Source organism: Dermacentor albipictus, unplaced genomic scaffold (assembly GCF_038994185.2).
Source record: "Dermacentor albipictus isolate Rhodes 1998 colony unplaced genomic scaffold, USDA_Dalb.pri_finalv2 scaffold_17, whole genome shotgun sequence".
Taxonomy (NCBI): domain Eukaryota; kingdom Metazoa; phylum Arthropoda; class Arachnida; order Ixodida; family Ixodidae; genus Dermacentor; species Dermacentor albipictus.
In genome coordinates, this window is record NW_027225571.1 from 4,037,701 (window position 1) to 4,181,879 (window position 144,179).

Consider the following 144,179-nt stretch of genomic DNA (forward strand, 5'->3'; position numbering starts at 1 on the left):
AACTGTTTCTGACAGGACATCTTTTGCGCATTGTGGTAGTGTGCTCCAAACTACTGGCTTGCTTTGTCCTGTTAGGAGGCCTTCATAAAGCTGGAAGCTGTGCAACTGGTAGCTAAGCTTTGTTAGATACGGGACCTTTTTCTGAGCCCCCTTCGACTTCACCAGACCACATCGAATCGCACCACAGCTAATTGAGAAGCGCAGAAGCACGGATGTCACATTCCAGAGGCGCGCACGTGCAAACAAGTTGAAGGCTCCCACTTCGTACACCACTGGTGGAACTATTCAATGCTTGACTCTTCCAGAAAGCGAGGGGGTAGCCCGGCACTGTTGCAAGTAAAGTGGGTCTCGAAGCAAGACGGCTGTGATGTACCGGGAAGGCCTGGAAGCGTAGCCCCCATACGCCCATTGTGCTGACGCGTTGCAAGCCAGCGAGGCAAGACCGCAGGGATTATGGCACGTTCACACCGAAGGCGGAGCGGACAAGCGGCCAAGCGGATCCGGCCAAGCGGCCGCGGATTTTCCGCTTTGCGGAAAATACGCGGCCGCTTGGCCGGATCGCGCCCGGACCGATTTTTTCCTCGCGGACAAGTTGGCCGCTTTGGCCGCAGCCAATCAGAACCCGACACAGAGGAAGCGCTGGTGAACGAATGTAAACGAATTTCTTTCTCTGGGCTTTTCGTTTCTCCTTCTTGAAAAGCGTCAAAACGGCAAGTTGGGCCAGTTGGTTGGGATTCATAGTAAGGTTTGTTACAGCGCAACACATGACAAGTACAAAAGAAGGTATAAAACGACGACACGGCGCCGTGTCGTCGCTTTATACCTTCTTTTGTACTTGTCTTGTGTTGCGCTGTAACAAAACTTGAAAAGCGGCTAGACAAGGGCCGAGTAAATGCCAACGATCTCGTCTTCTTCGTCTGAGCTCATCATTTTGCAGAAGTAGATAGCGGACGGGAGCGCACCAAACCACGACGAAAAAAAAGTATCGAAAGTGCGCGTAGTAACACAAAGTGCCCCAAGATGGCGGCACGTCCCTAAAATTGCTAAAGAAATTGCTCGATGCTCCGCCTTCCCAGCGACGCGGGCCGCCAGGAAAGCCGTCCGGTCTGAACAGGCGCGCGCACTCACCGCCTCGCCGCGTTGAAAATCCGCATGGCCGCTTAGACGCTCCGCTTTCGGTGAGAATGTAAGGCAGCGTGAAATTCTGCCCGCCTTAGTCCGCCGTCGCCCCACCTGGCTATTGTGACGGCGCGTAAGTCAGCAAGGCAAGACCGCAGGGGGACCAAGCGGCGACTCTCTTCGCCGGGTATGACACCATCGCACGGATGCCTACCATTGGCCGAAAATGGCGTCATCTGAGCGGGCTCGCCCATTGGCCGAACGTCGTTTTAAGCCGAGACACCGAAGGGCTTAAAAGACGCAGACCGGGAGCAGCAGAAGAGGATTCCTAGAGCATTCCCTGATTCATCTCTCTCGAACTTCTTGCGACGGGCCGCAGCGTCCGAGTTGCTGCCGGCCCGTAATGACTGTACGATTGTTACTTGACTCTCACCTCACTGTAAATAATGTAAAATAAGCCTCCCAAGTGTTTCATCCGAAAGTCCTCCTCAACTCCTACAGCTTTAGCTGATGGCACATTGCAAGAGTGTAGGTCAAATTCTTGAAGTTCTTTACTGCCATTGCAATTTTTTTGAAATATTGATGTTTGGCCTCTAACCTCATTGACCAAAAGTTCTTCAGTGGCCCTACTTCACGAATAAACCTTGCGTAATGTACGAAGAAATGAAGTTTCGGAATTAATGCGGTCGTGTCATATTTTCTAGAAAACTGTTATTAAGGGGCCCATATACACAGCGTTGCTGGTCATCCTTCTTCACAGAGTGGAAGGACACTGAGATTTTTTTCTTATCCGCGTTTGTCCTGCATGCGTCTGCGATGAAAACAAGGAGCAGGTATGCATAGAAAATCTACGGTGGCGGCGGCAGGTGGTAGCTCAGAAGTTAGCATGCCCAGCCCATGCACGTATTTATATCTTAATTGACATGGGTTCGTGGTAGTGATAGCGACCAAAGTTCTCTTTTTTCTGCGCACTCTAGCGATTGTGAAACTAAGGATGTGGCTAGCATGCTCTGCCACTGAATGCAAATTGCAGCAATTACGAGTGGTGGAATCGCCGCTGGGGCTGATTGTGAAGAAAGCTTCCTTTCTCTGTCCACTCTCGCGATGATGAAGCTAAAAATGAGGAGAAGGCCTGACGGACACAAAGTTGATCGTCACCATAACAGAATGGATGGACGACCTGCGGAAAGGGCAAGGCACACCAAGTTTTTAGCACTTCACTTGTCCTACAGTAAAGCGTACAATGGCTAGTATGCACTCATGGGTATGGTCGATCCCGAAGTGCTTCTCACTGCTAATACTGGACTGATACTAAGAAAATGCTCCGTTAGCAATTAGCAAAATAATATCAGTTTATAAAAGTCCATGTGCCAATTATCTGGTGTCCTTCTTGTGTGTGTGGAGGGCATAAAGATCCTGGCAATGAAACGGTAGTATCGACGTTCTTGCTGCAGTTGCACACAAACAAAATTCGTTAAAGTGATCGGACTGCGATCTACCAGCCGAGAAGACTAACCTGCAAATTAAAAAATATCGCTTGTTTCAGATCTTCCAATGTACTTAGCGCTCAGCTACCAACTGTAATATTTTTTTTCTGTGCTCTTAATTATGAAGAGGAAAATTACACATTATTACAATATCAACAACAGTACACAAAATAGACTGGCTTTGAAGCTGTGACCGCGCACCGATCTTTCGTACATTTAGTCCATGTAGTACTCGGGCAACACGTTTGAGCAAAATGATTAGGTTTTCTGTCAAAGCACTGTGACAGGCGGGAAGAAATCGTTGTCATGCCCGTTCGTAACAATACCATCTGAAATCTTATTTACTTACATATATATATTTAAATATCATTATAACCGTTATACAATTGTTTCGTATGAGTTATATACTAGCTTGCCTCAGCAATCTCAAAAATGTATGCTCTTTGCGGGAGAAGGCCTTCGTGAAAAACGACGCAACATAACAGTAAAACATCCAGCAAGGTTCCTATATATCCAGATGATTGGCGAAATTGTGCACTGAGAGCGTGTCGACTAGCGTGCGACTGAAAGTTCACTTATGATCGTTGTAAGCTTGCGTTGCGTCTAGCACGAGCGAGTAGTGTTAGCGATGACATTGGCGTGAAAATGGTCAGCTCGGTCAGCGATAAGTTCTTGTGGATCTCCAGATTAAACGTTGCAGTCGTCACGATGAGAGCACTCCTGTGACATTATTAGCCCAGTGGGCTGAGAAGGCTCGAGGGGTAGCTCACTGGGGTATTGGCTAACAATTATTAATATGCGTACTTTGCGATGATGAAAAGGATGCAGAAACACCACTGGTGTTGTCTAACTATTCGTAAACAGGCCCCCAAATTTCAATTAGCCCACCCCCAAACATTAATTAGGCCCACCCCCAAATTTCAAGTAGGCCCACCCTCAAATTTAATTTAGCTCACCCCCAATTTAAAGTCGGCCACGCCCGATTTTCATTTCGCCCAGCCTTGAACCCAATCCAAAATTTCAATTAGGCCACCCCTAATTTTGAATTTGGTCCACCCTCGTATTTCAATAAATCACCCCCAAATTAGGTTGGACCCCAAATTCAGATTGGCCGACCCCGAGATTGCCGCCACATTTAGGTAGGACCAACCACATATCACCCCCAAATACAGATTGGCCAGCCTCCACAAACCACTAAATTTAGAATTGGCCCACTCCAATACCACCTGCAAAATCTAGGTTGGCCCACCCCCATATCAGCCCCAAACTAGCGCTGGCCAACCACTCGATCACCTCAAATTTAGGATGGCCCACCGCAAATCCCCCCCCCCCCCCAATTAAGGTTAGTCTACCCATATATCACCCCCCAATTCAGCTTGGCCGAGCCGCACATCCCCCCCCCCCATGGTTAGGTTAGCCCATCCCCATGTCACCCCCAAATTTAAGTTGGCCAACCCCCATATCATCCCCATATCCATGCTGGCCCTACCCCCATACTTTCCCAAACTTAGGCTTACCCACCCATATATCACCTCAAATTCAGGTTGGGCCACCCCCATATCAGCCTCAAATTCAGCTTGGCTCACTACCATTTCACCCCAAATTTAGGTTGGGCCACTCCCATATCACTACCAAATTCAGCTTGGCCCATCCCTGTATCACGCCCAAATTTATGCTGATGCCACTTCCAATTTCATGTTGGCCACCCCAACCCGTTTTATAAAGAAAAGACCTATGCATTCATTTAGGAAATGCGTCAAGTTTTTTGGCGTTACAGACACGATTTTGCACGATTTTGCTACCAAATTGCTGGGGTACTCGCCAAAGAGTGCTACGCTATAAAAGCAAATGCTCCGAACGAGGGACTCCATACGTTGATCCTAAATGCTGACGGCTAGCTATGTTAGCTTCTCTGTAGAGCGACCGGGGCGGACACGGCACGGGACATTTATTCAAATGTTTTTTTTACGGCCACACCTACGGATTCATACCACTTGGCTGTAGGGAACACATTAACAGTAGCTTTTAATCCAGACGCTGCACATCTTCTCCTAGTTGGTGCATTTCTCATTTGGATGAATCTTTATAAATAATTAACGTTCGGGCTGCGACTCAGCCTAGCAGACCTTTTGTTCCACACGAATGTTGCATAGGAATGGCATTGGCCACCGGGTGGCATTGTGGCCCAGGTGAACCTGATTCGCTCGGAGTGTGTGCCATTAAGGACAGCCGAAACTCGAAGAAAACGGATTTTCCAGAAGAACGCAATAAGAATATACATTTTGTTCTCCCAGGTTTCACGCTACAAAGCACGAGAGTTTTTTTTTTTTTGCATAACACAAAGTCACGCGCAAGCTTCTAGTTATAATGTCCAATACATAAAATCTTCGTAAAAGCGATGACCTAAAAAATGAACACGACACTGCTCCGTTTTAGGAAGCAAAAATAGAAAACATAATATTTCAAGAGCACCGTGCACTGGAAAACCAGAAGCGAAAGCAAATCTTGGGTTTTTGTGCTTCTGCCATCTAGTGAGACTACAAAACTAGGTCCTATGCGGCTTAAAAAAAAATGCGAAGCGGAAATGAAACCGCGGCCACTCGGCCACCGCTTCCGAGACTTCTCCAAGCGGTGCGCTTATGTTTTTATAGATACCACATGAATTTTCACGACAGTGTTACAAAAATCGCTTTTGAGAACAGTGTTACGCCATGTGTGGAGAGTCGAGAGAGGCATCAATCGAAAGCTGAGCCTCCGGACTGCATTCACTGCACTGGGTATTACGATAGACGCCGTAGTTTTATCACAGGCATCCTTCTTGCCTCGAAAATCGAGTACAAATTTTCGTCGTTTCCATAGCTATATAGGCTTCCATTACTAAATCTTTAACCGCTGTGGGAACAAAATTCCTACGTGCCATAGCGTGATCACTGCATTTGGCTCGTGTGGATTGTCTTCCAGAACATGTCTGTCACCCGCCTTTTTCAATAAGCGACCTGCAGCTTTTGTTATTCGCGAAAAACCCGCTCGTTCAATTGAAAACGCGCTGGCTTCGTGCCGGGCCCGCTTGGGGCGCTAGCTGGTACGTGTCCAGGATGGACACGTACGTGACGGGATCATAACATGGGAGGTAGGGGGTCGACACTCGACAATAGATTATGCGTTAATGTCACATAGGATGTACGATAGATTAGGAGCCATGATTATAGATGAACAAGGCTCCACAAGTATAGGAAGCGACCACAAACGTAACAAGTTGAGTTTTAAGAGGGAAACTAAAGCACGAACGACGCGCGAGAAAATGCCAGACGTGATTTTTTACTCAGAAGACCAAGTGAAAATAGCGGCCAAAGAAATTGAAGAGGAAATATCAGAGGGTACTGAAACTGATTGGACTTAACCAAAGTTAATGAGACTATTTGAGTGTGAGCTAGGTAAGGCGCGAGTCAGGAAAACAAGGCAAGGGATACGAAAACTCAAGAGCTGGTGGGATGAAGAGGTTAAGAAGGCCATAAAGAAACGTCAGGAAGCCTCCAGGTAACACAGGTATTCCAAAAGTAAGGGAGAACCTGAAGCAGAAGTAGAGAGGAAATGGGTAAACTACATAAAATGCAAAAGGGAAGCATCCTATTTGATCAACGAGAAAATCGAGACAAAGGGGTCCCAATGGCTGTCAAAAATAAGCAATAAAAAGATAAACAGGCAGCTAGAAAATTCTGGCAACATCTGAACTCCTTGGGTAATAGGACAAGCCTAGAGCAGAGGTATATAGTAACAGCTCAAGGTACTCGGTTAGAAGGAGAGGAGGCAATGGAGCATATAGGAACGATGATGAGGGAAAATTTTACAAAACAGAGAAATGGTACATGCAGTACGTCGGAGAGGGATAGCCCTGTCAACCCACTGCTTTCGCTTGGACAAGAGGAGTGGGAAAGGTCTGAGAAGAGGGTACCAAGTAGCACATTGGCAGGCCCCGATGGTATTCCAATTATGTTAATAAAGAAATTGGGCCCGAAACCTAAGAAAGCATTGAGGGAGGTGGTGAGCAAAATGCTAGTGGATGGTAAAGTACCTGACGAATGGAGGCTAAGTAGGATGAGAATGATATATAAGGGAAAGGGGGACAAAGCTGAAATAAATAACTACCGGCCTATAACTGTGACGTCAGTGGTTTACAGGGTGGTTATGCAGATTATAAAGGACAGACTGCAGGCATGGGTAGAGAACGAGGGGGTACTTGGAGAGCTACAAAATGGGTTCCGGAAGCATAGGAGGCTAGAAGACAATCTGTTCTCGCTAACACAGTGCATTGAAATAGCTGAAAAGGAACACAGACCCCTATGGCTGGTTTTTTAGGACATCAAGGGAGCCTATGACAGTGTACTTCAAGATGGCTTGTGGGGCATTCTGGAAACCTTAGGAGTGCAAGATGGAGTAACCAATTTCTTAAAAGATATCTATAAAGGTAACCGGGTGATTATACAATGGGAAAAGCAGGTTTCGGAGCCTGTAATGATTCGGCGGGGGCTTAGGCAGGGGTGCCCATTGTCACCTCTGATGTTTATGCAGTACCTACAAGGTTTAGAGGCCAAAATACAGCAAAGCGGACTCGGCTTCAACCTATCAATTTTCAAACAAGGAAAATCGATTGAACAGCCATTACCTGGACTGATGTACGCGGATGATATTGTATTAATGGCTGACAATGCAGAAGATCTGCAGGAATTAATGGACATATGTAGTACAGAAGGAGACAGATTAGGCTTGAAGTTTAGCAAAGAAAAATCAGCAGTCATGATTTTTAATGATAACATTTGCGGCGAGCATAAGATACAGGAGGCCACGCTGGAGATAGTCGATAAATACAAGTATCTTGGGGTGTGGATAAATAATGGCATTGAGTATGACAGAGGAGGAGGAGGAATGAACGTTTATTGTAAGAAACAGCGAGAAAGTGTCCTTTCTTCGCCCTAGGTGGGCGGCTCTCTTAGTCCAGAAAGCCGTTGGCTAATGCTGCAGCCCGGGCCCAGTCCACCAGACTTCGCTGATCTTCCAGGCTCTGTGCCTTTAACATTGCCTCCCACGTTTCTTCGATCACTTGTAGCGGTTCTGAGGCATCATCTTCACTGTTTTAGGGCGCAGCTCTTTGGCGTCCTTTCCTGGGTTTCGCGTCGTCGTCGGCGTTGTCGTCAGCCTCGTAACCAGCTCCGCCCCCCTTTCATCCCCCCAGCGCTAGCAGCGACCGACTGATACCGCTGGATGCCGCTTACGCCGCTAGAGAGTCAAGATAACGTGACTGCATAGAACACCGTCGCCGCCATGCAGAAAGAGGAGGAAAGGGTCCCCCCCCCCCTGTTCTTGTGTGGCGGATAGGGTGCTCTTCAGTTGCCGACGCGCCGGTTATTTCACGTAGGCCCCGGCACGTCGACGAATACGTGACCACCTTCCCACGGCTAGACCTGGTTCTTAGCGCTGCGGAAGCGAGGGTATCATATTGTTTGTGTCGGCATCGGCGGCGTTGTCCCTGAAACCAACTCCGCAGCTGGGGTTGACTCACTATCGCCGTCAGCGGCATCAGTCAGTCGCTGCTATCTCTTCCCTCCTCCCTTTATCGTGTGGTCCGCTTGCTGCGCGCGCTTCTGCCCCCATCGTTTGCCGCTGGGTGTACACGCCGCCCCTCTCCCCCCTCTTCCTGCGAGTCTCCAGTTGTCAAAGCGCCGGCTCGAACTTAATTCCTTTCTTCGCTCCTCCTCCAATGCAACCCCTGTGCGGTGGCAATCAGAGAGCCAGATCGGTGGCGGCGGATCTGTATATGTGCACCGCCCGAGCCGAAATTGCCGCTGCCGTTCGCCCTGTGCGGTGGCAATCAGAGAGCCAGATCGGTGGCGGCGGATCTGTATATGTGCACCGCCCGAGCCGAAATTGCCGCTGCCGTTCGCCACTGCGAAATTATCTGCCAGTTCTTTCTGAGCCATGAGCGAGACGACCGATGGAAGTCCTCCGTCTGCTGCTGCTGCTGCTGCTGCTGCTGCTGCTGCTGCTGCTGCTGCTGCTGCTGCTGCTGCTGCTAAACGAGCTGCCAGAGCAGAGGCCCAGCGCCGTCGCCGTCAGAATCCAGAGGTGCGTGCCGCCGAAGCAGAAGCTTACCGTCGCCGCCGTCGAGATGATCCAGGAGTACGCGTCGCCGAAGCAGAGGCTAAGCGCCGCCGCCGAGAAGACCCTGCCGTTCGCGCCGCCGAAGCGGAGGCTCATCGCCGCCGTCGAGAGCAACCAGCAGTAAGCGAGGCTGAAGCAGAAGCTCATCGCCGCCGCCGAGAAGACCCTGCCGTTCGCACCGCCGAAGCGGAGGCTCATCGCCGCCGTCGAAAGCAACCAGCAGTAAGCGAGGCTGAAGCAGAAGCTCATCGCCGTCGCAGAGAAGACTCTACCGTTCGCGCGGCCGAGGCCGAGGCCAAACGCAAACAAAGGCTCGCAAACAGTCAGGGTGCAACAAATGCTTTCCGGCGACAGTTTACAGACAATCCGTTTGGAAGTGTGTGTTCAGTGTGTGATCGGCTCTGGTTCCAAAATGACGTGAAACCGCTTCCGGATACGTGCCGTGAGAATCTCCGGTGTGCGTTTCCCAACTCTGACTTGTGTCAATTCAGACTGTGTTCTTCATGCATGCAAAATCTATCGAAAAGGTGAAACAGCTTATTTGCTGCGCTCAAATTTCGCATTAGGAAGTAACGTAATCGTCGGTAATTTTTTCTCACGGTGCGGGCACACCAACACCATGTGTGGGAGCGTGTCTGGTACGTCACAATACCGGCATAGGTATGAGAAATTGGTGGGGTGCATTCGGTGCATAATAATTCCATGTACATACGTATTTGTTTGTAGTCTGTGGAGGGCGGTGGCTTCTTCCTTGCTTAATTTTGGATGAGGTGGAGGATATTGTCTTCTTTCCAGTCTGTAATGTTGCAATATTACGGCGTAGTTGATGGGAATGTCCTCCACCCTCGTCGCTTTCCGGAGACCGTGCGGCAGGAAATCCCGGCTGGTATGCTCTCGGGCGACAGCATGTGCTGCTTCATTTCCTGCCAGGTGTTCGTGGCCTGGGGTCCATGCGACGTAGGTGTCGGGTAATTCTTGGCGTCTTGTTATTTATTTTAGAATCTTCACTGCTGCGGCAGAAATTCGGCCTTTTCGTAGGTTTCTACATGCCGTTTGCGAGTCGCTCAAGATGATTGCTGTGTCTTTGCATGTGGTGATGCCGAGGACGACGGCCACTTCCTCCGCCGTTTCTGGATTTCTGGCCAGTATGGTGGCAGCAATTAGCTCCTTCCCTTGGTTGTTGGTCACGGTAATTGCGTATGCTCTTCTACCTGGGTATTTTGCCGCATCTGTATATCTCGTGTTCGGGTTCTTCGAGTATTTCTTGCTCAGAGCTCTAACTCTTGCTTGTCTTCTGTCTTTGTGGTATGTTGCATGCATGTTGCGAGGTATTGGAGCGACTGAGATAGAGTCACGAAGAATTGGCGGCAATTGGGCTTTCGCGTCTGAGTCTGCTATGAAGTTTTCGCTGTATGCGAACTTGCGAAGTACAGCTCTGCCTGTTTGAGTCAGCTTAAGGCGTTCCAGCTGGCTGGCTCTGTGCGCTTCGCTCATTTCTTCCCAGGTGTTATGGAGGCCAAGTTTGAGGAGTGTCGTGGTTGAGGTTGTACTGGGGAGTCCTAGTGCGCTCTTGATTGCTTTTCTGATGATGATGTTGAGTTTTTCTATTTCAGCTTTCTTGAGGAGTAGATACGGGGTGCCATATGTGATCCGGCTTATAAGAAGTGCTTGGATTAATTGGACGGTTTCTTGCTCTTTAAGTCCTCTTCTTTGGGTGGTTATACGCCGAATGAGATGGGTTACTTGTGTTAGGGTCTACTGAAGCTTCGGAAGTGTAGCTGCCCCAGAACCGTCTTTATGTATTGTGAGGCCAAGGACGCGGAGGGAGCCAACTTGAGGGATATCGATTCCATTGAGTCTGACGTTAGGATCTGGAGCGACGTAGCCTGGTGGTCTTCCCCGGGTCCTTGCCCTGAGTATAAGTAGCTCCGATTTTTCGGGGGCGCACTGGAGACCGCATTTTGAGAGGTACTGTTCTATCTGATCGATTGCCTCTTGGAGGGTAGTTTGCTGTTGGCCTGTTGTGGACGCTTTTGTCCATAACGTTATATCGTCGGCGTATATTGCATGGCTTAAATCTTCGATGCCATCGAGTTGTTGTGGGAGCTTAATCATTGCGAGATTGATCAGCAAAGGTGAAATGACTGACCCTTGTGGAGTTCCTTTGTTGGGCATTTCGAACTTGTCGCTTCGGATGTTGCCTATACCCACCGTAGCCGTGCGATCTTTGAGAAAGTCGTGTACGTATTGGTAGGTCCGGATTCCGCAGTTTGTATCTTGGAGATTTTGGAGGATTGCTTCATGCTTCACATTTATCGAAGGCTCCTTTTACATCTATTGTTAAAATAGAGAACCTTTTGTGGCGTTCTAGGTGGTCCAAGAGGTCTTCCTTGAGCTGTAGTAGTATATCTTGAGCTGAGAGGAGCTGTCGGAAGCCAAACATTGTGTCGGGCATGAGTCCTGAGTCTTCGAGGTATGCGGTGAGGTGATCGTGAACCATGTGTTCGAGCAGCTTTCCAGCGCAGGAAGTAAGGGAGATGGGCCGTAGGTTGCTGATTTGTAGTGGCTTGTTGTGTTTTTGGATCATAATTACTTTTGCTTCCATTCTGCTGGGAGCACACCTTTTTCCCAGCAGTTATTCATGTAGTCGAGGAGTCCATTTAGGGCCTTGTCTGGGAGGTTTCGTAGGATCTTGTTGGTCACCTTGTCATTTCCTGGCGATGCGTTACCGGTCAATTTGGCAAGGGCAGCATGGAGTTCAGGAAGCGTGAAAGGGCTGTCGAGGGTGAGATTTGGTTCGCCTTTGTACGGTCGGGGATCGGTAACCTTGGGGGCATTGTCTCCGACAAGTTTACGCTTGATTTCTTCCAGAATTTGTTTGTCTGTTCCTGGATGGGAGTTAATGATTTTCTTGAGGTCATGTCTTTGCTGGGTCTTGGTTCTGGTGGTAGCTAGAAGGGCTCGCAGTATATGCCAGATCTTCTTCGTGCTTAGTGTGCCTTGAAGTTGGTCACACAGTTTATGCCAATTCTGCCTGTTGAGTTGATCTCCGTATTCTTCTGCTTGCTTTGTTATGTGAGCTATCCGTCTCTGCAGTTTGCGGTTAAGTTTCATCTTTTTCCACCGCCTCAGTAGTCCTCTTCTGGCATCCCAAAGATGTAGGAGGCGAGAGTCTACGGCTGGTGTGTCCATCGTGAGTTCGATTACTTTAGTGTGCTTCTCCGCCGTCTTGACCACTTCGGTGAGCCACTCTTCAATGTTTTCGATGTTTTCTTCTATGTCATGTTCTCGGAAGGCCTTCCAATCCGTCAGCTTTGGCGTTCCTGTTCTACTCGGCTTCTTATGGTGCAGGATTTCAAGCTGAAGGATGTGGTGGTCGCTGCCGAGATTTTCTTCCAGTCGGGTCCATTCCGCCTTGGATATTCCTACTGTAAAGGTGAGGTCGGGATTTGTATCCCTGGACACACTGTTGCCTATTCGAGTCGGTAGTTTAGGATCATTCCAGAGGGTGAGGTGATTTTGTTGCGCCGAATCGTGCACTCGCGCTCCTTTCTTGGTCGTGTACTGGTAACCCCATGCTGTGTGGGGGGCATTAAAATCCCCCATTATTACGAGTTTATGTGCTTTAGATAGCTTTCTGGCTTGCGTGATGAAGTTTACAAAGTCGGATAACGGATCCCTGGGTGGGCTATATAAGCATAGTACGAATAGTTTTTGGTGTGTCTTCTTCTCAGGTAGCACTTCCACTAGGGTGTGTTCCACGGTTGTTCCCTGAATTGTGTGATCCTGCGTGGTGAGATTTTTCTTCGTCAGGATGGCTGTTCTCTGAGATCCGGTGTGTGTATCATATCCCTGTATGCGCAGATTGGTGTAATAAGTTTCTTGGATAGCGATGATATCTGGTTGTTCCAGTTTGGTCAGTTCTTGGAGGTTTGTTCTTTTGGTTCGAATAGAGCGACAGTTCCATTGCCACAGCTTCATTGGGAGTTGTGGTAATCTCTTCTTAGTATTACTCGCCATCTTGTTCGATATCGTTCCCTTCGCCCCGGGCCATGGATTCCGGTCTGGCTGCATTGTGGAGGTCTTTACGTGCTTTCTTGCGAGCAGTGTCGGTGTTGTTGAGTAGCTTTTCTACTGTGGCTTTCGTTACGTGGTTCTGCTTGGCATAGGACATGAAGTTGCTGAGGTCTTGCAGGGTAGCATGGATATGGGCCAGCTGAGCGGTGATGTGTTGCAGGAGCTGTTGTGTTATCTCCTTTGCAAAAGTGGCCATGGCCTCCTGTATCTGCTTCCGTACCTCCATTATTACGATTTCCTTGATTCTTTCTTCCGTAAGGGGCGGTGGGATGTGTGGCATTCCTTGAGGTTTCGAGGCTTGATTGGCGGTGTTTTGTTCTTTGCACCTTTGTATGAGCTTGTCAATGAGGGCTTTCTGATTTTGGAGTTGTGCTCGCAGGTCTCGTTCGGTTTCCGTGGGTTCTTGTGCTCGTGTGTTTCCTCCTGCAGCGTCTGCATACGTGACTCGCTTTTGTGGGTTGCGTGTACGGGATCCAGATCGTGATCTTGACCGGGGTGCATCGTTTGCTTGACCACTTGTTGATTTGGAGTCACTTCTGGATCTGCGTGGACTCCGTAGTGAGGTACTGCTCGAGTCGGATAGTGCCGGAAAGTCTGAGCCTGAATTTGAGTTCCATCTGCGTTGCTGCTCTTGGATCTTGTTTTCCCATTGCAGTCTGATCTTGTACTGTGGTGGATTTGGCTTCAGTTTATGTCGGCACCCCTTCCCTGTTGTCTCATGGGGTTGTTGACAGATTTAACAGCTGGGTTGGCAGTCATGTTCTTCCGGTTGATTTTCCATCCCGCACATGTAGCAGAAGTTGATAAGTGGTTTCAGGCAGATATCTTGCCGGTGCCCTAGTTCTCCGCAGGTTCTGCAGTACTGCACAGATTTCCTGTATGGTTTGCAGCGGTAGTCACAGCATTTATATATGATGTTGTGTGGGACGTGCGGTCCGTCGAAGTAGATGAGTGCTGTTGACGATCTTCCCAGCATGCGTGCTGCGAGAACCGTGTATCTTGCGGATACTCGTAGTCCTTGTAGTAGTTCTTCTTCGCTCGTGCCTGGCGGGATGTTGTAGATTACGCCTTTGCTGATGCCCTCTGGGGTCCTGACATGTGCTTTGACTTCTTAAATGGACCCTCCAAGCTGGATGCTGGTGATCTTGAGGAGCATGTCGTACGCTATGTCTTTGTTTGGTGTACTTGCGATTATTATATTCTCGGCATGTTGCACTTGAATCCGGATGTTGTCGTAGAAGTCTTTCTGGGACAACTTGCTAGCTCGGCCGATGGCATGTGTCACTGCCACCAATGTCCATTTGGAGAGTTGTAATCCCGCCTTAGGTCTGTAGATGATCTTCGTGTCGTCCACTGGCAAAGGCGGAAGACTCGGTTTTCTATAATGTGGCATGTTTCCCGCAATAGGTGTTGTTGCTCCGGCTTGCTGCGCATAGTTGGTCTGCTTCCTCGGCTGTGGGTTTTGTATGCACCTGGGTCTTCTTGCCTCTCCTCTCCCATGTGTGCCATTTTTCCTGGATGTTTATCGCCTTTCCGCTGTTCACGTCATACGTCCACTCCGCTTCCAGTTGTTGCTGCCCTTGTATCGTCTCCACCTGCATTTCAATGTTGTTGTTTTCCTGGCTCAGTTCTCGTGCACTTGCTGCGTCGGAGGCGTCAGTCATTGGTACACAGCGGCAGCGCCGAGTCGCTCTCGAAGAGAGCGAGCGGCGGCTCACGAGCGCTCACGAGCCACGGGATATGCTCCGCGGGTCACGGGTCACGCGCGTTCGGCTGGCCGCTTAGCCTTGTAGGGTTAGCTCCGTACGAAAAATATCTAACGACTAAAGGTAACAGAAGTGCAGCGATTATGAAGAGTAGGCCACTGTGGAACTACAATAGGTACGAGGTAGTACGAGGGATATGGGAGGGGCTAATGGTTCCAGGCCTGACTTTTGCCAATGCAGTTCTATGTATTAGAGCAGAGACCCGGCAACAGTTGGAAATTAGGCAACGTGGTGTGAGCAGGCTCGCTCTGGGAGCACATGGCAAGACACCAAATCTTGGAGTGCAGGGGGATCTGGGATGGTCTTCTTTCGAGGGCAGAGAGCTAGGCTAGTAGCAAGATAGCATTTGAGGAGCGATTGAGAAAAATGGGGGAAATTCGGTGGGCTAGGAAGGTTTTCAGTTACTTACACACGAGGAATGTTGACACGAGGTGGAGGAAGCGAACTAGAAAATTGACAAGCAAATACTTGGGCAGTAGCGGGGGGACAAGTAAGGAATCATCTGTCAAGAAAAAGGTTAAGGAGACAAAGAGGGGCATGTGGAGTACAGAGATGAAAACCAAATTGGCACTGGAGACATGCATACAGGACGTTTAAGCAAGAAATAGCCAAAGGAAATATTTACGATAACTCTAAGGGAAGCTCATTGTTGTTTGAAGCCAGGACAGGTGTACTGCGGACTAAAACGTACCGAGCCAGATACCAGGAGATAGATTTGGTGTGCGAGGCGTGTGGAGAGGAGGAGGAAACGGCTGAACACCTGATACTTGCTTGTAAACAACTTCACCCTGCAGTTGAATCTAACGGGGAACTATTCAAAGCTTTGGGTTTTAAAGACAGTGAAAGTAGAATAGACTTTGAACAGGTAGAAATAACTAAAAGGAGACTATCTGATTGGTGGATAATATCAACGCAAAAGTAAAGGAGTAAATACATAGGTATGCATGCATATAGAACCATCAAAGGCTAGGTGGCGCGCGCCGCCGCCGCCCGATTCAAAGGGTTGAACCTCAATCATCCATCCATCCAGAAAAGCTGGATATGTAGCAATATGAAGACGAAAATAACTTTTATTGGGCGAACCTGTGCCCACGAAAACAGGCTACACTTAAAAAACGGCGACAGCGGCGAACACAGTCGGCGATCATGAAAATCTGATCAGCGGGTCAAGCGCGTCGGCTTTTATACATCAGCCGTCAAATGGTCCAGAGTAATCGCTGGCACCCGCGTGCCTTCCACAATGTTCTACACCATTCGCGTCGCGCATACATGCAGTCAGATTACGCAAGGTTCAGCGACAATGGACAGCGGATAGGAGCATCGATAACATTCCAGAAACTTCCGATACACGCAGGCGCGTCCCGCGCTGTGCGATAACAATTGTTAGGCGGCCAAACGTGGTCGCCCGATAAAGATAGGCAAGTACACGTGTCAATATCATGGAGGGGCTTTACAGCTTAACGACAGGTCAATGCTAGCGATAACATAGGTGGAGCAACACTCACATCACTGACGAAGTAGGAAAAGGAAAAGAATTTGAATAGAATCATTACATTATTCCAGCCCAGGATCCCAGCATTTCCTGGCCTCATTCGTCAGAAGGCCCTTCGTTACGTGTCAGATCATGAACTGAATGTGGTGCCACATGTGCTAAGTGGCAGAGGACAACATCCAAAGCAATGCAGCAAAGGCCCTGGACTAAGGGTCGCCTAATTCCCACCGTCATCTTGGAGAGTATTAATAAAGTGCAGTTAAACCTTGATATAACGAAGGTAGAACCGGCAATTTGCTTCGTTATATTGAAATTTTGTTGTATTGGACTTCGGCCTTTTCTGCAAATAAGTACAGCCGCCGATCAATTTTTCCTACACGTACAGAAAGGGGCCACAGAATTTCCTGAATTATCGGGCAGTTGAAAAAAGCAAATTTGAATGAGAAAACAATTTTGATGTCGGCGATGAACGATATATCATGCCACGTCAACGATACCTTCACATCGGCAGTACGGATTAAGCGAAGCCAGCCACGCCTTCGCGTGCACTCCACTCCCGCGGCTGGTAGCGTCGCCTGCACTGAGACTACGCTATCGTGAAAAGCGCCGGCAGCGGGGAGCGAATGCTTCGCCTGCCTCTCATTCCAACGGGTCGCCGAAACTCGAGATTACGCAACCTCCAATACTAAACGCGCAGTAAGACAGCTTACATGATGCCACGCCGTCTCGGCACGCCCACTCTGCACACGAGGCAGATTACTTCTAAAGCAGGGCTCGCGGATGCATATGCGCTCACCTGCACTTGCAGCCATGCGCAGCCACGGCCAAGACACTGCGCCAGAAATTGCGGCAATTGCGGCGCGCCCCAACTTACCCCACCCCTCGCGCGCACTGCATCACGAGCTCGCTCTCCTCCCCCTCTTTTGCTCGCGCGTGAAGGCGGCACTCGTGAAGCCACAATTTTTCTTGTCTCACTCTCGTACACTTTCACTCGCACTTAAATCGCTCAGTGCGCGGGGCGCGATATAATCTTATCGCACTTCGACTTTTATACGGACCACCATGCGGCTCCACTTCGGCGGTTCCTCTTGTCGCGCGAAGCACGATTTGAGAGGTGCGTTTGCAAGCAGCCGCTTGCAATTCAATCATTTGACCATCTGCGCCGGCGGAAGTTTCCATTTATTGTCTCGACATTCCTTTGCGGCAGCAGTGAAATTTCGTTATATTGAAATCGCATACAAACACACTTCATTAAATTGAGGTTCTAAATACATGGTGTTCCATGGACAAGAGGTTACGAAAAGTTAAATACTTTGCTATATTGATAATTTCGTTATATTGAAGTTCGTTACATCAAGGTTTACCTGTATATTCTGATTTGCTCTGTCAAGGAAGTCAGATGTCATTTTCCCCATGCAAGGATTCGGTCTGCTCAGACGCCCCTCAAAGAGTTTCCTGCCATCATAGACCTGATAAGAAGTCTGTGTAGTGCAGGGCCTTTTGATCAGCTGATAGTTTCAGCGGTAGTTGCCCAGCTTAGCAAATAGCTTCATTGTTTGAATGAAGGGCAAAATGCTCACAATATTGATAATAAAACGTCACACGAATGTTGGCAATGATTGTTACAGTACCTATCAAAGCAAATCGGCAAAAAAATTGCAAGTGAATGAAGCGGAGGTAAATAAGTCCTACACGAAAAGATGACAACAGGTAGCTCAGAAATCTGCAGCAGCCTCACCAAAGCATGCAGCTTCAATAAATGTGCAGTTGAGAGGCATGCATATGAGAACTAAATGCAACCACGCAAAGCTTTTTGTGAGCAAAAAAGCAAAAATTACACCGTGAAATGCTTTGCACTACTGGAGACAACCGCAAGCATGCAAGTTAGGAACATGTTTTGCTTCAACTTAATTCCAAAGTGTGGTAACATATACCAGTACAATTTTTTGGGAATAATTAAGGTGGTGCTTTTCATCTCTCTTCAATAGACTGCATTTTGCTTACGTACAAGTTGTGGCTATTCTGTATGAGCCATTACAAGATATAGAGTTATGTTGCCAACAATGAGGTCACAGAGAGTTCTGCAACTGCGCTCCTAAAAATATGGGATGTGACACCTGTGTTCTGGGACTTCATATGGCGTACAGTAGAGAAACTGCTAGAGGTGAAAATGAAAGCCACATATAGCTCAGCATACATGCCACAAAGGGTCTTGGAGAACAAAACCCAAGATGGTTCTCATGAAGGTCAATGCTTCATTATGTGTCACTACTACCTTTAGCAGTGCATTACAATGCATTCTGTTCACTTCACATATACGTGACAGACGTTACCTGCTTCCTATATGGGCCCTTGGAGAGACTTCAAATTTAGTTTCAAGACATGGCACCACTTAAATTGCATACAAAGGCCACAAATAGGCCCATCAGTCATGTGGTAGCACATTTTACTGTGAGCGGCAATTATGGGCTACGAAATAAGCTGATTCTGTTTTTTTGTACATTACACTTTACTATAGGCACAGTACGACGTTACTATAAAAAAAAGATCCAAGCAGATATGCACAGAGGTTGAAAATACAATTACACAGCTTCAAGCTTCGCGAAATGGCAATCAACAATGAAATAAAAAGGCACCAAGCACCTTTTGCTCAGTTCAGTGGCACTATATACTGACTACAGAAAAAGAAAAGAATGGAAATTTGTAGGAGGGTGCTCTTAGCAAAGTTTAATGACTTAGGGTGTTTTAGGATGTAGAGTTAAAGTGAAGAAAACATTAGAGACGTCAGGCACACAAATTGTTATGCAGATACACCTGTGTAGCACTCATTTTAACTGCTGTAGAAATACTTCCCCACAGGGACTAACTGTGCTAGTGGATAGTGAGACATTAGTGTAAAGTTGTGCTTTAATTTTCTTACAAGCGCTTCTTTAATATACCACACATTCTACTGAGACCGTATTCTTCACTTAGTTGCCCACCATTTCTGGCTCATCTTCATTTTCCTCTCCTTTCAAGTTTTCTCCTTCCTTCTGAGGTGCTTCTTTCAATTCACTTCCTTTTCCTTGCACACACTGCTACGTCTGCAATACATGTGCACCACACATGGCTATGGATACACATGCATATAATATCGTTACAAGTCTTTAGACATGCCCAAAGTTTGCAATTCCTGTGTTTTATGTGCACATTTATTTTGACAATGTTAATGTGGACATTCATCCAATGCAAACTATTTGCCTGTTTACTTTTTTAGAAGTGTTCTTTTTTAAAATAAAAGAAATGCACTCCTGTTTTTCTGCCTGTTAATACAAAATAAACATGTAAATATGCACTTTCAATGTGATGTGCTGAATTGGGAGTTGTGCACTCGTTACTTTGGATATTTAAAAAAGAAATAGAAATAATTAGTCATTGGCTGTGGAACAAACTCCATGCTGAAGCATGCCATGGTGACAAAATTGTGCTTCATTGTTTGAAATGAGAGAAGGGGAGGGCTACAGAAAGCCATCACCCCAGGTGCTGCTTATCCTACTCTCGCGGACAACTTTCTGTGGCAATGAAGGGAAAGCCACAGCGGCGGAGCTTCTGCACATGTGTTGCCGCGCCAAGTAGTCCACGAGCATTTGATAGTGCTTTGGTTGCTCGGAACAGACACTGAATCGATGCAGCTTCCATATGTGTGACGGTTTCACATTTGCCCAGACGTGGAAGGGAAAAGCCGCAAGATAAGTAAACTTTTACATTCAGTGGTGTGTTTTGTCCTATTTAACTGCTGCTAATAAGGTGTCTATGTTTTCTCTTCTCGAGCTTAACCGAACGTTGATGAAAATACGAGACTCTTTTCAGAGGCACTTTCTCTTGTGCGCATTTTGCCTCAGTAGTTTTCCCTTCATTGCCACAGAAAGTTGTCCGCGAGTACAGTGACGCCACTGACCAGGAGTAAAGATGACTTTCGTAAACTTGCAGTGTTTGCCACATGTCGTTAAAATATAGTAGTAGATTGTTAAGAAATTTGTAGAAATCGGTAAATCGGAAATTTTCTTGTGTTCGCAAAAGAGGTACTTTAAACAAAGTTTTTATCGACATGGGTTCAATGCTTGTTGTTAGTTTTACAATGTGCCATATGCAAAACAGTAACTCAGTACAGCACACAGCAAACCTCAAAAATTATTACGATTAAAGAAACCATGAGCCATTCCACTCCGTGAAGGTGGATAACCAGCGAAGTTGTTTAGCACACGACACAGATGTGACACAGAACTTTGAACAAAGGTAACAACACATTTATTATCTTGATCGGTGGTCATCATGACAAAACGTACGGGCAAACATTTACCTATGGAAGGACGCTTAAGCTTCGCCTTTAAGAGTGGAATGTGATAACTGTCAAAGATACCTGACTGCTTCTGATTCTTCCTGGCAACTGCAGCTTATGTTACCGTAACGTTTTCCTGGGAACATTGGCGGCAAGCGCTATGCATGAAGGCAAGCTTTATTTTTGATGGCGTTTCAAGGAAGTGAGCGGGCCGGGCCGCGCCACTCCTGCTTTCAGACAGACCTTAAACGGCTGCTGGTAAAGGGCTTTATGCTTGAGTTTCCCCTGAGCAAAATTACGTTTTCTTGTGTATTAATTACAATCTGACGCTATCATGTCTGTAGGTTCTCGGAGGGCCTGCGTGGTTCAGGATGCGTGGTTCGGGACGATTGTGTTGACACAGAAAGAAGATACACACAACTCTAGCTTTAAACAGCTTCGCTGTAAAAGGTACCTTGTTCCTACCTTTACAAAAGCATTCGAAGGGCCTCAGATGACACCTGGGGAAATATTATCAGACAATCACTTTTGGCAATACTACCACCTTTGCATGACGTAGTGCTCAATCAGCCAATCAGCTCATCCGATTTTGCCCAACCAGCCAATCAGTGGGCGCATGATGGCTGAGGCAATAGTATATCACCTAAAGTGATCATCTCAGAATACGTCCTCTGGTACCTGAAGTCTGAAGCGTTCAGTGCGTTTTGGACTATGCTTAAGTCTATGAGTAAAAAAAAAAGCACATTACACTCATTGCTCAAGCGCAGTAAATGTTGATCGCACTTTAGCAGGTATCTGTTGAAAAAGTAGTAGATTTCACTATCGCCTGATAGTAGATTATAAAACTTATCGTTTTATAGTAGATTATAGAACTTATCAATGATTCACTAACAATTAAAAAAAAAACAGTAGACCTACTGATAAATCAGTAGCTGTGGCAACACTGCGATAAAGATAACCTCACTGAAAGCTTGCTAAACGGACTTGAATAGTAGTGTAGACTGCACTTGCCAGCTGTTTTATGTAAGCTGTATACTTCTTCAAATTGTAAGGGAGTTCCTTAACATTGTCTAGAAATTTCAAATACTTCAAATGGCAGTGGAATTATCTCCAAGTTTTATGGCAGTAACAAGAGTTTGTCCTCTATATCGCCTGGGAGTTTCAAAACATATCGAGTTGTTGAGTTCATAACTGTTGTTTGTAGTAAAGGAATCAAAGAGTTGCTGAAGTCCAGGGCTTCTCTTTTATTTATATCTGCCTTTTATCCCATGACAACAAAATGTTACCGAGGCAAGGAAGGACAATGCCCCTCCGTCATCACCACATAGCTGTAACTTCCCTTCTCCCCACCTTTTGCATGCTCTCAAGCACAGATAGTCTGGCTGCATACACAAAAATGCTAACAGAATGCTAGGTGACATGATTTTTATTTAACTAATTCAGATATGCACAACACCTGTTTTACAGCTTTGCCTAGTTGACTTCCTCGGCACATTTTCCTATAACATCTTCAATAGACATGCACGCTGCCAGTGCCAATTATTTCGCAGCCATCACATGAGAGGCCGATGACGAATGTACTTGTGGTACCAGAGAAACGTAGTGGCAGCACTCAGTGAGTACCTATAACAGGAGGAATGTTTTGTGTGGTTAGTTACTGCTTCTGAAGAGCGAAAAACATATTTCGAGACAACATACAAGAAAAAAAAAGAGAAAGCCCAGAGCTCCACACAGCATGCAACTTGTGATGTAAGTCACTATTGAATGTTCCTCAAGAAGTACAATGCAGAAAGCATGGCTGCCTAACTGTAAACAAAAGTGAATACACATGAGACTTGCAAGAACCTTCGAAGGCCATGAATAATATAACAATGACATTCCAATTCTATTCTTCATTGGCTTGCACATCATCATGGCGATGTTATCCTCAACAGTGACCATTTGCCACAATGAAAATGAACAGTAATGAAAATGAACCAGACGTACACTCTTGCTGCAGTGTTGTAGCTGTTCATCTGTCATTCATTTATCCCTTTCATGAAGCTGAGAATAAAAATTTAATCATATATACATTTAGCTTTGTGCGTAGAGCATTTTATAAGTGCTTCTTCCACCCAACTACCATAATACAAAAGAAAGCAATAACAACTGCTGCACATTAATATAGAAAACAAATAGGAGGGTGGGATATGCATATGTGCTGTGTGTTCTATACCCTAGAGATGCAGAATGAAGGCAGGACGTTTCTGCCTATAGCAGTTCACAAGCAATACAACTGAGGGTTCGACAAATTAAGCACAACAATTTATAAGTGCTGATTATTTTACTATGAAAGGTAGCACCTACTGGAACCGCCTTTCTGTTTCTGTCATCTACTTCAACTACCGTTTTCAAGACACCCATCGTCAGTGAATTTTGTAATTGTGCTACACTGTAATCCATTGATTTTTCATTTGTTTGCATTTCTATATTATCCACTCCTCTCTGCAATGCGAAGGACTTGAGTGAGAATTAATGAATAAATCAGTATACTCAAGTACTTTCAGAGTACAATAGCAAAGTATGAAATATTTACCAAGTGATAATGTATGAGACATGTTCATTTCGAAGAGTCACATTTGTTTGACCTCCAGTGGGTCCTCCTTCCACAGTGCTATCTGAAAAAGTGTATAACAAAGCATGAAAGAATAGAAAGAAAAAGAAAGAAAATTGTGCAGGAAAAAAAAGAAAAGGCATGTGAAAAGAGGAGTACAAGATGAAAAAAAGAAAAATAGGTACAGTAGACTTCCGTAAATTTGACTCCAGTTAATTCGATCACGACCAAAGGTCCCGGCTGGTGCCTAAGCATTTTTACGGGTGCAAACGTGCGTTATTTCTATCTCAAAATTGGCATTCACCAGATGATTCGAACTTAACCAGTAAGCACGTACGCGCCTGACCCCTATAGTTACCCCAATAACGACCCCTTTAGTGGCAGCGTCCGCCTCGGCGGAGCTTTGGGAACAGTGAATGCGTTGAATGCACACTATCTTCTGTCGAAAACGCCTATTTTCGGACCGCCCTAGGAAGATTCTCAAGCAATAACGGTAGCGCACAATGTCTCCATCACGGTATTTACCGGATTCTCAACCGCGCCTTTTGTTTTCCAAGGAAATTGGGGCGAAAATTGCCTGCGTAGTGCCATCGGATACAAAACCAAAATTACCTTCACGGCGTTCATACGCTTTACCGCATAACACGGTCGTGTAGCGGCGAAGCTAACTTTAAAGCCATCAGTGAAAAAAAAAAAAAAAAAAACACGGACGTGGGACAAGCGCTGTCCTGTGTTCTTCCCGTGTCTGTGTTCTGTACTGGATTCGTACTAACTAGCTTGCATTCCTACCCTTTTAAGTTTACTTTAATAATCGTGCGGCGAAGCTCGCTTTAGGAAACTGGTTGACTAAAGAGAAAAATTATTTCTTCCGTATCAGTAAACTACTCTCTACAATATCAAAAACACCACTCTTACCCCGATAGGACACTTGGTGAGCCAGAAAAAGCGGAATAACAAAATAAAGGTGGCGACGCCTCTTTGAATTTCCCGCACCAGCTCACTATGACATCACGGGTTTAAATTTGAATGAGCCTTGAGGGCCTAGTTAATCATCTTTCTACATCATATTTTTGTTGTCACAGATTGGTTAAAATCGCCGAAGCGGTGCCGATCCTTTGACGGCTACCTGACGTGAGAAGTCGCATTCTTATTTAGAGGAATCGTCGGTCAGTTACTTGATTACATTGATTAGGTGGAGTGAAACATGAGGCACCGTCGTTTATTTGGTTGTTTGTTTTTTTGCTCCTTGGAGTCGATGCACCCCGCATGCGAATGCCCTTTCTGTCCGTTTTGAATAGGTAATTGAATGGATGGATGAATGGATGCAAAACTTTAATAAGGTCCTGAGGTACGCGACTCAGCGCGCTGCGGGCCGCTCCCACGTTCGGACAGTCAGGCCTTGCCCGACCGCGTAATTGAAGTGGAAAATCTATAATCTACATGTCTGTTTTCTAGCTTAAATTACGTCTTGCCGGGTAATTAAGTCGTTACTCGCTTGTATTTCATTTCAGTACTTCCTCGGAATAGGTAATATGTATATTCTCACTAGCATATAATTGTGCGGTATGCGTCCAGAAGCGGCACATGGCCTCTGCGTTACGCCATATAGGGGGGCATCGGATAAATTTGGAGAAAAGGAGGAATTGATTTCTCTTTTTTTAGGGGTTAGGGGGGTGGCGAGGCTGAGTGGGTAAAACCCAAATATGAATACGGCACAGGAACCCTTGCCTTGAACAAGCGATGCTGTTGCCGTCATGGGGAAGTGGCCGGTCCGTGTGTTGGACGAACGTGGCCACGATAATTAAACCGGTGGTCATGAAGCCGGCCCGGTGTCGTCTGCCGACAGCATGCCGGTGGTCGGCCAATGGGTTCGACATTTGTAAAAGCCAAGCCCGGCCCAAGCCAGATTGCTATGTTCGGGCCAGTCTACATTTTAACTGACCATGGGCGTCAGCCGGATCTACCGCCGAGCCCCCCCCCCTCGCCCCCTTTTTTTTTGGCTAAGGTCATGCTACTCCATTTTAGCTTAATATGGTGATGTGGTGCAGCCAACGGCTGCTCAAGTGTGTGACTGGCCGCTCACAAGTTAAATAATCTGGGATTACTCGTCAAATCGAAAGACACCAGAGGCGTTTCTATTAAACGCATTTCTATCGACTTGCATGATGAATTGCATTTTGTTCAATTGTCGGTTGCCGGGGCACTTCGGCGACAAAAACACTGTAACAGTGCAGGATTTTATTTCCCCGGTGCACTTTCGGAAACTGGCCATGTCGCGGGTACCGGAAAAAGAAAGACGACGCATTGTAGATCTGTGCCTACAAAACTATTCTCAACGGGTTATATCGTAGATGACAAAAAGGCCACTGAAAACTGTGAATGGAATAGTCCAGGCTTACAAGAAGGATGGAAGAATTGCGGATGCTCCCCGTAAAGCCCGGCAAACAGTGACCAATGAAGCTGAATACATGACCATTGTTGCGGCGGCTGCTGAAAACCCGACCTTTATCGCTCGGGAAATTAAGAACAGCCTCTGGCTGGGTGACGTCTCTGACACGACTATCAAGCGTCGCCTCTACGCCCCAGCCTAATAAAGAGAGCGAAAAAATGACTGTATTTTTACCCTCATCACTTATAAAAACATGCTAAGTGATTTTTGTGGTGATAAGCTTGTTGTATACTTCTTCGAAATCTTCGAACAGCTTGTTGCAACTTCAATGGCTTATATCTAACGTAGCTCCGAATTATCCACCTGTACCGGCGCTTGGTTACAGCGCACATGGGTTAGGCAGAAATTAACGACTTTTGTCTATAGTCAATCTATAGACTGAATGTAAACCTGAAGCAATAATACTTTTACAGTATTGATGATAGAGTGTATAAGCGCGACAGAACTCTATCACAAGCTCACTAACTCTGCACTCTATCATGCATTCTAACCAACTCGCCCGCCAACGTGTTTTAACCAAATTTACAGTATCGGCTGTTTTCTAGTTCATCTCACGCCTTACCACAATCAGTATACGCGCTGTTCGCTCAACCTAACATGACCTTTGGTGACGTCCCACCCTATGGCCTTCATCGGCGGTAATAAATGGAGACTGTATCGGATTTTGTCTACAGGTAATCTATAGGGCGGAATTAGTCAAAAAGAAACAAGCATCGTATCGACTTTTTTCTATAGACCGACTATAGAATGGGAGTAGACAAAAAGGTATAGAAAGATTATCAACTTTTGTCTGCAGACAATCTATAAACTGCGAGTAGACAAAAATAAATAGAGGCTATATTGTCTTTCGTCTATAGGTAGTCTATAAAAGGGAAGTAGACAAAAAGAAACAAACGTCTTAACAACTTCCTTCCATAGACCGTGTATAGAATGCGAGTGGACAAAACAGAATAGAAACCTTATCGACTTTCGTCCATATACATTCTGTAGACTTTGTATCAACAAAATACCAAATCACTAGAAAGCCAAGGTCGTCTATAAAAAGTCTATAAACTTTCTACAGAGAGTATAAACTCATTTTTGTAAGGGAAAGGTCAGTAGGACGCCTCGCATTGGGCGCTCACGGGAAGACTACAAATAAAGCTGTGCAGGGAGATATGAACTAGCCAAGCTTTGAAGTGATAGAAGCCCACAGTAAAATGGATTATGCGGAGCGACTGATGACTATGCGATAAAGTAAATGGTTGGAAGACTTTTCACGTATGTGTGCAGGAAGAACATTGATTCACCGTGGAGGAAAATAGCTAGCAAGCTTACCAGCAAGTATGCAACCTGTATGGTGAATAACATGGCAACAAAGAACATCAAGCAGAAAGTCAAATAGGCTAAGATAATCTCATGGGTGGCGGCAATGGAAAAGAAACCTGCCATGAGTAAGAACTTAAGAGGAAAAAACGAAATCAGGATAGGAACAATTAATAACTCAAAGGGAAGCTCATTGCTTTTCGAAGCGAGATCAGGATGCCTTAGAACAGGCACTTATAAAGCGAGATATAAGTAAGAAGAAGAAGCATTTGCTTCCTGCGGTATAAAGCTATAGGGAAGCGATGCAGCATTCTTTATTAGAATGTGAAGATATATGCCCAGCGGTCGATTTTGGAATATCTGGCCTCCATGAAGCTCTTGGGTTCAGCGAGAACAGGGCGAAAGTAAACATGTCCGTAGTAAATATTAGTACGCAGCGATTGAAAGATTGGTGGAAGAACAGTAGGGATACGACTAACAACGGGCGCATGCATAAACAAAGTTCACAATAGGGGTTCAGAAAGTTTCGTTATGGGAATTCATCGTGGAAGTTTTTTTTTCCTTTTTTTCTTTTTAACATAGGTAGGACATAAGCCAATATAATAACAAGAGCTTGGTGCAGCAACACACTGCCCCGTTCCAAAGGGGACGCTCATAGCATCCATCCATCCATACAGCCATCCATCGCGGTCGCCACCACCACGGCAGCGTTTCGTAGCTTCCGCGTACGGCACGAGCTGGGCTTGCTTTCCTATGCGACAAAAATGCAGGTGCTGGGCTGTGGAGGTCGCGTGCTTCGCTGTGATAGAGTAAACATTACAATCCTCCATAGCCTGAAGAGAGCGCTTGGAGCTGGCGTCTCAACAGCGTGCTGGCCACGTGTGCAGAAGGAGCAGGCAAACTCAAGCGCCAGCAAAATGGCTCCGTAGCGTGCATTCAGTGTCAAGGACACCCAGGCCCGAAAGAAGCTTCGCGCGGAACAGAAGCCTCTTCGCTACGCATGGAAACGTGGTGCAGATCGAGAATGTGTGTATACAATGTGTACATACAATGATAAACTTTATTACGTACAGCCTCATAATTCAATTAGACTTAACACTTCTGTCACGTCAATAAAGCAAACAGCATACTAAGCTAAGCTTACCTCGATTCCCACAGTGCGTGGGATCCGCCAAATTCTTACAGTGAAGCATGCTTATGGCTAAGGTACCGTGCGTTTTTGTTCTGCATGTACGCTCATCCCGGAGAGGGTGCAATACCGGGCCGACCCGCGGCGCAGGTGAAGCAGGCTTCAAGAACTCCGCCAACATGCAAAAATAAACTTAGCACATTTGGTCCAAAGAAAACCCGTATCAGATATTAAGCTAATAAGAAGAGATACTCCACTTTGACCGGCGTCAGCCATGTGTGCGTTCGCACCGCCCTCTCTTTGTCGTCGTTCCAAGCGCTTGCGCATCTTCTTCCCTTTCCCTCCGCTGTGCCGTAGTGGCGGTCCCGTCGAAACGTCCCCTGTGTCTGGTTTCCTCCGGCTCCTCGGGGCGGCAATCACGGCGAACCAGTTGGTACACCTTTGTGCGAAATTCTATGTCAACTCTGTGTTGTGTGCTAAAGATTCTGATGCTGAGACTATTTTTTGGCTTTGGAAATTTTGCTGCCGCCCGTGTTTAGGAGAATGATCCGGGCGCGCAGCAGCAGCAGTAGGTGTGAACAAACACACCCACCGCTGCGGAGTCTTCTTCTCGCTCATCGACGCATCTGCTCTCGCCTTTGGCCACTTGCTCACGCAACAAAATTGATGGTGTGCGGAACCGACCATTGTTCGCAGACCTCGCGCTTGCCGCGTGGTGGCCGCATCTTGCTCAGCTATTTGGAGCACGCGCTCTGGAACGCTATCTGACGCTTCGTGAACAGATTCTGACACTCGCGCAACAGTTTGAGAGAGGCGATGAAGTAATTTTTAGATGTGCCGCGGAGATGGGAGCGCCTTACGTATAAGGAGACAAACGTCTGTCTGTCTTTAGGCTAATATCGAAATGCAAGCGAATTAGAGCAGCGACGATGACGAGAGAGATGCGGTGCTGCTGCCACAACGACAGTCAGAAATTCCTGCAACCACGGTCAAATGCCGTCACTGCAGTGCGGATACGTACGGCACCCAGCATTCCAAACCTCCCCCTGGCCATTTCCCGGCAGTGAATTTCGGTCTCCGCCAAGACTATGAGACGCACGAGCGAAATGAGAGGGCGAGGAGGAGAGGCAGCAACGGCTGCCGAGGGGCTTTCATTGGCGTTTGTTTTTTAAAGGACCCTTAACCAGGCCCCATAGCAAATTTGGGTTATACGCTGGACATTGTTACGTGTCCTCTAGGGAGCGTTCGGCCGCAAAAAGTTTTGAAATCGGCTCATCAATAGCCGAGATAGAAATATTTCAGTGCGGCGAATCCCTGATTTCAGCAGGCGGGCTCCACTGCCAAGCACAGCACACAAGAAGGAATACAGACAGGAAGCGCCTTGTCCTGTCTGTATTCCTTCGTGTGTGCCGTCACTATTGGCGCGTCACCTATTGAAAGCTATGCACCAACTAGCTCCCCAACGTGTTTTACTGCAAGCAAGACGCTCTCTCCACTCGCCCCGTCAGCCTACGCAAGCGAAACTCCTTACCTGCGTTCTCCCATACCCGACCTCGAGGATCGCGTGAGGCATACGCCACAGGCTCCGCCTTCTTTTTTTTCCTTTTTTTTGCTTCTCGCGTTTTCATTTTTCGGGGTACGTACTTCCGCCGACGGCGTCGCGAAGCGAGCTGTTGTCTCGTTCGCGCAGCGCACCATTTAGCGGGCCGTGCACAAGGAAACATGACTAGCGGTATAATTCAGTGCTACACGAATACTGAGGCAGAACTAGCGGATCACAGAGCACGATCACGCGCTGGAACAGGGTAGAAAATGGCATAGTTTCGGTACCGGCGCACGTGACCGCACGACCGTGGGAACAAGCAGTCGAAGCGGAAGTACATCTCTCTTGCTTCGGTGCGAAGTAAATAAAAAAAACACGCAGACACTGCGTTTGGGTGTTTTATTATTTCTCTAAACTTCAATTCGTCAAGTGAAGCAATAGATCGCACAGATAACAGATGTTGTCTTGAATAATTCTCGAAGTCACGTGTCACCACGAGCGACGTCACACTGCGGACACGATTACGTAGGCGCAGGGGCACGATTACGTCACCGTCCGGCTTGGAGCGCGGCGACCGCGTGTGAAGAGGGAAACGGCGTTCGGATTGAAATTTCAGATCTTTCCGCGGTGCGTAGCGATGTAATACTTTGCAGACACGATTGTTGTCGCGCAATGTATGCTCTGCGCTTGTCAGCTCAAAATGGTCAGACGCGGTGAGGCACCCTTTAAGGCGAAAGCCTTAGGTGTCTATGTTGGCGAAACTGCGCAGTGACGAAAAATGGCCGACGTCTGAAAGAGTAAAAAGATTTAAGAAATTGCGTGGATTGACGGCACATTTCTCAGGTAGATGCCCGTAAACAAAGTAAATTCGTGGTTTTGAACAGAACGTTGAGTACATTTTGGTCTCGGCGGGAATCGATCCGGGGCCTTCGGGAGCGAGACGAGCACGCTTCCATTAAGTCATGGCAGCTCCACGGCTGTTGCTTGCTTGAGGTGTGCCTACTGCGAGCCAGACTGCACCCGTCACGTCACAGCCTTCTCGCTGACTAGTGCGTGCGTCATTGGGCGGCACACGTGACGGCGCGGAGGAGGTGGCGCCACGTCATGAGTGTATAAAATGATCAAAAATAACGTACAGCGCAAAGGACAAGGACAGCGAAAGACGACATACACAGCGCTGACTTTCAACAATATTTTATTGCGTTGCCACATCGTGTGTATATATACAAGAAGAGGCATGCGCAGAAAATGTACGACATTCACATGAGGTGTTCCAACAGCAAGTCATTGAACTAAGAACGTGGTCACCTGAAAAAATATAAAAATTAAGCATTACAATTTCTATCTGTTTAGAAACGCGACTTCACCAGGGGTCAGCGCGATTGAGGGTGCACTAACGCAAATACTGCCAAGTTTTCTGACGAAATCAGTTTCCACAATTTCCCGGGTGAGCTGTGAGCAGTGTCTCGCTAAATCTTGCGTATCTTCAAAGAATGGCACGCAGCCGCAGTCCCGGCAATTGATGCCCATGTGGCCTTGTACAGTGCTGCGGATGTTGTTACAATGCTCTCTTTGTCGATCGTTTAAGCACCTGCCCGTCTGTCCTACATATTTACTGCCGCAAGACAGGGGAATTTGGTAGACTACATTAGTTGTGCACGTCACAAACCGTTTTCTGTGCCCGACAGAACAACAACTCTGATGCGATTTTGGCGGGTTTACACGCTTACAGAGCTTTGCCAATTTTTCCGGGGCTGAGAAAACGACTGCGATTCCTGCACGCTGCCCAATTTTCTTTAGCCTATGGGATACATCATGCACATATGGCAGCACTGCAAACCTGCGTCTTTCAGCCCGCTGGTTCCCTGATTGAGCAGGATCATCACGTTTTGTGCGCCTCAGAAGCTGTTCAGCTATGGCTGAAATTAAGGCCAAAGGGTAACCAGCCCAAGAAAGGCGATCAACCTGAGCAGCAAGACTTTGGTGCATCTGGTGTGGGCACGATTTATTGAGGCTGTTAACGAGACATAACTTTATAATACCTCGTTTAACGAGTTTTGAGTGTGCGGAGTTAAAGGGCAAGAGTGGCTTCTTACTTCTCGGTTCGAAGCACCAGCACACATGTTTGTTAGCAAGGCTCAGCCTGAGATCTACAAAGCGCAAGGAAAGATTGATGGGGACCTCATGCGTAAGTTCTAGAGGCTCCAGGTCTTTCTTAAAGATCTCCAAGACTTCAGAAACAGGAGGCTCAAAAGCGGGATTAGTGCAATCAATAAATATCAGGTAGTCGTCCACAAACGTGCACACCTTGACAACAGGGGACGCGGCTAGGTGACGATGAATATTGCGATCATGATGAGCTAGGTAAATATCACTTAGTACGGGCGCGAGACATGATCCAATACAAACACCATTCCTTTGTATGTAATTTTGTTCATTCCATAAGATGTAAGTTGATTTCAAGTAGAAGGTGAGCAATTCAAGAAAGCCGCTAACAGAAACACCTGCAGCATTCTGAAAGCCAACTGATCCAAAGTCATCAATGCATTTTTGTACAACCAGAAGCAACTTGTCATGCGGAAGTGAATAGTACAGATCTTTAACGTCGATCGAGAACATCTTGAGTCCCTTTTCATTCTCTTTTAAAAAACTAATAACTTCACCAGAATGTGTAACGAGAAAAGGATCGTCAATGATTAGAAGGTTTAGGTTCTCTTGCAAAAACAAGCCTACAGCTTTCTGCCAAGTCGCTGCTTCAGTTACGATAACCCGTTGACGTTCACGTATAATCCATCGCGTCACGCACCGCCGGCTATTCACCATTCTATCTCTTATATGGCCGAGAACCCGTGCTGCCCTTGGACACTTTGCTGCCCTCGGCCACACGTTCAGCCACTGAATACGCCCGCGACGCGATCGCACACGCAGACCGCACATGCTGACCACGCACGCCAGCTCGCCCGCAACCGTCTCGAGGCCTCACAAGAGCTTCAGAGACGCCCCTATGATTGCCACCATCGCGACGTGTACTTTTCTGCGTGTTCTCTGGTGCTTCTCTGGTCACCCATTCAACGTGTAAGCCTTTCTGAAAAGCTGCTGTCGCGCTACACTGGCCCATACCGTGTGGTGCGACAAGTGACCGATGTCACGTATGAAATCATCTCCGTCGACCTCTCAGCGTCATCGTCAGCTGCAAGCGACATCATTCACGTGGCGAGACTAAAACCATACCCCACACCTTTCACCACGGATGTGCAGATAAAACACCGGCACGGTGCTTCTACTGCCGGTGGTGATGATAGGGAACAGACACCACAGTGTGGCTGCACTGAGCAGTAAGAAGACCACGTGTGCCCGATTGATATAGCCTCGCCATTTTGGCCTCCGTTAGCTCCCCTGTAAATAAATTGTAAATAGCATTGGGCATCAGCTACATGTAACAATATAGTAGAAGCGAGAACAAGAGCGCGTTATAAAATCATGTAAACGACAAACCGACACTATGCCCGAGTCGCCTATACGCTACATGCAGCCTCTTCGCGCTACGAAATGCCCTCACCTAATCATGAGTTATTGACGGAAAACACCTTTGCTAAAACTTACCGTTCTGTGCAGTTGACGTGTGATACGACAAAGAAGACACGCATACAGAGACACCAAGGTACAGGCAGACCCAGCACACCGCGCTGCAACAAGCGTTTACGTGTCTGGCGCATTCATTGAGAATTGAAATTGACGCGGTAAGATGGCACACCGCCTTTCACCGCCGTTACTGTCATTGCACATGCACAGACGCTCAGGGAGGCGAGGTTGAGCGTGCTCTGAGAAGTCCGCGTTTTCCTTTTTCATTTTGTTTTGTCTCTCTCTCTCTCTCTCTGCGCGCCATGCGCGCGGAACGGGTTGTTTTCTTTTCCAATTTTCACTTTCTTTTTATGAATGAACGAAATGCGTTGGCACGTTGTATCACAAACACTGTGGGCTATCGTGTGGAACTGGAACGCTCACATGGTTGAATGCGCTGTTTGTAAAAGCCGTAATAGGGCCCTTCAGGCGCTTGCATTATCGCCAGTGATGATGAGTAATACAGCGCATTTGTAGCATATCTTCCAGTGTACCGCCCAATGTGATGCCCGCACGTACGTTAGCGCAAATTTTCCGTTCCGATGATAGGTCAAAGCAATCAGTGCAGCAATGAGGTACTCATGTGCGTGGCCGCGCCGGCATACCGCCTTCGAAGTATTGGTTGGGCTGAGATGATTTTGCACATACTTTAAGTGAATAAGAAACTTCGATGAGTATAGTGCAGGATATCAGTGAATGAAAAACCAACCGATGTTAGGGATGCAGCCGAGATATGAGGACAATGTGAAAGGTATCTGAGAACGCGCACACCCCATACGCGACATCGGTTCATCGCACACTCACAAAAGTCTGCGTTGTCAGCTACAAACATTACGAGTCTCTGTGCTGATAGCTTGACGCCTGTTTGGAATCCACTTGTAGCTAAAGTTGGCGTTTATAACATCTATTATCACGATTGCATCGGCGTTTTGTTTTCTTTATTCTACTGCCGCAAAAGTCATGCTATAACTGTGAAGACTGTCTTGGGATTGCCCAGAGCGACTACGTAGATCGTATCATGTGGTCAACAAATGTGGAGGTATACACTATGTGTGTACTAAAGACTAAAATATAGGCTCTAAAACAATCTCAGCAGTGTAAACTTCAATGGCTTATATCTAACGTAGCTCCGTATTATCCACCTGTACCTGCACTTGTTAAAAGCGTACATGGGTTGGGCAGAGATTAACGACCTTTGTCTATAGTCAATCTATAGACTGCATGTAAACCTGAAGCAATAATACTTTTAAAGTATTGATGATAGAGTGTATAAGCGCGACAGAACTCTATCACAAGCTCACTAACTCTACACTCTATCATGGATTCTAACCAACTAGCCCGCCAACGTGTTTTAACCAAGTTTACAGTATCGGCTGTTTTCTAGTTCATCTCACGCCTTACTACAATCAGTATACGGGCTGTTCGCTCAACCTAACATGACCTTTGGTGACGTCCCACCCTATGGCCTTCATCGGCGGTAATAAATGGAGACTGTATCGAATTTTGTCTACAGGTAATCTATAGGGCGGAAGTAGTCAAAAAGAAACAAGCATCATATCGACTTTTTTCTATAGACCGACTATAGAATGGGAGTAGACAAAAAGGTATAGAAAGCTTATCAACTTTTGTCTGTAGAGAATATCTAAACTGCGAGTAGACAAAAATAAATAGAGGCTATATTGACTTTCGTCTATAGGTAGTCTATACAGGGGAAGTAGACAAAAAGAAACAAACATCTTAACAACTTCCTTCCATAGACCGTGCATAGAATGCGAGTGGACAAAACAGAATAGAAACCTTATCGACTTTCGTCCATAGACATTCTGTAGACTTTGTATCAACAAAATACCAAATCACTAGAAAGCCAAGGTCGTCTATAAAAAGTCTACTTTCTATAGAGAGTATAAACTCATTTTTGTAAGGGAAAGGTCAGCAGGACGCCTCGCATTGGGCGCTCACGGGAAGACTAGAAATAACCCTTTGCAGGGAGATATGAACTAGCCAAGCTTTGAAGAGATAGAAGCCCACAGTAAAATTGATTATGCGGAGCTACTGATGACTATGCGATAAAGTAAATGGTTGGGAGAGTTTTCACGTACTTGTACAAGAAGAACATTGATTCAAAGTGGAGGAAAATAGCTAGGACGCTTACCAGCAAGTATGCAACCTGTATGGTGAATAACATGCCAACAAAGAACATCAAGCAGAAAGTCAAATAGGCTGAGGTAATCTCATGGGTGGCGGCAATGGAAAAGAAGCCTGCCTTGAGTAACCACTTGAGAGGAAAAAGCGAAATCGGGATAGGAACAATTTATGATAACTCCAAGGGACGCTCATTGCTTTTCGAAGCGAGATCAGGATGCCTTAGAACAGGCACTTATAAAGTGAGATATAAGTAGGAAGAAGAAGCATTTGCTTGCTGCGGTATAAAGCTAGGGAAGCGATGCAGCATTCTTTATTAGAATGTGAAGATATCTGCCCAGCGGTCGATTTTGGAATCTCTGGCCTCCATGAAGCTCTTGGGTTCAGCGAGAACAGGGCGAAAGTAAACATGTCCGCAGTAAATATTAGTACGCAGTGATTGAAAGATTGGTGGAAGAACAGTAGGGATACGACCAACAAAGGACGCATGCATTAACAAAGTTCACAATAGGGGTTCAGAAAGTTGCGTTATGGGAATTCATCGTGGATGTTTTTTTCCTTTTATGTTTTTTAACATAGGTAGGACATTGGGCAATATAATAACAAGAGCTTGGTGCAGCAACACACTGCCCCGTTCCAAAGGGGACGCTCATAGCATCCATCCATCCATCCAGCCATCCATCGCGGTCGCCACCACCACGGCAGCGTTTCGTAGCTACCGCGTACGGCACGAGCTGTGCTTGCTTTCCTATGCGACAAAAATGCAGGTGCTGGGCTGTGGAGGTTGCGTGCTTCGCTGTGATAGAGTAAACATTATAATCCTCCATATCCTGAAGAGAGCGCTTGGAGCGGGCGTCTCAACAGCGTGCTGGCCACGTGTGCAGAAGGAGCAGGCAAACACAAGCGCCAGCAAAATGGCTCCGTAGCGTGCATTCAGTGTCGAGGACAACCAGGCCCGAAAGAAGCTTCGCGCGGAACAGAAGCCTCTTCGCTACGCATGGAAACGTGGTGCAGATCGAGAATGTGTGTATACAATGTGTACATACAATGATAAACTTTATTACGTACAGCCCCATAATTCAATTAACGCTTAACACTTCTGTCACGTCAATTAAAGCAAACAGCGTACTAAGCTAAGCTTACCTCGATTCCCACAGTGCGTGGGATCCGCCAAATTCTTACAGTGAAGCATGCTTATGGCTAAGGCACGGTGCGTTTGTGTTCTGCATGTACGCTCATCCCGGAGAGGGTGAAATACCGGGTCGACCCACGGCGCAGGTGAAGCAGGCTTCAAGAACTCCGCCAACTTGCAAAAATAAACTTAGCACCTTTGGTCCAAATAAAACCCGTATCAAATATTAAGCTAATAAGAAGTGATACTCCACTTTGACCCGCGTCGGCCATGTGCGCGTTCGCACCGCCCTCTCTTTGTCGCCGTTCCAAGCGCTTGCGTAGCTACTTCCATTTCCTTCCGCTGTCCCGTGGTGGCGGTCCCGTCGAAACGTCCCGTGTGTCTAGTTTCCTCCGGCTCCTCGGGGCGGCAATCACGGCGAACGAGTTGGTACACCTTTGTGCGAAATTCTATGTCAACTCTGTGTTGTGTGCTAAACATTCTTATGCTGAGACTGTTTTTTGGCTTTGGAAATTTTGCTGCCGCCCGTGTTTGGGAGAATGATCCGGGCGCGCAGCAGCAGCAGTAGGTGGCAACAAACACCCACCGCTGCGGAGTCTTCTTCTCGCTCATCGACGCATCTGCTCTCGCCTTTGGCCACTTGCTCACGCAACAAAATTGATGGTGTGCGGAACCGACCATTGTCGCAGATCTCGCGCTTGCCGCGTGGTGGCCGCATCTTGCTCAGCTATTTGGAGCACGCGCTCTGGAACGCTATCTAACGCTTCGTGAGTGAGTGAGTGAGTGAGTGAGTGAGTGAGTGAGTGAGTGAGTGAGTGAGTGAGTGAAATAACTTTATTAGGTCCAGAGAAGACGCAGGGGAGACCCCGCGCCACCCGGCTAGTCCCATGGACGTAGGGACCGCCAAGCCGAGCTTGACGGCCCGATCGCGGGCACTCTGGACGGCCAGGGTTTGGTCACTGAGTTCGGGGCTGCCCAGGAGCGCAGCCCACCTATTCTCGCTGAAGGAGGAGCCGATGGCTTCGCACTCCCACAACACATGGTTCAATGTTGCCCTTAGTCCACAGGCAGGGCAGTCCACACTGCGATATTTTTCAGGGTATATGGCATGAAGAACCGCGAGGTTAGGGTACGCACGGGCTTGTAGAAGTCGAAGGGTAACCGCCTGCGCCCTGCATAAGGCGCGGTGCGGGAGGGGGAATACCCGTCTTGACAGATAGTAGTATGTCGTGATTTCATTATACGTAAGCAAGGGTTCCCCGTGGGGCAAGGGGACTGCTGAGGCGGCGCGGTCAGTGAGTCCTCGCGCGGCCTCGTGTGCGCCCTCGTGAGGGTTAGAGGGAGAACCCTCAATCGACCCCAAGTGAGCGGGAAACCAAATAAGAGAATGCGGAGAGATACTTTTGGTGCTTTGGAGAATTCGGAGGGCCTGGGGGGAGATCGTACCGGTTTGGTAAGCCTTAATGGCTGCCTTGGAATCACTATATATTGCCTCTCTGCGACCATTGAGCACAGCCAGCGCGATTGCAACCTGTTCGGCTACCACGGGCCTCGAAGTGCGTACCGTAGCGCAGCAAATGAGCCTTGAATTCGAGTCTACGATGGAGACGGCGAATGCCTCTTGTTGGGCATATGCCGCGGCATCCAAGAAGCTTGCCTCAATGTGGTTATTACGGACACGCTGGAGTAGAGCTGTACCCCTGGCTCGACGTCTGCCGACGTTGTTTGCGGGGTGCATATTGCGGGGAAGGGGCGCGATGTGCAGTTGAGACCTGATGTCGCTGGGAATCCGCACGGCGTCAGGGCACTGGTCGACAGGATTGAGGCCCATCTGGTCGAGTATCTTGCGGCCATCGGGGTGCCGGATAGCCTAAGCAGCTGTGAGTGCTCTTGTGCCTCGATAATCTCTACGAGCGTGTTGTGGACTCCGAGCTTCAACAGGTTTTCGGTGTGGGTGCTTGCAGGTAAGCCGAGGGCAAGCTTAAAGACTTTTCTGATGAGTGAATTGAGCTTGTTCCTCTCTGCAACATGCCATTTATGCATGGCCGCCGAGTATGAAAGGTGGCAGAGAACAAAAGCATGCATAATGCGGATGAGATTGTCTTCCTTCATTCTCCGGTGCCTGTTGGCGATCCTCCGGATGAGACCGAGAGCACTCTCCATCTTGGCGGCGATCTTTCTGAGTGCGGCTCCATCGGCTCCGTTAGACTCTATATACATCCCAATATTCTGAGCGAGTCCACTCTGGGCACCGGAGACCCGTCACCAGTGAATAGCCTTATTTCGCTTTCGGACGCCGGTTTCCAATAACTATGGCCGCCGCCTCTGGGTCTTTTCTTGTAGAGAAGTAGCTCAGATTTTGATGGAGAACATCTGAGCCCAGTGGGGAGGAGGAAGCGCTCGGTCGCAGCGATGGCGCTCTGCATGGCGGCTTCAACATGGCCATCGCTCCCACCGACGCACCAGATGGTGATGTCATCTGCGTAGATGGTATGGTTGATTCCTTGAATCTTCGCCAGCTCCTTAGAAAGCCCGATCATTGCGATGTTAAATAATGTTGGCGAGATGACTGAGCCCTGAGGCGTGCCGCGTGAACCGAGGGTGATTTCTTGCGAAAGCTATCAACAGCGTACTGGCCACGTGTGCAGAAGGAGTAGGCAAATACAAGCGCCAGCAAAATGGCTCCGTACCGTGCATTCAGTGTCGAGGACACCCAGGCCCGAAAGAAGCTTCGCGCGGAACAGAATCCTCTTTGCTACGCATGGAAACGTGGTGCAGATCGAGAATGTGTGTATACTATGTGTACATACAATGATAAACTTTATTACGTACAGCCCCATAATTCAATTAAGGCTTAACACTTCTGCCACGTCAATTAAAGCAAATAGCATACTAAGCTAAGCTTACCTCGATTCCCACAGTGCGTGGGATCCGCCAAATTCTTACAGTGAAGCATGCTTATGGTTAAGGTACCGTGCGTTTTTGTTCTGCATGTACGCTCATCCCGGAGAGGGTGCAATAGCGGGCCGACCCGCGGCGCAGGTGAAGCAGGCTTCAAGAATTCCGCCAACTTGCAAAAATAAACTTAGCACCTTTGGTCCGAATAAAACCCGTATCAGATATTAAGCTAATAAGAAGAGATACTCCACTTTGACCCGCGTCAGCCATGTGTGCGTTCGCACCGCCCTCTCTTTGTCGTCGTTCCAAGCGCTTGCGTATCTGGTTACCTTCCGCTCTGCCGTGGTGGCGGTACCGTCGAAACGTCCCGTGTGTCTAGTTTCCTCCGGCTCCTCGGGGCGGCAATCACGGCGAACGAGTTGGTACACCTTTGTGCGAAATTCTATGTCAACTCTGTGTTGTGTGCTAAACATTGTGATGCTGAGACTATTTTTTGGCTTTGGTAATTTTGCTGCCGCCCGTGTTTAGGAGAATGATCCGGGCGCGCAGCAGCAGCAGTAGGTGTGAACAAACACACCCACCGCTGCGGAGTCTTCTTCTCGCTCATCGACGCATCTGCTCTCGCCTTTGGCCACTTGCTCACGCAACAAAATTGATGGTGTGCGGCACCGCCCATTGTTCGCAGACCTCGCGCTTGCCGCGTGGTGGCCGCATCTCGCTCAGCTATTTGGAGCACGCGCTCTGGAACGCCATCTAACGCTTCGTGAACAGATTCTGACACTCGCGCAACAGTTTGAGAGAGGCGATGAAGTAATTTTTAGATGTGCCGCGGAGATGGGAGCGCCTCGCGTATAAGGAGACAAACGCCTGTCTGTCTTTAGGCTAATATCGAAATGCAAGCGAATTAGAGCAGCGACGATGACGAAAGAGATGCGGTGCTGCTGCCACAACGACAGTCAGAAATTCCTGCAACCACGGTCAAATGCCGTCCCTGCAGTGCGGATACTTACGGCACCCAGCATTCCAAACCTCCCCTGGCCATTTCCCGGCAGTGAATTTCGGTCTCCGCCAAGACTCTGAGACGCACGAGCTAAAGTAGAGGGCGAGGAGGAGAGGCAGCAACGGCTGCCGAGGGGCTTTCATTCGCGTTTGTTCTTTAAAGGACCCTTCACCAGGCCCAATAGCAAATTTTGGTTATACGCTGGACATTGTTACGTGTCCTCTAGGGAGCGTTCTGCCGCAAAAAGTTTTGAAATCGGCTCATCAATAGCCGAGATAGAAATATTTCAGTGCGGCGAATCCCTGATTTCAGCAGGCGGGCTCCACTGCCAAGCACGGCACACAAGAAGGAATACAGGCAGGAAGCGCCTTGTCCTGTCTGTACTCCTTCGTGTGTGCCGTCACTATTGGCGCGTCACCTATTTAAAGCTATGCACCAACTAGCTCCCCAACGTGTTTTACTGCAAGCAAGACGCTCTCTCCACTCGCCCTGTCTAGCCTACGCAAGCGAAATTCCTTACCTGCGTTCTCCCATACCCGACCTCGAGGATCGCGTGAGGCATACGCCACAGGCCCCGCCTTCTTTTTTTTCTTTTTTTTTGCTTCTCGCGTTTTCTTTTTTCGGCTTACGTACTTCCGCCGACGGCATCGCGTAGCGAGGTGTTGTCTCGTTCGCGCAGCGCATGCTTTTGCGCGCTGTGCACAAGGAAACATGACTAGCGGTATAATTCAGTGCTACACGAATACTGAGGCAGAACTAGCGGATCGCAGAGCACGATCACGCGCTGGAACACGGTAGAAAATGGCATAGTTTCGGTACCTGCGCACGTGACCGCACGACCATGGGAACAAGCAGTCGAAGCGGAAGTACATCTCTCTTGCTTCGGTGCGAAGTAAATAAAAAAAAAACACGCAGACATTCTGTTTGGTTGTTTTATTATTTCTCTAAACTTCAATTCGTCAACTGAAGCAACAGATAGCACAGATAACAGATGTCTTGAATAATTCTCGAAGTCACGTGTCACCACGAGCGACGTCACACTGCGGACACGATTACGTAGGCGCAGGCGCACGATTACGTCATCGTCCGGCTTGGAGCGCGGCGGCCGCGAGTGAAGAGGGAAACGGCGTTCGGATTGAAATTTCAGATCTTTCTGCGCTGCGTAGCGATGTAATACTTTGCAGACGCGATTGTTGACGCGCAATGTATGCTCTGCGCTTGTCAGCTCGAAATGGCCAGACGTGGTGAGTCGCCCTTTAAGGCGAAAGCATTAGGTGTCTATGTTGGCGGTGACCTTGGCGAAACTGCGCAGTGACGAAAAATGGCCGACGTCTGAAAGAGTAAAAACATTTAAGAAATTGCGCGGATGGACGGCACATTTCTCAGGGAGATGCCCGTAAACAATGTAAATTCGTGGTTTTGAACAGAACGTTGAGTACATTTTGGTCTCGGCGGGAATCGATCCGGGGCTTCGGGGGGCGAGACGAGCACGCTTCCATTAAGTCATGGCAGCTCCACGTCTGTTGCTTCCTTGAAATGTGCCTAGTCAACATTACCTAGATAGCACATGGCCTTTTCACTCCGATCCATGACGTCATGCTACCTCGCCCGACTGCCATATAATCTAATGGAGACGCTCCCGACTAGGCAACAGTGATTTTGACGTCACCGCTTTCATCACGCCAGCCTTGTCAATTGAAATTTGGGGCCAGGTAGCGTGACGTCATGGATCGGAGTAAACAGACCTTGTGTTATCTAGGTGGTGTTGGCCTAGTGCGAGCCTGATTGCACCCGTCACGTCGCAGCCATCTCGATGACTAGTGCGTGCGTCATTGGGTGGCGCACGTGACGGCGCGGAGGAGGTGGCGCCACGTCATGAGTGTATAAAATGAGCGCGTTGATGACGTTCCGAGGTCTAGAAACGGTACAATGCTTTCGAATTGCCACACGCAAGCAGTCTTAAGTGTCTGTCGAATTTTATGTTTAGTAATTGCTGTCGCGCGAGGTGTTGCGCAGAAAAGCGGGCATGCGCGCTCTGCGCACCCACGTCTCAGGGTCTCATTCGGAGCGGCGGTGGTGTAGGCGCGTGAACGCACCTGCGGCTCACGAGGACGGCCGCGCAAGTACGCCACTGCGGAACGAGCGCGTGCCGCTGCGTCTTAGTGCCACACGTGTACTTTCCTATGCGGCTCGTTATGCCTTGTAATAAGTCTAACCCCGATTGTATAACTTTATGTATTAGCAAATGTGCAGCATGCTTTCGCCTTCTTGGGTTACATGGATGTAACACCTGCCGAACTTTTTGTTTATTTTTATTTCATTTCATTTATTTTTACTTTGTACTGTGTATGCATGTGCTCGAACGTTACCATTATTCGCTTTTTCTAAAATCTGGCAAATAAGTGGGACATCACTTCGTCCACCATTTGAGACGCGTTTTCATCTTTATGTGCTAGTGAGTATTTCTGAGCAACTTTTGTCACTCATGATGCCTTAGTCCGTATATTAGTAAAATGTAGTGGCTGTAGGCACGTGCTTCCAACCTCTCTATCTGATGGCCAGGCTACATATATCGTATCACCCTGCCTTAAAAGTCTTTTTTTTTTGCCTTATAAGTATCATCTTTCAGCGGCGAAAAAAAAAAGAACTGACTGGACAAGCAAGACTGGGAATGAAGTCTGGACAAACATCACATTTCACATGGGGCCTACGCCTCAAAGCTTTTCGTTCGTAATAGACGTACATCGTTGACTGGCCGCTTTCGCTAAAGATATGTTCGCTGTGGCTGTTGGTAGGCATTCCTTTTTAGAACCCGCGATAGCGTACGAGTTGCTTCTTGAGTATGCAGGCCTTGGTCCAGCTTCCTCGAACCATAATTTGTCAGTTTCTGGCAGAAACGGAAGCGTTTACGTAAGGGTTTGCGACTTCTTATCGCTAATTTTAGATGTCGTCCGAAAGCCGGATGCATAGCGAACGGTCGAGCCGCACCCCGTAACGCCTACCATTGCGCGTGCGGGGTGCGAAGAGAACTGGAAGGCAAGGCGTCGAACGGCAGCGCTTTCGAAGAAGGCGGGGATATGAGCCATTGATGATAATAGTTTCTGTGTGGACAAGAAAATTCAGTGATACCCTATCCATTTACAGCTCCGCTGTAAAAATAGTCATGCACTGTAACAACTCGCATAGGAGCAGATGGTGTCCAATCGTTAAGTCGTGCGTATTATTTTAAAGCCGAGCTTTCGTTGCCTCTTCTTCCATCTTTCCGTGTGCTGCTGCTGCTGTGGCGGTCTTGCCCGCGCTCGCCGCGCGGTTTCTTGCAACACCAGCAGTTGGCGCTCACCTGCGGGTGTTTGTAGTGTCCCTTTATAAGCACATACAGGAACACTAGGTCTTTAGGTATCGTTCGCGCGCGCCGCTGGGTTTCTTGCAACAACACAAGATGGCGCTCGCTAGGGGTGCCCTTTATCCCCACTGCTGTTTATGTTGTACTTGGTGAGGATGGAAAGGGCGCTAGAAGGGAGTACTATCGGGTGCAATCTCTAATACAAACAGGCGGGTACAGCAGTAGGGCAGCAGCTTCCAGGTTTGTTTTATGCGGATGACAATGTGTTGCTAGCTAACAAGCAAATTAATATGAAACGTCTGGTTAATATCTGTGGACAGGAAGGCGAGAATTTAGGTCTGAAATTTAGCGTTAAAAAATCAGGCATCATGATTTTCAATGAAAACAGGGAACAGGCAGTGTCAATACAGGGCTACAAGATATTTCACGTAAAATAATATAAATACCTTGATATATGGATAAAGGAAGACAATAGATACATAGAAATACATGAAAAAACCATAACAGTAAATAGGAAGACAAATGCGGCCATAATGAAACACAGAGCGCTATGGGGATATACAATAGGTACGAGGCGCTCCGGGGGAGTGAGTGAGTGAAATAACTTTAATAGGTCCAGAGAAGCCGCAGGGGAGACCCCGCGCCACCCGTCTAGTCCCACGTAGGGACCGCCTAGCTGAGCTTGACGGCCCGATCGCGGGCACTCTGGACGGCCAGGGTATGGTCGTTGAGTTCGGGGTTGCCCAAGAGCGCAGCCCACCTATACTCGCTGAAGGAGGAGCCGATGGCTTCGCACTCCCACAACACATGGTCCAATGTTGCCCTCAGTCCACAGGCAGGGCAGTCCGCACTGCATGGGATACCTTTCAGGGTATATTGCATGAAGAACCGCAAGGTTAGGATACGCACGGGCTTGTAAAAGTCGAAGGGTCACCGCCAGCGCCCTGCATAAGGCGGCGTGCGGGAGGGAGAATGCCGGTCTTGACAGGTAGTAGTGTGCTGTAACCTCATGGAGCGTGAGCAAGGGTTCCTCGCGGGGCAGGGGGACTGCGGAGGCGGCGCGGTCAGTGAGTCCTCGCGTGGCCTCGTGCGCACCCTCGTTAGGGTTAGAAGGAGAGCCCTCAGTCGACCCCAAGTGAGCGGGAAAACAAGTGATAGAATGCGGGGATATACTTTTGGCGCTTTGGAGAATGCGGAGTGCCTGAGGGGAGACCATCCCGGTTTGGTAGGCCTTGATGGCTGCCTTTGAATCGCTATATATTGCCTCTCTGCGACCATCGAGCACAGCCAGCGCGATTGCAACCTGTTCGGCTACCACGGGCCTCGAAGTGCGTACCGTAGCGCAGCAAGTGAGCCTGGAATTGGAGTCGACGATGGAGACGGCGAATGCCTCTTGATGGACATATGGCGCGGCATCCACGAAGCTTGGCTCAATGTGGTTGTTGCGGACATGCTCGAGTAGAGCTGTACCCCTGGCCCGAAGTCTGCCGACGTTGTTTGCAGGGTGCATATTGCGGGAAATGGGCGAGATGTGCAGTTGAGACGTGGTGTCGCTGGGAATCCGCATGGCGTCGGGGCACTGGTCGACAGGGTTGAGTCCCATCTCGTCGAGTATCTTGCGGCCCGCCGGGGTACTGGATAGCCTGAGCAGCTGTGAGCGCTCTTGCGCCTCGATTATTTCTTCGAGCGTGTTGTGGACTCTGAGCTTGAGCAAGTTTTCGGTATGAGTGCTGACAGGTAAGCCGAGGGCAAGCTTAAAGACCATTCTGATAAAAGAATTCAGCTTGTTCCTCTCTGCAGCATGCCAATTATGCATGGCCGCCGAGTATGAAAGGTGGCAGAGAACAAAAGCATGTATAATGCGGATCAGATTGTCTTCCTTCATTCCCCGGTGCCTTTTGGCGATCCTCCGGATGAGACCGAGAGCACTCTCCGTCTTGGCGGTGATCTTTCTGAGTGCGGTTCCATTGGCTCCGTTAGACTCGATATACATCCCCAATATTCGGAGCGAGTTCACTCTGGGTACCGGGTAGCCGTCACCCGTGAAAAGCCGTATTACGATTTCGGACGCCGGTTTCCAATCACGATGGCCGCCGCCTCTGGGTCTTTTCTTGTAGAGAAGTAGTTCAGACTCGGATGGAGAACATCTCAGCCCAGTGGGACGGAGTAAGCGCACAGTCGCATCGATGGCGCTCTGCATGGCGGCCTCAACTTGGCCGTCGCTCCCACCGACGCACCAGAGGGAGATGTCATCTGCGTAGATGGTATGGTTGATTCCTTGAATCTTCGCGAGCTCCTTGGAAAGCCCGATCATTGTGATGTTGAATATTGTTGGCGAGATGACTGAGCCCTGAGGCGTGCCGCGTGAACGGAGGGTGATCTCTTGCGAGAGGTATCTTTCGATCTTGAGCATGGCAGTTCGTTGGCTAAGGAAGGGCCGGACGAAGTCGTAGGCCCTCTTCCCGAGCCCGAGGCCGGCAATTGACTGGAGAATGAATTCGTGTGAGAAACTGTCGAAGGCCTTCTGCAGGTCTAATCCCAGAATGGCTCCGGTATCTCCCGTGCTCCGGTCGATGATCTGATGCTTTATCAGCTTTATGGCGTCCTGTGTCAAGAGGCCGGCTCTGAAACCAATCATATTGTGGGTGTATATGTCATTGGTCTCGATGTGCAGCTTGAGCCAGTTGAGCAAGGCATGTTCTGCGACCTTACCGACACAGGACGTCAGGGATATTGGTCTTAGATTGTCGATGCCTGGTGCATTACCGGGTTTGGGGAGGAGTACAGTGCAGGCCGTCTTCATTCGTGTGAGGACCTGTCCACTGCGCCAGACTTCAATAATCCTTTCAGTGAGGAAGTCGATCGACTCATCATCGAGATTCCTGAGCACCCTGTTAGTGACGCCATCCGGCCCAGGGGCAGATTTAACGTTGAGGGAGAAGAGGACATCTCGGATCTCGGCCGCAGTAAGGTCCTGGTCCAATGCCGGCACCGCACACCCTGCGTAGTCCGGGAACTGGGTAGGGGCAGAGCTATCCGCGACTGGCAGGTACTTGTTTATGAGCGTGTCGACAATCAACTCGTCCGTGGCAGAGTCCGTAGCGAGGTGGATCGCTCGCGCGAGGGATCGTCTCTGGCTGGATCTGATGCTGCCGTCATCGAGAAGGTGTTTGAGCAGACCGCAGCTCTTGCCTGATCTGAGCTGACCCTCGACGGATTCGCAGAGCTCCTCCCATTGTTGTTTGCACAGGTTCTTGCAGTGCTGTTCGATCTCCCTGTTAACCTCGGAAAACTTCTTGCGGAGTCTGCTGTTATGTTTGCTTGAAATCAGGGGTACAATCAAGATGCGATGGCAACCAGAGGTGAATGGGACGCCTCGCATTGGACGCTCATGGGAAGACTATAAATGAAGCTGTGCAGGATGATATGGGCTGGACAAGGTTTAAATGAAGGAAGCTCACAGTAAAATTGATAATGAACAACGACTGAGGAATATGGAAGAATTAAATAGGCTGGGAGTGTGTTCAGGTATTTATACAAGAAAATAACTGATTGACAGTGGAGGAAAAGAACTAGATGCTTACCAGCAAGTGCGTGGCCTCTAGGGTGAGCAACAGAGCAACAAAGAATGTCAAGCGGAAAGACGAAGAGGCTGAAGTGATCTCTTGGGTGGCGGCAATGGAAAAGAAACCTGCCAGGAGTAACTACTTAAGAGGAAAAAACGAAATCTGGGAAGAAACAATTTATGATAACTCAAAGGAAAGCTCATTACTTTTCGAAGCGAGGTCAGGATGCTTTAGAACACGCACCTATAAAGCGAGATATAAGAAGGAAGAAGCATTTGCTTGCTGCGGTAACGATAAAGAAGCGATGGAGAATGTTTTATTAGAATATGAAGATATCTGCCCAGCGGTAGATTTAGGCACAACTGGCATCCTTGAAGTCCTTGGGTTCAGCAAGAGCAGAGGGAAAGTAAATTTACATGTCCGCAATTGAAGTTAGTAAGAGGCGATCGAAAGATTGGTGGAAGTAGGGAAACGACAAACAAGAGAGGCGTACAATAACAAAGTTCCAAATAGGGGATCAGAAACTTCGGTTATAAGAATTCACCGTAGATTTTTTCTCTTTTCTTTTTTTTCTCTTTTAACATAAGTAGGACATAAGGCAGTACGTTAGGCAAGGGCTTGGTGGCGCAACCCACCGCCCCGTTCCAAAGGGGACGCTCATAGCATCCATCCATCCAATCATCCCTCCATCCACAAAGGACAGCGCCACCGCGGTAGCGTTTCGTAGTTCTCGCGTACGGCACGTGCAGTGCTTGCTTTTATATGCGACGAAAATGCAGTTGCTGAGCTGTGAAGGTCGCGTGATGCGCTGTGATAGTGTAAACATTACAATCATCTATACCCTGAAGAGAGCGCTTGGAGCTGGCGTCTCAACAGCGCGCTGGCGACGTGTGCAGAAGAAGCACGTAAACACGCGCCAGCAAAATGATTGCACAGCGTGCATTCAGTGTCGAGGACACCCAGACCCGAAAAAAGCGTCGCGCGGCACAGGAGCCTCTTCGCTAGGCAGGGAAACGTAGTGCAGACCGCGAATGTGTGTATACAATGTATACAGATAATTATAAAATTAATTGAATTACGTACAGCCCCATAATTCAATTAACGTTTAGCACTTCTGCCACGTTAATCAAAGCAAGCAGCATACAAAGCTTAGCTTACCTCGAAATCCACAGTGCGTAGGATCCGCCAAATTCTTACAGTGAAGCATGTTTATGGCTAAGGTACCGTGCGTTGTTGTTCTGCGTGGGCAAAAACCGTGGGCCGATCCCGGGGAGGGTGTGATACCGGGCCGACCACGGCGGAGGTGAAGCAGGTTTCAAGAACTCCGCCAACTTGCAAAAATAAACTTAGCATCTTTGGTCCAAATAGAACCCGTATCAGATATTAAGCTGATAAGAAGAGATACTGCACTTTGACCCGAGTCAGCCAAGTGTGCGTTCGCACCGCCCTCTCTTTGTCGTCGTTCCAAGCGCTTGCGCATCTACTTCCCTTTCCTTCCGCTATGCCGTGGTGGCGGTCCCGTCGAAACATCCCGTGTGTCTAGTTTCCTCCGACTCCTCGGCGCGGTGGTGCCGTCGTCCACGCGAATGTAGAGAAAAATCACGGCAAACGAGTTCGTACACCTTTGTTCAAAATTCTGTGTCACCTCTTTGTGGTGTGCTAAACAGCTTCGCTGCTCATTCGCCTTCACAGAGTGGAGTGGATAACGATTTTTGTATGCTGAGTCTATTTTTTGGCTTTCAAAATTTTGCTGCCGCCCGTGTTGAGCAGGATGACCCGGGCGCGCAGCAGCAGCAGTAGGTGTGAACAATCAAACCCACCGCTGCGGAGTCTTCTTCTCGCTCATCGACGCATCTGCTCTCGCCTTTGGCCACTTGCTCACGCAACAAAATTGATGGTGTGCGGCACCGCCCATTGTTCGCAGACCTCGCGCTTGCCACGTGGTGGCGGCATCTCGCTCAGCTCTTTGGAGCACGCGCTCTGGAACGCTATCCAACGCTTCGCGAACTGGTTCTGACACTCTTTTTTTTATTGTGATAAAGACTTGCCCTTCTTGGTGCGTATATGTGTATTACATGTGTGCTGTGAGGCCTGTGTTGTGTATGAATTGAAGCAGTGTTTTGTGTAATCTGTTCTCGTGTATCCAGCGGTCATAGCTGGTTGCCATACTGTAGCGGAGGCCGTCTTGCAGTAGGAGACGTGAGCGTTCCGATTTTAAACCAGTACATGTCCATATTATGTGGTATGTATCTGCTTCAATCACAGGAACGGAGCAGTCTGGACACGTAGCCCCCAGTGGTAAATGCGCCCAGTTCCACCTTGAGATAACAGCCGGTGTAAGGGCCACCCTGGCCCGAAGGCTCCTAAGCACAACTTCCTCCGCCCTAGTAAAGTGAAGGGGGAGGGAGCAGACACATGGTGGGATAAGAGCGCGTGTGTCCTACCGGAGAAAATTTTTACGGGCTCGGAGCGAGTTAAGGGGTTGAGGTGGGAGGGGAATAGGCGGAAGATCAGGATTAGGAGGGCAGTGTGCCTGCTGGTCAGCAGCAATGTTGTGAGGGTTCGCTGAATGGCCTTAAATCCAGTGTACCTTGACGCAAGTAGCTGTTTTACTATTCATAGTGTGTATTGTCTCGCAGATTTCCATCGCCTTATCAACCTTCTTGAGTTTCTGAATAGCCGCTAAAGAATCAGTGAAGATATCTAGTTGCTTGATGGTAGGCAGCTTAGATATCGCATCTTGCACAGCGTCGTGGATGGCTTGAAGTTCCATTACTAGAGTGCTGGCTTTCGTAGATAAATAGCGCTGGTGGCCGCTGATGAAATTATGCGTAGTACTCAGGAATGATGTCCTTCCGCCGTCTGGGAGAATGGCAGCATCCGTATAGACTTTGCAGGTGTTAGCGCATGATGCATCGACGATATTGTGTTCGTCAATAATACCTGTTGTATCGCTGCGTCGTAACTTCGTTGGCTTAATAGTTGTGACGCTGGGGAATTCCCAGGGAGGCATTGGATAGGGCTGATCGTCAATCCGAGAGCCGCGTTGAAAATGAGCATGCAACGCAGCGGTAGCCGGAATAAGTTGCTTTTTTTATTTCACGGGCTTTTTCACGTTGCAAAATTAGCTCTGCAATTGTGTTGAGCTGGGCATGTTCCTGTGAGGTTGGTATCGGAGTGATGCGGGGCAGTGCTGTGATTGTGCGCGTAGCATCGCCATTAATCGTCTCCAACCGTGCCAGCTGTGCCAACGTCAGCCGTTGAAATTGTGCTTGATATAAAATTCGTGGCTGCAAGACTGCACGCACCAACCGTCGACCTACGTCAGTACGAGCTCCAGCTGCTTTTGCTGCAATGGGACGAATACGGTGAAGTGCTTTTGTCGAACTCTGTCTGGTTTTACGGAGCCAGTGTGCACCACTGCCGGAGTGGTGAATATCGAGACCCAGTATGCGGACCTCAGAACCCTCAGGGATTGTCACTGCGCCGAGTCTAAATGTAAAGGGGTGCTGCGTGATTCTTGTTCGTCCTTTCTTGTTGGACACCACAACATAGCTTGATTTTTGGGCGGAAATGTCCAACCCTGCTTTCCTAGCGTAGTTGTTCAGAACACCAAGGGCTTCTTGAAGCTGTTGAGTTTGTCTAGATATATCCTCATGCACGGACCACAAAGTGACGTCATCCGCATAGATTAAGAGCCTCACATCTGGAATCCGATGTAGTTGCCAGGCTAGATGTATTAGAGCAGCGTTGAAGAGAAGAGGAGCCAAAACCGAACCTTGTGGAACTCCTCTGTTCGATGTGAAGTATCTTTCTTGCCTCGTTCTGACACTCACGCAGCAGTTTCAAAGAGGCGATGAAGTAATTTTTAGATGTACCGCGGAGATGGGAGCGCCTTACGTATAAGGAAACAAACGCCTGTCTGTCTTTAGGCTAATATTGAAATGTAAACCAATTAGAGCAGCGACGATGACGAGAGAGGCGCGGTACTGCTGCCAGGGCGACAGTCAGAAATTCCTGCAACCACCATCAAATGCCGTCACTGCAGTGCGGATACGTACGGCACCCAGCATTCCAAACCTCCCCTGGACATTTCCCGGCAGAGAATTTCGAGCTCCGCCAAGACTCTGAGACGCACGAGCGAAAGGAGAGGGCGAGGAGGAGAGGCACCAAAGGCTGCCGAGGGGCTTTCATACGCGTTTGTTTTTATTTAATTTTATTTCATTTCATTCATTTTTACTTTGTACTGAGTATGCATGTGCTCTCGAGCTGTGACTTATTCGTTTTCTTTTTTCAATCCAGCGCTTAGGTGCGGGATAACATCATCTACCATTTCAGTCGTTTTCATCTTTACGTGTTAATGGGTATTTTTGAGTAACTTTTGTCCCTCGTGGTGCCTTAGTTCATATATAAGTAAAATGTAGTGGCGGTAGGCACGTGCTACCAGCACCTTTGACTGATCCCCAAGTTGCATCTATCGTATCACCCTGCCTCATACGTATCAACTTTCAGCGGTGAAAAAAATAAGCTGACTGGACAAGCAAGAGTTACAAAGGTCGAATAAAATCTGGACAATGCAGGTTAAAGAAGCCCAGGTGGTCGAAATTTCCGGAGTCCCCCACTACGGCGTGCCTCATAATCAGAAACGGATTTTTGCACGTAAAACCCCATAATATAATTTTTTTTTTAACCTGGACAAACATTACACTCAACCTGGGGCCTAAGCTTCAAAGCTTTTCTTTCGTCGATGTACATACATCATTGACTGGCCGTCTTCACTAAAAATATTTTCGCTGTCGCGATTGGTAGGCATTTGTTTTCAGGACTCGTGCCAGTGTACGGGCTGCTTCTTGAGTATACAGGCCTTGGGCCAGCTTCCTTGAACGATAACTCCAGAGTTTCTGGCACAAACAAGCGCGTTTTTGTAAGGGTTTGCGACTGCTTGTCGCTAATATCATTCATAGTCCAAAACACGGACGAACAGCGAACGATAATGATCGCGCCGCTTAAGGCCGATTTATGGTCGAGCCGCACGCTGTACAGCCCGCCTCCCGGTTGTCCGAAAAACTGCAGATGTCGCATACGAGTGCGCAAATTTCGATTTACACTGCATGTACGGGCCCGGTGTAAACCGTAATTTGTGCACCATTGTAGATCATGTGCAGTTTTTCGCACGGCCGCACGCGTGCGGCAGGCGGACGGTACGGCGTGAGGCTCGAGCGCAAATAGGCCCTTAACCCAGGCCCCTGAGGCGTCTTTCGCACGGCTGGTGGGCTTCGTTGACCGTCGTTCAGACACTAAACTCGACGACGGTGCCACGGCGCGCCACAGCGGCTACAGCACCCGTCCGTGCCAACCGCCCTCTCTTTGCCGTCGTTCCAAGTGCTTGCGTATCTACTTCCATTTCCTTCCACTCCTCCGTGGTGGCGGTCCCGTCGAAACGTCCCGTGTGTCTAGTTTCCTCCGGCTCCTCGGGGCGGCAATCACGGCGAACGAGTTGGTACACCTTTGTGCGAAATTCTATGTCAACTCTGTGTTGTGTGCTAAACATTCTTATGCTGAGACTATTTTTTGGCCTTGGAAAGTTTGCTGCCGCCCGTGTTTAGGAGAATGATCCGGGCGCGCAGCAGCAGCAGTAGGTGGCAACAATCACACCCACCGCTGCGGAGTCTTCTTCTCGCTCATCGACGCATCTGCTCTCGCCTTTGGCCACTTGCTCACGCAACAAAATTGATGGTGTGCGGCACCGCCCATTGTTCGCAGACCTCGCGCTTGCCGCGTGGTGGCCGCATCTCGCTCAGCTATTTGAAGCACGCGCTCTGGAACGCTATCTAACGCTTCGTGAACAGATTCTGACACTCGCGCAACAGTTTGAGAGAGGCGATGAAGAAATTTTTAGATGTGCCGCGGACATGGGAGCGCCTTACGCATAAGGAAACAAACGCCTGTCTGTCTTTACGCTAATATCGAAATGTAAACGAATTAGAGCAGCGACGATGACGAGAGAGATGCGGTGCTGCTGCCACAACGAAAGTCAGAAATTCCTGCAACCACGGTCAAATGCCGTCACTGCAGTGCGGATACGTACGGCAGCCAGCATTCCAAACAATATCTGGACATTTAGCGGCAGAGTCTTTCAAACTCCGCCAAGACTCTGAGACGCACGAGCGAAAGTAGAGGGCGAGGAGGAGAGGCAGCAACGGCTGCCGAGGGGCTTTCATTCGCGTTTGTTTTTTAAAGGGCCCTTCACCAGGCCCTATAGCAAATTTCGGTTATATGCTGGACGTTGTTACGTGTCTTCTAGGGAGCGTTCTGCCGCAAACATTTTTGAAATCGGTTCATTAATAGCCGAGATAGAAATATTTCAGTGCGGCGAACCCCATATTTCAGCAGGCGGGCTCCACTGCCAAGCACGGCACACAAGAAGGAATACAGACAGGAAGCGCCTTGTGCTGTCTGTATTCCTTTTTGTGTGCCGTCACTATTGGCGCGTCACCTATTGAAAGCTATGCACCAACTAGCCCCCCAACGTGTTTTACTGCAAGCAAGACGCTCTCTCCACTCGCCCTGTCTAGCCTATGCAAGCGAAATTCCTTACCTGCGTTCTCCCATACCCGACCTCGAGGATCGCGTGAGGCATACGCCCTAGGCACCGCCTTCTTTTTTTTTTGCTTCACGCGTTTTTTTTTTTCGGCGTACGCACTTCCGCCGACGGAGTCGCGCGCGAGCTGTTGTCTCTTTCGCGCAGCGCACGATTTTGCGCGCTGTGCACAAGGAAACATGACTAGCGGTATAATTCAGTGCTACACGAATACTGAGGCAGAACTAGCGGATCGCAGAGCGCGATCAAGCGCTGGAACACGGTAGAAAATGGCATAGTTTCGGTGTTGGCATAGACGAGCACGCTTCCATTAAGTCACGGCAGCTCCACGTCTGTTGCTTCCTTGAAGTGTGCCTAGTCAACACAACCTAGCACATGGCCTTTTCACTCCGATCCATGACGTCATGCTACCTAGCCCGACTGCCATATAATCTAACGGAGACGCTCCCGACTAGGCAACAGTGATTTTGACGTCACCGCTTTCATCACGGCAGCCTTGTCAATGGAAATTTGGGACCAGGTAGCGTGACGTCATGGATCGGAGTAAACAGGCCTTGTGTTATCTAGGTGGTGCTGGCCTAGTGCGAGCCTGATTGCACCCGTCACGTCGCAGCCATCTCGCTGACTAGTGCGTGCGTCACTGGGCGGCGCACGTGACGGCGCGGAGAAGGTGGCGCCACGTCATGAGTGTATAAAATGAGCACGTTGATGACGTTCCGAGGTCTAGAAACGGTATAATGCTTTCGAATTCCCCACGCAAGCCGTCTTAAGTGTCTTTCGAATTTTATGTTTAGTAATTGTCGCGCCAGGTGTTGCGCAGAAGAGCGGGCATGCGCGCTCCGCGCACCCAGGTCTCAGGGTCTCATTTGGAACGGCGGCGGTGTAGGCGCGTGAACGCACCTGCGGCTCACGAGGACGGCCGCGCAAGTACGCCACTGCGAAACAAACGCGTGCCGCTGCACCTTAGTGCCACACGTGTACTTCCCAATGCGGCTCGTTATGCCTTGTAAGAGCTCTAGCCTCGGTTGTATAACTTAATGCGTTACCAATATGTCTTACAAAGAAATACAACCCCGATTGTATAACTTAATGTATTAGCAAATGTGCAGCATGCTTTCGCCTTCTTGGGTTACAAGGATGTAACACCTGCCGAAATTTTTGTTTATTTTTATTTCATTTCATTTATTTTTACTTTTTACTGTGTATGAACGTTACCTTTGTTCGCTTTTTTTTATTTTTTTTTAAATCTCGGCCACGGCGGCCGCATTTCGATGGGGGCGAAATGCGAAAACACCCGTGTGCTTAGATTTAGGTGCACGTTAAAGAACCCCAGGTGGTCAAAATTTCCGGAGTCCCCCACTACGGCGTGCCTCATAATCAGAAAGTGGTTTTGGCACGTAAAACCCCATATATTAAATTTTTTTAAAATCTGGCAATTAAGTGGGACATCACTTCATGAGAGCTGTATTCCGGGCAAGTTGGTAATCCATTGCTTAAATGATATTGCGCGACAAAAAAAAAACGACACTGATGTGAGAGAAGAGGACACACCAAGCGAAAACTTTCAACTAAGTTTATTATGCCACTGCGTCGATTTTATACATGGCAGGCAGCGTAGACCGCGCATGCGCTTACAAGAAAGTGTTTCTTGAAACACTTTCTTGAAAAACACTTTCTTGAACACTTTCTTCAGAAAGAAGAAAGCTAGTTTCTGCAGGGTTTCAGATGCGGTTAGTTGAGAGTCAACTCCGCGCACGAGTCCCTTGGTGCATGCAAGACGTGGTCGTATGAACGACCTCATCGGAACAGAGGCAAATGACGAGCACTTCAGTAGATCGGCTACGCAAGCCTTGTCTGGCGACCTGCACACTATGCCACCGCGACTAGACCGCTAGACATCGGTGATATCCTGCTAGTGAAGAGTCACAGCATGAAGTTGTTCCTGTATTACTCTATGGTTATTTAATCAGATTGAGCCATTACCCAAGGGCACCCGCACGACGGGAATGCTGCTGATGCCGATGCGGAGAAAGGTTTCCGATGGTAATTGATCATGTTTAAGAGATGATGTCCAGGCGGAACGTGCCTGACCAGGAGAGTTCCTGGATATCACTGCGGCCTCTGTTGTATCACTGCAAATAAAACTGATTGAAGCTTAAATTGGAAACAATTGAAAACAGGAACCAGATTGGTGTACCAAACCCGCACAGAGAAAGGCAAAAAAGAAGAGAACTGGAAGGCATGGCGTCGAACGGCAGCGCTTTCGAAGAAGACGGGGATATGAGCAATTGATGATAATAGTTTCTGTGTGGACAAGAAAATTCAGTGATACCCTATCCATTTACAGCTCCGCTGTAAAAATAGTTATTGCACTGTAACCACTCGCTTAGGAGCAGATGGTGTCCAATCGTTAAGTCGTGCGTATTATTTTAAAGCCGAGCTTTCGTTGCCTCTTCTTCCATCTTTCCGTGTGCTGCTGCTGCTGTGGCGGTCTTGCCCGCGCTCGCCGCTCGGTTTCTTGCAACACCAGCAGTTGGCGCTCACCTGCGGGTGTTTGTAGTGTCCCTTTATAAGCACATACAGGAACACTAGGTCTTTAGGTATCGTTCGCGCGCACCGCTGGGTTTCTTGCAACACCACAAGATGGCGCTCGCTAGGGGTGCCCTTTATCCCCACTGCTGTTTATGTTGTACTTGGTGAGGATGGAAAGGGCGCTAGAAGGGAGTACTATCAGGTGCAATCTCCAATAGAAACAGGCGGGTACAGCAGTAGGGCAGCAGCTTCCAGGTTTGTTTTATGCGGATGACAATGTGTTGCTAGCTAACAAGCAAAGTAATATGAAACGTCTGGTTAATATCTGTGGACAGGAAGGCGAGAATTTAGGTCTGAAATTTAGCGTTAAAAAATCAGGCATTATGATTTTCAATGAAAACAGGGAACAGACAGTGCCAATACAGGCCTACAAGATATTTCACGTAAAATAATATAAATACTTTGATATATGGATAACCTAAGACAATAGATATATAGAAATACATGAAAAAACCATAACAGTAAATAGGAAGACAAATGCGGCCATAATGAAACACAGAGCGCTATGGGGATACAATAGGTATACGAGGCGCTCCGGGGGAGTGAGTGAGTGAAATAACTTTAATAGGTCCAGAGAAGCCGCAGGGGAGACCCCGCGCCACCCGTCTAGTCCCACGTAGGGACCGCCTAGCTGAGCTTGACGGCCCGATCGCGGGCACTCTGGACGGCCAGGGTATGGTCGTTGAGTTCGGGGTTGCCCAAGAGCGCAGCCCACCTATACTCGCTGAAGGAGGAGCCGATGGCTTCGCACTCCCACAACACATGGTCCAATGTTGCCCTCAGTCCACAGGCAGGGCAGTCCGCACTGGAATACCTTTCAGGGTATATTACATGAAGAACCGCAAGGTTAGGATACGCACTGGCTTGTAAAAGTCGAAGGGTCACCGCCCGCGCCCTGCATAAGGCGGCGTGCGGAAGGGGGAATGCCGGTCTTGACATGTAGTAGTGTGCTGTAACCTCATGGAGCGTGAGCAAGGGTTCCTCGCGGGGCAGGGGGACTGCGGAGGCGGCGCGGTCAGTGAGTCCTCGCGTGGCCTCGTGCGCACCCTCGTTAGGGTTAGAAGGAGAGCCCTCACTCGACCCCAAGTGAGCGGGAAAACAAGTGATAGAATGCGGGGATATACTTTTGGCGCTTTGGGGAAGGCGGAGTGCCTGAGGGGAGACCATCCCGGTTTTGTAGGCCTTAATGGCTGCCTTTGAATCGCTATATATTGCCTCTCTGCGACCATCGAGCACAGGCAGCGCGATTGCAACCTGTTCGGCTACCACGGGCCTCGAAGTGCGTACCGTAGCGCAGCAAGTGAGCGTGGAATTGGAGTCGACGATGGAGACGGCGAATGCCTCTTGATGGACATATGCCGCAGCATCCACGAAGCTTGGTTCAATGTGGTTTTTGCGGACATGCTCGAGTAGAGCTGTACCCTTGGCCCGACGTCTGCCGACGTTGTTTGCAGGGTGCATATTGCGGGGAATGGGCGAGATGTGCAGTTGAGACGTGGTGTCGCTGGGAATCCGCATGGCGTCGGGGCACTGGTCGACAGGGTTGAGGCCCATCTCGTCGAGTATCTTGCGGCCCGCCGGGGTACTGGATAGCCTGAGCAGCTGTGAGCGCTCTTGTGCCTCGATTATTTCTTCGAGCGTGTTGTGGACTCCGAGCTTGAGTAAGTTTTCGGTATGGGTGCTGACAGGTAAGCCGAGGGCAAGCTTAAAGACCATTCTGATAAAAGAATTCAGCTTGTTCCTCTCTGCAGCATGCCAATTATGCATGGCCGCCGAGTATGAAAGGTGGCAGAGTACAAAAGCATGTATAATCTGGATCAGATTGTCTTCCTTCATTCTCCGGTGCCTGTTGGCGATCCTCCGGATGAGACCGAGAGCACTCTCCATCTTGGCGGCGATCTTTTTGAGTGCGGCTCCATCGGCTCCGTTAGACTCGATATACATCCCCAATATTCGGAGCGAGTCCACTCTGGGCACCGGGTGCCCGTCACCAGTGAAAAGCCGTATTTCGCTTTCGGATGCCGGTTTCCAATCACGATTATCGCCGCCTCTGGGTCTTTTCTTGTAGAGAAGTAGTTCAGACTTGGATGGAGAACATCTGAGCCCAGTGGGACGTAGTAAGCGCACGGTCGCATCGATGGCGCTCTGCATGGCGGCCTCAACTTGGCCGTCGCTCCCACCGACGCACCAGAGGGTGATGTCATCTGCGTAGATGGTATGGTTGATGCCTTGAATCTTCGCGAGCTCCTTGGAAAGCCCGATCATTGCGATGTTGAATATTGTTGGCCAGATGACTGAGCCCTGAGGCGTGCCGCGTGAACCGAGGGTGATCTCTTGCGAGAGGCATCTTTCGATCTTGAGCTTGGCAGTTCGTTGGCTAAGGAAGGACCGGACGAAGTCGTAGGCCCTCTTCCCGAGCCCGAATCCGGCAATAGACTGGAGAATGAATTCGTGTGAGTTACTGTCGAAGGCCTTCTGCAGGTCTAATCCAAGAATGGCTCTGGTATCTCCCGTGCTCCGGTCGATGATCTGATACTTTATCAGCTTTATGGCGTCCTGTGTCGAGAGGCCGGCTCTGAAACCAATCATATTGTGGGTGTATATGTCATTGGTCTCGATGTGCACCTTGAGCCAGTTGAGCAGAGTATGTTCTGCGACCTTACCGACACAGGACGTCAGGGAAATTGGTCTGAGATTGTCGATGCCTGGTGCATTACCGTGTTTGGGGAGGAGTACAGTGCAGGCCGTCTTCCATCGTGTGGGGACCTGTCCATTGCGCCAGACTTCAATAATCCTTTCAGTGAGTTAGTCGATCGACTCATCATCAAGATTCCTGAGCATCCTGTTAGTGACGCCACCCGGCCCAGCGGCAGATTTAAAGTTGAGGGAGAAGAGGACATCTCGGATCTCGGCCGCAGTAAAGTCCTGGTCCAATACCGGCACCGCACACCCTGCGTAGTCCGGGAACTGGCTAGGGGCAGAGCTATCCGCGACTAGCAGGTACTTGTTTATGAGCCTGTCGACAATCAACTCGTCCGGGGCAGAGTCCGTAGTGAGGTGGATCGCTCGCGCAAGGGATCGTCTCTGGCTGGATCTGATGCTGCCGTGATCGAGAAGGTGTTTGAGCAGACCCCAGCTCTTGCCTGATCTGAGCTGACCCTCGACGGATTCGCAGAGCTCCTCCCATTGTTGTTTGCACAGGTTCTTGCAGTGCTGTTCGATCTCCCTGTTAACCTCGGAAACCTTCTTGCGGAGTCTGCTGTTATGTTTGCTTGAAATCAGGGGTACAATCAAGATTCGATGGCAACCAGAGGTAAATGGGACGCCTCGCATTGGACGCTCATGGGAAGACTATAAGTGAAGCTGTGCAGGATGATATGCACTGGACAAGGTTTGAAATGAGGGAAGCTCACAGTAAAATTGATTATGAACAACGACTGAGGAATATGGAAGAAGTAAATAGGCTGGGAGTGTGTTCAGGTATTTATACAAGAAAATAACCGATTGACAGTGGAGGAAAAGAACTAGGAAGCTTACCAGCAAGTGTGTGGCCTGTAGGGTGAGCAACAGAGCAACAAAGAATGTCAAGCGGAAAGACGGAGAGGCTGAAGTGATCTCTTCGGTGGCGGCAATGGAAAAGAAACCTACCAGGAGTAACTACTTAGGAGGAAAAAACGAAATATGGGAAGAAACAATTTATGATAACTCAAAGGAAAGCTCATTACTTTTCGAAGCGAGGTCAGGATGCTTTAGAACACGCATCTAAAAGCGAGATATAAGAAGGAAGAAGCATGTGCTTGCTGCCGTAACGATAAAGAAACGATGGAGAATGTTTAATTAGAATATGAAGATATCTACCCAGCGGTAGATTTAGGCACAACTGGCATCCTTGAAGTCCTTGGGTTCAGCGAGAGCAGAGGGAAAGTAAATTTACACGTCCGCAATTGAAGTTAGTAAGAGGGGATCGAAAGATTGGTGGAAGTAGGGAAACGACAAACAAGAGAGGCGTACAATAACAAAGTTCCAAATAGGGGCTCAGAAACTTCGGTTATAGGAATTCACCGTAGATTTTTTCTCTTTTCTTTTTTTTTCTCTTTTAACATAAGTAGGACATAAGGCAGTACGTTAGGCAAGGGCTTGGTGGCGCAACCCACCGCCCCGTTCCAAAGGGGACGCTCATACCATCCATCCATCCAATCATCCCTCCATCCACAAAGGACGGCGCTACCGTGGTAGCGTTTCGTAGTTCTCGCGTACGGCACGTCCTGTGCTTGCTTTTATGTGCGACAAAAATGCAGTTGCTGAGCTGTGGAGGTCGCGTGATGCGCTGTGATAGTGTAAACATTACAATCATCTATACCCTGAAGAGAGCGCTTGGAGCTGGCGTCTCAACAGCGCGCTGGCGACGTGTGCAGAAGAAGCACGTAAACACGCGCCAGCAAAATGATTGCACAGCGTGCATTCAGTGTCGAGGACACCCAGACCCGAAAAAAGCGTCGCGCGGCACAGGAGCCTCTTCGCTAGGCAGGGAAACGTGGTGCAGACCGCGAATGTGTGTATACAATGTATACAGATAATTATAAAATAATTGAATTACGTACAGCCCCATAATTCAATTAACGATAGCACTTCTGCCACGTTAATCAAAGCAAGCAGCATACAAAGCTTAGCTTACCTCGAAATCCACAGTGCGTAGGATCCGCCAAATTCTTACAGTGAAGCATGTTTATGGCTAAGGTACCGTGCGTTGTTGTTCTGCTTGGGCAAAAACCGTGGGCCGATCCCGGGGAGGGTGTGATACCGGGCCGACCACGGCGGAGGTGAAGCAGGTTTCAAAAACTCCGCCAACTTGCAAAAATAAACTTAGCATCTTCGGTCCAAATAAAACTCGCATCAGATATTAAGCTGATAAGAAGAGATACTGCACTTTGACCCGAGTCAGCCAAGTGTGCGTTCGCACCGCCCTCTCTTTGTCGTCGTTACAAGCGCTTGCGCATCTACTTCCCTTTCCTTCCGCTGTGCCGTGGTGGCGGTCCCGTCGAAACATCCCGTGTGTCACTTTCCTCCGGCTCCTCGGCGCGGTGGTGCCGTCGTCCACGCGAATGTAGAGAAAAATCACGACAAACGAGTTCGTACACCTTTGTTCAAAATTCTGTGTCACCTCTTTGTGGTGTGCTAAACAGCTTCGCTGCTCATTCACCTTCACAGAGTGGAATGGATAACGATTTTTTTATGCTGAGCCTATTTTTTGGCTTTGAAAATTTCGCTGCCGCCCGTGTTGAGCAAGATGACCCGGGCGCGCAGCAGCAGCAGTAGGTGGCAACAAACACCCACCGCTGCGGAGTCTTCTTCTCGCTCATCGACGCATCTGCTCTCGCATTTGGCCACTTGCTCACGCAACAAAATTGATGGTGTGCGGCACCACCCATTGTTCGCAGACCTCGCGCATGCCACGTGGTGGCTGCATCTCGCTCAGCTATTTGGAGCACGCGCTCTGGAACGCTATCCAACGCTTCGCGAACAGGTTCTGACCCTCTTTCCTTTATTGCGATAAAGACTTGCATAATTCTTGGTGCGTATATGTGTATTATATGTGTGCTGTGAGGCCTGTGTTGTGTATGAATTGAAGCAGTGTTTTCTGTAATCTGTTCTCCTGTATCCAGCGGTCATAGCTGGTTGTCACACTGTAGCGGAGGCCGGCTTGCAGTAGGAGACGCGAGCGTTCCGATTTTAAACCAGTACATGTCCATATTAGGTGGTGTGTATCTGCTTCAATCACAGGAACGGAGCAGTCTGGACACGTAGCACCCAGTGGTAAATGCACCCAGTTCCACCTTGAGATAACAGCCGGTGTAAGGGCCACCCTGGCCCGAAGGCTCCTAAGCACAACTTCCTCCGCCCTAGTAAAGTGAAGGGGGAGGGAGCAGACACACGGTGGGATAAGAGCGCGTGTGTCCTACCGGAGAAAATTTTTACGGGCTCGGAGCGAGTTAAGAGGTTGAGGTGGGAGGGGAATAGGCGGAAGTTAAGGATTAGGAGGGCAGTGTGCCTGCTGGTCAGCAGCAATGTTGTGAGGGTTCGCTGAATGGCCTTAAATCCAGTGTACCTTGACGGAAGTAGCTGTTTTACTATTCATAGTGTGTATTATCTCGCAGATTTCCATCGCCTTATCAACCTTCTTGAGTTTCTGAATAGCCGCTAAAGAATCAGTGAAGATATCTAGTTGCTTGATGGTAGGCAGCTTAGATATCGCATCTTGCACAGCGTCGTGGATGGCTTGAAGTTCCATTACTAGAGCGCTGGCTTTCGTAGATAAATAGCGCTGGTGGCCACTGATGAAATTATGCGTAGTACTCAGGAATGATGTCCTTCCGCCGTCTGGGAGAATGGCAGCATCCGTATAGACTTTGCAGGTGTTAGCGCATGATGCATCGACGATATTGTGTTCGTCAATAATACCTGTTGTGTCGCTGCGTCGTAACTTCGTTGGCTTAATAGTTGTGACGCTGGGGAATTCCCAGGGAGGCATTGGATAGGGCTGATTGTCAATCCGAGAGCCGCGTTGAAAATGAGCATGCAACGCAGCGGTAGCCGGAATAAGTTGCTTTTTTTATTTCCCGTGCTTTTTCACGTTGCAAAATTAGCTCTGCAATTGTGTTGAGCTGGGCATGTTCCTGTGAGGTTGGTATCGGAGTGATGCGGGGCAGTGCTGTGATTGTGCGCGTAGCATCGCGATTAATCGTCTCCAACCGTGCCAGCTGTGCCAAAGTCAGCCGTTGAAATTGTGCCTGATATAAAATTCGTGGCTGCAAGACTGCACGCACCAACCGTCGACCTACGTCAGTACGAGCTCCAGCTGCTTTTGCTGCAATGCGACGAATACGGTGAAGTGCTTTTGTCGAACTCTGTCTGGTTTTACGGAGCCCGTGTGCACCACTGCCGGAGTGGTGAATATCGAGACCCAGTATGCGGACCTCAGAAGCCTCAGGGATTGTCACTGCGCCGAGTCTAAATGTAAAGGGGTGCTGCGTGATTCTTGTGCGTCCTTTCTTGTTGGTCACCACAACATAGCTTGATTTTTGGGCGGAAATGTCCAACCCTGCTTTCGTAGCGTAGTTGTTCAGAACACCAAGGGCTTCTTGAAGCTGTTGAGTTTGTCTAGATATATCCTCATGCACAGACCACAAAGTGACATCATCCGCATAGATTAAGAACCTCACATCTGGAATCCGATGTAGTTGCCAGGCTAGATGTATTAGAGCAGCGTTGAAGAGAAGAGGAGCCAAAACCGAACCTTGTGGGACTCCTCTGTTCGATGTGAAGTATCTTTCTTGCCTCGTTCTGACACTCACGCAACAGTTTCAAAGAGGCGATGAAGTAATTTTTAGATGTACCGCGGAGATGGGAGCGCCTTACGTATAAGGAAACAAACGCCTGTCTGTCTTTGCGCTAATATCGAAATGTAAACCAATTAGAGCAGCGACGATGACGAGAGAGACGCGGTGCTGCTGCCACAGCGACAGTCAGAAATTCCTGCAACCACCATCAAATGCCGTCACTGCAGTGCGGATACGTACGGCACCCAGCATTCCGAACATGTTCTGGACATTTCCCGGCAGAGAATTTCGAGCTCCGCCAAGAGTCTGAGACGCACGAGCGAAAGGAGAGGGCAAGGAGGAGAGGCACCAAAGGCTGCCGAGGAGCTTTCATTCGCGTTTGTTTTAGAGCGCAGCTCTTTGGCGTCCGTTCCTGGGTTTCGCGTCGTCGTTGTCGTCGGCGTTGTCGTCGGCCTCGTAACCAGCTCGCCGACGAATCTGCTCCGCAGCCGCGCATGCGCGCTGTCGGCTCTCCGGGCGACGGAGGATGATGGAAGGGAGGAGGAGAGACTGTGGAGGAGGGCTGGCTACACAAATGGCTCTTTGGCGTCCGTTCCTGGGTTTCGCGTCGTTGTCGGCGTTGTCGTTGGCCTCGTAACCAGCTCCGCCCCCCTTTCATCCCCCCAGCGCTAGCAGCGACCGACTGATACCGCTTTCGATAGTCCGCTACCGCACTCACGAAAGACGTCGTGCACTTCCTGCAACTCGCATTAACCGTCCATCGATCCACACCGATGTCAGTAGTGGGGGACTTTAATGTTGACGTAAAGACAAACAGCAATTTCCTAACACTTATGCGGGAGAACATCCCGTTCCTCTCGCTCGTAACGCGTCCTACGGCTGTGACAACCTCGCGAGGCACTTGTATAGATCTCGTCTTTGAGAATCAAGCATTGGTGTACCAAGTCGAACATATATCAGTCTATTTCTCCGACCACAAAGCTTCCTTCATGACTGTCAAGAACTGTTAGTGGAGTCTTTGTTAAAGGAATACGTGTGAAAAATAAAAAAAAATTCTGTGATAGCGCATACATGTGTTGCTCGATTTCTTTGCCTCAATCTATCGAAAAGGTGAAACAGCTTATTTGCTGCGCTCAAATTTCGCATTAGGAAGTAACGTAATCGTCGGTAATTTTTTATTTATTTTTATTTCATTTCCTTCATTTTTACTGTGTTCTGAGTATGCATGTGCTCTCGAGCTGTGACTTATTCGTTTTCTTTCTTCAATCCAGCGCTTAGGTGCGGGATAACATCATCTACCATTTCAGTCGTTTTCATCTTTACGTGTTAATGGGTATTTTTGAGTAACTTTTGTCCCTCATGGTGCCTTAGTTGATATATAAGTAAAATGTAGTGGCGGTAGGCACGTGCTACCAACCCCTCTGACTGATCCCCAAGTTGCATCTATCCTATCACCCTGCCTCATACGTATCAACTTTCAGCGGTGAAAAAAATAAGCTGACTGGACAAGCAAGAGTTAGAAAGGTCGATTAAAATCTGGACAATGCACGTTGAAGAACCCCAGGTGGTCGAAATTTCCGGAGTCCCCTCCTACGGCGTGCCGCATAATCAGAAAATGGTTTTCGCACGTAAAACCCAATAATTTAATTTTTTTTTTAAATCTGGACAAACATTACACTCCACCTGGGGCCTAAGTTTCAAAGGTTTTTTTTTTCTTTGTCGATGTATATACATCATTGACTGGCCGTCTTCGCTAGAAATATGTTTGCTGTCGCGATTGGTAGGCATTTGTTTTCAGGACTCGCGCTAACGTACGAGCTGCTTCTTGAGTATACAGGCCTTGGGCCAGCTTCCTTGAACGATAACTCCAGAGTTTCTGGCACAAACAAGCGCGTTTTTGTGAGGGTTTGCGACTGCTTGTCGCTAATCTCAATCATCGTTCAAACACGGACAAAGAGCGAACGATAATGATCGCGCCGCTTAAGGCCGATTTATGGTCGAGCCGCACGCTGTACAGTCCGCCTCCCGGTCATGCGAAAAACTGCAGATGTCGCATACGAGTGCACATATTTCGATTTACACTGCATGTACGGGCCCAGTGTAAACCGTAATTTGTGCACCATTGTGGAACATGTGCCGTTTTTTCTCACGACCACACGCGTGCGGCAGGCGGACGGTACGGCGTGAGGCTCGAGCGCAAATTGGCCCTTAACCCAGGCCCCTGAGGCGCCTTTCGCATGGCAGGTGGGCTTCGTTGACCGTCGTTGAGACACTAAACTTGACGATGACACCACGGCGCGCCACAGTGGCTGCAGCACCCGTCCGTGTCAAATGCGTAGTTTTCCGAAGGTTGCATGTTATTCACGTCGCGCGAAAGTACTTTGCTGCACTCTTCAAGATTCTGCTACCGTAAGAACCGGAATCCAAAGTCCGTATTCACAAAAACAGTTCCTGCGGTGTAACTACTCGCATAGGAACAGATTTCAGCCAATCGTCAAGTTGTTTGTGTTATTACCGAATGTGGCCTGCCAGTGGCACTCATCCCTCACACACAAAGAGTTTAAGTGAAGTTGGCCCCGGAATAACAAAGCTTTAATTGGCCAGCCTTGTTCATTAATAATGCGTTCGTTTGGTTAGCGGCTGTTACGAAATGCTCTATCGTATAAGAACTGTGGCCGAAATCGCATAGCTTCTCGTTTGTAGTAACTGTTTGCCATTGGCCGGCCGCCATCGCTATTATGTTCATCAAGCTGCCCTGGCACCCACTGTAATGAGCAGTGGTTCTAGCGCGCGGACGCGTTTTTTCTTTCTTTTTTATTTTTTTTTACGAATACGGACCCAGCTTTGTAAACACGGACCCGGTTGGCGCCGAGCGCGACAGGCGTTCAGGTATCGTCGTCATGCCCCGCTGCTCCAACGGCGAAACTCCAGAAATCGTAGGTGTAGGTTGTGCCTGTTTGCTTGGACATTTCGAGAAAAGCAGGGCTAAAATAGGGGCAGCGCAATAAGACGATGACAGAAGGCAAGAACCACACAGGACAGCGCTGAACTCACAACTAACTTTATTCGACAACATTATTGTCCTGTGTGTTTCTTGCCTTCTGTCATCGTCTTATTGCGCTGCCCCTTCAAGATGTTCAACCAGTACCAACTCGCCCAAATGTCGATCCTTCTAAAATAGGGGACGGAAACCGAGGCAGCGACCCTGTCGTCTGTCTATCACTCTTGAGTGTCGTGTTACAGCGCCTGCCTTACACATCAAGGAATCGCGGTTATTGACGGGCCAAGCTCTTGCGTCACATCATGAGAGCGCTCCTAGAGGAATCCAAGTGAGAGTGATTGTATTGACTTTTTTGTCTTCTTCTCGGTAACTTATGGGTCTGTCTCTCACGCGCAGCATGTCTTCTACATGTGCTCAACTACGAAACACGAAATCATCAAACTTAGTCTGCCCTCTATCTCTCTTCTACTTCCCCTCCCCACGTGCAAGGTAGCAAACTGGATAGCCTAGTTAACCTCTCTACCATTCATTCATTCATTCATTCATTCATTCATTCATTCATTCATTCATTCATTCATTCATTCATTCATTCATTCATTCATTCATTGATTTTCTCTCTCTCACCAAGCTGTTAGTCAGTAGCACTGTGCCAACAAACGCGAAACGAATTCAAGGGAAATGGGACGCACAAGACCAGGACAACACGCAAACTTGTCCAGTTTCCTGTCCATTTCCAGTTTTCTCTGAGCCATTTCCTGTAATTTCCCGCTGATGTAAATAATATACGGCAAAGGTGCACATTCTTTGGCTGATTCGTTGCTTCCCCGCCTCCTACTCTGGTATTATGGACATTTAGATGGAACTTGATCCCTCCACCATCACGCCGCGCGTCTTAAGCTTTAAAATTCGAATTTCCCAAGATGACTCAAGCATATGCCTTGCGGTAATTAAGAGAAACAAGAAAAATGACGAAATCAGAAGCGATGCAGTACAGGAAGATATTGGGTGGGCGTCCTCCGAAATGTGGAATACTCGGAGCAAAATCTGATCCGAAAGATGAAGTATGGACGAAAATAGATGAGCGTCTAGGTAAGGCTAGGTTAGGTTATTCGACAATTTCAGATATGCTAATCTAGTGGAAAACCGTAAAAAGCTCTTAAGAGGAAGCTTTAGCTCGGCCCCACTCCGATGCTACCTATGCAAATGCGTGTAAAACGCAAAAAAACGCTTTTCTGAAATAACCCCTTGACAGATATTAATGAAATTTATTGCATTTGAAAGAGAAAGTTAAATTCTAGTGACTGTCGGAAGCGTAATTTTGATTTAGAGCCTGAACTTTGTTAAAATGATTTTCGAAAATACGAAAGTTTGAAAAATATAGAGGCACGAAGTTTAGAATTTTATAGCTCTGCATCAAGAACAGATATCGCGGTTTTATAAACAGCATCCATCAGATCAATAAAAGCGGACAAACTCGATGTGTCAATTTATATTTTATGTGAATTTGTTACGTTGTTCATTAAAACTTCTTTCTGGGCGGTTTGGTGCATACTTGACATAAAAAATGTAACAGCGCAAACACATGCAACGACAAATTACCAAGGACGAGACACAAGCGCTGATTGTCAAGTAAATTTTATTGACGGAATACGGATACCTTTTATAAGGGGAAAGGCAGAAGTGAAGAGGGGATGGAGTGATACAATCGGGGAAAATGACATTACGTTGTGCACAAGGGTTCTGCAAAAGCTGTATTTCCATATTACTGAATTTCTTCAGATTCGTGTACAACATATTACTTTTGTCCGCTTTAAATGTACTATCAGATGCAATTCACAGAATTGTGCCATCATTTTTCCTTGCTGTGTTACAAAGTTGTAAGCTTGATAGTTTCGTTTTCTGAAATTTTTGCGAATTTTTAACGAAAAGCTGACGACCTAACTCAAAATTTGGGAGCCAACAGTCAGTAGATTTAAAATTTTTCTTTTAAATATAACAAACCTTGTCATATTTGGTACGGTGGTTGTCGAGAAAAACGAATTCTACCTTTGCATGGATTTATATAGGAGTACCCGAGCTAAAGCTTGCTCTTAAACGAAAAGCCGGAATAAATGCAGGAACAGTATACTGGTTAGGCGGAATGGAGAGGAAGCCAACTGTTCTGTCTTGAAATGTAACGATTGAATTGGATAACGACGAACACGATTGAAACTGATACTGCTGGATACTTGGCTAGATATAGCAATAGAGACACTACACTAACCAGGGAAATATATTTAATGATAAAGAATCGACTCCGAAGGGAAAAGCTTTATCATTCAAGGGGAAGTTTCCTATTGTTCGAACCGATATCAGGGTGTCTAAGAACGCGGTGTTCGAGGAGAAAATTTTCAGAGGACGATTCGTGCGTAGCGTGTGGAAATGGCGCAGAAACAGTTAAGCATGCTCGTTTATGCTGTAGTAGTAGCCATCGAGTGATATATGTTGAAGTAGCTGGCCTGCCCGGGCGCCTTGGGCTTTAAGGACCAATGGGAAAATGTAAACTAATCTGGGCATGCATGGGAGCTATAGCAAGAGACGGCTGGAATCTTGGTGACGCAAGGAAATGGTAAGCATGTAACGATGAAAACGTTCTCTTTTCATTAAAGTAGCTACGTTTTTTGCAACTGTTTAAATATTTAGTCACCAGTAACGTTAGAAGAATAAGCTTGGGGGCTGGTGCCAACACGCCGTTAAAAGGAAATGCTCATAATCCTCCTCCTCCTCCTCCTCCTCCTCCTCCTCCTTTTCCTCCTCCTCCTCCTCATCATCATCATCATTCATCTCTGTGGCTAATAATGAAACTAACAATTTCAGCGCACAATATTCTTATTAGCGATTTTGATATCCGTTTAATAAAAACCACTCGCCCACGACCACGACTCACACAAGGTGGAATGTATGTGTTTCCGGTCGCTAAAAACAGGGCCTTTAGTATGTGCAGCTAGAATATATTTTTGTGTACAATTTTGAATGCTTGTCGCTGTCTCTCAGGTATGCGCGAAAAACGGCGCCTCCCATAGGAACCGTGCCAATTTCCACCTCACAGTCGTTATAGGGCTACTGGTTGTTCATAACCATAATACATCGACTTGTTGTGCCAAAGAATTATCCCCTTTCTCAATTTTGCTGATGCTTTGCCATAGTGTATCCCCTTTAAGATGGCATGGAATTTCTGTAGCTATATGGTAGTGCGTAAGCACCTCGTAAGCATCTCCGAAATAAAGGACGCTGCTGTCAAAGCATGGTTTCTTGAACCCCGCACTACAGAGTAAACATTTAACACCCTTAAGGGTGTAAATCAGTTTGTCGCCAGAAGGACGCCAGAAGAGTGCTGTTGCCTACATCCTACAGTTGGGGTGCAATTATAGCACCCTAGAGGATGGGTGTCCAGCAGAATAAAATTAGGGTATAAGGGTGCTAGTCCACATTAACACCCATCTATGTGGGTGTTGAAAGGGTGCACACACTTTTATTTCTAGTGTGTATGGAAGGCATGTTCGGCCACACACGCCTTCAATTACTACTATGTACAGCGATCCACGCGTAACTTTCCTGTGTGCCAGAAGGTTCAAGTCCGGCTACCAAACGCACCGTCCACCAGCCGGCCTTGAAGTTTCGATGGGCATACACAACACCTATACGTGTGGATCACATTACATATTAGTTTTTCATGGTGCATATTGCCAAACCCATCTTCGCTGCACAAATACAACCTAGCAAATATGACACTTTTGAGCATGTATATCAACACCAACTGTTATCACGGTTTCCAGATCTGTATAATATGCAACACAGACTGGTAAGACATGCTGCATTTTCACGAAAAATATATATGTATTTATTGCATGCTACAATACAGAGTACAAGATATACATAAATAACATGAAATCTAAGCATGCACAATCACCAAACACATGGGTAAGTACGTGTACATTTCCCACAAACATATTTAAAAATATATGTATTGATCAAATCTGTTCTTATTAGAGAAGAAACATTTCATAGCAGCACTGAAAGAGCCTGAGTTAACCTCGCAGTGTATTGGGCCACATCAAGTGATACATTTTCAGTATTAAGCTCCAGTGAACGAAAGTTCTAGTTTTGATGCCTTGAGAGAAACAAGGGACATTGCAAAGGCCAATTAGGGAAGTAAATGAAATTCTGAGCAAACACACAAGAAACACACCTGTTAATTTGTACACCAATGTCATGGCAAACCCTTATGAAATGTTTGGAAAGTCGATGTAAGGCATAACTGGCCAACATTTTTGAGATTGAAACAATATTTTCCTAGCATAGACGTGCTTTAAATAAGGCCTCAGCCAGGAGCATTATTGCTTATTTTCTCTTTCTAACAAGATTACTTGAGCACAAAAAATATGTAGAATTCTTTAGTGCCTAAATAGTTTTTTTCTTTTGTGAAACGAGAGTTCACTGGGCTAAAAGTGCTGTGTAGCAGATTTTCTAATTACAATGCCGGTTTCTTTAAATTTTTGTTTTGTAACTCGAAGGCACTGGTATGTTATACAATATGGAATTTGAAAATGCGTTCTTTTCTTGCTATAAAACAAAACACTGAATATTCCACATTTACTACTGTCTGGGTGCAAAGTGCAGTATCGATGGAGGCCTGATAAAAACAAACCACTGTTGATTACACTATTTTGCTGAGCACCAAAGGGGGACAGTGTTTTAAAATACATTGTAAATTTCTAAATTATTTGCGCTTAGATGCGGTAATACAAGATTAGGGCTTGCTGTAGCGCATGAGTATGCAAATGAGCATATATGGTGTATTAAATCAGTCATACTCTGGTTACTAAATACACAGGCAGTCCTATTAAATATCACACTGTTGACATTTGCCAGCAAGAAATGGTTGTATCAGACAATCTAAGTATACTGAACAGTGTATAATAATTGATTCAAAATTAGAAAAGATATGGTACACATCTGAGCTGCAAAAATGCAATTTATGCAGCAAGTGGCATTTAGCTTTCAAAAAGAAAAAAAATACTGTTCACGTTTAACCACGACGTGCAGGTACTCCATTCTCTGACCATCTTGACCAATAAATGAAACACATCGCTATGCTGGAATCTTGCATCCTGCATAGGCAAAATAAGAAGGGAATCATGAGAGAGCAGTTTGTGCAATTACACATGTACACTGCGGAAAATTTAATAAGGCAACAAACTCCTGAAAACAACAATCTTAGTTATTGTGACCGGGAACATTGCACCACTTAGGTAACTGGGCAACACAAGCGAAAGGTAGGAGAAATTGCTATTTTTCAAATTTAGGAATTTCATGTTACCGTGAACACTAAACCACTATTTCACTGTGAATACAACACGGGACATACATAACTGAGGTTTTTTAGCGCACGAAAAGGGACGAACGACAGTGGCAAGATGTGGACACAGTCTTTCGTCCCTTTTCGTGCGCTAAAAAACCTCAGTTACGGGATACCAACACGCCCTAACCTACGCTCTTTCATGGCACATATAGCAGCAAAAGCAAATAAATGTACAGTAGCCTTTTCACCATGGAAAATAAGAGTGAAAAAATTTCTAGACACTACCACCGACATTTCTCAACAGCAGACATTTGTTCAGGAGCGTGTATGTGACCTGAGTATAAAATTAACATTATGAAATCTGCAATATATCTGTGCATTACACTTTATAAGTACTGCAGCTGACAACCTTATGGGATATAGTACATTAGGAGTGAAATACACAAGCCATGAAAAAATAATTGTTTTACGCAACATTATTACACTAGGAGACAAAGAGTACTGTTTTACAGAGAGCGCACACAACATGAAAATCAGGAAACCCCCACTGGCATTCTCATTTGCCCTGCAATACATGCATCTAGCCCAACGATCTCCAAAGCAGTTTATTAAGCCCTTTCTGTACCCTAAAATTTATTGTGTATTTCTTATTTACTAATTTAGTAAGAATTGAAATTTCGGCATACTCTCCTGGAAAATTTACCATGTGTTGTCAACTACTTTCCTTAGTGCACGCCCCCTTCTTTCAATGGGTTAGCTTGGCAATACGCTGACAAGTCGTATTCTCTTATTTAAACTTATGATCCTTCCTCATGCTCCCAATTTCTACTTCATGCTCTAAACTGTGATGTACCTTCTGCGCAGTTTATGTTGGGCTGCGACTGTTTACATAGTCCTTTCTGTAGCCTCTCAACTAGAGCGTGAAATTTCTTGTCTCCTAAAACAATCATTTTTACCACCCAAAATATATTGCACAGTTACCCTTCACTGGGGGGGGGGGGGTATTGTATATAAGTGTTCAGGTATTCAATGAACCGCAGAGCCACAACCATTTCCCGCATGAGTCATTAGGGTGGTAAATTGGCTACCCGCTCTTTCTTACTTAAAATTACATTTTGCCACGTGGAAAATGACCACAAGCATTGCATTTGATTGAATGAGTGCTCCTGTGCATTTTTTACTCTTGTCTAGTAATGTCGAGGTTCAACATGGTCAAGTTGTCTTGAAACTGTCTAACCTCAACCAATACTTTGTGTAGTTTCAAAATTATGAAACATTCATTTTAAAGACTTGTCCCAAATTAAGCATGAGACAGATTTTCGTGATGCAAATGAGGAAAGATTGTGCTTAGAGACAATGATAGGCCTGCTATTTTCTGCAAAACTGTGTTAAATAAAATATGCTTGCAGTTCTTGCAGTTGCAGCAGAAGAAATAGGCGCATGGCCTGTTGCAACGTTTCTTTAATGCCCACCAGAGTTACTGGTTTCTTGTAATTTTTTCAAGTCCCTTGCAGTCTAGATTGCAATCCGGTGCATTTTGATATTGTATTCAAAATAAAAACCACTCAAATTTTAAGGTTTTTCAGATTTATATGGGAATAAATAAAGGTAGAAGAGTGTAATGCAATAAGCAAATAACAAGCTCATTGCAGACAGTAAACAAATATTCCTTTCCTGCAAATAAATTGGTAGCAGGAAGGGGATACGAAATTAGCACTGAATGCACAATGAAGAATATGATGCTGCAATGTCCCATTCTGTGAATATTCTTACATAAAGAAAATCGTCATTATGAAAGGCCATCAAAAAAATTCAAGTGTATACTTTGGATCAGCAGTCATACCTACAGTATGCACTGTACCATCGGCCATATTTAAAACCCCACACAACTGCACATGATATCAAGCTTAGGCCGCCAAGGAGCTCAGAGTTTAAATTATAACTTGATTTATTATATTACACTATACACCTATATCTACTTACAATATTGTCTTCACAACTGCGTCCAAGATATCAACCATCTGTCCGAAGGCGAACGCAAGTGGATCGCTCTTAATGGAGGGCACCAAGGCTGGGCATTGGTAAACTGCTGCTATCACATGCATGACCTGCGAGAAACGACGCTTTAAGTTCGAGATAAACAAATGCTATTAGAACAAAAGACAAGATCATTGGCAATGAGCCTCGTTTTGGTTTGCACGAGAAAAGCCAACATATGGACTTTGTGCTGCTTACTGAAAAAGAAGCAAGCCTCCTTCCAGATGCTGCAGTCATGCATTAAGATTGCCACACCACTGCATATTGGTATGCTCATATGCTGCTGTCGCCACTGTACCAGATGCTTTGCATAGTTTATTATTTCAAGTTAAATTGATTACTGTGTTTTCTTGCCAATTCTTGGCAAACAGCCCCAGCAACGAAGTAGCTCCCACGCATACTCCCTTTTGAGGAGCGAATTCACACACACACACACACACACACACACACACACACACACACACACACACACACACACACACACACACACACGCGCACGCACGCACGCACGCACGCACACACACACACACACACACACGCACGCACGCACGCACGCACACACACACACGCACGCACACACACACACACACACACACAAACACACACGCCTGTACCACAGACTCCTACTGCTAAGGCATAAGAAAGCCTTTGTGTGACCAACCCCAAACTCCTCAACCTACACTTCCAGCTTAAACACTTTCGCGAGAGCCAGGGCAAGCCTTCTAGCTTCCACAGTGCTCCAAGCTGTAGTTACGAATTTCAATAGGGCTATAGGTGACAGCTCTAGAAGGACATACAAACTACCCAGAGAGACCTAATGCCTGTATATGATACCTCTAAAGCACAATACTTCAAATTTTCTAAACTCATTAAAGATTCAGAAGCCAACTGCTATATACGTAGAACGTCTCGAATAACCTACCATTCACAATTTCAGTGGTTGTCTACATCAACGGAAATGTAGGCTAATGGGAAATCCAAGTTTTTAAGATCAGAATTAGTGTACTGGCGAAACACTACCAGATTTCTTAATCATTTATTTGTGCTCTGAGTGTAACGTTCCTTTCACAGTAACAATCAAGGATATGGATTTATCAGGGCAGAGGAGGGAAAAACGAGGACGCATATACCTGACGCCTTCCCAGTGGTCCTCCCGAGAAACGGCGCCTCATACAGCAGTTGTCCAAGGTGGCTTGAAACGAAACTCGGCTTTCAGGCAGGAACACTCGCTGCACCAAATTGGAAGGGCTTTATTGCGAGTAAAACTCTACCGACCTTATGCAATACATACGCACGCACACAGAACGCACTCTCATGCGCACACAAATATGCGCACTCTCAATGCGCGCATGCGCACATTCATCAACACAAACAAGCACACATACATGCAGGCAGACACGCTAACACGTCCACGCACACACAGCGACCCACACAGAAACATGCACGCACATGAACGCATACACAAACACGCTCACAAAACACGTACGCCCTAGACACACGCAAACACGCCAGCCCATACAAACCGGCATGTACACGTGCGCACGCACATACACATGCACACACACACGCACAAAGCCAGCCGAAAATATGCTGAAGGTGTCCGGCAAGCAGCAACAGCCGCACGCGACCGCAACAGGGATAACCAATACCACACCGGTTCTTTCGAAAGATGGCAAAGCCAGTCGTCCTTTTTCTACGCGACGCAAAAGTGGTCGACCACATTTCACTTAAGTGCGAACGACCGTATTACAAGAAGTCGCGCTGAACGCACAAGAGAATCACACCTATGAACGTTCAAGCGCTGGGAAACAAAGCGGAACTATGCAGGTGCACCACACCCGATGTAGGTTTGACAAATATTAGTCACACAGGACGCGATCGAAGTAGCTTACTTGCCCTACTAGGAGCGCACCTGCTCCTGCTCTTACATTAATGGATTATGCTACTAGATCACAGTGAGATACTTCTAGAGCGAACAATAACACGTAACCCACCAAACAAATACCAAATAAAAGGGCACTTGCCTGAATATTTCCATTATGGCGGTACTACCAACCGCCGACACTGGGCACGTTGCAACTGCTCGTTTCAGCCTCCATGGATCCATCTTCCGGTGCGTACGAACGCTTTGCTTTGAAGTGGGGTACGAGTAATACACAAAGCACGGGCCACATCTTTTTCTGCACCGCGCACAAAACTAATCGCATGTTTAAAATTATTTCGCATAGCGCCAGACGCGAACAGAGGCGAAAACGAGACAATGCACTTCATGCACCAAGAGCAGCGAATGCAATAATGGCGCAGCTTCCGCTTTCCCGTCCTGCCGCGCGCCTAGTGGTCTGTGACGGTACAGCGTCGTCCCGTCACTTCCGGTCGTTGTCATTGGGAAGTCAGTCGAATTACACACACACACACACACACACACACACACACACACACACACACACACACACACACACACACACACACACATATATATATATATATATATATATATTTATATATATATATAAACATCTGCTGCTGCCCGTTTATTCTGACAGGTTTGCTTGCTCGCATGGCCGCCTGTGTGCTGCTCTTTCGTAGTGGTCTCTAACTAGGGCGGTGAGTGGGTAGCTGTACACGAATGTACACTTGCAACTGTCACGTGACCATGATACGTTAGTTCATACGTTGTCACGTGTGGTTCACAATGCTACATAATCTGCCGTAATCCACCTTGCTATAGTTTGTACGAAGCTTAATCCAATTTATTCCACCCTAATTCACATTATTTCACATTAATTGCCCATAATTGCTCATAAATAACGTTGTTTTATTTACTACTTTCTGTATTACTACTGACGTCATACAAGACAGTGATGACGTCACATTTTATTTATTTATTATACATACTTTCAACTCCTAATAGGCACAACAGAAAGAAAGGGTGAAAATATACAATATATGCAGTGCAGGGCAAGAATAGAAAATCAAACTGTAAGACACTTTGAACGGCGATCTTGAATTAGTGGTGTTCCAAATTGAGACTGTGGAGGCGGGAAGACGGCTCCATTCAGTGGCTCTTCTTGTCAAAAAGGAATAATGGCACATCAATTTTGTGCTGATTGTCGATGCGAGACGAGCACTTGGTGTGGTGAAAAGTTTTTTTTTTTAGAAGAAGGGTTAAAGTAGCATATTCTACGAAAAAGGCAAAGACGAAAGTACTTGCGACACAACCAAAGGTCAGGTAGACCTAGTGTTCTTTTCATGGACGTGACGCTAGAATGACGGGAATAATTTCAGAGAATAAAACGGGTGGTGCGATTCTGAATGCTTTCAAGGGAAGTGGCATGAGCAAGGCGCCATACGGATTGTTGTTGCGGGGAACGCCAGCTTTTCTACCTGAAAGGACATAAAATGCTTTCGCATTTAAAATGCAATAAGTGAACACATTGCTCAACGCGTGGACGTGTACACGTTACCCAGATTTGTGCATCAATGCGTTCAACACCCTTCAGTCATCGATTTAACACCCTTTTTCGAGCAAAGTCACACCTTATGTGTGGTATATACCCTTAGGATAGGGTGTTTTGGCCGAAAAGGGTGCTGCAAGGATGTAGACATGGGTGTAAATACAGAAAACACTCCTTTTCGCACCCATTAGGGTGTTAAATTGTTTAGTGTGTAGCTTTGAGAGAACCAGCTGTGTTGGAACCAACGCAGGTGTGACTGCTTTTATATATTCATCGAACAAAGCGCCGTCCAGCACAAGCCGTCTATTTTCGCGTGTATTCCTATTGCGAACGTGCGCAGTATACAGCTGAGTATAGGGTACTGGTTTGGGCGAGTAATTCATGCATGATGGCAACTTTTGTGCACAAACTTGGAAACAATAACACGTGAATACAAAAACACCAGCGCCTGTGTGTCTGTGTCAGGCACGTGTTATAGTCTCCTAGTCTGTGAGCAAAATCAGCCATCTTAGATTGCAGAATACAGGCTCTGCTACATCCTGTGCGCAGTCAAAACTGCAAATCACTGAACAGAGCAGTTGGTGGCGGTAGCACTACAACAGGCGAGGCTAGCCTGGCAGACTGGACCAGCAATTTGCTCCGCCTGAGAGTCTCTTTCGCTGCCACGACGATCTGTCACCATAAGTTCAGACTCTAGCAGAAATGTGAGAAAAAGTCTTTCAACGGTTAATTTGTATGTGGCCATCGCTGAAAATGAAGCTGGTCAAGCGGCGTATTGTTTTTTTTTTACTTTAGTCGCACATTCTCTTGATAATTTGTTCTTTCTCCTCCAGCAGTCATCAAGCATCACGTCCGGCCTGGTGCCATATTTTTGTTGTTATTGTTGTTCACCTTAGTGGTTGTGGCGCATACCCATAGTGGAGGATTGGCTATGAATCAGGTCGTTGAATTAAGCGGGTCAAAACAATCAGCGTGCCTTATAACACCTTCTTCTTCTTGCATTTTTCTTTCGTGCTCGGCCTTTAATTCTAGTGATAATACAGCCCCAGCACGGACAGATAGGAAGATACTACACATTTTTTTTTCTTCTACATTTGCAGTTCCGGCTCCAAGTGGAAGTCGCGGCGGAAGATGCTGACGCCGGCGTTCCACTTTCGAATACTCGAAGACTTCCTGCCTATCATGAACGAGCAAGGAGAGATCTTCGCGCAGGCGCTGCAGCACCAGACACATGGTGTGATCGACATCACCAAGTTCGTCACTGCCTGCACTCTCGACATTATTTGCGGTACGCTCGCCGTGAGCAAGAAATATTTGTGAAAAAAAAATGGAAGTGTAGAGAATGGCTGATGTGTCTGCGTGGATGGGAGGGGTACTGAAACGAAGATATATATTCCTGCTTGTCTAACCTGTAGGCTAGAACAAATTTAACTGGTAGTATGGAATAGGCATGCCGCCACCATGGTGCACTAAATAAGGCGTATTCCTGCAGTGTAGAACGCCCTTTCATTATAAGGTTCAAATGCCAGACTCCCTAAAGTACTTGACGTGTAACGTTCCAGTGAAGTTATGTAATTTGCGCCTAAAGCCGCTATGTATACTCCTTGTACAGAACGCTCATGAATGCCGCTTCAATGAATTCGCCATGACCTCCGTCCTGAGAAGTAGTAGTTAAAACGTCTTTATATCGAGGGTATGACCACAAGGCCGGCGAGGGGACTGGGTAAAAATATTGCCAGGTTCATCTGTTCACAGCAGGCGCCTGCCTTCCAAGATGTAAGAGCGTGCGATACGAGGTGTCGTTCAGCCGTGTTCGCAGGGCAATTTGATCTTGCATGCTGACTTTAGCTCGAGCGGCATGACGACGTCTGATGCTTGCGGTAGCTGAGCGAGTCCACAGCAAGTGTGGTATGTCCACGGGCTCATTATCGTGATGGCAGAGGGGGCAGCTAACGCTAGATTTGTTGCGTTCACCGATACTGCTGTTTCGCTTGTTCCACTCTCCCGTGACGCGATTTGTTATGGCAACACTCGAACGAGCTACGGGACAACTTCGGCCTGTATAGAAGTACCACTCGTGCGATACAGAGGCGCTTTTGGCGGCAATCTGGTGTTAACAAGGCATTGTAGGTGGTTTTCTATGTGAATGGCTTGTAAGAGATGGATGTATGCGTGTGTTCTTTTTGCGGGCGTTGTTTCATCTTTCACTCTACATCCACAGTATCACGCCAGGCCTGCGGCCAGGTTTCTCTAGTTTTCATAAACGACATCACGCGCTCTCTCTTTCTCAGCGAGAGGATAGTCTCGAATTGAAGCAGGTAAGGAAAATAGACTTAACTGAAGCTGAAACTCAAATTCCTCGAAATAAAAGGACGGGTTCAATGTGAGATCAGTATGACGACCTCTACAGCGTTCCCCCGTTTCAGTGGTGAATGGTTATTTCGACCTTTCTACCGTGGTACTCTGCCGCATTTCTGTTTCATATGCATGAAGCCTTTCCGCCACGAGCTAATTTTCTGCCACTGTTTAGTCATTCATTTTGGGCAGCTTCTCTCGCTTTCAAGGTAAACATGCCCGCTGGGCGTGTGCTCGCTGCATCCGCATTCTCGGGTAAATATTCTAACTTGCGCTCCTCCTAATGCGTCGCTTCACGTTCATGCGACTCTTTCCCAGAGACTTCCATGGGAGTCAAGGTGAACGCGCAGACGAACCCGACCTCTACGTACGTGAGCAACATCTACAGGTGAGATGCCACTCTTCCTGGGAGATGCTCGCGGTGCTAACATTCTGCACAGCTAATGAGCGGGAAAGGGCTCCCGATGTCCGTCGCTTTTCGGAAATATGAAAATGTATGTAGACACCTTGGAGAGAGTAGTTTGACGAACGCCCAAGAGAGGGCGGCATTGACCTTAACGCCATTGCATGCCTTTTTTTTTACGGATCCTCAGGGCCTGAGTAATCACAAGGTGAAAGGCGTAACGAGTGTCCTTTGATAACAGTTTAAGGTGTAGGCGAACATAGCAAGCTTGTATTTCGCAGTGTGGGATGGTGCAGAGAAAAAAAAAGTATGTGCTGACACAACCGGGTCTTTGTGGACGAAATACCAACCATTGAATGTGCGAGTCCATTTGATCCGCGTACATGGTCTTTGAGTTAGTGCAGTTTGTAATGAACATCAATTCGAAAGTAGAAATGAAAGGTTATCTACCATAGAGGAATTGGTTCTACTAAAACTAATTACCGATCATTAAAAAGTGATTTTTAGCTCCGAAGTGCATGCGTTGCGGGCAGTTACGATCGAGCATCAGTGATCTATGAATGATAGGCTGGCCTTTCGTACGTTTTCATGTTGCCGCACTGCCACTCTACCATGTTGCTTTAGGTTCTGATATGCTCATTGTAAGGAAGTAATAGGAAGACACGCCTAGTCAGAGCTCACAAGTGCACGTAACCATTGTGGAATGTGCCAGCAGTCATGATGATAAACTGAGAAGTTTTCATCCGTAGTCATAAAAAACCGTAAGCAAGGACAATACTCTAGAACTAGACAAGAAAAGCGCCGTCTTAGCTACTCCACTTTCTTATAGTCGCTGCTTACGCAATTTTGATGTCTAAATATGAACTTACTAGTCCAGCAGGGTGCGCTAAATATTATCTGGTAAAGTAAACATACTTTATAGGATACATTATGGAAAGTACAGCAATTAAAAAGTTTTTTTCCACTCTAAACAAATTTCGTTCAGAGCACGTGACGCACTGCAGGAAACAAGAAAAGAAGTGCGGTTTCACCAAAACACAAGACGCGGAAATTGCTTCAGGAGAAAATTTTCGAGAGAGTATTTCCGTCAGAAAGTCCCGAGTGAGAAAGCAGTTTGCGTGGCGGTAATAGGTTTCGGTGCGAAGATCTGCACAACCTGTAAAAACAGCCTGTGTACAGGATGTCACACTACTTCTTAGAACCACCAAGTGTTAGAAACAGAGGTGGTCGAATGTCTACTTTATCCAATATGAATGGAATACGAATAGCAAGTATCGAATACCGAATAGAATGTCGAATAGTCGAAGCCTGAGGCATATATTTACAGAAGGATTAGTTATTTCGGTATATTTAGGTACCGCGCCTGTACGGACTAGTGCAAGTAAGACGGCTAGCTATCAGAAACAAAGGATCAGTTTTAAACCCAAGATCACTGCCACAAGGAAAGACTGCACGAATAGCTTCTCAACAAAATTGGAGCCTGGTAGTAAACACGTTTTCCTAATAAGAATGGATGCTGTATAACTACCATTCCAAAGACTTTAAATAAATGGTTCCCGAAAAAGGATAAAAAGTTGTTGGAAGCGAAAAAAAATGGCAAGGCTGCTTGTGTTCTGTAGACATGTGAAAATGTTCATTGCAAAGTAAACATCACAGGTTGCACCGTAAAAGATTAAGCTGCTACATGACAGCGCCACTAAAGGCGCCAGCCTCTCGTTTAATTACATATAAAAAGGGGGGCTAAATGATTATAGACTGCATGAGAGCCTTAACGATAGACTACAACGAAACTCACAGGTTGACATGCAGGCTGCTGCCAAAAAACTGAAAACAAAGTTTGCATTGCTCATTTTGTTTCTCGTTTCTGCATTGCTTCAAAACGTTGCTTTGAAATACTTTGTTTAGCCAGACGGCGAACGGTAACCAGACTTCAACTTTCGGTTGTTGCGAAATATTTGGTTGCTTTGAGATATTCGAAAATGCCGATTAGTTCATTTTCGAGTACGAATACGGGTAGTTAGTCTGTATTATTCGATTAGTATTCGAAACTTCGAATATTCGCCCCCCCCCCCTTAGTTAGAAACAATCGAATCTAACAGCCATGGAAACTACCATACGATCGAAAGGTATTGATAGAATCTAACCCTCAGGAACTGTCCACTTGTACTGAATTATTATGATCAATTGGTATTCACACGACGGTTTTGTCCTGAGGAACATCGGCGTCACGTCAGGAAGAAATGACGATTATTTTTGCGGCTCTTTTTTTTTACCCTAGCTGCACGAATTTAGGGTGAATGTAAGTATTAGAAGACGAACTTATCTGGATGTGTACCATAGTTCAGTGAACACATCCTAAACCATAACCAGTGGTGGTCCAACTGCGCCATTTGCGCCATTTTTTTTTACCATTTGATTTGACTGCGCCTGGCTGCGCCCACTCAAGTGCCATATGTGCCAACTGCGCAAAAGTGCGGTATTCTCGCGTTTCCACGGCAATGCAATGTTTTCAGTAGGGTTATGCAACTACAGTCAACTACCGACTTTCCGGTCGTCCGATAATTAGGATGCCTTCGCGGCACCGCCACGGTGCCCCTTAGAGTCAGTGTATAAGAACATCTGAAATTGCGTACGGAAAAACCCTTCGCCCTCCGGTGTTCCGGAGGGCGAACACCATTCCGGTGTTCCGGACTTTTAGCCATGACCACAGGTTCGAAACGGCAATGATCGAAGCCACCACATTCGCCATTTTGATTATCTCGCTGCCTAGAGCAGGCGCTGTCGCACGCAGATCCGCTGGCAGCCGTAGCCACCACCGTGGCAACGCGAGGCCTAGCTACTTCGACGTTGGCTACGAAGCGTCTTGCTGCTTGGTGCCGTGTTTTCCATTAAGAGAATTCGCCGCTGTTGGCAATGGGGCCGACTCCACCTTTGTAATCCTCGCCAATGGCTACGAAACTCGCAAAGCACGACGCATTGCATAATGTTGGTTCCAGGAAGTCAGCTTTGTCTCAATAGATTGTTGTAATGCGGTGAAGCATACAATGATACGGTGAAGCATGTGGTGATGCATACCAAGAGGGGGAACAATCAATTGTAAGGGCACACAATATGTATTGCTTAATTATGCACGCGTGCACCCGCCGTTTCCTGTCACAGTACAAGCACCGATACGCCTAATAACTGTACTCGCAGGCTTTGAGAGCTATTTCGGGCGTGCCTGTGGCGATTTGAGCCCCTGAACAAGGGCAGTAAAAGGCATGAATTCGTTTCTTTAGGACTGCCTGAATTCTTGGACATTTTTGCGGCCCCTAGGGAGTCCGAAAAATCGGAAGTTGGCTTTGCTCAAGTACACTAATCAACTTGTGAGCATTCAAATAATTCAATTCGCGACTCGATTATCTAGTACTCTATATTTCGTATATTTGGTGAGTTACTTGGCTGAGGCCGATGCATTGCACTGAGCGTTACCACGGCGCTCAGTTGGTTTCGGGACAAAATAAAATTTAATTGTGGAATTTTTACGTGGCAAAACCACAATCTGATTATGAAGCACGCCTTCCTTGTTACAAAGGTCGTCCGGGTCGTTAGCTGCAATCGAAGCAATTCCCATACCCGACGCTGACAGAGGGAACGGCGACGAAAGCAGCGTCTACATGCGAAGATATAAGACCGATTAGCCACTTGAAAGCACGCAAATCATATCGCATACGCGTGTTCATACACGCAGATTCACGCGTTCGCACATGCGAACGACCGCTGTAAACGTCCTTGACCATTAGGCCTAATCGGTAGGGCTTCGAAAGGTGGGTCGGGTATCGGCGACAAAAGTCACGGTTTTAGCCCGAATCGATTTGAATCTATTCGCAGAGGCCACATGACACATTGGAAGCCAAAAAACTGCCTCATAACAAAAGAAAGTGTAAGTGGATGGTAAGAACGTTGCCCTCCAATGCCATGCTCCACCTTTGCGACACACCATTCGGAAGCATCTCATCTTAGCGCCATTCATAGATGCATAGTTTCTTGTCGAGCATCTAACATTGTTATTGGGCGTAATATATATTTTGTCTAGGGTGGTAAAGCATATAAAAGCTGATCTGTCATTTGAAATGCACGTAAGACATTTGCCATCACTTTTTGCCTTGTGCCTGAGGGCGCAAATTGTTCTAGCTCATTTGTAATTTTTATGTATCTTGCGCCTAGCTGCGTGTTTCTGTTCTCTTTAGCCTAAAACATTTTGTCTTATTGTTTACGATATCAAGTTCCTTGCCTACCCAAATAAAGATGTTTGCAACATGCCATGCATGGTATACCGTCCGTGGGAAGGCATGCTTAATTGGTTGCTGTTGGCTCTGTGTCTTGCTTCACTGTTGAGCAGCGCTAACTGATTGCACAGTAATAACAAGCTTCGCTAAATGGCTACAGATTAGTGCTGTACTGCTCCAAGTGTTCCAAAAAGACCAATTTTTCTGCTCCGAAACTGCACCAAAATGCTGGTGTGGGTGCTACTAAACTGCTCGTGAAAGACATTTTTCCTGCTCCAAAAATTGCTCCAAATCCTAAACTGACTGGGCCATCACTGCATAACATTTTCCTTTCAAAAACCTAAACATCAACGCTCAAACGTCGATACTCCGCAAAGGTTACAGCTATACAGAAAAATAACATTGGCGTTTTTAGATGCGATGCTAACCGACGGACCCCCATTTGCATGTCGCTTTCATCCCACGAACACATTGCTTTTCTCGCTGACGACGTTCCACCGTTGAGCGCCATTCTGCCACATACGGCCCAGCATCTTTTCAGGCTATACTGTCGACAAGAAACCATAAGGAAATAGTGATACTGAGGGTATCAATCTAAGGCGTCTAATATGTCCTCGTATCTCTAAAAAAAAAGTGTCTCTGCTACCGTTCTTCTGAGCTTGTCCATACCAAGTTCTCATTCATACCTATTCGTGCGTAAACGATCGAATTACAGTCGATTTATTCAAATATGGTGAGAATAGTATGCTTGAAAAGCTTGCGGCCTTTTATGCGCAATGCCTCACGACTTCAACTGTACCAGAGAGCTGAGAGAATGCTAACATAATACTAATTCGTAAGAAAGAGAAAAGCAATCCATTGAAAAATTGAAACGCATTAGCTTGCTTTCAGTATTGTATAAAATATTCACCAAGGTAATTTCCAATACAATCAGGGCAACGTTTGACTTGAATAACACGAATAACCAAGAGAACTTGCTGGCTTCAGGAAGGGTATTCTAGAATAGATAACATCCATGTCATCAACCAGGTATTTTAGAAACCTGCAGAGTACAACCAACCTCTCTCCATGTCCTTCATAAGTCATGAAAATGCATTTGAGTCAAAGAGACACCAGCATTCATGTAGGCATTAAGTAATGAAGGAGTACAGGAAGCATACGGGAATATCGTGGCAAATATGTACACAGACTCCACAGCTACCCTGATTCTCCCTCAAGACAAATGGAAACATTCCTGTCAAGAAAGCGGTCAGGCAATGAGACAAAATTTCTCCAGTGCTATTCACTGCATGCTTGGAAGAAGTATTGAAGCAATTAGACAGGGAATCTATCAGCTACTAGACTGAGTGAGGATCAAAGTGCATATCTCTACAACCTTCGGTTTGCAGATGTCATTTTCCTGTTCAGCAACACTGGGGGTGAATTGCAACAAATGATTGGGGACAACTGAAAAAGCGTAACAGTAGGGTTAAAGATTAATATGCCGAAGACAAAGGTAGTGTTGAAAACCCTGTCAAGGAAACAAGAATTCATGATCGCCAGTCAACCTCTAGAATCTGTGCAGGAGTACGTTTATCTAGGTCGGTACTCACAGGAGACCCTGATCATGAGAAGGAAATTTACAGAAGAATAAAAATGGGTTGGAGTGCGTACAATAGGCATTACAAAATCCTAACTGGGAGCTTACCACTGCAGCTGAAAAGAAAAGAGTACAATCGTTGCCTTTTAGCGGTACCAACATATGGGGCAGAAAGTTGGAGGCTAACAAAGAAGCTTGAGAACAAGTTAAGGACCGTGCAAAGAGTGATGTAGTGAAAAATGTAAGGCCTAACGTTAAGAGACAGTAAGAAAGCGGCCATGTAATGCATAAGGCCATGTAATGCGTAAGGCAGTCAACCTACGGACCATTAGCATTATAGAATGGGTGCCAGGGGAAGGGAAGCTCAGTCGAGGACTGTAGTACATTAGGTGAGGTGATGAAATTAGGAAATTTGCAGCTGCAACTTGGAATCATCTAACGTAAGACAAGGGAGCTTCAAGATCGCTGGTATAGGCCTTCGTCCTGCAGTGGACATAAATATAGGCTGATGATGATGAAAATGGAATGCCAATACGCTGCATGCGCCAGAATTCGACGTGGAAGCTGGGCAAAAGTGTGTCTTGTGGCTCAGCGTTTCTACCACTATTAAGTGGTAGGAACGGCGTGGCGCAATATAGCATTCCTTAGAGTGACTGATGATCCTTTCCATGCATGTGGCTTATCACATAGTTAGGTCAGTAAACAATACTAGCAGTTGAAATAGCTACACAGGCACATTTGTGAGGGCTGTTGCAGGCTGAAGCAAAGCTTCTTCCGACATCACTGGCTACGTGTGCCCCATCTCATGCCAGCTACAGTGCGGTGTTAGCCACACCGATTATTCTTGTTAAACGGGGGCATGGTAGTGTATGCCCTAGCTTTCAACTGGCGCCTTTCGTGTCGCATGGTGGCGCCACCTGGAGAGTGGGCAGCAACTTCATCAACCGTGCCGTGCGGCCGTGGCTGTGGCTGGACTCTCTTTACCGGCTAACGAGGAACGGACGTCTCTACCACCACGACATAAGCGCCATCCACACATTCACCAAAAAGGTAGGCATGCTCCTTCCTCCGGTGCGGTGCATGCTCGGTCAAACCACAAACAGTTTTGTCAATGATCAGATCAATTCTGCAATTCTTGCACCCTAAAACAATATTATCGAGGTTAGAATTCAGACTCGGCAGGCCACTTTGACAAGTGTGCAAAACGTTTCTGCCGATGTAACGTGCCACGTTCACATGGACATTTGCCACTTCCTTTTCAAGATTGCGAGCTGCAGGGTGGATTGACATTTCTGAGACTCAATTTGTGAAAGAGTAATTTCAGTCTTCTAGTTTTATCACCTATTGCAATGAAGGGGAGATAAAGAACGCAGATTGGAAGGCAGGTAGGTTGATAGAAAAAAAGAGGTTGCACCGAAATAAATATTGTTATCTTTGCGAAAAAACACTGCTTTTAATCTTTGGTTTCGCTTCAATTTGATGATAGAACTAATCAGTGCATTCTAAAAGGTGTGTTTCAGCGATAACGGTATTGCCTCACTCCTGTCACTTTCCCTCTGTTGATAAGTGTTTACGTGCTGGCAACGTCGATGCACAAGCCTTCATGAGCACTGCAAGAGTGCTTGGATGCACGGTGTGCATTACATTACAACCAATAGTTTGCACTAGCGTACGTGCCATTTGTGAGGTGGTAATTAGAATGTTCTTTATAAAAGAGGCGCTACCTCCATGCAGAACGACAATGCACAATGGTGTAGCCGCGTTAGTGAACAAAAGACTTCTTGTTTCGTGGGAATCTGAGAATGTCAATTGCGCAAAGTAGCAGTGCTTTGTTAACTTGTGTGCTTTATTTCGCATGTTATTTTGAAAGCGTTAAGTTCTAGCGTCTTTTAGGTTCGTATTAAAATATTGCACACAGAGGTGTAGTGGCAAGTGGCATGGTTACAGTTTAAATTATCTGCCTTTTTATGCGTTGTACAGCAAGAGCGCAAATATTTCACCACGAAAGAAGAGAAAGAAAACTAAGACGTTTGTTGCGCAAGATAGAAAGCTAGAAATTGTTCTAAAACATGGATAACAAGTGACTGATAAGGACGAACTGCACCGACATCCGTCATAACAGATGAAATGCAGTTCCTTGATGATAACTGCCATTGCGGAAAGAGTGCATCAATAAGCACGTAAGAACAGCAGAAGCACGAACCACGTGGCTGAAAGCCATACAGTAAGACTTTTGTAGATTAAGTTGGAGAAAATCGACTAATAATGAGAAACTAATGCGTTCCCCGGCTGCCGTGCAGGTGATACGCGAACGGAAAGACGTCAAGCTCGCCGAGAAGCGGCTCATAACGGACTCCAGCGACGAACTCAAGAAGCGGCCAATGTTCCTGGATGTCCTGCTTGACCACCACATAAACGAGAACAGCATCTCTGAAGAGGACATCCGCGAAGAGGTGGACACCTTCATGTTCGAGGTACGCTGAACAGAGTTTTCGTGGTCGCGCGCAGTACAGAAGGCTACGTCTACTCGATCGCTTCCATTGACCCCACATTGGCCTATCATTAATTGAAAACCTATTTCGTGTGCTTTCTCACCTCTTCGGTAATGAATTTACCTTACGTCAGCGACAAGTTCACCAGAACTACGGTGTAGTGCACAGAGTAAGTTCTGGAGAGCTCGCGCAGTCATGATAATGACCGCGCGAAAGGTAGGATAACAGGAGTTAAACAGGACGTAGCACTGACTCTTATCTAACCACTTTTATTGATGTGCGCTAAGTATGCTAAATAAATCAAACAAGCCACGCAATGATTTAATCAGTGCATAGAAGGAAAGAGTATTCAGGAAAACGTATTTCCTTCGAAGTCAAGGCTATACAGATGGCTAGCTAAAGCTGTCATCACTAACCTTCGAAATATAGTGACATTTCACATATCTAATGGGACGGATCGCCCTTGTTTCTAACCAAAACAGTCGTGTTATCTAAGACAGTATTACACTGGCAAGTGTGACAGTACATCTCCAAGTCTGCCAACTCGTTATTCTTTAACTGGGGATATGTGCTTTGTCATCCACCAGTTCAACCAGCCACCTCGACAAGAAAGCGAAATGCGAATTATGTGAGGGACCGTTGCTGTTGGAAATCGAAAGACAGATCTGAGATGTTTGACACGACCGCCACCCCTTATGACGCTAGTGGCCTGTTCAGCCTTTCGGGGCGCCGCCGGTGCATTTCGATGCACAGGCAAAGTAAATAATGCATTCACATATATATGTAAGCAAAAAGACCACGGCTGGAGCTTCCTAATTATTGAAGGAGGCAGTTATGACACGGACGTATGCGAGTACGGCAGCCGTATAGTGGACACCAAGTGCGATGTTTATAATAGTGACACATTTCGCCGTAATGACAGTGATGGCTACTGAACTACAAGGCCTGACCAATTCATCGCTCTGTAAAAGCGCAGGCGACCTCTGCACACTTCGTAACAACACGAGTAGCAATCTGGCCCGTTTTGTAGCCAGATTGCCCGTGATAATAAGGCGCCCTTGATGTGGATTCTGGCAAGTCAAGAGCAAGGGTATGCTTTTACTGCAGGTATTTTAGCTCAGTGGCAACGAGACACGCCTGACAGCAAGAATAAAGCTTAATATTGTGTTCGGTACAGCTGCTGGTAAGCAGGTAAGATTGCGAGAAGATATACAGGGCGCCCCACATAACTTGAGCCAAAAATTAGGTACATGCAAATGCCACGTAGCTGGACAGAAACAAGGTAATGTTGCTTGTCGTCGCTTAGAGATACTCAGATTATTTTTAATTCCATCTGATTAGGTCATTAGTCTTAATTAATTAATCGACATCTCAAATATTACAATTGGATTAAAAGTGCCAATGAGAAAATTGTAGAGCAAGAAGAAAAACTCTCGCTACAGCTTTCTATTTATCGATACGTGCTACATAAAAGTGTTTTTCCGAGCGTGAAAGAAGCCCGCGAATACACACAATACTGCCGCACGACTGGCCGCTCGAGGCACTTAATTTTTTTGTACGTGTTCGCGGGCCTTTTTCACCCTCGGAAAAACGGTTTTATGTAGCACGTATCGAGGAACAGAAAGCTGTATTGGGAGTTCTTCGTGTTGCTCTACAATTTCCAATTGACACTTTACATCTTACTATAATAACTGAAAATTTGATTAATCAGTTAAGACTATAATTAACTTAACTAATTAACCTAATTAAGGTAACTAATTAGGCATACTTTATAAATAATCTGAGCATCTCCAAACGACGGCAAACAACATTACCTTGGTTCTGCCCAGCTACGTGGCTTTGTATATCTTTAATTTGTGGCTCAAGTTACGTGGGATACCCTGTATAGACGGCGTGTAGAATCATGAGGGCGCCAACGGCTTCACAGGTACGTTTGTACTGGGTGACCTCCCGCCAAATATTGCTCAGCCGGTTCTCTTCGGCCCGCTGAAGTCCGTCGTAAAACTGGAATGAGGTGCAGAAATTGCATTTATGGGAATTAAATATTGTGCAATGACCCGTCGCTGTAGCTCAGTGGCTGTGGCGTTGCACTGCTGGCACTACTTTGAACGAGCTCGCGGGTTCGATCCCAGCATGGCGGATGTATTTCGATGGGGGCAGAATTCGAAACGCTCGTGCACTGTGCATTTGGTTCTATAGTTCAAGAAGATCAGGTGGTCAAAAAATAATCCGGTGTTTCCCACTACGTCGTGCCACATAATCAGATCGTGTTTTTTGGCACGTAGATCCCAGAATTCAATTTAAATAACCCGTAACGGCGAGTGCAGAGCCCCGATTTAGGCCTTCTTGCGTGGGTTCCGACTATCGGCTTGCTTGTGCTCGTGTCGTGCGCCGTGGTGCCGTATGTTATAACGACTGTTTTTCATTTTTCCAATATATTTGTCATTCATTATCGCCTCGCACGAAGTCGTGCCCCTGGTATCACCGAGGTCAGTCGTATCACCAGTATCCACGTGTGATAACAGAATCAGGGGCGTAGCAAGAAATTTCGTTCGGGGGGGGGAGGGGCTCACGTTGCAGCTTGGCCTCCTCCTCAAGGGGAAGCTTTATCTCGGATGCTCCTATCTAAATACATGTACGAGGTGAATTAGTTTTTCTCGGCAGCCACAGCACAAAATTTGATGAGGTTTGTTGCATTTAAAGAAAAACTTAGATTCTACTGTCTTCCGGTCTCGAATTTTTCATTTAGGTTGTCAATGTTTTATTAAAAATTAGCACAAATCCCAAATTTTCAGAAAACGAAACTATCACGTTGAAAACTCTGTAACTCAACAATGAAAAATAATACCACAATTCTGTGAATCGCATCTAATAGTACATCTAAAGCGGACAAAATTGATATGTTACACATGAATCTAAAAAATGTAATATTATGGAAACACGGCTTCTGCAGAACCCTTGTACACAACGTTATCAATTCATGTAAGATACAAATGGACATACAGAATTTGTCCGATTTGACTCTTATAATAGATGCCGTTTGACGAACCACGATACCCGTTTTTGATGTAGAGCTTTTAGTTTGTAAACGTCGTGCTTCTATTTTTTTCGCGTTTTCAAATTTTTCAATTTATTTTAAACAAAATTCAGGCCCTAAATCGAACTTCCGCTTCCAATAGATACTAGAAGTTAACGTTCTCAAATTCAACAAATTTCATTAAAAGTGATCCAGGGGTTATCTCAGAAAAGCGTTTCTGCGTTTTACATTCATTTGAATAGGCCGCGTTGGAGTTGGGCCCGAGCTAAAGCTTCCTCTTAAACAATTTGTCGAGAGATCAAATACATGAATAATAACTGCATTGCCATTGCCAAAGATGCTGCAAGCGAATTCTTGAACGCTACGCACTGCCAAAACAAGTAATATCTGTATTTTTAATAAGAATACTCGTATGTGCCAGAAATTGTGCTTAAGATAACTGATATCAATGCTTCCATGTTTTTGTCTATTTAATAAGTAAAGAAAATATCACACAATCCTTAGAATTATATCAGTTCGAAACCAGCAAAGCAGTGCATGCCACTGATATGAAAAATGTAAAGGCCATGAAATGAACAAGTTGAGGACAAATATGTTAATAAAACTTTGTCATTCAACAACCTTGTTTACATTTTTGTACATATGCAACGGGCAGTGAAAAATCTCAATGACGCTGTCATGTATTCCTATGTATTACGCAGGAGCAGCTGTCACCGGTCGTGTATCGTGAATAATTGCAAAGAAATTATTGTCCCAAGAGAGAGCGCCTATATAAAGCCGTTCTGCAAAATATACGAGGGCGAGTCAAATGAAAGTGAGCCAATGCAAATATATGACAAACGGAGTACTTAATTAAAAGTAGTCTCCATGAGCATTTAGACATTTATCCCATTGACTAACGAGTCGCGTAATTCCCGTTTAATAAAACTTCTTAGGTTACTGCTTCAAGAAATCTGCAACTGACTCTTACACGTCATCGTTCGACACGAGTCTGTTTCCCTTAAGCTGTTTTTTTTTTTTTCATTTTCCCCGAAATGTGGAAGTCGCAAGGCGACAAGTCTTAGCTGTATGGCGGATGTTGCAGCGTTTCCCACTTGAACTTTGCCAGTTTTGTATTAACCACATCAGCGACGTGGCGCGACCGGCATTGTGGAAAAATTAAAAATTAAATTATGGGGTTTTACGTGTCAAAACCACTTTCTGATTGTGAGGCACGCCGCAGTGGAGGACTTCGGAAATTTCGACCATCTGGGGTTCTTTAACGTGCACCTAAATCTAAGTACATGGGTATTTTCGCATTTCGTCCCCATCGAAATGCGGCCGCCGTGGCCGGGATTCGGTTCCGCGACCTCGTGCTCAGCAGCCCAACGCCATAGCCTGGTCGCGGAACAATTTTCGTCAATATTCAACGTCGTTTGTTCTTGATTGCGACACGCAGCCGATCCGGCGTTTCACAATATCGGAAACGATTCTCTCCGGCTTTAGAAAATTCTATCAGTAATGGCCCCTGACGATCGAAAAAAACATAGTAAACAACACCTTTCCAGCGGAAATGACGGCCTTTGCTTTCTTTGGGGGTAATGAATTCGAATGTTTCCACTGTAAGCTTTGCCGTCGTGTTTCAGGCTCGTAGTAGTGGCACCATGGTTCGTCCCCGATCACAATTGCAGTCAAGTCGTCACTCTCATTGTGATACCGGATCAGATGAGTAAAGGCAGCGCAGAACCTTTTTCTGGCGGTGGTTCAAAATCTCGGGCATCCATTGCTCACACAAGAGCCGATGACCGAGATGTTCATGAATTATGGTGTGAACCGAACCGCGACTGATGTTCACACGCTCTGGAAGTTCATCGATGTTTATCCTCCGTTCTTGTCTCATCAGCTCATCAACTTTTGCACTTGTGTTGGGGGTGATTGCACGATGGCTTTGGCCCGGTCTTGGATCGCCTTTGCAACTTTCACGTCCTTTTTCAACCGTTTGCTCCAACGCTTCACAGTGGCCAATGAAATGCAATGTTCAACGTACACGGCAGCCATACGGTGAATAATTTCCTTTTGGGAAACACCTTCAGCTGTCAAAACATTTACGGCACTATGCTGCTCAACGTCTGAAGTGTTCATTACGTCACGCAACCATGTTCAATCCAGTCTATGAGAACTATAAAGAACACTTACCCTCACATCTGCGTGTCACTTTTGTAAATGAAACATGTCTGTGTGTTACGCGCATGCCTCGCAGATAATGAACCGAACCATTATTGCGCGGCGTCGGTAGGCTCGCTTTCATTTAACTCGCCCTCGTTCATTATAAATGCGAAGATACCATGGAATATACAAATGCTTGATAAAGGGCAAAAAAGTGTCACTGGAAAGAAAGTTCACTGCACGTATACACAAAACCTCGCAACAAGATATTTAAATATACGTATAACTATCGAATAAATCTACGCATCTAAGAAAAAGTCAATGTATATAATGCTTCAAACAAGGCAAACAAACATGTAGCGCTATCACAGATTCCTAGATCCCGCCCCCATTCCATCCACTCCATCCGATTTATCGCGTGCGACGGAAAGCGGCGCGCTTACTACCCGCTTTTCTCCTTTGCGCACGTAAGACTGAGCCACCATCGTCGGCTCACCCATTCCACCCCCCTACTCTTTCACTCGCACGTACTTTCCCTGAGACTTCATACGAAACATGAGGGCAACGGCGACAGCAGGAATGCGCCAGGAGGCTTCATATAATTGCTATCACAATAATATAATAATAGTATCCGGCAACCGAAGCGTGCCGTGGCCGATTACTTTCCGCAAAAGATGTAACAAACTGTCACCATGCGACAATTCGCTGCGCCGCAACAATGTATCTTTTTTTTTCCTTTTGTGGGGCGGGGGCACCGAAATGAAAAAATAAACGTAAAGGAGAGTATGTTGGAGACAATCCAATGCCTACTTTGGGCACCTAATGTGGCTACCGAATGAATATCGAAGAAAACGGGATACGCTTGGTCCACCGAGAACCATACGCATAGTGCTCAGTATTTTGCACCAGCGAGACAAGACTTTCCGGAGAGGTTGCGCTCAAGCGAACACGGTAATCCGTCAAGTCTTCACAGTGATGACGGTGAGCGACCATTGTTTTTTTTTCTCGTCTGCTAGCCAGAAGGTGTCCAAAAATCTGCCAGGCGAAAATTCACTCGGCCAGAGAAAACCACACGCGTACCGATGTACGCCGCGCGGTGGTTTCGGGGCAACAAAAGAAAAACGCATGCGCTCTTGCTGGCTGCGAGCCCGCGGGTAGGGTAGCGAGAATAAAACAATTTAAAAGGCTCAATGTGTCCTCACGAATAAAAGTCAAAGTAGAAAACATAAATAAGAACGTAGTTACCCTGGCTGGCTTTAGTGTCTTGACATGGATGCTTTGGCGTAGGTGAAAAAACCTGTTGATATTTTTTTATGCGAGATGACAGCACAAATGAACCACCACAACGCTTCGTCTCATCGTATCTCGCTGCGTGTTTTGTCAACTTGTCTGAAAGTGTGTTGATTTGACTTGTCTCGTTGGATGTTCCGATCTAAGACTTTAGAAAAGTCAAGGCACCTTTGGCGTCAAATGTTTATAACGACGTTAAGCCGACAAAGTTCCGGAATTGAAAATGTAAAGCACAACTTTGGAAATATCAACGCACCTTTCGCATCAAAAATTTATTAGAACTTTATACTCATAAAGTGTCAGAATTGAAATCCAAGCGCTCCCGATTCCGCGGCCTCAGCGAGACGCCCTGACGAGCCCGGCCGCAAGTTTGTGCTCGGATGGAGCTCCTTGCGTTACGATATGTGACTCCCGGTGCATGGGCGTTGCCGCGAAATCCGGCCCGATTTCGCAATGTTTGCGCTAAAATGTCGCTAAAATGTTTTTTCCAGCGTGAAAAGGACATTCTAGACAAAATCGAGCATGATTTCCGGCGCCAGGGGTTGTTCTGGCCGGCGGCGCATGGACAGCACAAAATTATTTCGGGGAGGCGGGGGGGCTGAAGCCCCATAAGCCCCCCCCCCCCCCCTAGCTACGCCCCTGAATAGAATATAGACAATAGTAGACGGATGATGACTAGAATCAGAACAACAGAATGACAACCAAAATACAGCCCCAGGACGATATTCTGTTGGGCGGTTTGCGGCAAGTTGAGGCTGGTTTGCTTTTTTCTAAGCCGAGTCAACATGTCCCTAAAAAAACATGTGCAGACTATGGTTGCTGCATACTGTTTATTTAATAATTGTGATTGACCTTCACCACTAGCGTGTTGCTTTTGAGACTTTCGTGTGTAACACTGTTTCTGTGATTTGATTTTAATGTTGCAATCCCTCTTACCTTTCACTCTAGTTGGGTTTCTACTTTTCATTTCATAGTAGAAAACTTCGTGATGTGTCGTCCACCTTTTTGTTTTTTCACGCTCTCTCTCTCTCTCTCTCTGACTTATTGGACGACAGGCAGGCGTAGTGCCCCTTCCGCTAGAAGTTCACAGCCTCTTGATTACACAAAGCAGAGATGGATTGATATTTACGATCAATCTGCCTCTGCTTTGCATGCCCATACACAGTTTATTAATAAACGAAATGAGGCTTCAATATCACTCTCTTTTATTTTTTTATGCCGCTATTTGTATTCGTGCAACGCAACATGAAAAGAGAACTGTCAACCATAATAAATGAAAGCGTTGACAAAGACCATTGTCTTGGAATTCTTACACCACCACCATTTCTGTTCCATTCTCCAAACCCTCCTAGCCGTCGACAATTGACGCATGGTTTTCGCGTCCCCTTGTAATACCCAAGGCACAAAAATATTTGCTTATCGCTGTTTCTCATTGCTTATAGAAAGAAAGAGAGAGAAAGAGAGAAAGCAGGGAGAGGAAATGCAGGGAGGTCAATCAGACGAGCATCCGGTTTTCTAGCCTACACTGGGGGCAAAAAAATAAAAGTAAATAGAAAGAGGGAGAGGGGGAATACTGTGTGCCAACGGTGGGATGCACAAGACTGTGAATGGTATCTCAAAACGGTGCACTTCAAGAACTGTAGCAGCGCTCGAATAGAGAGAGCAAATGATAAATTAAAGGTAAGGAGGTTAACCAGGACTGATCCCGGTTGGCTACCCAACACTGAGGAAAGAAAAAAGGGGACGGAAAGATTAAAAGAAGAAGAGAAAGTCCACTGGGGATATCATTCGGTCACTCAGTCCGGATCACAGACGCTGACTCAATCCGGTAGCTTTCAAATATCGCAGCAGCGCTTTTGTGGCCTTTTGTAGCTGCGATATGCGAGGTCATGGTCTCAAGATCTTGTTCAAGGTGAACGGCTTCCTAACTGATTGAGAGCTGTGCAGAGGTCATGTTTTTCATTTTCAAAAGATGGGCAGTAGCGCAGTAGAAATTCTATAGTATCCTCAACACCGCAGGCACTGCACTCGGCGCTATCAGCCATTCCAATAAAAAAGTATATGCATTGGTTAATGCGACGCCCAAGCGTAAGCTGCACAGCATTGTTTCTCATTACGCGGAAGCCCTGGTAACAGCCGCAGTTGCATAGATAGATCGAGGGAATGCAGTCGATGTTAAGAGAATTCAGGTGTGTGCCACTTCTCCAATATCGTACGGTGTGCTAGCTTGCTTAAGTGTTGGGCTGCGTCAGTCCGTGATAGAGGTACAGAAACAAGGGTTGCTCTTTCGTGGGCTTTCCTTGCAGTTTCGTCAGCGAGGTCACTGCCGGAGATACCGCAATGGCCTGGCAGCCACTGAAACACGACGCCATGTCCTTTCGCGATCATATGATGGTGCATTTCTCGTATCTCCGACACGAGTTGCTCACAGGACCTGCGACGAAGAGATGACAGAAGACATTGTAAGGCCGCCTTCGAGTCGCAGCCTATCGCCCACCGATTAGCCGGGTGGTTGTTAATATAATCAACGGCACCTCGGAGTGCAACAAGCTCCGAACTGGTGGATGTTGTCAAGGGAGAAATCTTGTATCGGGTGCTTATTGATCGTGATGGTATAACCACTGCGCCGGTAGAGCTGGTCTGAATGGAAGAGCCATCCGTATATATGCGAACTCGGTCAAAATAGAACGTGTGCAAACAATTCGGAGCTCCTTGCTTCAAGGCCAAGGTAGGCAGGTCGGTCTTCTTTCTTATCGCTGGAACCGTAAGACACCCTTGAGGTTGTTTTACACACCACAAAGCTGAGGTTGAACGTGCTGAGGGTGTGAAGCCCGATGGAAAGGAGGCACGATGGATGCTGACCTCGTTGGAGAAGGACGCCTGTGGTCGTCGTTCCGGCAGGCAGACAAGAGAGCTTGACTGCATCCGTGAAACATGACGAACATGGGCGCTAAGCCTGCCTGTGCTAATGTAAGTCGTGATCGGATGGTCTTGAGCCATTATAATGGTTCCTGCTGTTGAGGCGCTCCGCGGAAGGCCTAGGCAAACACGTAGTGCCTATGCTTGCACACTATAAAGTTCTAGAAGATTTGACTTGCGTGTTTTAGCAAGCACGGGAGAGCCATAGCGTAGGAATCCGATAAAAAGTGCTCTGTATAGCTGTAGCGTTCCGGCGATGAACTTGAAAACGTGAACAATAGGTGTGAGCTTCTTCAAGTGGGCAACCCGAGGGCTCCAAGAGAGGTCCCGGTGAACAAAGACGCCCAAAAATCGATGATTTCTCTTATAGCAGATAGGCTGGCCATTTATGCAAACTGGATAACGAGTAATCGCTTTTCGCGTAAACGCGACTAACGCACATTATTCTGTTGATATAGATAGGCACATCGTCAACGAGAGGAACCCGCTAGCAGTGGGCGCAAAGAGGATTGGCAGCACGACCACTGCAATCATGGTGTTTATAGGGACCCAAGGTACCGAACTTCGTCCGATACGGAGTCACCCTGATACCGTGCAGCCTCTACAGGAAACAGATCGACGTTTGCCAGCAGTGCGGTCGAGTGGGACACCGCAAGGACGTGTGCCCGACTTCCACAATCAAGACGTGCCTGGCCTGTGGACTCGCGAACCCTGCAGAAGACCATCGCTGCATCCCAAAATGTAAGTTGTGTGGGGAAGAACACCCGACCGGAGACCGAACGTGCAAGGCGAAATACAAGATCCCCTACGTAGTGCGCAAGCAACAATGGGAGCGCCGACAGGCCGAACGCCAGCTGCTGTCGGAGAGCGATTTACCGCCACTCGACAAGCCGCCAGCTACACGAAAGTCAAGGACCCCATCGGAAAACCGCGCGCCTAAATCCAGAAAGAGCAGCTGCTGCAAGAGATGCCTCAGCAGGAAAAGGTAACCATCACGTGAACGAGTTGGGTCGACGCAGCGAAAAGGAACAATGTAAGGAACGCGCAGAAAATCACAGAAGCCACGAAGAAAGAAGGTATGAACAAGATACGAGAAGCTAATGAGACCCTAAGACAAGAAAACGCGGCATTGCGAACGACCATCAGCAACCTTACGAGAGAGATCGCCGAGATCCGTCAGTTACCGCTATGCAACAACGAGCCTCTACAGAGACCCACGCCAAGCACAAGCAAGACCGAGGAAACAACCACGAACACCCAAGAGACAGCCGTAGAAGAATCGGCACCGAAGAAGCGAGCCGTCGAGGTCACGCGCAAGCAAACAGAAAACGATCGCATTGACAACCTCGAAGCGAAATTGGAAGCGACATTCACCAAACTCGAACAGCTAATTACGGCGAACATCGCAGCAGTGAGAGCAATGAAACAAACAATGGATGCCTACAAAGCCAAGAACCCGAACAGATTCGCCTACATCGAAAGGACCCTACAGCAGATGGTAAGCCACCCGACGTTTGCGCCCCTCTTGTCGCCACATCCACCCAACCAGGGAGCCCCGTACACGCCAACACAATCATGGCCGCCAACGCAACACCAGCAGCAGCAGGTGTAACAGCGTGGCAATGAAACTGTCGCGGTCTCGGAAGGAAGAAGGGAGTAATCGAACAGCAAATCGCACATGCCGCGCGCAAGCCGGACGTTATACTATTTACAAGAAGCACTAACCGACGCACCGTCCCTCCCCGGCTACAGAGTGCACAAGCGACCGTCCGACGTGAGAGGCCTGTGCACCCTGGTCTGGAAGGGACTCACGTTCGTCGAACACAAGCTGCAAAGCAATATCAAGATCGAGCACCCTTTTACCGAAATCATCCAGGGCAAGAAGAGAAAAGGAAGCATATTGACGCGTGTGCTTATCTTTATCGGGCGACCACGTTTCGCCGCCTAACAAATGTAATCGCACAGCGCGGGATGCGCCTGCATGTATCCGAAGTTTCTGGAAAGTTATCGATGCTTCTATCCGGCTGTCTGTTGTCGCCGAACCCTGTCTTATCTGATTTCATCGCGTGACGCGAATGGTGTAGAACTTTGTGGAAGGCACGCGGGTCCGAACGGTTAATCTGGAACATTCGACGACTGCAGTATAAAAGCCGACGCGGTCGACCCGCTGATCAGATTTTCGACGATCGCCGACTGTGTTCGCCGCTATCGTTGTGCTTTAAGTGTACCCTGTTTTGTGGGCACAGGTTCGCCCAATAAAAGCTAGTTTTGTCTTTCACAGTACTGCTACTGTGTTCTTTAACGTCACTACCACGTGACAATATTTCTACTCAACGTCTACAGCAACCCATCGCAGAGAAAACAGAGATTCAAGACATTACTGCACAGAGCCAGCACCGCAGCGGGCCGAAACACGCTGATCGCGTGCGGCGATTTCAACGCGATGAATCCTGCCTGGGACTACAAGTACACAACAAAGGGCCGCGACCTGTACCAAGATGCCACGAAACTCGACTTCACCCTCATCACGGACCCGACGCATCCGACGAGAATCGGTAACTCCGTGTCCCGGGATACCACTCCGGACCTCACGTTCGTCAAGAACGACGTACGGGGCGCGATCACTTGGAGAAACACGGGGACCGATCTCTGCAGCGACCACACCATCGTGGAAATCGGCATACCGGAACACAACGACACCAGCGTCAAAACTCGCAGATGGATAGACTGGGATGCCTTCCGAGACGCCAGAAGCCAGAAGAGAGACGGTGACGACGAGATCGAAGACATGGACTCGTGAACGGCTGAAATTACCAATAGCGTACGCGACGCGACCAAAGAAATTGAAACGGGCGCGGAGATCGACAAAGTAGACAGCCGGCTTGCGCATTTCATCGAAGCCAAACAGTCGATTTAGTATCGACTGTTTGGCTTCGAAACAACGGCTCAACCGCAGACTCAAAAAGAAGGTGGCGGAGCTCAACCGAGCGATCGAGGGGCACTGCCACGCACTCTGCACGCAACAGTGGAACGAGATCTGCAACTCGGCACACGGGCAGATTCACAGCGGGAAAACGTGAAACCTGCTGCGGCACCTACTCGACGAAACCAAGACCAAGTCTCACCAAAGGAACAGACTCGCCAGGCTCATACATCGGGCGGTCTCGGTACACGGCGCCACCGAAGTCACCAGGCGCATTAACGACAAATACCTGCCGACTACACCCACTGCCCAACGCGAAGCTCGATCGTGACGTCGACATCGCGGAGGTACGCGCGGCCCTGCACGACCTCAACAGCCGGTCGGCAGCCGGCCCGGACCACGTCACGAACAAGGCGCTCAAGAATCTCGACGACGGCTCGATTGAGAACTTTGCAAAATACTTCAACAAGTGCTGGAGAGCGGGCGCGCTGCCAAAGCAGTGGAAGACAACCAAGACCATTCTGATCCCCAAGCCGGGAAAGCCCCCGCACACGGACAACCTCCGGCCCATCTCGCTCACGTCCTGCGTCGGCAAGGTGCTGGAGCACGTCCTGCACAAGAGGTGCCAAGACTAACTGAAACGAGAAGGGCTGTACCCGGCCACGGTGATCGGTTTCAGACAGCACCTAAGCACGCAGGACGCGATGCTGCAGCTCAAATACCAAGTCATCGACGATGGCGGCAGTGCCCGCGCCTTCGATAAGGTGAAACACTCTGCGATTCTGTTCCAAGTCTCCTAGCTCAACATGGACGAAAGATCCTACGACTACATCAAGGACTTTCTCACGGACAGGACCGCCGAGCTACGAGAAAGCGACCTACAGACGCAAGAGAAGAAGCTCGGGAGCACCGGTACACTGCAGGGATCGGTCATTTCGCCGATGCTGTTCAACCTGGTAATGATCGGAGTGGCCGAGAAGCTCGCAGACATCGAAGACGTCAAGCACACCATCTACCTCCTTTCAGCTCGGTGGCGTAGTGCACGAAGCCTTTCCAATTCAATATCATTCTCTGTACGCTTTGATGAATGTGTGAAGCAGCGTGTACAATCTTGCGTTGCGTCTGCAATTATGTCTTCTAATCTGCGTGCGATGTTTCTTGCATGTGTCTTCTACACGATCTTGAAATACTGACCAGTTGACTTGGCGAGATACAACCGGTAATGCGGCGTCAAGCCCATCGATTCTCACATAGGTCAGAATATGATCACTTCCATAGGTTTCAATACCAGTGAACCACTGCACGCTTAAAGGTAGGCAACGTGACACCAAAGTCAAGGCAGCTGCTGCACGTGGTTACTCGCAGAAATGTCGGGCTTCCGTCATTTAGAAGACACAGGTTGTGGCCTGATGCAAAGGATATTAGTGACCTGGGGCGCTATAACGTAAAACCATTCCAAACTTTTCTATTCCAATTCTGCAATCAGGCCACCGCGATTGGTCAAAACGTTTTTTGGACCACTCCCCCTTCACCTGTCTGTCAAGCGACGTGACGAAAACCGCGATAGCTCCCCATCTGATATGACGTGTGCACACTGATGATGCATAATTTCACCGAACAAAACAAAAGTAGTTATTTCTGATTCGACACCTCTTCGCCGTTAGCCCTCGGCTATTGGTCAGAAGTTTTCGGGCTGCATCCACTTCACCTGCCTCTCACGCGACGTCACAAAACTGCAAAAACATACCACGTCAAAGTGACGTGCGCGTATTAAAGATGCATTAATATGCCGAACAAAAGTGAATTTTCTTGTGAATAGCCGCAGGCTGCCCCGTTCCGAAAGGAATAAAAGATGGCTGCCGCCGATCGCTCCGGCACGGGCTACTCGCCCCTTCCGGAGAGCATGGGCTTATTTGCGTGTAATAAAGCTTGTTGCGTGGCCGTGTAAAGTTTTCGAGAACTTTCGGCGCGTTTACGACCTCGTTCTGCCGACTATTCTTTGCAGAGGATCCGTTTTAGCGTCATTCTTAAGCTTCCGTTGCATGCCGCCGCGATTGTCGACGAGCCACCGCAAGCTAAGTAAGAAAAAGCGGACCAATCGCAGACGCCGGCACCAACCTCTTCATCCGGTTATCAATATTCATTTCAGTGGCTCGGCCCCATCGAATCCCTCTCCACTTGAGTATGCTCCTCGCCTCTTGTGAGCCAATTAGATAAGACAAGCTGCTCAGTGTAGGCAATGTTAATCGTTTTTCAAGCAAGCAAAAGAACGAGGAGAGCGTTTGATTGCTCTATTCACACAACCCTGCGAGTCACCGCCGGATGCTTGCGTCGGCGGTTACGCAAATTTGACGTCAGGAGACTGGAATAAAAACATATTAGAATAGTTTTACGTTATAGGTCCCCTTATTACATGCCCAAGTGCAGCAGTAAACACACCTGAATTCAGTAACTCTGTCGAAGAAGTCAAAGCATCGATCAAATTTTCTATCAATAGCCATCATCATGACCTATATGAGCCGTTTTCATTAGCAGAATTAAAGCACGTCCACGTAAGCGGCAAACATGCCGTATCGGCAAACCAATCTCCAGTGCCGTAGAACGTCTGCCGCGCGAGAGGTGTCCAAAGTAGACGGCAGTTCGGCCGGAGCACCACCCTCCGCACGAACGACGGGCAAATATAAGCTAAGCTACTGCTGCAAGAAAAATAATTTCCGACAGATAAAGTGATGCGCAAATTGTACATCTTATGAAACACGATATCCACTGCCCAACGTTAATTAAACACGAACGAGAGCTCAGATACTTGTCGAGCTCGGCTGCAGTGCGCGGCTACCGACGGCAGACGAGCGGCTCGGCTGTGCTAGCATCGCAGCCGGCGGCGGTGCCGTTAATGTTAGCGCATTTTCTTTCTTATGTATTATTATTGCGAAGAGAGACAACAAGGGCGAAAAAAATATTGCGACTTGTAAGCGTCGGTGATTCATTCCGAAGCGCCGTCAGCTTTCAAGTGAAGAACAGAAGGCCTAGCGACGATATCGGCGCCGCAGAGCGACCAGCCGCAGTGAGGCTGCCGTCGGTGCCAGAGTGACTACTCTGAGCAGTCCTCGGTCGCTGATTCGAGTAATTTGACTCGAGTACTCGAGCCGTTCAGCAAAAGCCACAAGCTGGCATAACGCTAATTAATGATTTTTTGAAAAGTAGAAGTATGATTATTTCACATGATAAAACTGCTGTACTTTCTTTTACAAGGAAATGCCACACGAGATTCCAGCTCGTGCTAGGCTCTCATCGTCTGCAACTTGTGTGACAACACAAATTCTTGGTTATTGTCATAGACAGTCGGCTATCATGGGCTCCCGAAATAAAAGCATTAGAGGAGAACGTCAACTCCCGAATCAACATTCTTCGTCGATTTGCTTTAGTGAGATGGGGTAGCTCAACCTCTTCCTTACTACGTATTCAGTTGGCAATCATTAGGCAAAGAATAACATACTCTGCTCCTATGCTACATGGAATATCCTCTAATCTAGAGGAAACAACTCAAAGATTGCTGGCCAGAATCCTTCGCATATGTATGTTTGTTCCGCGTGCATCTGGCAGTGTTTTGGTGATTGCCGAGTTCCGCCAACCTACTTTTCATGCATTAAGATTTACGGAAACTTCTCGTCACATTTTTAGTTTGGCTGCACAACACGCTAATGATCCACTATGCGAATACCTTCAGGATAGAACCGCTGTACGCATACATGAAGAAATACGGCGGTGCAAAAACTTACTGCCTGCTCACGAATATACTGGCCTACTTGCGCAACTCATGCATCCCCCGTGGCGACTAGTAATTCCAGAAATAGTCACTTCAATTCCTGGAGTAGGTCGCAAATGTGATATGCCCGTAGTTGCGATAAAGCAATTAACTTTATCAAATCTTTACACGAATTACGTAGATCGCATTCACGTGTATACCGATGGATCATGCTGGACACAAAGCTCCACATTTGCGTTTTATATACCTGCTTACCAAGTCACTGAGCACGTGCTGGTGGGCGAGTTGGTTATACATGATTACAACGAAGGCGCCAAATAAAACAACGGACGAAGGAAGGCGACAAAAGACAACCACGTAGGCCAACTACGGCGCCTACGTGGTTGTCCCATGTCACCTTCCTTCGTCCGATGTTTTATTTGGCGCCTTCGTTGCAATCATGCATACGAAGAGAAAAGAGCTGATCAACTTTGCCAATTTACAACGTTCACAACGGCAGAACTTTACGCAATGATTTCTGCTTTACGTTACATATGTCAGCAGTCAGAACCACTTCGCTGGGTAATTCTGAGTGACTCACAAGCCTCATTGCTTTGCTTAAATGAAATCAGCTTAAGAAAAGCAAACAGCACATTGACATACGGAATACAGAAGACATACGCCATAGCGAAAGATCTGCGACACGACATAACTTTCCAGTGGATTCCAAATCACTGCGAAATCATAGCAAATGTAACAGCTGATCACATGGCACATGAAGCACATCAAGAGAATTAATTAGCACTACTTCCTCTAGCGGCGAGTGATGCGCGATGTCTATTGAACAAACTATGCGGCAGATTGCCGAAGGAAACTTGGTTCATAAATGATGCGCAGAACTCTCAATTATATTATACAGATCCTGGAAGAGAATTCAATATTCCGTTTAAAATTAGTCGATCTGTTGAAACAACACTTCATGGTCTTTGACTAGGCACTGCCTCTACTAAAGGCTTCCTGTATAGAATAGGAAAAACTAACTGTGCTACATGCTCGTGTGAAGAAACTGAAGAAGACATGGAACACATTCTTCTACACTGTAAATATCACGATGATCCCCGCAAGAATCTCTCGAAAAATCCACATGGCTTGGATAGACGGCCACTATCGTTAGGAAAAATTTTCGGTCCATGGCCAACAGAAAAAGTTCAAACAATCATTGCGCGCCTTAGTACAATTTTTGGAGGAATCAGAAATATAACAGAAATACTAAGTCATACAACAGTCATTGCTCACATTGTAATTATTAACAGGCACCCTTAATTACATGTTTTTTTGGGCTTTCGCGTTCATATAGCAGTTGTATTTGTTGCATTTAGAGTGCGGCATTCAAGTGCCCAACATCTTTTGTGTGAACATCTTGGTTTTGTGAACATTTATGCGGCGTGAACTCATGCGTTGCGTGTGAACATTTCGGTTTTGTGAGTACTTATGCTATGTGAAGTCTTCTGTTGCGCGAACATTTATTGATATTGCACTACTGAGACTTAGTACGTGAATCTTCGTTCATGTGTTTATTTGTACACTTTGGTGATTGTTCAGAGCTTTCTGACGATAACTATCACGTAAGAGAATAGGAGTAGCCGCCACCACACATAGGCACCAACCTCTCCTAAAATACATTTATTAAAGAAGAAGAAGTGAAAGGCAGAGAAGTTCACTAGATTAAGTTTCTGGTTGCCTACTCTGCACAGGGGGATGGGGAAAGGGCAGAAAAAATGAGAAAACAAGAGAAGATTTAAAAAAAGGAACGCATCAATTCGCAGATTATATAGTTCCTAAATGAGTCCCGCTTCATCTCAACAGCACATTAGCACTTTTAAAGCACTTCGGGTCGATTTCGGCTGCTACCAGGGTTCAAGAATATGGGCTTCCGAAAGAGGACTGTTGCCGGTCTTGTCGAGCGTGGTGTTGAGGACTTTTCTTAGAGCATTGAAATCACGACAATCACACAGAAGGTGCTCTACCGTCTATTTGCACCCGAAAGCTTCACATTCTGTACTTGTGGCCATTTCTATGACGTAGGAGTACGCATTAATAAAAGCTGCTCCAAACTATAGGCGAAAAATTAGAGTTGCCTCCCGTCGTGGTAAGCCATGTGGAAGGCGGAGCTTCAGATGAGGAGCCAGGGAACAGAGTTGCTGGTTTTTAGATTCAGCCGAATCGCATTGGACCAACGTAAGCTTGCGAGCAATAAGCTTTGCCGCTCCGTCTGTTCTTGACGTCGGCATAGCGACGCAATAGCCACTGTTATGTAAAAATTAAATTATATTGTAGGGTTTTACGTGCCGAAACCACTTTCTGATTATGAAGAACGCCGTAGGGGAGTACTCCGGAAATTTCGACCACCTGGGGATCTTTAACGTGCACCTAAATCTAAATACACGGGTGTTTTCGCATTTCGCCCCCATCGAAATGCGGCCGCCGTGGCCGGGCTTCGATCCCGCGACCTCATGCTAGGCAGCCGAACACCATAGTCACTGAGCAACCACGGCGGGTCACTGTTATGCGAAGATTGAGCAGTTGCGTCTGCTTGTTCGTTTGAAAGGATACCACACTGACTTGACAACCATAGAAATTCGAAGCCATGTGCTTTCTCAACTGCCCGATGGCAAATTTCTCGTGTGTCAGCGACAAGTCGTTCGTGGGGTCCACGGCGTAACGCAGATAGCAAACTCTGGATGGCGACTTTGAAATCGCAGAAGATGGGTCATTTCTGGGACGTTTAAACACACGCACAACTATGCAGGCATTGCGAGGATGGAAAAGCTGCTCATTCACCGTTGCTGTCGGAACTCAGGACCTTTGGCTAACATTGGTCAAACACGTTGGTCAAACTTGACCATGTATTCGGTAAAGTGGCCGTGTTCAACTTTGAACATCGGAGACAAGGGAAAGCTAGCCACATTGGGTAAGCAGAAGGTTCAGTGTTGGTGGTTTTTTTCCTTGCCACTACGCAGGTCAAAACTGGCAAGAGCAGGTCACGTATACACAATCGTGTACACTGCGACTGCGCGAGCCACTCGCGATTCGCTCTCGAAGTGCGAGTGGCCCACCGCACAGAATTTGCGTGGACGTCTCATCCTCGTTATGCCCAGCGTTCGCTCAGCCTTCCAGTCTAGCTGCTGCTTTGCGAACACCCCGCCACAAACGCTGCGCGGTTGCCTGTCTTCGAATACGCAGCTGTTCACCCTCTCATGTCAGTTCCACCCTACGTCCCTCTGCGGCTGCCCCACCGTTCTCCTCTCCCTGCGCTCATGTGCTCGCAGCGCGGTTACAACCTGCCGCAACTTTCCGGCTTTCTTCCGCCTCCACTCCAGTGTTGCCAACTAGAAGTCAAAATACCCCTTAGTCGAGGCCGCAACAAACGTTAAAATCCGGGTTGCGAGCACCAAAAATAATCGAAAAACCGGTTAAATACAGACAAGCAAAATCATTGTCTGTATATGTTTCATTGCGTGTATGTAGAACGCGGTTGAAAAAGAACTTCACTTGAAAAAAAAATTTTGCCCGTAATAAAATAAATATATAAATTCTTACTTTTATTAAGCCCATTTTTTGTGAGACTATAGCGCGGAAATGTGTTGGGAAAATTAATCACAAAAATATGGCTTCATGAACTGTAATCACTGGCTGAAAAGCAGGTTAAACTAATAGGTCGTGATTAAAATGATGAAAAAATTTCCTCTCTTTCATCTTGGTGTGGTCGCCCGTCCTCAGTGTGTATTTGTTGGCTGGCATGGCTGGGTGTAGGGTCGGAGCCATCGCTGACTCCATAGGCCTCCATCGCACCGATCTTGCGAGCTACGTGCTCGGGCAGCGTGTAACTGAAGCAGAATTTATAATTTCTTGGGAGACCACCCGCACAGTAAGGATGTCATTTGTCAACTCAGCAGAAATTTTCTTTCTTAACTTAGCTTAAATCATGTTTAGCTGGCTGAAAACATGCTCAATTCCTCTCACTTGCAAAGGGCCATGGATAAGCGACATGTTTGTGACACGTGAAGGAGTAATTCTTAAAAAAAACGTTTTTGTACGGCCAAAAAAGAAGCAAGCATTACATGAAAATCGGTAAAAGAAAACCGTCGCCCGCAAAAGAACGAATGTTCCCGCTAGGAAGCACCGAAAAGCGCTAAATTTAGCGGCAAAACCACTAGATTGCCAACATTGCTCCCTTATCGTCGCATGCTGGCACCGTCTCAACTCCAGGGGGGGGGGGGGGGAACGTCATTTTTGGTTGTAGCGAATACCGGCTCTGCAAATAGAGGAATATCAGTGTTTAAATGTTCGTTCTAGAAATTAAAACTGGTCACGACACCGAGACGTGCCGCTCAATACGTTACGCGTGCACACGCAGGGACACGACACGACGTCAGCAGCCATATCTTGGTGCATCTACTTGCTGGGCCACAGCCAAGAAGCACAGAAGAAGGTACAGGACGAGATGGACCTCATATTCGCCTGCGACCGAGACCGCTATGCCACCGTAGCTGGTCTCAAGGAGATGAAGTTCCTAGAATGCTGCATCAAGGTACTCTGCTGCACCCAGGTGTTTCCAGTCTCCTTTGAAATGCGTAGAACTGAGCTGCGACGTGACGGTATCTCACATTTTAATTATTTTTTCCTGTCTCGCTAAACTCGAGGACGCGAGCGGCGCCCACGCGAATGAAACTTACTGTAAACACTCGGCCTAGAAATGGAAGTACAAAGCATAGTAATTCGCTACAGCGGAGAGGAACAGGCGCTCAAGCAAGCAAGCGCGCGCACACACACACACACACCGGCCCTTATGCCACGGTATGAACATATACGAGTGTTTCAGGATGCAGTGAGAGGGGAAAACGAGGGGTAGTAATATGCCTCCGCATATGGGCAGCATTCTTATGATGAGGAATTGCCACAGCAGTCTTAACTTGTCATTAAATACAGCTGTGTTTGATTCTTCGAAGTTCTTTGATCAAAGCCGTATTGGTGTTTGTTGAAGACCGCAGAATGTAGAGCATCACCCCCCCCCCCCCCTTCGTTCTAGAATTTTTTTGGCGGCCATATATATGTTGTACATATGTATGTTGTACATATGTACCGTATGTAAATGGTGTGCTAGAAAACCCGACTACGCTCTACCCCCTCTAACCACCGCCCCCCCCCCCTTTTGCCTGCACAATTTTTCCTCATGTGACAAAGTTATGGATACCACACTGATATCTTGTGCTTGCCGCGCTCGTATATGCGACGATATCTCCTGAGATATCTTGCATCTTCTATTTAAACTATACTTGATTTTTATTTTTTATTTTACAGGAGAGTCTTCGATTGTTTCCTTCAGTGCCTATAATCGGCCGAGAGATATACAAAGAATTCTGCATAAGTAAGTCCTTTCTTTTGTTTTTTCCTGATCTTACACAACTTCCCGTCGAGTTTTGTAACAACCACCTGGAAGTGTGACTTTCCTGTGTTTCAAGGGCACATCAGTTGAGCCGCTTCGCACTGGGAAAAGTGAAGCCTATAATAGCTAAATTTTACAATGACAAAGAATTAAAGCCCGTGCTAAACCGTGGGTATAGGTTGAAAAACACAGAATTTGGCATGTTGCCTGATTACTCAAAAGCAGCACGAGATGACCTGCGAAAGCTGTGGCAGTTTTTTAAAAAAAAGCAAAGAAGTATGGTAACCGTGTTCACCTAGTTTTTTTATAAGCTCTTGGTCAACGGCGACACATGTATTTGGAACACGGAAGTAAACTGTGTAGTTCGTGTGTCGCAGCATGTATCGGAGTGAGAAGCCAAACCTTTATCGTCTGCAAATGTGGGAACTAGACAGCCTTTGTAACCACATACCCATAAGACTTCTACGAACACGTCATTTTTATACACTTAAATTCGAAGTGTGATGTCGAGAAACGTGTCCCCTTCATCGCTCATTGATTCATACTCGGCATCTCTGGTTGTACCAGAAGGGAGACGTGGCTAAGCGATACCATCTCCGAAAACAAATTTTTTCTTTCCACATCTGCACGCTTTTTTGGCTGTGATCGAGGCAACCGCAGATGAGGTGGCATGCTCATAGCTTTAAGAAAGGAATTCCTTGCGGTATCCAATTGTCATTCATTCATTCCTAGAGCCCGCTTTTAATTCCACTTCAATGCTCAAGCAGATATGTTATCATACGTGTGGTCCACCGCTTTCCAGATAAGAATGATGCGTTTTCAAGTGAGTTTCGAAGGGTTCTAAAAGAAGTGCGCGTGCTTTTTTCACGTTCTATTCACATCATTGGCGGTGATTTTAATTTCCCCGTTATTAACTGGACAGCTGAATCTGTTGCAGCTGCTCACACTGATGATTTCCTTCATGAATGTCTAGACTACACGTTATCTTAACTCGTTACTTTCCTAACCCGTTCACCATGCACGTCGGCCAGTATTCCATATCTCAACTTGACGAGTGATCCTCTAATCGGTTCCGATATAACTCACCTTGACGGTCTGTGTGCTCACGCATTTATAACAGGCCTGCTTAACTACACGATAACAAAAAATTAAAAATACATTATAGTTTTACGTGCCAAAACCACTTTCTGATTATGAGGCACGCCGTAGTGGAGGACTCCGGAAATTTCGATCACCTGGGGTTGTTTAACGTGCACCTAAATTTAGGTACACGGATGTTTTCGCATTTCGCCCCCATGAAATGCGGCCGCCGTGGCTAGGATTCGATCCCGCGACTTCGTGCTCAACATCCCAACACCAGAGCCACTGAGCAACCGCGGCGGGTTACACGATAACAAAGAAAAATAACTCAACCAAACCCACTAGACACTACAGTATATAGGGCCAACGTTACAGGGATTAACTTTGAATTATTCACCTTCGCAGACACCTTCATGGATACATATTTTATTCGAAATATATATATTGAAGTGAATTGAGTTATGTTTAGAGACACCTTTGGAAATTTTGTCAAACCGTGCGTCCTTGTTTTTAGCATTAGATGCAATAATACTACTCCTTGATTCAATAAACGCTTGCAGCGCCTCAATAATAAAAAGAAACGGCTTTAAGAACGGCGTATACAGTAGACAAAGATTCCGAGACATGGCAAATATATAAAATATGCGACTATGAATACCCATTGCTACATAAATGCAAAGGTTGGCACTTATAAGTCTTGATTTAGTATCCTTAAATACGAATAACCCTGGACGATTCTGGCACATAATAAGTCGCTGTTCTCAGTCGCTGTTCTCAGCCAACGTAGTTCCCGAGTTACAGTGTACACAGTTACGAAGTGACGCGTTTTGTTCAGTCTTCACCTGGGAAAAGGTCGCTACATGCCCTGATTTGCCCTCACGATCCGACATCAGCATGTCTTAAATCGTTATTAAAGAGTCAGGCATTCTTACTTTACTAAACACACTAAAAAGTTCAAGTGAATCGGATTACAATGGATTTAAAAGCAAGCTTCTCAATAATGCGTCACACTGTCTCTCTCGAGTAGTGTCCGCAATATTCACGCAATACCTTTCCACTGGGTCTATTTCTCAAGACTGGCGAGTAGGTAAGATCATCCCAATTTATAAATCAGGCGGACGTTTCTCACCCCTTAACTACCGACCGCTGTGATTCACCAGCACAACTTGCAAATTTATGGAACACATTGTTCATTCGCAAGTCACCAACTATCTCGACGATAACAGTTTAATATTTGAATGCCAGGTCGACTTTAGAAAATGCTGCTCTTGTGACACAGCTCGCTGGAATTCTTGACGACATGCATTCATTTATTGAAACCGGATTCCAGGTTGACGCAATATCCCTAGACTTCGCCGAAGCTTTCGATCGTGAGCCTCATTCAAGACACCTGGCTAAACTTTCAGGAGTTAACATTCATCCCCATGTTTTATGATGGATAACTGATTGCCTAGCATCTAGACTATAGTACACCTCTGCTAACACTTCTTATTCAACCTTTCGTCAAAGGACCAGCCTTGGTTGCTTAGTGGCTATGGCGTTGTACTGCTAAGCACGTGGTCGCGGGATCGAATCCCGTCCACGGGGGCGACATTTTGATGGGGGCGAAATCCGAAAACACCCGTGCTCACAGATTTAGGTGCACGTTAAAGTACGCCAGGTGGTCCAAATTTCCAGAGTCCCCCACTACGGCGTGCCTCCTAATCAGATCGGCGCTTTGGCACGTAAAACCCGATAATATTTTTTTAACTTTTCCTCACATCACGACCGGAGTGTCTCAGAGGAGCGTGTTTGTACCGTTACTTTTCCTTGTGTATATTAATGACTTGCCTAACGTTGTTTACTCCCGCATTAAACTTTTTGCGGATGATTGGGTACTTTATCGTAAGATATCTTGTGATAACGATCATGTAGCTCTTCAAAATGAGTTAGACGCAGTTAACACATGGTGTAAGTCATGGTTAATGCTCCTAAATCTTACTAAAATTAATGTATGTATTTTACCAACCCAGCCTTCCGAGTCTCCAGTTCGTATCATTTATAAATCAGCAGTGTGCAACTCCTTTCAACCTATAGGTAACTAAGTGTTCATTTACATTAAGACTAAAGTGTTACCGTCACATTTACTCCACCTTGGCAGTTGCTAATCATTCTTTGGGCACCATCACATGCAACGTAAAGCACGCTCCTGTAAACATACGTAAACTTACTTGCACCCCACTAATCTGCTCGAAGCTCGAATACGCATGTGGAATGGGGGATCTGGGTCAGGCATACATCGTCAACGACATAATATCTGTTCAAAACCGGGATACTCACTTCATCTTCTCTGACTATTCCTCCTACACTAGCGTTTATTCATTAAAAGCTCGTGTCGATTTATAGGCGCTATCTCTTCGCCGCAACTCAAAACGTCTTTGCCTCCTTCACAAACTTTATCACCATGCTTCTCGTCACTAAGATTGCTTTCAGTCACTACTCTCATCTTTTCACGCCGGGATCACCACTTCGAAATCGAGCGCATCGCCTGTCACACGTTAGATTATACACATTCTGTGATGCCCCGCACCATCATTGAACGTAACTTCTTGCCCTCTGTAATTTCCACTGAAACTGACCCTGTAAACTTTCACGACATGCTACGCTCTGTCATTTAGTTGCCTTTTTATTAGTGTTTTGTTTGTTGTGAGTTACTATTGAATACTTTTTTTAATACCGTACACTATGTGAGCATCCATATTTCCCCCCATATGATTGTGCACCGTGCATTACTTCTTTTTTTGTATATTTTACATTTTCTTTCTTATTAGCTAAACTGTGTTAGCATACTTTTGTTCTATACTTCATCATATTGCTTCTTGCGACTACTTCTTCGCAATTGCTTTTAGGTTTGTACTGCCGCCTCCCCTCCCTCTTTACGCATTACCCTCGGCTTAAGTCCTTTAGGCCTACTTTGAATAAACTAATAGCCATTGAAAAGTGGCCAAAGAACAGAGATACATTTGCCAGCGAAGAGACTGACGTCGCCAGCGTAAAAGCAGAATAGTCCACGACCTTTACGCCACATGAACAAAGGAACTACTTCTCAACAAAGAATAAAATATAGGGGGTGCTATACAGTGTAAATATGGATCCAATGCAAGTTACACAAAATTTGCTATTTGCGGAAGATATACCTACAGCCATGTTCAGTTTCAAACGTAACATCGAAAAAGCATTCAAGCATCAATTATTCCACAAGGCCCATTCGCTGGAACACATTGATCCATAAAGGAGTTTCAAATACAGTAGCCAGGTAACAAGACAATAAAAGCAACAAGATGACAGATATATTCAGGAGTGAAAATTACTTGGAAGGAAATTGGGACACACGGTCGCCAACGAGCACCACCGAGCTCAACCTACCCGTTCCCATGCCACCTTAGGCGCGTTGCTAAGAGCCTGTGAGGCCGTGCAAAGTTTAGCGATGGCTGGCAGCCTTCGGCGCTAGAGAAATTCATCACTGAGGAATAAGGTGGTGCTTACGCAAATAAACATGCGCGGACACGCCTCACAGGGGAGCGATACGCTACGGCGGCCAGGCTGATCAGTTGCTTCAAGGCGCGCAACGGGTGTAGCAAACGCCCGGGGCATCCAAGGATGAGGTAGTTGGCTTAACACACTTGTTGGCGGCGGTCCGGCCTAATTCGTTGTGAAGTAAGCTTTACTACGTGATAAGCGAGTTCCACCAAGCAGGTCTGAGTTCGAACATGACAGGTATATGCAGAAGTGTGAACTTTTTCTTGTTGAGACAACAGTTGCATGAAATCTTTTAATTTGAACAAAATTTGAAGGCACTTATGTATTTCAAAAGAAAGCGAGGGATTCCCTCTCATACTACACAGCAATAAAAAGTGTGAACAATAAGCACAGAATGCACACTTATACACTCCATCTTGCAAGCGAAGCATGTATTTCGGTGAGATGAGGATCGATAAAGACTCACCTATGTCGGCAATTCCTTGTGCATGGGCCTTAACTGCGTTTGCAGGCAATTGTTATTGGATTATTTAAAGATAAGCAGACCAACCTTCTGATTTCTTTCTCGTATCAGACGGTCGAGTGGTGCCGGAAGGCTCGATCGTGATCATCTTCTCGTACATGCTTCATCGAGATCCGAAGACCTTCCCGCAACCGGAAGAGTTTCGGCCTGAGCGCTTCCTGCCGGAGAACACCGTGGGAAGGCATCCATTTGCCTATGTGCCGTTTTCCGCTGGACCTCGGAATTGCATTGGTGAGTGCCCAGTTGAGCGTTTGGCTGGACCGCAGTCAAAAGTCACAGTGAGCAAACATAGGTTTTCTTCACAAGTGTTTCGTTGACTAAGTAATCAAGCCATTAAATTATAATTGTGAGAATAATAGAAAAGTTTGTCGCCGGCCTTCCCTGGCATGGACTAGAATAGAATGCCAGGCGAGCGAAATGGCAATATCAAGCATGCATTACTTCGAGTCTGCTATGCAGACCCTAAGAAAGAAGAGTAGCTTCTTAGCGCGCTGACGACAGATCTTCTTTAAGACAGCTTTCTATGCTGAAGTGTTACCATGAAGGTCCTGGAGTGATCATGAAATGAATTCAGCGCCTGTTGGTTGCCTTCCGTCAAGACCGGAGTTGATCGACGCTTGCTTAAGCCTAACGTTCCCAACGTAAGCGATGCTCAGGCAAAACAATATCCGGCCAAGCACTCCAGGCTAAACCCGCCAGCTTCAACACCACCAGTACCATAGAAGGCTGTCTTGCTCGCAGAGCATGATGGTTAAAACGGGTATATGAAGCAAATTGTTCTTTATGAGAACACAAACGGCATAGCAAACCGAAAAAAAAAACAAGGGAACTATCTACTAATAAGTGTGCGTGAGTGTTTCATTTTCTTTTTATACGTTATAATTCACACCGTTCGAATATTACAAAGTAGAGACATGAGTTATCTGACTGTACATATTAACTGCTATCGCCCATTGCTCGATGCTTCTACTACTTCTAGAAAAAAGAAAAGCTGGCAACTATTCTAGCTGTTTGACCAGAGCGGTTGCTATGTGAAAGTAAGGAAGGTTTTATTGCGAACGCTTTCAGAGAGCATGAGATTGTGTTCCTTCCTTGCCTGAGAAGTGCTGCATTTACCTCTCCATATCCTCACCTCGCAGGCCAGCGGTTCGCGCTTATGGAAGAGAAGATTGTGCTGTCCAACTTGTTCCGGCGGTTCAGCGTACGCTCGCTAGTGCCCCGCGACCAACTCCAGCTGGCTGGCGAGCTCGTGCTTCGAAACAAGACTGGCATCGAAGTCACGCTATCACCCCGACAAAACACCCACGCCGTGGAGAAACATGGATAGAGACAGAACAGTTATCACCCTGCCTTCATCATCGCGCTTTTTTTTTCTTTTCATGTTTTAGATCTGTACAGAATTATGCGTCCTAACTGTGTGTGTATGGCGGAAGGCAAGAGCCTGGGCACAAGTTTATTCATGTACTCATAGGTCTGTGATGTTGCGCAGCAGCGGGCTGATGCGCATGCGCGGTGTGGGTGTCAGAAACCCACAGTTAGAACCAAACGCACCGTGCAAGCGCTCAAATGTCCACTGTTACGTTATGTGCTCAAAGTGATGGAGTCAAAACGACTGAGCGATTAATAAGGGCGCGATCCTAGTTGCGCACTTCAGTTTCAGACATGCGTCCAGAGACATGACTATTTCTTCAGTCGAACATTTTTGAAAGCGGCCTGGCCAACGATCAGGGATCCCGCGCATGATCAGGCGTGACGAAGTCCACTCATGTTACTGCTGATTTGCAACTTTCGATCTTTCACACCCATTCACCCTTTCTCAGTGCAAGGTAACGAACCGCGCTCTAGTCTGGTTAATCTCCTTGCCTTTCCCTTATCACTCCTCTCTCTGTCTCTATGGAGGAGCGGCAGCGCAAATATTTTGCTCGGTGCAACAAAGTTAGGCTCGAGGCAACTTGTACCTCAGTGAAGATAGCATGAACCATTTCTGTTGAAAGTTTAAGCGCCACTCCACGGTTGACTACAGCTCTTTGTGGATCATGCAATCCCTCTGCTGCAAACGCTTTTTGCCGTTCAAGTACATGCACAATAAGAATGGCTCTCCTATATTTTTGCGTGCGAGAAAAGCTTCACCACACTGACGCATGAGCGATAACACGCGGAGTGACGTTTAAGTTTCTGACACAGTCACATACGCGCGGTGCAAGCGCTCAAATGTCCAAGCGCAAGTTCTGTACTCAAAGTGATGCAGTGGTGTTCAAGAAAGCCTATACACCATTCTGAAGTACTCTCTGATGAATGAAGCAGTAAATACGAGACAAACGGAGAAGGCAGCAAAGCCAAGGCTTAGTTCAGAGGACTAAAACCTCTCAGATAACTCTAGCGCTAAGTTTTCAAAGGTGGGCTCTGAAGTGTCAGTTGTCTGTACCCAAACCTATGTGCATCAGAAGCCAACGCGTTCTGCACGAGTCCTCACTGAAAGGAAAGGATGTTGGAAATTGTTGTGCAGGACATCCGCATAATTATGGTTAATCACAATCGGAAGGAGAGCAAAAGTTGCGTTCTGGAAGATTCGCACACTCGTCTCTCTTCACCAGGGAGCCCAAGTCTTCAAAACGAGGCTCCAAGCATTAGGAGAGAGTACTATGTGAATGACAGACAGCTATAGACTACCACAAACTCAGGCTCTATATTGTAATAGAGTAGAAATGGAAAATGCTGGAAGAAAGAAAGGAGAAATAAACAATGAAAAGTGCCTACAGGCACAGGAAAACGCCCTACAATGCTCCTAGCTTGCAGTGCAATGCAAATACCTCTAAAAGGGGCAACTACGGCCGCTGGCACGAGTCGAGACCAGCGTCCCACATGATTAACAACTGCAGTGATTGTCCAAGCCCGCCTAACGTGGTAAGTGTGCGCATTATTTTGCGCATTGATGCAGCGACAGTGGCGAGGGATATGTACAGACAGATGAGGCTACACTCCTGGGCTACCGTATTAACTCGGATAATGCTCGCAGCTCCCCATTTTCCATCAAGCATCACAAGTGGTGAGGCTTCCGCCATTTCGTAAAGTATGTGAGTTACATGTGGGTAGCAAAATTCGGTATTGTGTGGCGCCTGCATTGATGAACGTGTTTCGTCACCGTCTTTTGAGCCCTCAAGCGCATTCGCTGTGTATTGTATTTCTTCTGGTGGCTTCGCCGGGAGAGAAGTGGTTCTTGTGGGAAAGCAGGAAAGGCTGGCACTATCTTCTGCAACCCATGCGGGAGCACGGCTCAGCGCCAGCAGGGTAGGCGAGATGGGATTACAAGAAAGAGAGGGTAGGAGGGAGAAAGGTAGAGGGTCGTCCCAGCAGCATCAGAGCAACCCGGCCGGGAGGGCCCAGTGGGTTCGAGCGGAGGAGTAGGCTGGAGGTAAACCGTATAGGAGGTGGCCCAGTAGAAGTGAAGTAGGGGCGATATGGCAGCGAACGGTAGTGGCGACGCCGACTCTGAATAGGTTAGGCCACATTCACTTTATTTATTCGCTTAGTGAACCCAGGTTCAGTTAGTGTTTGAAAATAAAGGGACGTCGCACTTCGTCGCACGTGTGGAACCTGTGCTCTTAATACAAAGGCAAGCGCTGTTTGGAAGCAATATTTTGCTTGAGCATTCAGTGGCTGGTGTGAGGGCACCATGTCCAGGTTTGACGTGCAGTCTGTTAACATTTGTATGCTCGTTGTTATGGCATAGGTGTTTGTGCCAGAAAACGTTGCTACATCAGCACATGTTCCTCAAAAACACATGAAGTTCGAAGCGTTCCGCCTGAAGGCACTCCGGTCTAAGAATGAATACTTATTGCCCCGTATCCGAGTGATCACCTGTGCTGCATTGACACTACCAAGCACACGCTATACCTTAGTACTACGACGCGTGTCAGTAACGGTGGCGAAGTTACTGTAGCAGCTTCGTATCATTCATAATAAGTACCATGCCAAAAATGAAAATTATTCGGCTGTGTTATCCTGCAGAGTCGGCTGGGTTGAAGGACACAGGTTTCTTGGTGAAAGCACAGCGTAATAGACTTGTGCCCAGGTGAATTTATACTCAGCGGCTGCGCGATCGATGCGTTACGCACCTCTCTAGACGCGTTGTGATGGGTTCTAAGGTAGGCGTCCAGTGTAGTGTTATGTATTTCTCGACAGACGAAAGGCTTTAATGCGACTTGTTCGCATACTTGAGTCAAAAGAACACTTTACGCCTTTGAAGGTGTCAAACTAACTTGCATTTGCAATGTCTTCCTTCTCTGTACATAATTTCTTTCTTCTAGTGCGGGCACCCTCAGCACTGTAGCTTAGAGACTCTTACCAGTCGAGAAATATTGTTTCTGTCGCCTACGATGTCACACTATAGTGTACCTGCGGTCACTGCACCATGTTCGCACAAGAAACGCTGAAGCGCATGACAGCACACATTGTCTAAGAAACCACCGTTCAAGCTAAAACTAGTCCACTGTTATTTATCGTCAAGTTGCATGTTTAGAAAGCAATGTTCGGCTTGATTGACTAGCTAGGTATATCATCGCCTGCCACTTCGTTTGTCTGAAATAGGAACAAAAACAAGCAACGGGTTGAAACAAAAGGAAAACAGCCACTCGCTCAATGTGGCCAAGCTAAGATAGCGACTAAACCGACTGTGCTTGCTCGACAGAGACAAATCCCAGTACAAGGTCCTAACCGTGGCGAGTTTGTTCAGGCCAACTTGATAAACTTTAACATCGAACCCTTCACAACGCGTCATAAACGTCAGCGGCGACCACGTCCGCATACATCTGCCGGGCGCCTTCCAAGGGAAGCACATAGGTCTGGGAACTTTATTCACGCATTGTATTTTTTTTTCATCATGCAGGAAGAACAACTCATCGTCTAGTCAACGTGCCGCGCCATACAAGTCAGGGTTTCTCGCGTACACATGTTTGAACACGTTGGGGGTTGTTTTTCCAGTTTTGTGTGCACACTGCTTTCCTTCATTACAAGCAACGCATAATCATTCTTCCCACCACTGTAAGTGCCGTGGCTATCGCGATAATTGTACGGGCGTTTGCGCGTTGTTTCTTACTCTGTATTCCGTAGAAATAGCTGATATATTCTGCCAAGAGAGCCAACGCATGTTCACTTTCAATTTCTCGTAATGACAGCCGTTGCACTGAAGTAGGTTCGTTCGAAGACGCGACCCTAAAACACAAACAAATCAAGGTCATTGAATCGCTAATGTACATTCACCACTACAATTCACAAAAGATCGCGGTGTTCGCAGTGTCGTGATATAATCATCGACAATGTATCAAGGTGGCATCTGTCATCAACGCCTCTAAAGAAAAGCGAAGAAGAACGCGATGACTAAATGAGAAATGGTGCGCCTCTTTTTTGTTGTTTTAGCAGAAAGGAATACGCAGTGATTAAGAAGAAGATGCATCTAAGGCGGAGCTAGCTCAGCAGTAGCATTGGAGATTGCTCAGTACCTTGGAGCAATGTCTAAGGTACGGATGGAATGCGTTCGTCAACCATTCGAAAAACTTGTAGAGTGCACCGAAAGTCAAGCACTTGCCTAAGTGATGACAGAACGGGATTAACAAACCGAAAGTTTTGGGAGGCCTTTAGCGCTTATTGGAGGAAGTGTCTTCGTATTTCTTCTAGATTCACAATAGACCGAAACATGAACATGAATTGACAACAGCAATGCACGAGGAATACGGCTGTTTCAGTACAAGCTCGCTTCACATTTTGCGAGATTTTGAAACAATTTGCCGGTTATAAGCTGAACATGAGTTGCAAATTGTATTGAATAAGCTAACGCAGTTCAGTTTTCATAAACACCGTTTCGCAACCCCAATGAAGGCACTCTTACCGGCGTTTTTGATTGCTCACATTGCATTGATTTGTGTACTCTTCGCTTACTGTCTGCCGGGGAGCGCTCACATCTGGTTACAATTAAAATCGTGATCTTTCTATGCAACTATTGGCAGCGCAGTTTCTCTGAAGAATTGTTTCACGAAAGTCTGGCCGTCATAGCCAGTCTTCTTTTTTTTTTCATCTTCACGGTTCTCATCTCTTCCCGTTCCTTCTGTTCTGCGCGCGACCCTTATTCTTCATTGTACGCTCATATCCTATACTCCCGATTCCTTTCTGTGTGGTTCTGTAATAAACATGCCCCACACCGCTATATGTTGCATTGAAGGAACAGTCCATCATATTACATCACTACCGACAACTGCCACTGCATACCCCCATCCAAACACTCCACATCGACTCCCGGTAACACGAGTCTGGTCTTGCAATCGTGTACTGCTGATAAACACGGTAGGGAAAAGTAACCAGGTCTAGGGTCAACTGCAGCTATAAAATCTTTCTACCGCCACAGCACCACGCTCTCGGAGCGGAGATTGCCGTTATCTGAAGAACATTAATTGCGATGCAGACAATGTCGTCCTCGTAGAGTACAGTACAGACTCACCTAATATGGCCTCCGAAATCCATGCACAGGCACCGCCATACACAGGCACCACGATCTGTGAGGGGACACAAAAATCCGAACAATTATCGTTGCTGTTAAAGCAAGAAGATTGACGTTACAGCATAAAGTACGAAGTTTCTTTAATGCTTTCGCTCAATTGATGTATGTACCGAAAGACGCACGCCAAGCATTGCAAGCTCAAGTACATAGAATGTGCATCTCCAGAGAGGTTTTTGGCACTCCGGAGCAGATGAAATCGTTCACTTACAACGACACTAGCTATGTACACTGCCGTGGTTGCTTGAGAGGCTATGGTGTTGCGCTGCTAAGCACAAGGTCGCTGCATCTAATCCAGGCCACAGCGGCCACATTTCGATGGGGGCGAACTGCAAAAACACCCGTGTACTTAGATTTTGGTGCGCGTTAATGAACATCCAGGTGGTCAAAATAAATCCTGAGTCCCACACTGCGGCGTGCCTCACAATTAGATCGTGGTTTTGGCAAGTAAAACCCAAAAATCTAAATTTTTATCTAGCTATGTTCTTGAGTTATTGGTGAATAGATTATAGTTTGCTGCCGCATGAAGTGAAACCCCCCGAAACTCGAAGAATAGTGATATGTCGTTATGGGAGACGCCCGTACGCAACCAGAGAAAAAAGTACGAGTCGGTGTGCGCATTTCAAGAAATTGTCGGACATGAATACCCCATGTTCGAGCCAATTTAGCACGCCCACTGCCGATTAAAAGGTGGATTGTCATGTTGTCATTATTCGCCAAAAGTGGCATATATTTGGGCGATTTTGCCTGAAACTTCGATGAAATTATGCACATACATTTTGTAGAAGAAATCGTAGGCACAACGAATTGTATTCGCGATGAGTGCAAAGGACGCTGACGTGCGCGTACGAGGCGACTTCAGAGAAAAAAGGGGCAGCATGCACCGCCAGTCGTAATGACGGAGAATACTTTCGTGCGCAAGACTCCAGACGCTACAGCGTTTGAACCATGGTCTTTGTCAAGCTTCTCGCAATTATCACATATACGCATGATGTGCCAAAGGACGCTTTGTGAGAATGAAGATTTTAAACCAATGACGCAAAAGAAAAGTATACCCGGCTTGGAGAAAAACCGAGGCTAGTGCTCTGAATAATGTTATGGCTTCCGAGACCGTGCCGGCGCAGCTTGATCTCAGAGGCTATAGCTCCCACCAGCAGAAGTAGAGCCTTGTTCTTTGGTTCCCAAGCCCGACCGCCAGCCCATCCCACAGGAAGCCCCCCCGTTTTCTTTGTTTTATATATATATGAATCTCCGGGCCCTTACACTGCTGAATTAAGTGAGTGATTTTTGTTTCTTTTTAACCCACAAATTTGCAGACGTGGATTTGAAGACGACAGTATCAGTAACTACATCGATGAAACAGGAGAGATGATTAGTCGTTGCCCGTGCATGGTAAGAAAAGATCAGGAGAAAGGTTAGTGCGGCATGTAGGAAACCGGACTGTGGATTTGGGTCGCTGCGAGAAGAAATATAGGCGGGAGGCAGGAGAAAGCAGTCCCTCAAAAGAAATTGTGAAGCAAGCACAAGGGAGAGCATATATGGCGTAATTCGAGAGGAGGTGTACCATGCGTTTATTTTGCAGAATACACAGTGACTTCGCATGAGTCTTGCTTCAACAGAACGGGCGGCATGGTTTTGGACACTTAGGAGAGCATGCGGTAACGTAGCACGGACTGAATCCCAAGCATAACTGGCACACTGCAGCTGTGACTGCACTATGGACTTAGAAAGGAGTAGCTTCAGGTGACGAGGGAGCCGAAGATAAATTACGGCGCAAATGAGCATGCGAGTAAGATTCTTAATTACAAACTCAACGTTCATATTCGAATACAAGTCGTGTCGAATGTGCATCCTGGGGTATTAGGGGTAACAGCTGCCACCGGTGAGTTTTTGAGTGTTTACACAGTACGTAACTTTGAGCGAAGAATGTGCGATACGCGCTGTTTTATTCTTTAAAATGTTAAGGCTCCACTATATCACACCACGACGATAATTCATTTGTCACTTTGGTAAGTAAAAATATATTTAAATTCATTCATTAGCAAATACCAGACGTTATCAACAGCGTCTTCATTCAACGCATGATTACTTTAAATAACACTAATGCTTCACAGCCACTGACGAAGAACCAAAGTAATTAGCATACACGCATTGCGGACGGTTCGAGGACTGTATCCCGCCTAGAACGCAATTTTTTTTTTCAGAACGATTTACAGCAAAGCCATATGGGGAATGAAATAAAATCAAATAAAATCTTGCAAGTCTGCCGCAGTTGCTGCACAATGCAAATGTTTCCGGAAAACAATTGTACGGTGTAGTTTTCTGTTGTACATCTGGCTTCAGTCCCGCCCTAAAATCTTAGGCCTGATCGCTCGCTTTCCAAGGCACAGCAATGCAAACTTCTACAAAGGGGCAGACACATTTGAAATTATGTAGTAAACACATTTACAGCCGGCTTCTTCGTAAATAGACATTGTGGCAAGAACAAACGTGAGCCTCAAAACTACTGAACAGTTCGCAGATTGCGATCCGAATAAAGGCTAGCGAAGTCGATGACTGCCAAATGATTTAAATGCCGGACCACCCAGATTCCCAGCAATATTCGCCGCAAGACTGCGCTGTAAGAACAGTGCTCCCATTTGTTTCGCTGGAAGCAACATCTACCGAGATGCTGGCGGCGTGGCGCGGCACACTGTTGCTGCTACGACAATGTTAGAATTTGCGGGTTGAGAGGGCTTCATGTTTGCCGTGCGCTTGCAGTTAGCTGCTGGCGTGAAGCAGGGAACTATGCTCCGTAATTTTCCCTAGTTAGTCGTGTCCGATCCTCCCACGACACGCACACACACCTCCCAACAACGATTTTCTCAGTTACAGAAATCAACGGGCCTTATTTAAAGCATCTAAAGGAAGAGCAAGAATGACTGTTCGTTGGCGCCGTCTCTGACTCGCGGTACTGAACCGATCAATAAGCGATGTGCAAGCATAGCGTTTCATTAGGCGCTGTACAACTTGGTACAACTTTAGTACAAATTACTGCCTGGTTTTACACGGCCTCCGAGACTGCTAATCTGGCGAACGGCGACATCGCCGCTCGTCTGCTAACGAGTGGAATGTAGTGCGCGCGAGCAGCACGAATTTAAAAAGACGCTCCAAAGCAGTGATAAGAAGGCGATAAGACGGCGATAAGAAGGCGATAAGAAGGCGATCGGGTACCGTAAGGAATGGTGCATGCCGCAACTTTGAAATCGCGTATTACTCGAGTTGACCACGACACCTCTAATTTTGTAACCTCCTTGTCCCCATATGAAAGCCTGAGCGATGAATTGTTGCATGGCATTTAAGGTGGTGCAATGTTGAACCGTTAAGCGCTGCTGTGTGTAGATGTTTGTTTGTCATTCAAAAGGCTCTAAAATAATGTTTATATACTTGTCTCAGTAAAAACATTTAACAATCCTTATACACAAGCGCTGTTCCATATCAGTAATGTGCGAGGACAGTTCGGATATCATTACCTATCTGTTCGATATCAAACGTCAGTAAATGTCTGACGAGTTCCATAGCTTCTCAACAAAAAGTTTCAGTAAACACTTGCAGAACTGAAGCCACTCAATACCCAACACGTGGAAGGAGTCAACACTAGTCACACTTTGGCATCAGCCTCCATGCACTTCCCCACGGACCCTTCAATATACAACGCTGTACATAACCGCCAATTGGGACATGCTTATTTCAGAACTAGTGCTAGGCTCAGGAGCCAGGATTATGCTTTAAGCGCTCACCGGCATTGAATTGATCATTTTTGTTAAACAAATAGGTGATTTGTGCCGTGTCCCTGGTGCCTACTGCTGCAAATAATATTCTGCAAAAAGAAAAAAAGAACTAAGGCAGGTAACTACTAGACTGCAAGAAAGAATACACCAGCTCCATCTGAGCTTACATGAGACGATACCGCGACTGCGGGCATAGCACTGTTTATAAAAAAACGCCTCAATTCCACGCTCCACCGAGGGTCTTAGCACAAAAATTGAAACGCCGCCCCCAATAAAAATGACACTAAATATAATGGTGCCATAGCACCGTTATATCTTGCAGATACCGAACAGTGATTGCATCTGGAACTTATCACTTAAACAACGTTCAATTGTATAACGCTCCGTACCACATTCAACGTTTCCAGTTATCATAAACCCCTATCCAAACACTGGTTTTCCCGCCGATTATCCGCTGGCTTCCAGCACTATGTCATAAGGCGGACTTTTTTCTTCCCAGATTTGACGAAGATCTCTAGCTTGGAAAGAAATACAGGGCATTATACATAGCGGGGGCAATAATCATTTATTCGCGCAGAGGAAGCGATAAATTCGTCAAAACTAAAATGAAGTAAAATGGAATCTTTACAGCATGCCCTAAAGATCAGTCTTGACAAAGTCACGTCAATCGTGTTTCCGCGTAACCGTGGCTACCCTGCGCAGTGAACGTGGGATGGACTCTGTCAGGCGTTTCTTAGGCGCCTTGAGTGGAGACGGTGATGCCTCTTCATGGCTCTGAGAAGACAAGGGCCGAATTCGCACGGCATTATTATCAAACTGGATTCCTGAAAAGTCATAAAAATACGATTACTTAAAGCGACCGAAACAGTGACAGCGCGGCTTGCACCGCTGCTGCAGGTTACGAACATGCCGAAGGCATGAGTACCGGGGCCGTTCCTACGATTGCTTCCTTCGGCAGACAGTTATGTCACCTGCATCCCTGCGATGGTGGCCACTCATCACTCAGGATCAATTTTGTTGACGAGTGACCACCGAATCACTTCGAAGACTGGAAAGGAGGTCGCGTTGTCATGTTGGAGACGTGCAGTGAACGTGTATAATGTCGCTGCTCATGCCGCATGTCTCAAAATATTTTCTTTTCCCTCGGCGACTGCAGATACTCATACATGCGATAACGGATGTTGCGACTCTGTACATGGGGTTTCTACCCGAATGCACACAGAAAGAAGCTGTTCAGCTTATAGTTAAAAGATCGAAAGGCAGCAGAGGGAGTACGCAGACGTAAAAATAGTGTGTGACTTCAAAATGACTTCAGAAATGATACTCAGCTGCCTACAACGTACAGCACATTACACTTAGCCATCTATAATAGACAAGAGATTACACTAAGCCGTCTATAATATACAAGCAATTGCATTAGAAATACGGACTAAATAACAACTTAGCATATTAAATGCAAATTAATACAAGGCACCTTGGCAATGCTTTTGTGACTCCTTAAATTACATAGAATGAAGTAGCCAACGAAGCAGCAACATCCTTAAGTTGCATTGGCAGGGCACGCTTCATGCGCTGGTTCAGGGTTTTGTTGCCACGGGTAGTGTGTTTTGTTATTGCACCCACTGTCTATCATGCATATTAATGATAAACGCAAGATTGATGGCCCCTATAAGTAAGAGAAGTCCCCAACCTCTCATTAGCGGCAACTTCCGCTGCCTACTGGAATTGCCTTAGGCACAATTGCTCAAATCTTGTCATTACATCCCAGCGCGTCAAAGGCAGATGAAGCCAAGGACTTCTCGATATAAGGCACACCAAACGTACGACACCACTACTGTGGATAATCCGCGCAATGTGCACTCCTTGATGAAAATGGCAGTGTTGTTTAAAGAGACAACCGCACAACCAGACAGTAGTGCGTAGACATTCTTACACTGCACGGGAGGTTTCGAGGCACGATGTGTTCATTATGTTACCTTATTTATACGAGAAGGAAAGAAATGTAACGTTTCATCTGGTTGCAGTGCCAAAGAAGCATTTCGGCGCTTTAAGGTGCATAGAATTGTCCGCTGTGAAGTGAATGAATGAAATCTAACTTAAATAACAATGAGGCTATTCAACTTAGAGATGACGGTCCTGTACATACACTATGCGTACGAAAAGGAGGCTGTCAACAGAGAGGGAAGTGCACCACATAAGATGTCGTAAGTAGGACTGCACGATCAGCTTTTTATTTCTCCGCACTTTTGGGTAGAAAAGATATCTATGCGTGATTCTACGACATTCGGCTAAAGCGGGCTGCGAGCGCTAACCACGTGCACGCACGAACATACTCAACAGGACACCGTGTTCAGATGGGCGCATTAGCATATTGGCCTCGAGCTCCACCACTGGAAAAGCTGGCGCCACCGTCGGCGTGACGTGCTATTAGGGATCACGTGGACATGGCGGCCGCGTCGGCTGCTTCGGGAGCGCCGAAGCGAGCTGAAAACGAGAGTTTAAATTCCCTCGTACGCTGCGGTCCTCATTTAATGGCGAGATTTTCCCGCTTCGAGTGCCTCCTTCACAACGCTTGAAAGCACTACAATAGGTTGTGGCTGACTTTGAAGGCGCGCAACATGGTAGGCTACTGTTCGGTGCCGCAGTGCCGGACGTACGCAACGGAGCCCGGTGTCAGCCTTATTCACACGTAGCCGCAAGACAAGCTGCGTGAACCTTGGCTCGCGAAACATAAAACCGGCAAACAGTCATTGGCTACAACTCGGGTATGCAGCAAGCACGGACGCGAGGAAGATTTCTGTTACGGCGCCGGGTCAGCGATGTTCGGAAAACGCGCACTGAGACGCTCGCCCGAGTCCGCTGCCCGACTAATGTCATGACGGTTTGGTCTATGAACTTGTCGATGCTATAGATACTGGAAAGTTCACTGGAGTTGAAAGGGAGCGGTAAGAAGCACATTAAAGAAAGCATGGCATATGGTCATGTTTGTGTTATGAATGAATGCACTGGATTGCAAAAAAACATAAGCAGCGGGAAATCGCACACTGACAACACCGATAAACACACAGCGCGACGCAACTCGAGGAATAATATTGAAACGTCTATAAATTTAGAAGACAAAAAAGATTGAATCGTCGTGACGGCACATCACAGTCCCCGTAGGCGTCGAAGTCTCTACAATGAAATTATTTTTGAACAGCTCTGTTAGCGCCCACGCAACAATGGTTGCTTGTATACTGTAAAATGCTCATATTCTGCGGCCTAAAGCTCATGGCACGGCGCGAAAACGCGCACGCGGTGAAAGCGAAACAGTGCGCGGACAAGCATGCAGACGCGCAGTCCGTCGCTGCGAATCTGTGCGATCGCTGCATTGAGGCTTCATTGTATTACGCTCCGTTTAGTTATACAAACACTATAAGAACATATTTCACATAGTTTGCTCTCAGCGTTTACCTACCTTTCACGCAAGAAGCCGGTTCGGGAGACTCCATCGCGGTGACCGCGCGCAACAGAGTTCACTGTACGTATTCGGTAAAGAGATAGCGTCTGTAAACAATTCTGTGCTTTCAGTTTGCCCAAGATTATTATTTAGACAGTAAAAAAACTTCTCGTTTCGAAAGTACTGACAGAAATGTCCGGGAGAGCTCGCACGTGGTGTTTTCAGTGAGCGCCGACAGCAAAACCTATGAGGTGTGCGCCGCGTGATCCCTCATACTACGCCAGTGAGTCGCTTCCGATAGATGGCGACTCCGTAACTCCTCGCCGCCAATAGTGGTACCAGGTACCAGAAAAAAAGGCGCGTTGGAAGTGCAGCACTCGTCCTGCCGACTTCCATTGTGTAGGAGCGCTCGTCCTTTATACTCTTTACCAATGAATTCGTGTTTGTTTGCAAGGACACTCTGAAGAGTTCAACCACGACCACCCAACAGTGACGGAATCGCCTGCCAGGGCAAATGAGAGCTACAAAACACTGCTATTTCGACAATGTGAACGAACCTATGAAGCACACTAGTGCGAATAGACAGTTTTAGTTTAGCGTACGCAACTATAGCGTACGCTATACGCTATAAAATAGCGTACGCTAAGCAGCGCACGTTTTCTACAATTTTAGTTGGCCGACGATATATTCGGATCTCTGAGGCCATATTCCGTTGTTGCGGCTATTTCGCGCCTGTAGCGATAGGTGGCGCTGACATCTCGAACGTTTCTTTCGTTAGGCTTCGACTCGTTCGAAACGAGAAGCGATCTCGAAAACACCACGAAGTTATCCATAATACTCTGTGTAAACGGCTTTCGCTTAGTCTCAGGCCGCTTCGCACAGCCATTTGCTACGAACGAAGTGCATTTTACAAAAGCAATGCCAAATTCAATTCGAAGCGGGCAGTCGGGATCGCCGCCATGTTTCCCGCAAACTCCGCAAACCCCGCAAAAACGCTAACGCTAAACTCGTTTGCGTTGCGTATGCCCGCTATCCCCGCTATTTCGTTTAGCGTTCAGCGCATGCGCAGTGACGACCCGCTATTTTTTAGCGTACGCAATGGAATAGCGTACGCTATACTAAAACTGTCTAATTTTCGGCGTTCTTGTGGAGTTTTTACACCAAATAAAGCTATTGGGGTATACGACAAATTATGAGAAATAGAATGTATAGAAAAGCCGGGAGGATAACCAGATGTATTTATGGTTGGCTACCCTGCACAGTTGGAAAGGGTCACAGGAATAAAAATAAAGAAAGAAATATGCGAGCTCGACAGCGTTCAAGTATACCGCCGAACAAGGGCTGGACGAGTTGGTGACACCTGGGAGGACGGAGGCGAACTCGCTACTGCTGTCATCTTTCCCAGGATCTGTGAGTTTCTGATGAAAAACCTTTCCCAGGCGTCGCTGCCAGCCTTGCTTTTTCTTGGGGCCCGTTGCCGAAACATGACCCCTGTGTGATGAACCTGCGTCCTACTGCTCGGACAGAGTGAAGCGTTCGTCCGGCTGGCACTTCAGCTGGTCCGGGGGCTGCGAGGAGTTTTGCAAAGAGAGAGAGCTGCCGTTAGGTGAAGATACGAAATATTGTTGCAGGAAGAAAGCAGGTCCACGAGTGCAAAATACTGTGTATTTACAACTGGTGTCTATGGCGTTCAGGCAACGGCCAGTCTTCGTCTTCCTCTAGTTCATGTCACCTCCTTCTTTCCTTTCACCGTAACATCACCCTCCCGCCGGGGTTAGCTCCGTCCCAGTGCAAGTTATAGAGCCTCACTTAATGGGGGGGGGGGACATAAGGCTTGAGCCTGGCGACGTGAACAACATCATTGGTGATGTTGGGAGGCACTGAAGGCTGACCGACTGGAGTGATCTCGTATGTCACATCGGATAGTTGACGTAAGGTCTGCTACGGACCAGAATAACGGGAAAGTAGTTTTTCTTACAAGCCGACGCGATGTGAAGGCGTCCAGAGAAGGACAAGGGAACCAGGTGAAAAATGGTGGTCTCGGTGCCGAAGGTCGTAGCGTCGCTTTTGAGAAGCTTGGGCGACTCTGAAGCGATGACGGGCGACCTCTCGGGCCTGGGCGGCTAACGTAATAGCATTGCGATCGTAACCAGTGCTAGGTGATTGTACTGCAGAACGTAGCAACGTGTCGAAGAGCAAGGTGGGGTCGCGGCCATACAAACGGTAAAATGGGAAAAATCCGGCAGTGTCGTGACGGGTAGTGTTGTATGCGAAAGTGATGTATGGTAAAGCGACGTCCCAGTCACGGTGATCGTCGCAAACGTACATGGCCAGCATTTCAGTCACTGTGCGGTTGAGTCGCTCGGTGAGGCGTTCGTTTGAGGGTGGTACGCGGTAGCAAGCTGGTTTTCTGTAGAACAGGAGCGGAGCCGATCATTGACGACCTTCCATAGAAAGTAGCGGTCGCGATCTGTGAGTAACTGGCGAGGGGCGCCGTGGTGCAGGATAAGGTCGTATAGTAAGACGTTGGCGACATCTGTAGCGCAGCTGGTTGGCATCGCTCGTGCGATGGCATATCTCGCGGCATAATCTGTTGCTACAGCAATCCATTTGTTTCCTTTAATGGAAATTGGAAAAGGCCAAGGAGTTCGAGGCCTACACGGAAGAAGGGCTCTGTAGGGATGTCAATTGGTTGAACCAAACCAGCAGGAGGCATAGCAGGCGTCTTCCGGCGCTAACACAGGTCGCAAGACGCGACGTAACGGCGCACACAACGATAAATGCCAGGCCAGAAGAACCGGCGCCGCAGGCTGTCATAAGTACGAGTGATGCCCAGATATCCAGCAGTAGAAGCGTCGTGTAGTTGCTGGAGCACGGACAGTCGAAGGTGCATGGGAACAACTAGGAGGAGCTCCGGGCCACCAGGACGAACGCTACGACGGTATAAAGTTCGATAGCGCAAGGTGAACATCCGGAGGGATGGGTCGTTGGGCGAGGAGCTTAGGCGTTCCATAAATGTTCGAAGAACAAGATATTGGCGTTGCTCGTCACCAATATGGAGGAAGCCGGAGAGGGATAGGACACTGATGTCCGAGTCTGCATCGGTATCGACCGGTTGATCCACGGGATTGCGGGACAGGCAGTCAGCGTCTTTATGCAGGCGTCCTGACTTATACATAATAGAAAATCCAAATTCTTGTAGACGCAATGCCCAACGTGCAAGTCGTCCAGTTGGGTCCTTCAAAGAAGAACCAGTAGAGGGCGTAATGATCGGTTACGACGCAAAAGCTCCGACCGGGAAGGTCGGAGGAAATTTCGCGACCGCCCATACGAGCGCGAGACATTCTCTCGCAGTAGAGTAATTTCGCTCGGGCGTGGAAAGAAGGCGGCTGGCGAAAGCGATGACACAATCTTGGCCCTGTTGGCGCTGATAGAGGACAGCTCCGATGCCATGACCACTCGCGTCAGTTCGTACTTCAGTGGGCGCAGAAGGGTCAAAGTGTAACAGAATCGGGGAAGTTGTAAGCGGCTTAATCAGGGTAGAAAAGGCTTTCTCCTGCAGTGGTCCCCAAGAGAAAGAGATATCTTTCTTAAGACGGTCAGTGAGAGGGTGAGCGATGTCGGCAAAATTTTTCGCAAATCGCCGGAAATAATACCATAAGCCCAGAAAACTACGGACATCGTTTGTTGAACAAGGTACAGGAAAATTTCGCGCGGCGTTAACTTTCTGTGGATCAGGTTGGATTCCGGTGGCGTTTACGAGATGGCCGAGCATGTTAATTTCACGGCGACCGAAATGGCAGTTGGAAGAGTTTAGCTGAAGGCCAGCCTTGCGAAACACGGAGAGCATGGTTGTGAGGCACCGCAGCTGGATCTCAAAGTTCGGCGAAAACACAATCACATCGTCGAGGTAACAGAGGCATGTAGACCATTTCAAGCCGCGCCAAATAGAGCCCATCATGCGCTCGAATGTAGCTGGCGCATTGCATAATCCAAAGGCCATGACTTTAAATAGGTACAGACCATCCGGTGTGACGAAGGCGGTTTTTTCGCGGTCCATCGCATCGACGCTAATCTGCCAATAGCCGGAGCAGAGGTCAATTGATGAAAAGTATTAGGATTAGGATTAGGTATTAAGATTAGGAAGGCAGTCAAGAGCGTCATCAATGCGAGGCACACTGATAAACATCCTTCTTTGTTATCCTGTTGAGGTGACGGTAGTCAACGCAGAAGCGCCACGAGTTGTCTTTTTTCTTTACTAAGACAACTGGTGATGCCAACCGGCTACTGTAAGGTTCAATGATGTCCTTGTCCATCATCCTGTCTACCTACCTCTTTCTGTATGATGACCCTTTCTGTTGCGGAGACACGATATGGCCGCCTATGAATGGGGCTGGCGTCACCGGTGTTGATGCGATGCGTGACAACAGATGTCTGGCCCAGTGGACGGCCGTCCAAATCAAAGATATCCCGATAAGAAGACAGGAGGTGACAAAGAGCAGTTGTTTGCTCGGAAGGAAGGTCAGGTGCAATAATCTTACAAACATCGTCCGCAGGCGTCGAGTACAAATGAGTGGGTGACAAAGGTCCGTTGGTACTGAGGAAGGATTCAGAGGTCAAAGAAGAAATCTCAAATTCTTCCAAAGTAGTGATCATGCGCTATGGCGATACCGTGTGGCAGCACATGCAACGAAAATTCAACATTGAGGATGGGCACGCGAGCGCAGTTCTCGCGGGTCCGGATCAAGGTGCTCGGTAGAGTAATATTGCGCGACAAAACCACGTCAGTAAGCTGCGACACGACGTACTCGCCATCAGGTACGGGAGGACAGGGCGTCAGGAGGACATTCGTAGCCGCCTGTGCAGACAGCCTTGCAAACTCAGCCGAACATAAGCGGTGTGAAGCACAAGTTGTTGCGTCAGCAGGAAGCGGCAGATCCAACTGTACAACACCTGTGGAGCAGTCAATTTGTGCAGAGTGTTTCGAAAGGAAGTCGAGGCCGAGATTTATGTCGTGCGGACAGTGCTCAAGGACAATAAATAAAACAACGGTATAATGGCCTCCAATGGTCACACGGGCTGCGCACATTCCAAGGACAGGTGAAGTACTCTCATCGACGACTCGCACAGTCCATGGTACGGCGGGTGTCAGAACCTTTTTGAGCCTTCGGCGGACAGCAGCGCTCATAACTGAAAGCGCTCCTGTACCAACGAGAAATATAACAGGAACGCCATCAACTTCAATGTCCAGTAGGCTTCCACATGTAGGCAGAGTCAACAGAGGATTTGTGGGCCGGGTCGGAGTTGCAGGTTCTCCTCCGGGAGCTGCACTGCCCAGTTTCCCGAAGTTAAGCGGCCGGTTGCAGGCGGGGACGAAGAGCGGTGAACGAGAGGCGAACGGGACCTACGACCTTGCGGAGACTGGGAGCGGCTGGATCTTGGTGGAGCACTGTCGGCGTTGATGTTCCTAGTCGGCGTATGAGAAAGTACGATTGTCTGGCACTTGGCGTTAGTGATTCGGAAACGACCACCGAGGAGGCGACGACAAGTGGTTGCGGCAATGACGGGGGATGTGTCCAATACCGGAACAATTAAAACAGATGGGTTTATCATCCGCTCTGCGCCAGTCAGCTGGGTTGCGACGGAGTGGCGGAAAGCTTTGCGCCTGGGAGCGAGCGGCAGGGAAAATCTGGTAGCTGTTTGTATGGCGGACCGAGCAGAGAGATGGAATGCCCAAACTTGCTATTTCCTCCCGAACGACCGCTTGTATAAGGAAGATAGCGGCTATGCTTTCCCGACATTCGGAACGAACTGGAACCGGAGCCATGGCCTCAAGCTCACAGCGAACGATGCGCGTGATATCTTCCGGTCCTGTGGGCTGAACAAACCACGGCGGGTCTTCGCAAGAAGATGTCGCGGCGGTATTGGGCAATCGGTCGAAAGTTTGAGCGACGCGGCGGCCCTTCGCTTGTTCGAGGCGCTGGCACTATTTTATAATTGCACCCACAGTGGCACAATCCTTACACATCAGGAGATTGAAGGCATCGTCTGCAATACCTTTCAGTATGTGACCAATCTTGTCTGCCTCGGTCATGTTGTTATCAGCCTTGCGACAGAGGGCCAGCACATCCTGTATGTACACGACATAGGATTCTGTGGACGTCTGAGCGCGGCACGCAAGTTCTTCTTTCTTTTTTTTTTTGCTGCCAGCTGATGACCGACAGGTCTGCCAAACAGGTCTCGCATTTTATCTTTGCAGACATCCCAGCTCGTTAGGTTAGCTTCAAGTGTGTCGTACCATTGCTTTGCAGTTCTCAGATAAAATATCACGTTTGCTAGCGACCCGAAGGGCCATCTCTAGGGATGAGCTTTCAACGATTCCCGACGGGACCCAAATTGCCTCCTAAAGAATTCATCGGGAGCCGTCAAGTGCACCCTCTAGGACCGCTTCCACGATAGGAGAGCGCAGACCTAGAAGGACTTTATTTGGGTTTCGGCCGAAACGCGAGAGAACTCCAAGACGCCTAGGCCTTCAGCTCGATGAGCGGCGTGAATGAGAAAACTGGGAAAAAAATGAGGAAGGTGAAGGACGCGTTTTACTTCCTGCCTAATGTTTCTGTCTAGCGCAGAAGCAATGGGCATCACTGAAATGGAGCTGGAGGTAGCATGTAGCAATTTTGGCACCAGTAAAGTAGAAATGCAATCCTCGTGCAACAATGGATGAAGCATTAAATTGAATAAGAATGGACAGAGGGGTCGCTCTGCTTGATCCCCTTCTGCAAGAGAACTCGCGTCCCATCCATGTGGCCCTTGTAAGAGTAAGTTATAAACTGATCAGAGTACTGATCTGCTATCGACTTCACGTAGTCATCATGCGCCCCTCCCTCCCTTAGAGACGTGAGGAGCGCCTGATCGCTGACAGAGTCGAAAGCCTTCCTTAGATGCAACGAGGCCACATAGAAGTGACGATTGTATCTTTTGGCATGTTTTATGATGCCCTGTAACAGCAGAAGGTTCGACTGTGCTGCTCGGTCTTTGGCAAACCCGCTTTGGAGTAGGTGAAATGTGTGCTGCTGTTGCAGCCTGGTGAGCAGCAGGCGTGAATAAAGTATCATAAGCACTGAGGAGATGGCTATATGTCTCAGCTCCGAGGCGGAGGCAGCATCCGGGCACTTGCGTATGAACACCGTTCGGGATAAACGGCGCTCACCTGGTAAATGGTGGTGGGTGAGCTAATTGTTCATAACCAGTGCCAGGACCTCCGCAGGGAACTTACAGAGCTATTTCACTGACAGCCCATCCGGCCCCAGAGCCGATGTCATCCCTATTCCCCTCAGTGCGTCTGTAACCTCATCTGTAATGAATCTTGAGCATCCGGAAGGAAAGCGACTTTTTGTGTCTACTTCATTTACTGTTGGAGATTTGCTTGTAAATATGCGGTCGAAGGCCGAATACATTTCATCAAGGGTGATTGGTTTTACGGATCCAGAATCGGCTATGAGTTCCACTAGGAGAACTTTGGGGCCCAAGGCAAAGAGACGTTGATGCTTTTCGAAGGAGCCGCCGTTTAAACGCCCGAGAGCGCTCTCAAGGCCACCTCTGAAGAGGGGAGTCCTCTGCTTGTGGCTGGTTGCAACTGCTCCACCTCCGTGCAGGCTGCGATCGTACTCTAAAGAAGTCATAGGCAGACCTTAAGTCTGAAATGATCAGAGCGTAGTCAACTAAATTGATCGCCAGACAAGCGTCATCGAGCCCGAAGGCAAGCAGAGTCTCGTGGGCCCCGTCTTTAGTTGGGAGTGTTGTTGGGATAATTGGAGATTTGGTACTAGAATTGAGATCTGCGAGTGTCGGCTGAGTTGAAGTTGGCACAGGCCAACGGGTCAATTCTTGCACTAGGATTTCGCGATACCTTCGTTGCTTGCGAAGGCCTTTGATGGAGTCGGCGGATCGAGATGGATAAATCGCCGCCAGGGCGGCGTTGATGAGCCGCTCTCCGAGCGGAAGCTTAACCTCCGCCTGCGCCAGTATTCTCATCTGCACCTCTGTCCGCCTCTGGTATGAACTGTCCACCGGCACTGCTGAGGATCTCAGTAGTACCGTCTCACCCGTTGGCATGGGAGAGACGGAAGCAGGTCCCTCGGGTAGCGCACCTGTGATGGCATCGTGATCGTGCAAGGCGCCAAGAGGAGAGGGAATTTGGCGGGGTTGGCCGGAAAATCAGGCAGCAAGCTCCCTGGTTTACGTGGTCTTTTCAGCACTGAAGTGCGGTTCTCCCCTCTCGGGTCACGGAAACACCTCCCCCGTAGAGCCGGATCGAGGTTCTGGTGCGGCGGGTGACGGTGACCGGGGCTTGAGCCAACGAATGGCAAGCTGTCCCGTCTCGGCAGAGGGTGGCGAGTGCCGACGTGTTGCGCCATACCCGGCGGCGTCAGGCCCAACGCGCCTATCGTCCTAGTGGATGGTGACTGGGGAAACCCCTGAGAGTCGTCCATGCCATCGTGCCCCTGGTGGCACCCTGGCGTTGCCGTCAGGGGGGTCCTTCTCCAAGGAGTGACCGCGATGTGAACTTGGTGATTGCTCAGGGGCGGGCGTGGGCTCATCCTCGCCGGACGAGGAGAAGGAAGAGAAAAAGTACAGTCGCAACGATTGCAGTGCCGCCCTGGTCGGTCGCTTTCCTTTCGACCGTGGTCGTGACTCATTCAAAGGTGGTATGGACCCGGTCAGCTCATTGTCGTCAGAGCCTTTCGCGACGTCTAGTGTGCTCTTTACCTCGGTATCAAATTCTCTGTATTGATCCAAAGCGAGAAGGGTGTCAATTTCCGATGTGGTCCTTCCAGGGATACAAAGGCTAGTCCGATAACTGGAGGCAGAGACCCTCAGCCGAAGCCTGACCGACGCAACGTGGTGGATTTAGGATATGCTGCAGTGAAGTGGTGAGGGTTTAGATGAGGGGCTGATAGAGGTTCTATTTTGGCGGTTGTCTTGGGCAGGTGTGTTTGAATTCTGTGGTAGCTCAAGTTCGGGACCTTGATCCGGCTGACTACGAGGTGTTTGTTTAGCTGGCTGAATACGAGGCGCCTGTTTATCGTTATCTTGATCCTTGTATTTGTGGCTTTTAGAATTCGAGGCGGTAGCTGATGGGTGTGTTGTTAGGCCTTCAAAAATATCCGAGCGCAGTGTAGCGAGCTGATTTGATTCCGGGGAGTTAACTGGAGAAGATTCGATATTATTCAGATTTCATGTTTTGCGAGGCTTGGAGCTAGAGTATATCTGGAGAAAAAGGCGGGATTTTGGCTGCGGAGGGTAGAGTTTTTACGGAACTGCGTTTTTAGCCGGCGGGTGTGATAAGCCCACGAGAGTGTTGCTACCCCCTGGGACTCGCGGGCGCTGTGTGGTCTGCTGGCCTGGTTGACCATCCGGTCTTAGTGCACTGTTATGATGATTTTTTTTCGGTACTTAGCGAAATGTGCCGAGGCGGAGTGTGATGTCAGGTACTGGGCCGTTTTGACGGCAAGTACAGTAAGATAACGGAAAATTACAGCTTGAGTCAATCCTGTCCAAAACGCTGTACCGCAAAGAAGGGGCATTATCACAACGGCTGCCGCGTTACAGGTGCAATCATGCGATTTACGATTGAAACCACTTTATGATTGAACTAGCTTGACCCGTCCTTGTCCCGTGCGTTGGGGGCACGTCAAAGATCCCCTCCCCTGGAAGTCGTGGTTTTGGCACGTAAAAACCCCAGAATTCTATTGTACCAGCGTATAACGGGCGTCCCAGGTAACTTGAACCAAGATTTTTTTTCAAAACCAAGAGCACTAAAGAAATCGTACCAACTGTATATTAGCGGTAGTCATTTGCACTGAACAGCGTTTCTTTCGTCACTAAATATTATTTTCATTTGATCCACTTTTTCAAAATTGCTTTAATCTCGAACATTCAATTATAAAGTTGTAGAGCGCATCTAATATCCTCGGATGCCAGCATTTCCTACTGGAAAAAACTTACCTGATTGTCTTTGCGGATAAAAACAAAATCCCGCGAAATACGAAAAATTCGGCTCATATCCACGCTGCAGTGAAGGTGGTTGGCCAGCAAAGGTGTGGTATCACCTGATCCGATGGACCAGGCACGTACCCCCGCGCCCAGAGGGGGGGAGGAGGGGGGGTCCGGGCCCCCTTCCCTCCCCACCTACGCCACCACTCCTCACACACATTCCTTAAGCTCCGCCAAATCAAAGTTGAGACTTGACAGCTATTAGGCGGTCAACATTTTGCTGCGTTTTCACCCCTTTTGGATGGCAGCAGTTATCGGCATCTCCTGAGGTGTGAAGGCCAGTTTTGTCATCGATTCAGTGCCCGCGCGATTAACTCTAGGTGCGTTCAGTCGTCACCATCTATTCAACGGCCACGCGCACTGCTGTTGCTTCGTTAGTTGAACCTTCTTTGTTTTAACTGATCCAGGGACCAGGAAAGGAATTCAGTTCGTGGTCAGCTGGTCTGTATGTTAGTGGAACGAGTTACGGCTGGCGAAAAAACCAGCTGCGCTTAACTTTTTATTACGCTTCATTATTTCCTCGAGCGACGGATCGCCGCGACGCTGGCAGATCCCCGGAATCATATACCCGCGATATGGAAAATAAAATGATGCGAGGCAGCGTCCATCATCAAACCATGCAATAACTCTTAAACCTATAAGCAATATGACTGTCACCCGTTACCTCGTCTGGCTTTTCCCTAATCATACAGCACTTTTCGTGCAAAATTGGCAACTGGAAACAAGAGTCGCAAGGAGTTGAGAAATTAAGCGAGAGCCAAGGCAACAGCGAAGCAGGAAGGAAAAGCGAAAAGTAACAAATTTAACGATTGTTTATGAAAATATTAATGGATCAACATCTATTTATTTAACTAAGTAGAGAAAACGGCCCCGAAAGTGTGAATAGTTCCGTGTATCTTGAATGACGCTTCTACAGTCATCAGTCAAGCCGCCTGACGTAGTCACTTCACTGCTGTGTATATGTGGGTGTTTTTCTAACCTTTCGCGGTGGGCTCAGTACGTCTAAAACCGCCCCATCCTGCGCTGTACGCGGTTGTACGGGGCTGGTGACCACGCATCGTTGCGCAAGTTCTCAAATAAAAGCACGAGTCGGTTTCGGCACTTCACTTGGTAGAGCTGCAAACGAGGGATGCAAAAGAACTGTGATTCTTCCGAAAATAAATATTTCTGTATAATTCTTCCAGAGCTAATTAAAAAAACACGCCTATTGTCGGAGTGAAGTCTGCAGTGAAGCCCCGCCCCCGCCCTCATAACCACCAGTCACTGTTCCTCCGCAAGGCTGCAAATAATTCCTAATTCAAACTTTTCCTGTTACCCTAGTAAGGCAGTAACTACAAAAATAATATTATTATTGCGTAATTTTATACGTTTTCCCACGCCTATTATAATGGAATGGCGAAAGCCTAATTCTTTATTGAACTGAAATAAGATGCTTGCTTTGCTGCAACTATTTATTGTCAAGTTTCACTTCAGTTGGAAGTGAAGTTTCATGAGTAAAACGGGTTCAGCAGTGAAATTAACTGTACGGCAGACTTTTGAAGACCGAAATGCTCAGACTCCATACACTTTGTCCATGTCTATCCGCAGATCGTGGACAGCCATGTCACCTACCGCGTCCGAGGCGTCTCGGTGCTGTTGATGCTGTTGACTACCTCCTTTCATTTCCCCTCCCCCTTATGCAGCGCGGTTTGAGAGACAGTTACTGCGCTGAACTTTACCCCACTTTCAATTCCCCCTTTCAAGAACCTCCTCTCTCTCTTTGTCTCTTGCCAAGCAAATGGCGACCATGCGAACAGCAGTGGCACCTCATCGGCGTCGTTTTCAGATGCGGCGATGAGGCCGTTTGGTGACGATTTGAAGTGGATTAATGCGATTGAAAACCTGAAGCGAGTGCTTGACCACGACAGATGTATCGCTCACGCTTTGCTGTAGGGATTATGAGGGAACAAAATTAGCGTCGTGAACTCGAGTAACGTGAAATTTACAAATCGCGTATGCACCATTGCTTACGGTACCTGATCGCTCTCTTATCACTGCCTTGGAGCGTCAAAGAAGTGGATAGTCAACATCCAACTCCAAAACACCCGTCTGTATGACCTTACCAAGTTGCTTGCTTCTCGAGTCCGTTCTTTTCACCGCAGAAAGATGATACCTATAATAAGGAAGGCTGATAGGATGGATGTAGCTTGGGGATCAGTTAGAGAGGTTGGAAGCACGTGCCTTCGAGTTGCCGCGGAGAGGCATTCGCAAGAGATTTCACATGTTTTGGCTGAGTTTTGAGGCTACCCGCGTTTGTGAAGAACTCTGTTTTTGTTTTGTTTCATGTTAGGGATTCATTTTCAGGGTACCGAAAATGCAAACGCGCACGAACGGAGCTATTTAAATGCGAAAGCATTTCTATGCCCACTCAACGAGAAAGCCGTCGCTCCTTCCGTCCGTCCGCCCTGTAAGACGACCGCTTTCAATAAAGCTCCCGCAGTAGTGAGCGAATTCACCTTCACGCTGACTCTCGCTTCAACGCCAACGAAGCGGCGAGAACGCAGCGCTCACGGAGCTCTCAGCACACGCCGCAATCTGACACATTCGTGGATCGCTTTAATGATACGGGCCCGAGGGTCTCTCTTCAATGTTAAGCGGCAAGAACAGAGCGCGCGAAGCTGTCAGTAGTTGGCACTCTTTGTCGGCACCGCAGATCGCTTTCAAAGCCAGTACGGTCCACGCGGTGGTGCCTACGAAGCCGCAGCCTAAGTAGGTTTAGACACGGTTCATAATGGTTGGGCGCGGATGGATAAGGCGCTAAAGAGCGATAACGGCCTATAATGATCGGAACGCAATCAGCACGCCTGGCGCCGCCATCTGCAGTACTCTGCTTGCGTCAATCAATGCTCCTAGCGCCGCTATCCGCACCATGCAGTTCGTGTCGCCGCAGCGCTGTCATTTGTACTGGCCGGATGAAGTTTCATAACATTGATAACGATACCAGAATTCGTGGAGATGAGCAAATGGCACAACGCTTACACATACTTAGACAACTCCCAGAAGAGTTTCTGCGAGATTGTTTTTCTTTGTTGACGTGTTACGGAGCTCAGGCTTATGCACGAGTGCTATTCTAGGTGGTCGTTCAGATGTTTTTCTCCTCATTGTGCTATCGTCAACAAGTGCATGAAGCAATACATTGCGGAGGCTGTGTGCTTTCGTATACCCTGCTAAAAACGCAACACGCATTATTGCTGTTGTATACTACCGAGAGTTCGTACGTACCTTTGTCAGTTGATGCTTTTGTTAGGCGCTGCAAATATATTTTGTGTGAGCACAAGCTCTCCATTACCAGGTGAGAACGATTTTGACTATTTGTGAGTAGGCTTTCTCCCCTTCGCCGTCTCGGCAGAATAAAGTTGTGCACGAGTTTGTGGGCTCGTATTAGCTTTGAAACTGCGCAGAGAAAAGGGGAAAGGTGGTCATTGATGGAAACCATTTCTAAATGTAACTTTCGTCCTTGCATACGTTCTGTTTACAAATGAAGTACATGTCCCATTGTGATGGTTGGGGTTGACAGCCGGCGGAACCAGTTTGTCATAAAGGCGTAGAATAATAAACGCGTTCCGCTACATACAAAGATGCCGGCGTCCTGACGAAACGACGAGAATAGTTGAGACGCTTCGCCTTGATAGTGCAACAAAAGTTGCGCGAGTGTCAGAATCTGCTCACGAAGTCTTGGATAGCGTTCCAGAGCGCGTGCTCCAAATATCTGAGAGAGATGCGGCCACCACGCGGCAAGCGCGAGGTCTGCAAACAATGGGCTGTGCCGCACACCATCAGTTTTGTTGCGTGAGCAAGTGGCCAAAGGCGAGAGCAGAGGCGTCGATGAGCGAGAAGAAGACTCCGCAGCGGTGGGTGTGTTTGTTCACACCTACTACTGCTGCTGCGCGCCCGGGTCATTCTCCTAAACACGGGCGGCAGCAAAATTTCTGAAGCCAAAAAAATAGTGTGTGAATTACAATTGTATGTATACACTGTATACATGCATTCGCCGTCTGCACCACGTTCCCCTGCGCAGCGCAGACGTTCCTGCTGCGCGCGATGCTTCTTTTCAACCCGGGAGTCCTCAACATCGAACGCATCCTTTGGAGCCATTTTGTTGGGGCTGTAGGAGTTGAGGAGGACGTCGGGATGAAAACTTGGGAGGTTTATTTACATTATTTACAGTGAGCGTATATTAACAGTCCTAAAAGACATTACCGGCCGGCAGCAACTCGGACGCTGCGGCCCGTCGCAAGAAGTTCGAAAGAGATGAATCAAGGAATGCTCTAGGAAAGCTCTCGGTCTTCGTCTTTTAAGCCCTTCGGTGTCTTGATGACACGTCACGTTCGGCCAATGGGCGAGCCCGCTCAGATGACGCCATTTTCAGCCAATCGGCGAGCCCGCTCAAGTGTCGTCATTTTCGGCCAATGGTAGGCGCCCGTGCGATGGTGTCACACCTGGCGAATAGAGTCGCTGCTCGGTTGTTTGTCCGAGGGCTTTCTTCTCCCTGCGGTCTCGCCTTGCTGACTTGCAATGCACGGTCACAATAGCCAAGTGGGGGCGACGCCGCTAGGCTTTCACGGCGCATTAGAGCCGTCTTTCTTCGGGACCCACTTTACCCGCAACAGTGCCAGGATGGAAGAGTCCCTTCCCTTCACTTTCGGAAAGAGCCAAACAGTGAATAGCTCCACCGGCTGCACACGAAGTGGAGTCCGCCAACTTGTTTGCACGTGCCGTGCCTCAGGAATGTGGCATCCGTGTTTCTGCGCTCCTTAATTAGCTGTGGTGCGATTCGATGTGGTCTGGGGAACTTGAAGTAGGCGCAGGAAACGGCCCCGTATCTAACAGGGGGTGTTTAGATGTTCCTTCTGCACACGCGGGCAGCACGCTCTTGAGACGCCAGCTCCAAGTGCGCTCTTTTAGGCTATGGACGATTGTAATGTTTACACTATCACAGCGCAGCACACACTCTAAATACCTCAGGCATCTGCATTTTGATCGCATAGAAAAGCAAGCACAGCTCGTGCCGTACGCGGAAGCTACGAAACGCTATCGCATCGGCGCCGGCCTGGGTAGATGGATGGATGCATAGGGGGATGCTATGAGTGTCCCCTTTGGAACG

At 47.3% G+C, this 144,179-nt stretch overlaps 1 protein-coding gene, 1 long non-coding RNA gene, 2 other non-coding genes and 3 pseudogenes across 4 annotated transcripts; 1 reads left to right on the forward strand and 6 right to left on the reverse strand.

Annotated features, from left to right (window-relative positions):
• Positions 1-21,644: 21,644 nt before the first annotated feature.
• Positions 21,645-23,076, reverse strand: LOC135896206 (uncharacterized). Its single transcript, XR_010562632.1, has 2 exons — positions 22,991-23,076; positions 21,645-22,038 (listed from the first exon to the last, which is right to left on the reverse strand). It is a non-coding gene; the product is annotated as an uncharacterized lncRNA (long non-coding RNA).
• Positions 23,077-27,988: 4,912 nt separating this feature from the next.
• Positions 27,989-28,167, reverse strand: LOC135901137 (U2 spliceosomal RNA; annotated as a pseudogene).
• An 8,255-nt stretch (positions 28,168-36,422) lies between these two features.
• On the reverse strand, positions 36,423-36,601 carry LOC135901136 (U2 spliceosomal RNA; annotated as a pseudogene).
• A 2,717-nt stretch (positions 36,602-39,318) lies between these two features.
• Positions 39,319-39,497, reverse strand: LOC135901135 (U2 spliceosomal RNA; annotated as a pseudogene).
• An 8,889-nt stretch (positions 39,498-48,386) lies between these two features.
• On the reverse strand, positions 48,387-48,574 carry LOC139052075 (U2 spliceosomal RNA). The gene has a single exon (XR_011509682.1). It is a non-coding gene; the product is annotated as a U2 spliceosomal RNA (small nuclear RNA).
• A 12,522-nt stretch (positions 48,575-61,096) lies between these two features.
• LOC139052077 (U2 spliceosomal RNA) lies at positions 61,097-61,284 on the reverse strand. The gene has a single exon (XR_011509683.1). It is a non-coding gene; the product is annotated as a U2 spliceosomal RNA (small nuclear RNA).
• A 14,800-nt stretch (positions 61,285-76,084) lies between these two features.
• LOC139052044 (cytochrome P450 4c3-like) lies at positions 76,085-116,765 on the forward strand. Its single transcript, XM_070529115.1, has 9 exons — positions 76,085-76,158; positions 78,601-78,788; positions 80,174-80,243; positions 86,984-87,155; positions 88,406-88,579; positions 109,074-109,247; positions 110,018-110,084; positions 115,276-115,455; positions 116,364-116,765. The coding sequence occupies exons 1-9, from the start codon at positions 76,085-76,087 to the stop codon at positions 116,549-116,551; spliced, it is 1,287 nt and encodes a 428-aa protein (XP_070385216.1). The 3' UTR covers positions 116,552-116,765.
• The last annotated feature ends 27,414 nt before the right edge of the window (positions 116,766-144,179 follow it).

Coding starts and splice junctions, on each gene's coding strand:
- LOC139052044 (XM_070529115.1), top strand. CDS start 76,085: ATGGCGGTACTACCAACCGCCGACACTGGGCACGTTGCAACTGCTCGT. Junction 76,159..78,600: donor CTCCATGGATCCATCTTCCG/GTGCGTACGAAC, acceptor CTACATTTGCAG/TTCCGGCTCCAAGTGGAAGT. Junction 110,085..115,275: donor ATACAAAGAATTCTGCATAA/GTAAGTCCTTTC, acceptor TTCTCGTATCAG/ACGGTCGAGTGGTGCCGGAA.